We start from the raw sequence: 132,572 nt of genomic DNA, 5'->3' as shown, positions 1-132,572 counted from the left end.
AATTTAAAATTAGAATATTCTAACTGATGTCTTTTCAGTTAAAAAGAAACACAACAACGATTCTTTAAATCAGGCGCAGACAGAGATTATGTTCTACACCACTCAGATATATTGGGAATAATACGCGCGCGCTGGTATTCAGTGATATGTTTCGTTTTGAATTTGAGGTGGTAGAACGGATTAGTCGTGTGTTAACTTACCGAACTGTTACACCACACAGTCTACGTCGGACGGCTTTAATTCGAACCAAGTCCAAATAGTGGATGTTGCACCGATCTTTTACACCAGCTTTAACTTTCAGCCGTGTTTACTTAAGATGACGACGAATATGATGCGTTGCAGCCGGGTGTACCTCGCGGCCGCGGGTAGATTGCGTCATCATAGCTTGTGTAGCTTGAGCCAGCTCCCAACCCAACTTGGAGAATAGATTAACGGCGATATTTTTTTTATCACGCGATAAGAGTCTCGCAACGGCCCACCACTAATATATATATATATATATATATATTAATATTAGACTTTTTCATTCAAGTCAATCAATTTAAATGATAGTGAGTAAAAAAAAATAATACAAGCCAATAAAATAAAATAACCACACTTTTATTGAAAGTAATACTAATTGGACAGAAAATGTATTAATACAGTGAGGAAAATAAGTATTTGAACACCCTGCTATTTTGCAAGTTCTCCCACTTGGAAATCATGCAGGGGTCTGAAATTGTCATCGACAATTTTTTTTTTTGATTATGTCTCTCACAGTGGACATGCACCTATGTCCACTGTGAGACCTGTTAGTCTGCCTTTAAAATGTCCACCTCCACTCCATTTATTATCCTAAATTAGATGCACCTGTCCACCCCATACAATCAGTAAGAATCCAACTACTAACATGGCCAAGACCAAAGAGCTGTCCAAAGACACTAGAGACAAAATTGTACACCTCCACAAGGCTGGAAAGGGCTACGGGGAAATTGCCAAGCAGCTTGGTGAAAAAAGGTCCACTGTTGGAGCAATCATTAGAAAATGGAAGAAGCTAAACATGACTGTCAATCTCCCTCGGACTGGGGCTCCATGCAAGATCTCACCTCGTGGGGTCTCAATGATCCTAAGAAAGGTGAGAAATCAGCCCAGAACTACACGGGAGGAGCTGGTCAATGACCTGAAAAGAGCTGGGACCACCGTTTCCAAGGTTACTGTTGGTAATACACTAAGACGTCATGGTTTGAAATCATGCATGGCACGGAAGGTTCCCATGCTTAAACCAGCACATGTCAAGGCCCGTCTTAAGTTTGCCAATGACCATTTGGATGATCCAGAGGAGTCATGGGAGAAAGTCATGTGGTCAGATGAGCCCAAAATAGAACTTTTTGGTCATAATTCCACTAAACGTGTTCGAAGGAAGAAGAATGATGAGTACCATCCCAAGAACACCATCCCTACTGTGAATACTTATTTTCCTCACTGTATATTAACATAATATAAATTGATATTAAATATCAATATAATTATTCTTTATTCAGTTCTACACAACAGAACCAGATTTAACAGATTTATTTTGTTGACCAATTGTCCAAATAATGTATAGTCCAACAAAGCTATTATCATCAGAGCATTTGAGCAGATAGCAGAGAGTGGAGGATCAGTGAACAAGAGGGTAGCGTCATTTTACCAGCTGGCAAACAGTGGCGGCATATATTTTGTGGCCATTTTTCCTCTTTCGGACAAAACTAATTTTCGGCGGCCGAAATCTTGGTGTATCCCTATGGGTTAGTTTTTAAAAATAAAAAAAATAACACTGCACTGCTAAAGGGGATGAACATTGGCCAAATCAAAACCAAAAACACAAAAAAGTTCTCTGTAATATGCATCTCCGTAGCAATATTTGTGGGTTGGATTGGAGAGGGACCATGACATGCAGCTACTCCACTGACAAAAAAAAAAAAAAAAAAAAAAAAAAGGGAACGAGGAGACTATAATAAAGTAGTTTGACCGGGTCTATAAATTTCAAACAAGGTACAATAGCACAACCATTACAATGTCATTTTGGTAAATGTTTCACAGCAAACATGAATGAATTTTAAGCAGCATTTCAGACTCCATAATTACTAAAGGATTCAAGACTGATCCGGCATGTTCTGCTTTTGATTAATGCGTTTTCTACGCCTGCATTTTAAGTGCAAGGAGAGGACAAGAAAACTAATGAAAACTGCAAACAAATGTAGGTAATTCAAGAAGGTATAAAAGCAAAAGCAAGACAAACGTTTCACTAAAGCAGATTCTTCCCAGTGCATTCAAACAAAAACTACTAAATGACAGAACACCACAAGTAGAGCCAAATTTGTTTTCTGAAAAAATGCAAAACCGTAATTTAAGAATTTAACCTGTTCAATATTAAAATCTCTGCTCTGAATATAAGGTAATTATCAAAATGGTTATGTATGCAGATGGCCACATCTGAACTGTTTTTGCTGGCGGGAAATGCAATAGTTATGTAAATGAACCAGGCAGGACACACCAACATTTTTTTTTTTAAAACAGCACAACAACAAAAAGCCAGTTTAATTCACGAGGATGTATTGCCAGGTTCTGAATGCCAATAGGCAATACAGTACATAAATGTTCAAAGGTATAAGAGCAATTTGATTCAAGCCTTGGTAACATTCATGTGTCTGAGGTTAGACAGTCTCAACTCAAGTTCTGAAACCAGTCTAGAGCTTTTCTACTATAGGAACTAAGTGTGAGCAGACAATCTATGGTAATTTGACATTTACTATTTTACATTTGACTGAATCAAAAACTCTGAACATTTTGAACTCAGTCCTTACTGCACTGCCCTGAATTAGTCAGAAACGAGGTATCAAAATACCAAAAGACACACAAAGAAAGAAAGAACAGGCTATGCTTAATCTGTGGTCAAGCTAATAAAACCAAATGTACAAGTCGTTGTGATTCTTATTACACTGTAGTTTACAAAAGCTGAAGGAAGATGGCTAATTTGCATGTTAATGAGAAGAGTCAGTAAAGAAGCCAAAGAACTTCCTCTTCAATATTCATGTTCCTCTGTTGTGCACTGCTCTCTGGACCTTCACAAAGTAATTGTTATTTTGAGGGAATGTAAAACAGGGTTCATGCAGCTACGAGTTGGATGAAGGTGGAATAGAAATGCGGGTGTTCTGGTCAATAAATTAAGTTGGGTGAGCAATATACTACAATTAACAGTAAGGGATTACACAAGAGCTTTTTTTTAATTGTAATTACTTAAAGAGCATTTATTACATTTTAATATTACTACCACAACAGAACTAAAACACTTCATCACTGTTCTGAAAGAGTAGGGGCACCGTTTTAAAGTTCTGTACTATTTTGTCTAACTTTTGGCCCTCTAGGGGTTAAAAACAAAACTGCACATGCATTTTGCAGAAGAACATTGTTTTGGTTGTGCTTTGTCTTTGCATGAATGTGCAAATAAATATGATCCTTCACAATACATCAGTGGTTCTCAATGGCGATCCTTGGATTAATTATATAGGCTACACCTGCATACTAAACGGAAGTATGGCAATGTTTATTGTATTTATTTACAGAAGTATATTATATCATACCTCAAACTTCTCTAATAAACACTACTGGAGTCTGTGTGTGATGCAGGGCTCGCAAAATCGCCTGCCCGACATCCCGGGGCTATTGTGTTTTCCAGTCGGGCTACCAAAATGCATAACCGGCCTGCCCGACGGGTTATCTGAAGTAGTGCTTGCTTCAGTCTTGTTATAATCAGCGCGTTCTTCATCTTCAATCCGCAGCGGCGCGCACGTCAGAAACAGAGAGGACAGGGTGTGTGTGTGTTCATCTGAGTCTCATTGGTCTGTCACTCATTGGTCTGTGGTGCTCGGCTTTATGTTCACAAGAAGCTGCAGAGCGCGAATTTGAGCAGAGCGACTCGACGCTTCAGTTTACGGTCAAGTGCGAGATAAGATGTAGCCTAAGTAGCTAAACTAAACATTTCATATTTGACAGCTTTTTTAGGTCATAAATGTGAAACGAATGACAAAAAAAAAAAAAAAAAAAATCAGGCAAATTAATATACTTTTGTCGAATTTCGCCATTTTGAACTGAAAATAGGCCTATGTAATGTGACTAATAACTAGTTTACTGTCATTGTGAGGGGACATTAGCATTAACAAAGCCGTTTTCATCATAGGCACAAGATTAATAATGAATGTGTACATGTTGAGAATTAATATACAATTTGTAGCCTTCAGTAAATTAAAAAAGTTCAGCTTTAGGTGGGGAAGAGACAGGGCAAGATGAGGAGACTGAGAGAAAAAGAAAGAGTGATGGATAAGAAGTGAGAGCAGTTATCATCTACTGCCTGCTGACATGGTTTTAAAGCTATTTCTTATCCCCGAACCCACCTAACTAGCCTACCTCACATTCGGGACCTCAGTGATGAAAAAACCCTGCCATCTGCATGTTAATGAAACAAGTTAATAGTGAGTATTAGACCCTAAACTAAAGAGTTACCTTTTCTTTTCTTTTTTCTTTTTTTTTTTATCATACTCTCACTGGGGGCTGAGCCACAGACACAGACTGATTCATGTTCCATACTGGTCACACAAATTTCAGTTCAGTTAGAATCAGATATTTGTTGATATTTGTGTTTTGAAAAAGTTTTTGATTCATTGCTTTGACTCCTAACCAATATTCTACATTAAAAATTGTAGTCTTTTTAATATGGGCTAGTAAAATTCATTTCGGGCTACCAAAATCTGAAGAGTGCCTGCCCGAAGGGCTACCAGCGATTTTGAAATTTTGCGAGCCCTGTGATGACATTGCAGGCAGTGGCGTAGTGCAAATTCACTAATTAATGTTCCAAGTTAACAAGTAGCAGGGAGTAGTGAACACTGCGTAGGGACCCTGGCTGCGTCCAAAAGCTGAAAAATGCTGCCTTCAGAGGATGCATTCCAAGGTAGGAAGGCATAAAGCCATGTCCAAATCTAATGTTAGCTTCACTTCCTGTCTCCTGAGATACCTTCATCTGATCGATTTTTTTAGGGCAGCATAGATGTATATGATTTGATTTGATATCTATATGATGCCTTTGATATCCCACAATCATGTGCATTCCATTCAGTGACAGCTGAGCTAAAAAATAAAGATCGCAACTGAAAGTTGCTGTTGGTGGTCAGTTTCAGTGTAAATGTATGTTTTTGACCATTTCCACTTTTGATGTTATTTCTAGAGAGAAATTATAAGATATTGTAGTATAATTATAAGTAATTGTAGAAATTAAATATTTGCTTAGTTATTACCAAAGACTGTTGTATTTTGTTGTAAATCATTAAACCGTTATGCTGTCTCAGAAGCCTGTCTGAAATCAGTTTCGTCAGGTACCTTCGTGCGCAAATGTGGCCTGCAAAGTCATTGCCTGATAATGCCTGGTACACATTGCATGATTTTAGGCTGTCCCATATGAAAGATTTCCAATCATGCTCAAGATTACATTTAAAAGCTTCACATTAGTGTTTTATTTTATAGAAAAAAAGAAAAAAAAGAAGTAATCTAAATTTAAAAAAGGGGAAATTTCCATGTACAATTAAACACAATATACCGATACCGATGAAAAATATAAATATCAATAACATATAGACATGTAACCAATATGGCACCAAAAAAAATCTAAAAAAATATTTAATTTTCAAAAATATAAAAAGTGCACCCAAAATGTATATAGGACAAAAATATATCTAAATAAACCTGTACAGAAATACTTACTGCAATGTTTTACTGGCTGAACAAATCGACACTGGCACATTTGTCTAGCCCTCACAGCCTTGTTTTCATTTGAGTCACAACAAGTATGGCGTCTACTCTACTCTAAGGTCTACTTACTGACTGAATGTGGCTCTTTTGAGTGTGATATCCTCCTGGTGTTGGCCCTGAATGATGAGGCATGAAACTGGCAGGGCACGGAGAGCTATTCTACCTGTTCTAATGTACCCGTGATGAAGGCCATAGCAGCTTCATGAATCAACTGTCAGTGTGGAACATTACCTCCTGCAGGGTCCTGCGTAACCGCAGCAGAAGAGTCTTTACCGCGGTGCAGTCCTGCTGCATCAGCCTGAACGGCAACGCTTCCAACCCGGCCAAAGTTTCATCATCACGAGACAGACAGAGAGACATCGGCCGCTGCTCCCTGGAAGGATCATAAGAAAACAATTTCTGTGAGCAAGAATCAGTCTGAGTTTTGGGGTAATGGTACAAGAAAATCAACAGAAAAAATGGATTTCCAACATTTATTGGCAAATTAATGTGCATAAAATGCAATACATCAGCATTTAATGCAATAAAAATATCAATTATAAACGTGACAAACAAAGTATCAAATGTAAAAAACTTTGTTTTAGTCTATTGACTGCATCCAGATTTCTGGACAAATGACCCGATCAATCATTTATGTAGACAATGGGATCAAATTAAACTTGATTAGGAGTGCTTTTTGAAAAGACAGAGGCAAAGGTTCAGAGTGGAGAAAAGACCCTCGAGAGATAATGGAGCGGATAGTCATACCCTCTTCATCAAGTCCAAGTGGATACTAATCTATATATAAACTCAGACAATTAGACTGTTAAGAGGTTTCAAAATATTATTTTTTCCAACCTACTAAGATCTTTACTGAACTAGTGTTGTCACGATACCGGAATTTCCAAATTCGATATAACTTGAAAATATTGATATTTGATACAAATTTCGATACCACAGGGGAAACTGACATATATACCACCATACAGATTATTTGTCATCTCATTTTTTTTAATAATTTGGGTGATTTTGTTGTAATAGTTTGCACAGGGAGGCTTTATTTAAATCTTCCTTTTTTTTTCTTTTTTTTTTTAAAGGCAAGTAACCAACTGGCAATAAAAATAAGAACAAAAACAAAGATAGCACAAATAAATCAAATAGAATAAAAAACAAATGAAATAAACATGGCTAAGTTTTTCAGGTGGGTTTTTACAGTATATTCGGGTAAAAGAATAATACAGAAATGAAAGTAATGAAATGTAACATAACACTAGATCGTTTTCATTATAAAAATTAAGTACAGATAAATGCTTACAATTAAAATGATTCAGTCAAGAGCAGCAAGTGATTTTCTCTTTGTCTTTTGTTCTTTGATTAACATGACGGACAGCAGCAGGAATATTAGGCTGCTATCACTTTAAAGGCTTATGAGCGGATACAATATACTGTTACACAACATGCGTTTTCTCTAAACTATTTACGTTCCAAAACTGACTGTATTTATCTGAATACTTCGGCAGGACAGACATTGAAATAATTTTGTATGCATTTAACTGTTTAAGGACGATAAGCCATGTCTTTTCCAAGGATGATGTACACAAAATCAAAAGACTTCCCACCCATGGATTATGCAATATCTTTTTTCAAGACAAAATATCTTTCATTCTATTTTCATTTTTGAAAGAATAAAAGCCCACAATTTATCAATACCATATATATATATATATATATATATATTAGGGCTGACTTCTAATAGTCGAGGATTCGACGATTCGATTCGGAGAGGTCTGATTCGACTATGAACCTCATAGTCGAATACATGGGCGTCAGTTTGGTTTGAAATGTGCTGGGGACAGAGACGCATTCGCATTTTCAGAAGGGCTGGGTACCATTTTTATTTTATTTTTTCAGGTCATGTTTTGAAAGACGATGTCCTGTAGCTTACAAATGTAAATAAATAATTTATTCAAAAATCTGCTTCACATTTTCAGCAGGGCTGCGGAGCGGCTGTGAGTTGACTCCACACGGTTCTCATGTGCGTTAAAAAGCTTTACGTGGTTTAATGTACCTAAACAATGATCACCCAATTCCCCTCTCATGTTGCTCCACATAACCACTTAAAATGATAAAAAAAAAAATCGAACCCAGAGTCCAATTATTATGGAAGTTATCTGATATTAAGCGTTTCTGCTTCACATTTTCAGCAGGGCTGCGGAGCGGCTGTGAGTTGACTCCACACGGTTCTCATGTGCGTTAAAAAGCTTTACGTTGTTTAATGTACCTAAACAACGATTACCAAATTTCCCTCTCATATTGCTCCTCATAACCACTGAAAATGGTCAAAAAAAATCGAACCCAGAGTCCAATTATTATGGACGTTATCTGATATTAAGCGTTTCTGCTTCACATTTTCAGCAGGGCAGCGGAGCGGCTGTGAGTTGACTCCACGCGGTTCTCATGGGCGTGAAAAAGCTTTATGTGGTTTAATGTACCTAAACAACCATCACCAAATTTCTCTCTCATATTGCTCCTCATGTTTATGAAATGTTATGATATATGTGTGATATATATGTGTTTTTTAGCTCTTTTGTTTGAAATGGAAAAAATCTAGCTGCTATCTAAAAAAAAAAAAGAAAAAAAAAAAGGTTCGACTATCAGTCGACTACGGCAAAATCTAACGAATCAGATTCGACAATGAAAATCCTTAGTCGAAAACAGCACTAATATATATATATATATATATATATATATATATATATATATATATATATATATATATATATATATATATATATATATATATATATATATATATATATATATATATATATATATATAAGAAATCTTCAAAGGAAGCTCACAGTATTTGGACCAATACAATTCAGATCTCTTATTGAGAGTTCAACACAAAACACTCTTGGAGACCTCTTGTTAATTACGACACTTTGATTCAGCTCCAGACTTGTCTTTATACATTTCTGGGCTTAGGATCGAAATTATTTCAAGTGCGTCAGACATAATTAAGTATTTATGCTTTTTAAAAGTACAGCAATAACAGAAGATCAAAAGGAACCTCAGAGTTTTCAATTAGAATTAAGCATCGCTTCCCTGGAACCCCTCCAACAGGAGAGTCGCAGAGTCCGTAAACACAGTGAGTCTTCCAGACAAACAACTGACACTTTTGTTGTCGTTTTTCATAACCACGCTGTTTATTTCAGGGCCTTTGTGGTGAGTGTCCTTGGAGCTGCAAGTAGAAAGTGAAATTTCACTTTGCTACTCCATGGCAGGTTACAAGCTTTCCATCTCACGCTTGTCAATTAATATCACCTTTTAAAACATCCTCCCAGAAAAATGGGAATGTTTTCTTTTTCCTCAATCCATAGCATCGACTGGTAAAAACATACCATCCATGCTGAAGTACACATTCAATTGTTTCTGCTTAAGTGAATTTACGAAAGATTTCAAAAATGGCTTGTGTTGCTAAATGCCTCAGAAAGCAGACAGAATCCTGACTTATTCATGATCCTCACACGGAGACATGGCATAGGAGAGGATGTGCTCATTCAACACAATAAAATATTAGAGCATGTATAACTCAGTGTCTGCACAGAAAGCCAGCAGCAAAAGCAAGCTTCATTCTTTGTTTTTGCCTGTGAGAACTGACTACGCCACCTAACAGATTCCTCTAATTTTGTCTTTTAATTTTGACGAATTTGTCAAAGCATGGTATGGAAAATCGATCACTGCACACACGAATTACAAAAGCAGAAGTATGAAAACACACTTTATTTCTTTTAAAAAAAGGAAATCGGAGTGAGCACTGCAGGAGTGATTGTATATTGTGCCTTAACAACTCTAGATTTCCTTTAGCTTGGACGCCTGAGACATTCAACACCATTCTGAAATGTTTTCCAAAAAAATAAATAAAAAAGACTCAATTTTGCCACTTTCAAGCAATTTGCAGCCACTTTACAAACACAGACCTGGTGTTAAATGCTGCCTCTTATAAGCAGAACTGTCAATGTTATTGTTTTGTCTGCAAGGGGATGTTATTTACTTGACAGAAGCTATGTATCAGATAATTATATAGATTCAATCATTAATCATTAATGTCAGGGCCTCTATGATTCAGTTTAACAGCCATTGTGTTTGGCTACAATAACTAGAGTAATCTAAAGATGTGAGGTGAAGGTCACACTGTGACAACACTTAGCCGATGAACATGCTAACAGAAATTGAGCCTTGTGATTGATTTGAAGCAGTTATATGCAAGCAGTTTGTCATTCAAATAGACTCGAATTGATTTCAATAGTTTGGCGTTAACATGTAGCCAAAGTACAAACACAATAGTCAAGTACACATAAAATTACATAGCATACACACATGTAAGGTAAAACAGTCCAGTTTTAACTACATTGAAATGTTTGTTATGCATGTATAGATTTGATTACAAGTGCACTGCTGTTCAAAATTTGAGGGTCAGTAAGATTTTTTTTGGAAAGAAATTGATACTTTTATTCAGCAAGGATGCATTATATTGATCAAGAGTAAATATATTTATAATGTAAAAAAAAAAAAAAGCCGTTCCTTTGAACTTTCTATTCATAAAAGAATCCTGAAAAATGTATCATCTTTTTCACAGCTATTTCTAGTCATACAAGTTCAGCCCAATTTAGACATACCTGTATGTTTATTTTAGTTCAAATTATATTACAATACATATTCAAAATTAGGAATAAAATTAGAAATACAATTCTTTTGAGCTTTAGTCAGTAATTCCAATCCTACAGCCACCCTATTGAGTGTTGCCACATCTATGAAAATATAATTAGCTCACATATAATAAGGCAGGAGTACATCTACCATATTTAGTGTTATGATTACTTCCAATCATCTATTTACAAGTTTGTTAATTTATAATAATGAAAATTGCTGCCTACATAGGTAGCTCACTAAGTTTTGGAACAAAGCCTAAATATAACACTTTGTCCCAAGATGTACATAAAAGCTGCTGACCTCAGGGTGTTTTCATTATACTTTCATTATGCTGAACATTTACACTCAGAGTAACACCTACATATTCCACTCGAATCATTAAGTCACCTGCATCGCCTCACTACATAATATCCATTATCACCTCATTTCTGGCCATGATCTGATTATGCCACTGAATCACTGTCACCTAGTTTGTTCTTTTATGCATATGACCTCTGCTTAGCAGGATGACAACCTCCCTGCATGAGCTCTCATTTAGAGGCTGTATGTTATTTAAAGTTGTTGAGAGGCAGAGCACTGGAGTCCTTTACTGGCATCTGTCAGATGTAAAAGACTCCCTCAGGTGAGTCGATGTTCTGTATTACATCTATTAGCACCGTTTTCTCATTAGTCCATTAGCATCCTCATTAGCATTAGGCAAGACTGGCCCTTTGTTCTTTTAATCACATATTAACTTCGCACTAGAGGAGCAGAATCCCGCCCATGTTCAGAGTTGCATACACGTGTTGGAAATTTAACGAGTGATATTAATGCTTGGCTCTAGGAGCAGTGTTCCGATCAGAGAAATGCTCACTGCTCTTGTTAAAGAGTTAGTTATCAGACAGAGCCAAAAAATGTTGCCTTTTTTCTGTTGTGGAAACAAGATACAGAGAGTGACTGCTGTATAAATTGAGTCTACAAGATGCATTCATGTTTGATTGAGAGCATGAATGAGAGAGAAACACAGAGTGAAAAGTGGTATTAAATGAATTTGCATGATCCTTTCTGCATGCCAGCCAAAGATAAATTTTCACACTAGGGAATCACACACATACCGATTTTGGCGGTATGACCATAATCGTACATCACAGTACGAGTCATTTTATATCATGGTAACAGTATAGTTACAATATCATTTTGATCAACTTAAAGCAACTTAAAAGTACTCACTCACTGACCACAATGTGCAAACAACTTTTAAAAGATTATTCATAACAAATAAAGCAAACAAGCAAGCATCATTAGCCTAGAAATCTAGACGCACCCTAGCGGCAGCAAAATGTATTTTGCAGCCAGGGTAGTCTAGCAACTCTCCATTGACTTTCGTGCTGGAAAAACCTAAATTGGGTCAGGCCAATCACGTCCTGTATAGAGTAGGCGGGGCGGGCTTAACATAATGACGATAGAGTTGCAACGGTTACCTGCTAACTGTTACTTGAAAACAAAGAATGACGGCTGCTGCTTCTGGAGAACAGTCTTTTGAATCGGCTTTGGCCGCGACTCTGGAGGACTTGGAGTTAAGTTTTTCTTTGAGAAAAGAGCAAAGAACGGCACTTAAGTCATTCTTAAAAAAGGAAGATGTGTTCGTAGTTTTGCCGGCCAGATTCAAAAGTTGAATCTATCAACTAACATTAGCTCCGCTGTTGGGAAAACGCTCTGGTTGGTTAAAGCGCTGTCCTATTGCGTGCAGAGGGAATTTGAAAGACAGCCGTTTATCCCGCCCCTCGGATTGAGTCGTGTCTATGGTGAGTTGCCAGACCAAACATCTTGATGCCGCTGGCCATTTTGTTTATCTAAGCAAAATGATTTGACTAACACAACAGACTGCAACAAATTGCTCAAGTCCTATGAATGCAAGGATTTCTGGCAGCATTAGTAAAAGTCAACCGTTTTCACACTGCCATCAACCATCTCCCTTAAACTCATTTTTGCACTTTGACTCATTTTCATTACGACGACTAGCTTCGGGCCAGGATCAGCAACCTCAGCAATGACATGATCTTGGTTTGTTGATTCTGAACTTTTCAACCCCAAACAAGTCAAAAGCTTAAATGTGTTGATTCTGCTCATTACGTGACGTCCCTTGTGGCTTAATTGTGGTTTATTTATTTCTAGCAGGGAATTAAGCTATGATGTCAGAGAGGATGCGGTAGTGGTTGTGGGCGGTTTTTTCGACATTAAAGCAATGTTTCTGGTTGATCAAATATGTATGCGTTTGAAGGGGTAATGTGTCACAAGTGTTACACATACAGGGTTCATTTAAAAATTTAACTTTAAATCTTTGTTTCTCCTCTTAAAAATATATTAATAGCTCAAAGCTTTCTCCTTTAGGTAATGACTTTTAATTTCCTATTAGAGAGTAACTTGGTGTAGAGGACAATTATAGACAACACGTCAAAGACTTGTTTATTCACCATTTATGATAATTTATTCACCATTTATGTCTAAGAACCACTTGTGTTTCAACATTGCATGGCTTGTGGATGCACATCAGTCGAGGCGGCGGTCGGCCTCACAAAGACTGTGTCCAATCAGTGATGTCACAAGCTTCCTTGCTACATGTGACAATGGATTCTGCCGCTGTGACTCAGCCAGATCCCCTGGAGACTTTTCCCGAGCCAGATCTCACACACACATGCTGACTGCGGAGAAATGGACATGACACCACAACCAAGGAGAATAAATCATACCCCCAACTCCGAGCTTCAGAAAAAAAAAAATCCCCACGTCTGACTGGTTCACAGTAATTAGTAATGCTCAAACGAAAAGTCTCTCGCACCTTTTGTCACACCTGAGTTTTCTTGAACGTCCCCTCTCGCTCTTTATTCGAATCACCTTGACAGACTTGGGTAAGGAGACTAGGGAAAGTAGCACAAGGCCAGACATGCTGCCTTCTGTTGTGGAAGACCACAGCTTGCGGAGAGCTGAAGATTCTGCCCCCTGCTGAAGCAAACCTGCTCCTGAAGGACACAAGGAAGAGAGAGGGAGCGAGAGCCCAGCTGGTCCTGAGTTTTGAATCTCCGTGTTTGTGCGTTCTCTCTCTGGGCTAAAGGTGCACTCAGCACAATTACAATTTAAATTACAATTTAATCAAATTATTTAAATTGAACCATTTAAATAAATGCATTATGGTGACAAATCATTATAGAAAATTATATTATTAGCAGTAGTATGTTTATTTAGAGCTGTTCAATTTAGTCCTAAACCTGGTAAAGAATTTGCATGTTCTCTAATTCATGAGTTCTGAGTTAAGAAATATGGTTTAAATTCATGAGTAAAATAAAATCTGTGATTTAAAAATGACTTAAACTTAAATGAAGAGACGTTCACATTTAGATCCACAACATGAACTACACATTGTCACACCTCAAATGGATTTTTTTTGTGTGTGTGTGTGTGTGCTTGAAAAAAATTATAATAATTGCAAACAACTGCAATGATTGTTTAGTTCACTAAGCACTTATTAATCAAAAACTGCTATTCTAACCTATTATTACAAACTTATTCTGTTATATGCTGTTGAGGACAAATTAGCATTCTATTTGGCCTACAAATCAACATCATGGCAGTACAGCTCTATAGCAATCATGCCTGCTCATGGCGGCCACCAAGAAGGGTCACTTTGTAGGTTAGAAGAGATTTTCTAGGTCTGACTGAGTCTTCTAGAGTCTTCCAGTCATATTTTTCAAAAAAAGTTTTTAATTTCTTTACGTGTCAAACTTTTAATGAGGAAGAAATTACTGAGCGGACCTTTAAAAAAAAGACGACCAAAATATGATTTAGAGAAAGTGTAAAAGGAAGCTAAATAGGTCTCATGAACAATTAGATTTCTTCATTCCTCAGATGACCTTGCTGATAGTTTGACTAAATCAGATCGAACTGCAATAAAGACTTGGTCATTTTGTTCCACACAAAATGGAAGAAAAATAAATTGAGTTTGATTTGGGTTTCCTTTATTTTAAACTGTGACTCTCTCTGTATGAAAGCTATCTAAGAGAAAACTCATCATAAACCTTTGCACCAGTCTATGGCAGAACTAAGATGAACTGAGCTCTTCCTTCAGCTCTTTCTATAGCTTCATTTTTCTGCCTCTCTTCACAGAGCAAAACACTTCCTTCTGCCTCTCTTCAGAGCTGTAAAATGGGCTAGCGCCGCGTCGCTGAGCGAGAAAAACATAACACGAGCTGCCGTGCATCAGTCTAGCTGACGGTTGATGCGTTTTCCACACCAACAGCCCAGATTTCGCCTTGGGATAATATATCTTGTCACTTAGTCAGGGTGTAGGATTATAGCCCATCAAACAGTGCATCCTCACAGCAGAAAACAGGCCTCCCAGCCACTGTCCATTAAAGACATCTATACTAGCTGACACCTCCCCAGCATAATGACACTATACTGCAGTCCACTGCATCTTTCAAGAACCCTGAATGATGAATTTGACAAATATGAGAAAAAGCCATCTACTTTACTTCTTTTGAGTTTCATTATTTTCGAGGCTGGGTGAATTATTAGATGCTAAGATCAAGAGAGAGAAAACAAAAAAGGATTGTTCACCCAAAAATGAAAGTTTTGTGATTATTTACCTACACTCAAGTTGTTCCAAAGAAGTATGCTGCTTTTATGGAATACATTATTTTTCCATACAACAATAGTTCATGGTGATTATGGCTGGCAGAGCTCCACTAAATAAAAGAAAAAACCATGACTGGTGCTCTATACTCTTCAGAAGCCATATCATAGCTTTGTGCAAGGAACTGATTGAATTTTAACTCATTATTCACACATTCAGATGTGTGTCATAGCCAAATATGAAATCCAAATACACTACCATTTAAAAGTGTAGGATCTTTTTTGTTTTGTTTTTGAAAGCCTCTGCATTTATTTATTCTAATATGCTGATTTGGTGCTCAGGAAACATTTCTTATTATTATCTTATTATGAATGTTGAAAACAGCTGTGCCGCATAATATTTTTGTGGAAACCGTGTGGTGAATTTTTTTCAAGATTCTTTGATGAGAGAACATTAAAAGCAATGCATTTATTTGAAATAGAGACATTCATAAATTTTGAAAAAGAATAATCTCTTTTGATCAATAGAAAACATCCTTTCTTAAAATAGTGAGTACAAAGTTGTGGGGAAGTTTTCCAGTACATAACTTTGTGAGAGAAAAACTCAAATTTAGGTTATCATACAGCTTCAGAAAACTCAAAATAGCATGTAAAGTCATATGGACTACTTTTATCATTGTGGTTTTTTTTTTTTTGTCTTTTTCTGAACACTATGAACTGTTGTTTATGGGGGGGGGGGGGACTTTAACAACAGGGTTATACATTTAAAACGGCATGAGGGTAAGTAAATATATACTTTTTTTATTTTAATTTGCTGTTAATTATTATTATTATTAAATGCTGTCAATATACCATGTTAAGTCACAAATAAGAACTAATGAAATTAGTTAGCACAGCATACAAAAACAGCCTGGCTGACGATGAAAAAGAAAAACAAGGTCGGACAATCATAGCACAAATTGTGAGATCTTTAACAAGATGCAAACAGAACAGTCCTGAGGTGCCATAAATTCGGAAGAAAATACAGAACTTCCTCAGATGCAACATTAACCAAAATAAAACTGGTTTGCAGGGCTACTCAGTAAGAAATCTCATTCTAAACTGTGTCAAAGATATCAAGACAAGGTCATTCAATCACCACCTGCTGACAAGGCGAAAATATGTTTTCTAGAAGCAGCATGCCTTTTATGAGGCATACGGTCGCTCAAATACACTATAAAATGTCATATAAAAGTGTAGGTCTGGAAAAGTACTTTTCATAAGCTTTCAGCAATATAGGGTAATATTTGGCACTGCAGTGTTGCATTTAAAAACGAAATCTACTTAGAAAACAAATACAGAACTTATTACAAGTAGTTGACATGTAGTGGTTCGGGTATATTCTGTAATCATTTCAAAAACTCCACTATTTTGGGGCATGCTCTAAAAACTGTACAAATAATTATAAGGTCAGGAAATGTATTCAATTTTCTAGGCTAATTTCCATGCTAATATAATTTGCTCTGTGTCCACATGGGATTCATCCAGTTTTGAAATGACTCTGCTGTCATTACGCACAAGGATGAAACTGCCAGTCAGAGTAGACAGAGTCTGAGAGAACGTTCTCAAATCAAACAAACTGTCAGTGCAGTCAATGCCCTTGTCAATGGATCAGAGAAAGTTTGATAGTTTAGGGAAGAAGATGCAAAACAGTGGAGGAAGTAGGACTAACATCCGCTGAGAACCTGACTGTATAAATTAATTTAATCTCACATCGATATGATAATGATTTTATTTCTTGTGTTTGCCACAACACTTGTCATGCTAGTTAGCGATCGCTGTAGTTCACTTGGTACTCTGTGAATTAATTTAATCAAAATGCATCAAATCTGACTAAAGCTGTGTTTAACATAGTAGGACAATCACTCCAATCAGTAGTGATGCTCTAAAACCAAAATACTCAGAATTGCACAATATACTTACAGTAGCACACATACAGAAAGGGTGCAAATCACTAGCCTGACTTCGTCATACTCATATTCTAGGCAGAATGTGAGTCTGATACTGCTCCATAGAGCTTTCATTATGAGGCGTGTCTTAACCGAACCAGGAAAAAACAACAACCTCTGCACTCAATTGGATAGACCTACAACCAATCAGAGCAACGCAGTAAGTTCTCTTTCATTCATGATTTGTTATTAATAACTTTAAACAGAATCATCAGCTGAAATCTGCGTGGATTATCAAAAATACGACACATTTATAGGACATAAAAGGGTCTCTGCGGCAAAAGTGAAAGTAAAAGCACAGAAAAGCACCAGTTTCAATAAAAGGATATATCAAAGTTTATATAACAGGGTCGGGAACAGACCATACACTCGCACATCTGTATAAAAGTGAAGTCAACGCATCTTGACCTCGTGGGTTTTTGTGAGAGGAGTTTGTCAAAGGCTGGAGAAATTATCTTTAAAAAAATAATTAGGCTAAGTCCTTCCACAGCAGAGAAATTAATATTTTTTTATAAAAATCTATAAAAAAGTGAGAAAATGTGGCTTGATTTCTTTTATAAATATTCATTTTTCATGACCAAAATAACATTGTGCACAGTGAGGAGCCTACAGGTTACAAGCTTCACATATTAGAAAAATACAATAATAAAAAAACACATTTTTAATGGCTCGTCAAGGTTGTTTCAGATCAGCACCTGCAAGTGTCGCCCGTTGAGACGGGTGTCGGATTGTTTCGAAGCCTCGACACAATGGCACATTTGCTTCAACTGTTTCATTGTTTCACGAAGCCTCGATCTGCCTACCACCAGTTCTCTGTTCGTCTTTTAAAATTAATGCGCTGTCGTTTTCTTTTATAACAGACGCGATAGCGGAATCTAAACATCTTAATTCTCTAGCTGCAGTCATCTTTTGTTGAAAACCAATTCAACCCACTATTTGATGACGTGGGTGATTACGTAACCGCAGATCATCTGTCCATCATCGATTAAAGCCCGCCCTCAGTGCCCTGGCAATTTGATTGGCTCGGTCTTCTGGGAGCCGATAATTACTCCTCAAGGGATCGAGTCCAGACCGAACTTCGGGCTGGCACCCAGGCTAGCAAATCACAACTGTAAATGAAAACTTCTTTCCATCAATATATCATCTATTAGGATTTACATTATGGATAAAGATGTCAAAGATTCTGTAAATACTGTAAATGTTCAAGTTTCTGTTCACACTTTCAGGCAAGATTTCTGGCTTTCTCTTCGGTGAAATATCAGTTATTTATAAATATTATTGCATTTCAATAATAGTGTTTTAGTTTTAGTGTTTTAGTGTGAAAACACTAAAACATTTTCATCATGTTTCAACAGTTTCAACATTTCATCTTTTGTGTTTCACAGAAGAAACAGTCAGAGGTTTGGAACGACATGAGGGTGAGTAAAGAATGACATGTTCATTTTTGGTTTAACTGCATGTCCCTGTACCGGCTAAACGTAAAAAGTACTAAATGTTTTCTATAAAAGAGCTGACTTAGAAAATATGAATTTAATAATGTCTCTACACTGCAGTGCTGACTAATTGTTTTCTGTTATTTTATGACCACATCAAGTCTTCTATTAATTTGAAGGATTAACGATAGGAAAACGTCCCAACAGTTCAGGCCAAAGCTGAGAGATATTCGGATCTGTCACTTGCCCTTTTCAGCTTACTGCAATGCAGCTTACTACAACTTAATTAAATTGTTAAATACTAAATATTTGTTTAATATTAAATAGCTTATAAATGTAAAATAACACTAAATAAGAAAAAGCAACTTAGTTTGTTTACTGACACATACATAATATATTTAAAAGTTTTTTTTTTTTCCAGGAAGACATTAAATTTATCAAAAGAAATAAAAGCTGCTTTATGCTCTAAACCAGTGTTACGACCTGCGTTACTTGTATTTGTGTTGTTGAGCTGTGTTTTTTTCTCTCTCTCCCTTTTCTTTCTTGTTCTGTCTTTGACTTCTGATAGGTTGTCAGATGATGGGGTGCACAACCGCCATTGGCTGTTCAGTCGAGACGTGGTCTTTATAAGAATGCACCTGACACTCGATGGAGAGCTCATTTCTGGTTGTGAGCTCCTGGATCTTTCTCCTGTCCAGCAGCTTTCTTTGGGTGAACTTGTTTGTGCTTTGTTTTTTTTATAGGGAGTTAGCTAAGCCAACTGTATTTTATTTTGCTGTTTGACTAGGTCATTTAATTTATCCCTTTTTCTTTTTATATTCGTTTTGTTTGTCATTTCGGCCTTTAGTCACCCTGAAGCAGCCCTTCAGGGCCAGATTTGAGAAACCCTGTTCTACCATGGTTTCTATTTTTCATTACTGATAATAATAAGAAACATGTTACTTGTGGTGCAAATCAGCATATTAGAATGATTTTTAAAGGAACACTGAAGACTGGAGTAATGGCTGCTAAAAAAAAAAATTCAAATAAATGCAGCCTTGGAAAGATTAAGAGACTTTGACAGGTAAGTAACAATCTGAATTACAAATCTGACTGGGCCAGCAGAAAAATCATTATTGTTGAGCTCTGCAATTCTATACAGTTTATGAAGCAATTGAACGTTCATTGTGTGGTTTGCAACAAGGTAAACCCATTACCGAGTCATTAAAGTGGGCATGTTACATTATCCCCCCTATCGAAGCATTCATGTTCACAGTGTGTCTGTGAAATTTAAAGGTTCGCAGTGAAGCTCCAGTAAGGAAACGGTACCTGAGTGGGGGCTCCCTGGGCTCTCTTCTAGGGGTCCGGTCGGTGGAGGCCTCCAGGGGTGAGGGCAGCAGGTTGAGGCATGATGCAAGGGATTGACTGGAATCTTCCTGTGAGACTGTAATAGCAAATCAAGGAGAAAAAAGCCTCTGTATAATAACAAGCTTCAACTTTCTTTATTTCCTTGAAATAAAGGGTTTATTTTATTTATACAAACAAAATGTAGTACTTTTTCAGGTTGTCACTTGTCCAATGTGCAAATCTGGGTCCTGAAGCAAAACCAGATGAGAACCACTATTCATGCCAAAATGACTTTATGCACAAGCGCTGCGATATTTACTTCTCTTGCAAAAAAAAATGCCTTAGCAAATATCAGCAATGACATCCGCAGAGTTTATCTGTCTAGAGGCTTTGCCTGTGGTGCATGTTAACGTGTAGCGTCTTAAGTGCTGATGTAACTCCTCCAGAAAACTATCAGAACATTTTGGAAAATTAAAATGACTATATGACTAATCCACAAATGCATGCATGCATAACTTAACGGTGTAATATTTTACAAGATATTAAAATCTGAAGACTAGCCCAAGTCTTCTTCGGCTGAAATTGGGGGCACGGAGAGAGGTGGGGGAATAAGGTCTCATCTTTTTTTTTTTTAATCTACGGCAAAAATCATTTCTTCAAGCAAAGTAGCTATTATAAGAATGTGTAATTTCAATAACAAGACATTCAGAGATTTAACAGCATGAATATGAATGAGAATTAAATGTCATAATACATGTTGCAGAGTCTGAAGCAAAAGGAGAGAGCAACTAGAGTCTGGGGAAAACATACCATGGTGAGCTCGCTGATCATCAGAGAGGTCAAGATCCAGCATCAGGTCATCCTCATCCAACTCAGAGGAGCCAAGGTTATTCAAAACATCCTGGAAAAGGAGGAAAAAAAAAATGATGCAAGGGTCAAAATAAAACATTTAGCTTAAGAGGGCTCAATGAGGATGGTCCAGTATCCCATTTTACATTGTATGCTGTTACATTGTATGTAGTTACAAATATATTCATATATGTAATTAATTATATAGACTATTGTACATATATTTAGAATGGATTATTTTATTTTTAAAAATATTTTTATAAACAGATTAAAATACATTTATAAAATATTAAAATTATAAATATTTTATTTTATGTAATTTATCATTTTAATATTTTTAATATTTAATTTAATTTATTTAAATCTGTGTATAAAAATCTTTTTAATTTGCAATAAGAGCTGAAAATAATGTATGTATATTTTTATTTATTTATTTAGTGGAAAACCTATAAACATACTACATTTTGTACATACATTTTTCATGGTGCAGCCGTCATTAGATCAAAATGACATGCAGTCATTAGATCAAAAATCTAATGACCAAATTTTTTTACTGTTGAGACCTAGTGCCTATACAAGATAGGTATTTTACTAGTTATGACACATTTAATGTATCTAGTTTGCAGTAAGAAGTGACTAATGACTTTCTTAAATTCAGCCCAAACCTCCAGCTGTGTGTCATGGTCTGTTTGTTAAAGACTGATGACAAAAGAGGATTTGATCTGATTCAAAGACGCCTCCACAGAAACCCTTCCTCACATCTGACTAAACAGCGCAACTCCACTATTGCACACAAGAAGCAGAAAACCTGGATATCGCACAAACCAAAGTAGACCTTTGAGTGCTGCTTTTCAAAGTGTCAGACTGCCATCTTGTGCCCAATATGAAAAAAACATCTCAGATTAAAAATTATGTATATTAAAAAGAAAAAACAAGGTCCTTTATTCTAGCAAACAAGCCAGACTCAGCAAAGCTCTAATATGGAGTATTTGAGGCTTATCTTATTTAAAAGTGCACGTAAAAGACAAAAAGGCAAAAGAGCAGCTATTATGTTCTATTAAAGTGGAGAAGCGCAGCTCTTTGGCTAATTAAGCAGGACAGAGCAAAGGACTGGATAGTGCATCAGAACAGAAATGCCTTAACTTTGACTTTGCTAGAAATTAAAGGGTCGCTGGGCGCCTAATTAAGACTCTCAGGATATGAAATGGTGTGGCCTTTACCTCTTTGAAATATTACGATGCCAAATGACAAAATGAACATAATACATCACTACTGTAACAATCTCAGTAAGAGTGTAATACTGATGAAGTGAACCGCCTTAATCGGCGACCTGTTCAGACACCTTATCCTGTTTAACCTTATTTAGAAATATTAAAGAAGAACAGTGTCATGGTTCATAAAATGTCCTTGTGAACATAAATGGCCAAACAGGTCGTTTTTGAGCATAATTATGTAGTCTCAACCAACGAGATCACAACCAACAGACACAGATATGACAACAGGAGCACAAAGAACAAAAACTGCCAGTGCTCGATAAAAATGTTCACGTTGCGGGGGGGGGGGGGGGGGGGCGGGCGGGCGGGGGGGGGGATGATGATGAGATGGTCTTTCCTTCAAGCATTTATTTCTAAGGGATTGAGAAGGTAACAGAGAGCTGACATTTGGTGTGACTCACTCTCAATTTCCTGATGTTCAGATTGATTTTTCTGATCTTTTCATGTCAATGTCAGGAGAAAACATGCTTTACTCATTAATGAAATATCCTCTTGACAAAAAGGTCAAAACAGTTCAATGCCAATGTGAACAACTTTTCCTCACTTGGTGTTTCAGAAAACAACATGTTACACATTGGCAGGTTATGCAAGGATACGCTCTCTATGTATATGTATATGTATATGTATATGTATATGTATATGTATGCATGAGAGGCCGCGCATGAGAGGTTTATGCTTCTTGTGTGCAATAGTGGAGTTGCACCGTTTAGTGAGATGTGAGGAAGGGTTTCGTGGAGGCGTCTTTGAATCAGATCAAATCCTCTTTTGTCATCAGTACATATGCCAAGCATTATTTATACATATATAAATAATGCTTGGCATACTAATATGTTGTTGTTTAAAGGACACTTTAGAAGAAGTGAAGGTCACAGAAGTAGTCATTTGATTGTGTTTGTATATTTACATGTCAATGCTGATTATCGTTTATGGAAGGGTTTATGCTATATTTACTATGTGTATCCATTTAGTTAGTGGGTTTATTCCAATTCTGTATTATATTCTATTATTGTTAATTATATCTATTATATGCTCTGTTTCAGACCACACACACACACACACATATGCTCTGTTTCAGACCACACACACACACACACACACACACACACACACACCAATCTAATCGTTTTTACTCATGTGCTCAAACTATTGAAGCTAAGGTGGAAACTAATGGAAAAAATCAAAAGTTAGTTGTACAGCAGGTCTGTACATGCAATTTCAATGCGACAACCTTGAGACGACCTCAATTAAACAGATAATGCTCATTTCAAGTCTAGGCCACAATGTATTGAGCAAAATAAGACCTGATTCAATAAGGCAGCTTTCTCTTAAGTAAAACCCATACAGCGACATAACTCGCTGCTTAATCAGCATTGTACAATGCATCATTGGAGAACTCCGGCACGTCCGACACTACTAGAGCTACGTACTCTTCAAAAACAGCGCTTTAGTTCTCTTGAGAAACCAAAAGTTGTAGAATGGAATTTGTATATACAGTATGTGGAATGAAAGATACAGAATGTACTGCATTTTGCTTGTTTATTTTGCTCAAGAGCAGAATCTATGCAAGTCCACATCATACTAACAAGAAACTATGCTTCTAACCACAGGTTGAGAGCTGTGTTAACCAAGTTAACCAACCACACAAATTTGCGATGCTGTTTGTCAATGTTCGTTGGAACTATGGTTTTGGGAAAAAACAAATCTTTGAACTATGCTGGTAACAATGAAACTTGTGGCCATAGTTGGCTAACGATGCTTTGGGGAAACACACTCCAACACTGTTTCATTCATCAGTAAGACCAAGTTCTCCTGCTATACTCATGAAGGTTGATATAAAATAATAAGGATGTATCAAACAAGCACCATCTAGATGCAAATTAAGCTGCAGAAGGCAACGCAAAATTACAGAACAATGCTTATGTGATTTACAAGCACGCTGGCTAAAGATCACAGAAACTGGAAACTACTGTAGTTCCTCAAATGTTAATGTTTGAAGAACATTAGAAGAGTAGTGAATGGCATGCTTCCCTTGAGAGCAGTGAGCATGACCACAAATTCTCACTATGACAATGGAACACTTCCCTTTTCCTGCATGTCTTTGTGTTTACACAAAAAAAAGTTGTGTGTGTCTGCCTCATAAAAAAGTATGTTAATGACCATTTACATTCTTTGGCGATCAGAGTTAACTTAGAGAATCTACAAACAGGAAAAAAAAATGCAGTTTTTAATGGGGAACAATAAAAGTGCTTAAGTTCATTTTGAAAATGACTCACAGACCAGTAAGTGTGTCTCACTGATTTATTTAAATGTGAGTTAAGGATTCAAGACTGATTCGTTAGCCAACCGGACATCATGGATTACAATGTTCATTCTTTCATACAGCAAGCACAACGCAAAAAGCTGCCCTTTCTCTGAACTTTGACTGGAGCCATCGATTGCAGAACGATTGCACCGTAGGAGGGGATTTTCCTTCAACTAATCCATTTCATCCTTCAATTAAAATGTGGGCTTATATATCTCTTTATCTTTATCAGGCACAGCATCAAAAATACAAGAATCAGGATCCTCAAACTCAACCAAAAACATGAAGCATGTTCCCTAAGATTTCCCACATCTGTTGGCAAACCCTTGATCAGACATGCTGCTACAGGACGTAGCCTCAACTGGCAAACAGGAGAATGTAACTGAAAAGGTCAGGTCAGCCCACAGCCACAGTGAAGGTAAACTTCACTCACAAATTTTGCACAGCACATGATTTGATGACAAATTAGCAGTGGCACCTTAGCAAGCATTAAAGAACAATAACACAGGATATGGCGTTTTCCTCCACTGTGCTGGAAAACAAGAGCAATTAGTTTGGCCTCAAGCTGTGCAGGTGCAGACTACAGTATTCAGAAACAAAACAAAAGCTTTATGACTTTGTAGGAACTAGCCAAAAGTATGAGCAATTGTTTCTTGTTACTGGTTGAAACAATGTTTTCCTGTAAGGGTTGTCCATTCAACATAAAAGCTCTCTGAAGGTTAATTGTTTTGATTTATCTGCTAGCCCTATGACACCAATGACCGGCACCAACTAAAAATAGTCACTTCTAACTTAACTGCACACCCATTCACTTTGGGGTAGGCAAGTTTTTTTTTTTTTTGGAAAGAAATTAATACTTTTATTAATCAAGGATTCAACTAATCAAAAGGGACACAAAAGACATTTAAATGTTACAAAAGATTTCCATTTTATTAAGCAGTTTTCACCAAAAACAGGATATTAGAATAATTTCTGAAGAAATATGTGACACTAAAGACTGGAATAATGGATGCTGAAAGTTTTCAAAAACATTTCAAAAAAACATTCAAATAGAAAAAAAAATTATCGGGATGTCCCCATTTTAAAGTAGCAAGCTACTTTTTTCAAGTGAATAGGCATGGGCCAGTATGGTTGACTATCCTATTAGACATTTAATAACCAACTAGTTAAGTCAACTAGTGAATGTTTTCAGAATTGGTTTTTAAATATTTAAAAGACACAATTTATTGAAAAAGTGGTTTAGCATGCTCAAAGTGTGCTGTGCTTCAGCATGCTAACAGTTAGGAGTATTTGTTCTCAGTGAAAACCTCACCACTACAGGCTTTTCAACACAATCTCTGTTGGACTTTAAATGTCCTGTTGTGAGCAATGCGCATGTTATTATGCATAATCCACAGGTTTATTGTGAGGTCTTGTGGAAAGATTAAAGGATAGGAATTTTCTGGTGTCTGCTTTTAATAAACAGATGGTGGCTTTAATAAGATTGCAGCAGACAAAAGGTTCAAACTATTGGACAATGTGAACAATATGTTTTACAACCATAACATTTTGAATGAGGAATGAGAATCCATGAGACTAAGTCATTAGGTTACAATGAAGGATCACAAGACTTCTCGCAAGCTCGCTCAGTTTTTTGAGGACAGTATGTTCTAGGCAGATTCACAGCAGTGCCATACTTTCCCATTTCGTAATTATTGATTTAACTGTACTTCACAGCATATTCAACGATTTGGAAATGTTCTTATATCCATCTTCTGCTTTGGGCTTTTTAATTACTTCTCAGAGTTGATTCAATTGTTCTTTTTCTTCAGGTCCAAGTTCTGACACAATACTGCCTCAATACAGGAAGATGAGTGATGACCTATTTGAGGTATTTTGCAAAAGAAAACTAATATTGTGTTCATGCATAAATTGCATTTGTGTGTGTGTGTGTGTGTGTGTGTGTAAGAACAGGTATGCTAATAGTTAAATGACTGGCTGTCAGTGTAGCTTGCTAATAAACTATAATTATGTGTCATCATAAAAACGCAATTACAATGCTTAATAAACTGTTGAGTCACAGAATGCAGTCAATAAGCCAATAGCAATATTAGCGAATTGTTTTCGTGTAGAGACAGGAGAACTTAGTAGAGTTTCCAGAGCTTCATACACAGATGAAAAAGTCCCGTCCTCAGCTGCGCAGCGCGTCGTTATTGGCCGATGGCTGCAGCCCAGAAACATCCCGAGCACAGCAATTCAAGAAGAATATAACAAAATACAGGCACAGGGCAGTGTCTCTGTAGACAGAAACACCGCCACACACTTCTAGTGGATCATAGGTAATGATTGGGAGGGTTTATTTTTGCTTGAGCCTACAGGATATGACACGAACATGCAGATGGTTGAATACATTTAGGTGGCACTCTACATGGTCAGATGAAAGTTCAGGGAAAGTGGCCAGTGGATACTGGCCTTGCTGACCTGCTGGCTAAAATGGTGTGAGAGGATTTGTCTGTTTAATTAAGCACTGCGATTATATCGCTGGGTGGGAATTTAATCCCTCGGAAGACGCAGAGAGTCTACATCGTTGGTTTTCAGAGACACATATTTAGATCAAATAAACCAATTCAACTACAGCCAGTTCTTGAAAATGTGAGTTTGAGCAGTGAAATCGCATTCATACTTACCAGGCTGCCCAATTTAGAAGATGAGGAACTGGTTCTCTGCTTGTATAAAGTGTGGCCCTCCATGCAGTGAGGATCCCTGAGGTTGAGGTGAAGTCTGGGTTCTCCTGCGCCCTCAGAGGCCGACCGTAGACGTCTCTCCATGCGCATCACCTCATGGTATGGGCTCACGCTGCTGCACATGGACACTGCGAAGGATACAACACATAGATTAGAGACAGAAATAAATACAGAAATAAACACAAAAACAGAGGCAAAACAAAGAGATAAATGGCCAACAGTACCGAGTTATGAAGCAGTTCTGGAATGTGTACAATAACAAAGACAATTCATAATTTACTACAAATCTCATTAGTAGGCACCAGGGGAGTAACGATTCACTCGTTTTGTCGATGCATCAATTACGAAACCTGACAATGCAAATGCATCGATCTTGAAACATGGATTTTTGAATCGTGAATGGTATATTTCAGTCAATAATCGTTTTAAAATGCAAAGAATTGAATGAATCGCAATTCGATAACGATTCAAACATTAAACTACTACATGAATGTTACATAGTCTGACAAAGCTGCTCCATCACAGCTTCCTGTCAGACCTGCACAAGGAATTTGGAAACTTTAGTTCTGAACAAAATGCAGGGTTTAGAAAGAAAGTAAGCACCACAGTGACAGACACCCTCCTCCCTAGATGAGTCTCCATTCAGCACGAAGACTAGTGGTCTTGTACACAAAACGAAATAGTCAATGTTTACTTGATATGGAACACACAGAGCCTGAGTTGGCAACACAAAGTCAATTTATCACTTGAGCCGGGAGAAGAAGAGAACTCGTGGAGTGAACTTCCAGACGGCTTAAATACTCTCCGCGGGAACACCACCATCACTCCACCTCTGACGAACGTAACTCACTGCACCTGTGCGCTCTAACAGGCGAAGAGACAGATGGAAGAAGAAAACAAAACTAAAACACGTGCACAACACAGCACTAAGTGCAACATCACATATATAAATGAAAATGTTACGTAACAGTGAATTAATGGAGACGTCGTGCGGCTTTGTTCAAGCCCTCAAAGATATGTGTTGAACTCTTACAAAACAACAAAAGCAGAGAGTGCTACACAGGTGTCTTTACGTAGCCACTGGTGCTCATTGGATAAACTGGAGGTGGACATCAAATTATTAAGATGAAATAGTCCAAGGCACTTATGTGAACTAAAAAGCCTTTAAATAACTGGGCTAAATCGTTAAAAACAGTTAAAAGTGTAGATATACACATTTCACATACACAGCCTTCTTCAGGATAACAAATGTATTGCTCATTAGCTATTACTTCATGTTAGTTAATACATTAAAGGAACACTCCGACTTTTTGGGACTTTAGCTTATTCACAGTATCCCCCAGAGTTAGATAAGTCCATACATACCTTTTTCATTTCTGTGCGTTCTGTAAGTGTTATTTGACGCACCCACCGCTAGCCTAGCTTAGCACAAAGACTGGATGTAAATGGATAAGGTAGCATACTAATCCCAATAAGTGACAAAATAATGCAAACATTTTCCTATTTACATGTTGTGATCTGTATAGTCACAGCGTGTACAAATAACAAGGCTATATGAGACAGAGACCATATTTAATCGGATAAATACTGGGAACTATATTCTCACTAGGCGGAGTGGCTAATTTGTTTACGGAACCATCAACAGGGCGTCTCGTGTGCTGCGCTAATCACTCCACCCAAGTAGCTGTGCTCCTACGCCTAGTGAGAATATAGTTCCCAGTATTTATACGATTAAAAATGGTCCTTGTCTCATATAGCCTTGTTATTTGTACACGCTGTGACTATACAGATCACAACATGTAAATAGGAAAATGTTTGCATTATTTTGTCACTTATTGGGATTAGTATGCTACCATTATCCATTTACATCCAGTCTTTGTGCTAAGCTAGGCTAGCGGTGGGTGCGTCAAATAACACTTACAGAACGCACAGAAATGAAAAAGGTATGTATGGACTTATCTAACTCTGGGGGATACTGTGAATAAGCTAAAGTCCCAAAAAGTCAGAGTGTTCCTTTAACTAATGTTAACAAATGAGAGACCTTACTGTAAAGTGTTACCAATAAAATATTTAAAAATAGTATAATATAAAAACATAAGTATCTCCTATAAGCAAATATCAGTAAAAAAAAGAAGAGAAAAAAAAACACATTTTTATTTACCGGTATATAATATAATTAATAATTTTATGTACACATAAATATTTGTATATCCTATCATTCAAAAGTTTGTAATACTTTTGCGGAGCTTTTATTCAGCAAGAATGCATGAAATTGATCAAAACGTGACACTAAGGCATTTATAATGTTACAAAAGTTTCTTGAGCACCAAAATCAGCATATTAAAATGATTTCTGATGGATCATGTGACAGACAGACTGGAGTAATGGCTGCTGAAGACTCAGTAAAATATATTAAAACAGAAAACATGAGTTATACATTTTATATGCAAGTTATTATAAGTGTTACAGAAAATACTTATGAATGGCTTTAAATTGCACTTCTATGGAAAACAATATTCAAGTGGAAAAAAAATTAAAAATTAAAACAACTGTTGCCAAGTTTCCTCCAAATTATTAAAATGTCTTCAGTATCTTGTTGTGTACAGAGACAGACCTCAATTAGGTTGTGATCACAATCTGAAGAATACGTAATGCATCTAGCAAAAAAGTTAAGCCTGGGGCACAAACTATAATTCACCAACCTACTGCACCAGATTTGCATAAAATTATTTTCATCTCTTAAACCAGATATCAAAAGCTAAACAACACAGATAGGTGAAACAGTTCAGCAAAACATCAATACTTTTGTTTTTAGTACAGTCAAGTACAGTATCAAACAATTAAAAGCCTGGATCCTATTGACACAAATATACACTGCAAAGAAAATACAGTGATGTACAGAACAGACCCAATAATACTGATTACTGTAAATATATTCACAAGGAAACAACATGCAAAACACAACTAAAATTTCTAGCAAATTAAACCAAGAATCACAATAATCTGCTGTCAACATGGTAAACAGATTTAACTACATCCAGACATCTTTCCGCTTATATAAAAATACGAGAGTATGAATAAAACATCTTAATATCCTTAAAAATAGCTTAATCATTGGCATGAATATTAATGAATCACCCCAAGCCAATAATTGTAAATGAACACAGAGTGTAGAGTTTACTCTCTCCTGCAAGAGGATCCGTAGTAAAGCCAATATCAAGTCACCACTAGAAGAAATTCAATACTGTGGAGCTGGTTAGTTTCCCATAAACCTTCTAAGCCACGGGCACTCTGGAGTGAAAGCACTCACAAAGTAAAAGTATAATTTACGAAAAAGAGAAAACATGGGTCATAAGAAAAATGCAGCCAAACTGAAGCATAACACATTGTTATAGGAGGGGGTTCCCAGTTTTTGTGTGCGTTTATAAAAGCTTTCATAGTTCTAGAACTGATCAGTTACACATTCAGTTTAAGGCTACATGTTATGCAGTGCCTTTATAGCTCAATACATAAGGGCATAAATGTAATTTGTGTTCTGATGTTTAATATTTCTCAGCAGTAACAGACTTCTCAATCAGCATATTACACAGCTCTCTGGAATACTTTAGAGGAACTGGTTTGAAGATCAAAGATTAACTTGTTTTTGCTTTGTCACATGCAGGTGAATAATTTCCCTCAATATGTCTTAAAACAGAAAATAGCCTCTATAAAAACTCAAAACAGCAACTGAGTTCACTGACATTACCTGTGTGTGGCTTTCTTAGGTGGCTTGGCCTGGTCTCCAGTTTGCTCAGGCCCGATGACCTTCCTGCCTGCTGGATGAGAACAGCGTTCCTGGACCTCCTCTCACGAGTGTCAGGATTGGAGCTGCTTTCCTCACTCAATTCTGGAGCTTGTTCAATCTCACTGGCCTCTGACTGCTCAGGGTTAGCATTTGCATTAGGATAAGTGTCAGGGTTCACCTCTTTCACTGTCTGAAGTGTTACTGGTTCCGTACGGGCAGTTGTGCTCTCGCACTGTGTGTTGGCTGTGTGGCTGGTATCTGGCAGTAAGGGCTTTTCCGTGGTGGCCTGGGCTGGGGTGAGGGACACCTGCGAGGTAGAAACAGCTTGGCTAAAGTTTTCGGGTGGAGCAGCTGGACTGGGAGCCGGCAAAGCGTCCACTTCCGAGACAGAGTCTTCGGTGGCGTGAACGAAATCTGATGGCGTGATTGCTGTGGTGCGGTCTTCTGAGATCATGGGCGACTGTAGAGAACTCTCAGCCAATTCTCCAGGCCAGGAACCTGGGGTACCAGTTTTAGGAGGCTCTTCTGTACTATCCTGACCTTTACCCTGGTCCAGAACATTGGATGAGTTCTTGGAAAACCGTTGGTGAGCTGAGAAGGACTTAGGCAGCATCTTCTTATGCTTAGAAGACCTCTTGCTGCTCACGTCATCGAGGAACCCTGAATCATCTCCCTCGTTCGTCCGTGAGCTGATGCAGTTAATGAACACACTGCGGTTGGCCGATGTTTTCTCAAGGTTTTCCGTCTGAGATCGGGGGATCTTCTTCTTGTGTCCGCCGAATCCGAACGAATGTCGTGTCTTTGAGATGCAACTCTCTCGAAAGATGACTTCAGACCCCTGGCTGCTATTGTCCAGGCTGAGCTGGGTCGGGTCGCTGTTCCTCTTGCAGTGGAAGCTGAGAGACGGAGTGCGGAATAGGCTGCGGCGTTTGCCTGTGCTGCTGGAGCTAGAGTTCGTGCTGGAGGGAGAGGAAGTGTGGACGCCATTGCCGACACCACCGGAGGAGGGCGAGGACGGGAGCGAGTCCTGTCTCTTTCCCACACTACGTCTGAAGATGGGAAGCCTGGAGACCAGGGTGGAGCGCCGTGACCCTGATTCGCCCATGAAGATCGAACACCAAATCAGACCCTCTGCAGACAAGAAAAAAAGACAATCAGCATTAGCATGATGGCCTGAATAAACAGACACAATCAGGAATGGAAGTTACCACCAGCCAAATAATTGAGGTCATTTTGGATTCTTTACCAGGCAGGCAGCCACTAAGGCAGGCAACATGCCTCATTTGACAAGAACTTTGTTGTTTAGAAACAGAAACTAGATCTTGATGAACTAACCAATTTTTTTCCAGATTGATGACCAGGCTGAGGCAAAGTTGGCAAGAGGCATAATGTTTAGTACCGCTGGTTCCTCAGAGCAGAATTAATTCTTAACAGTAAAGTGTATATCAGTCACCCTGCACAGTAAGATATCAGCTCAGCCACTTAAAAAAAAAAAACACACAAAAAAGAAAAAAAATGTATATCGAACGACTATTATAAATGCAAACGCACCCCAGGTTCACTTGATTTTGACATTTGCACAATTCCAGATAATTTAAAATATTATTAAAATGTCTAATATTTCTAAAACAAATAAAGAAAAAAAGAAAAGTGATAAAACAATGTTTTGTTAATTATTGTTCTTGTATTATTCTTGTATTATTTGGGGAAAGGGAAAATACTGTATTAGCCTACAACTTTTTGGCTAACCTAAAATGGGTTCCAAAAACAACAGCGGACACGGAATCACCATGAAAAATAGGTCAGCAACATCCACGTATAAGGTCAGCCACAGTGTCACTTTTTGTTCCTCAAATGTAGAAATAAATCTGAACTAAAATGCTGTATCAGTTCATTGGTTAATTTAAAAAATAAATGGCTGGTAAAACTCACTGCATTCACTGTATCTGGTAGGCAAAAATTCCCACAGACACAAAGATTTAGATCCACAAGGGAAAAATGCAGTAGGGCTGCATTACTGTTTGCTGAGCACAATTAATTTCAGCACATTAAGCACACTGTAATGACCTACTGCCAGTATTGTCTTTACTGAAAATCACAGTAAAGTTAGAGTGAAGGTGTTCCCTCTGACAAATTTACAAAACATGTAGGCCTACACACCCCATAATACAGTAGTGACGGTTGGAGATACACCCTTGACAGCATTACTTAGCTTGATTGACCTGATGTGTTTTAATGGGTAATGACAAAGACTAGAGCACACTTAATCATTTTTAGATAACTTAATAATCATGATAATGCCAGTGTAATAAACAACAGACCAATTCAGTGAACTTTTATGTAATAATAAAAAAAAAGATAATAACACAAAACCTATAATAATCAAGTTTTTTTGGAGACAGGTGCATAACATTTAGAGGCGTTATACGCTAGGAAAAAAAATCAAATAAGTAATTAAGCTGAAATAAAATCTGAGAAACGATGCAAAGAAAGCAAGAATATCCATAAAGTGCGATGATCAGTGAATCAAAGCAAAAAGGGCCCATAACCTACAACAAGCTGATGCGAGCTGACTCTCTAAACAGCATTTCTCACCGCGTTTATCATATTTGGGAATCTTAGCACTTCTACGGTGTCCAAAAATGCTTCCTATTTAGGTAACTCGCTATGTTTTAGACTCAGCAATTGCGGACTACAGACCTATAATTATTATAAATAGCCATCATATCATCCTCACTGATGGACACGGCGTCAGGAAACACTGAATAACCAATAAAACAGCGACATTCAGCAGCCGCCTGCTGCAAGAGCTCTGACCGCAGTACAGCTCCGCACACAAACATTACCTTGAGACGAATCCTCCGTTTACAAGCCGCAGATATTCCGTTCGCTGTCAGTTTGAGCGTAAAGCCTAAATGCTCGTGGCATCACATCCGGCGAGTTTCACGTCAAAGCAAGCGCTAAATTATCCTGTCAGAATCCTGGCTCGCTCGCGCTAAATCCACCTCAAGTGACGTGGAATGTTGCTTCCGCGTTTCCGCATCTGCGCGTGACGCAAGATACCTGCGTGAGCGTCATTTAAAGACGGCACACAGGTGCAGTGGCCCTGCTGGGATATTAAATGCAATAAAACACAACAAAAGAATTGTGTTATAAAATGATACAACGGTGCTATCCTACAAAATGTTTTTACAAAGGTTTATTTCTGACGACTTTGATGTAAATTGCTCCTTCTGTGGTAGCCTACCCTTGAAGATTTGTCACAGCTGTTTTGGGATTGTGAGTTTACTAAGAATCTATGGAGAAACATTTCCATTGTTTGTGGTAGCCTATAATTCCTGATATCTCGTTGAAATGTGAAAATGTTATTCTTGGTTATGCACATTGATAGACGACGATTCTGATGTTTTTATTTATTCAATCTCATTTTGATCTCGGCTAAATATTTTCTAAGTGTAAATTAAATTGAGTAAGATTCTTCAGCCTTTTTCTTGACGATGTAAAGCTCTGAGCTATATGTATCTGATTTCAGATTTTTGTAATAAGAAAGCTGTGAATCTTTTAAAAAGGTAGCCTACACGAATTACAGAATTATCATCAGTAGGCTATCATTATGTAATTTTCATATATTTACATATAAAAAAATCTATTTATAAATAGCTTTACACAATATTGTTGAATTTTGTGAAGGCTAAATGTTATTGATTGATAGGCAAATTATGCCTCTGGCACGTTTTTATTGTAAGCCTATGCTATTTTATTGTTTGCATAAATTATGTAGCGTGAATTTTATTCTGTAATGAATCGGTAAAACTATAGGAGTATTAGGCTACATATATATTTTTAATAAAATCAGAATGGTCCGCTAAATGGCCTAGCCTACTATAAGTCTACGAGCAAGATATAACATTCGTTAACAGATCGAGTCCGGAAATACAAAAGTGCATGAGTTAAATCACGCCTATATTTTTTCAACGTAGGTTAGCCTACTACAACAACAAATGATGTTTATCCTTTCAAACCCAATATCACGAGCTAAAATTCCCTCATAGCCGTAATTCTTTTAAATTCCACGCGGTGTCCCTGTTGCCACAACATTTAGCTTCTTAGAAGAAGGCATAATGGAAAGTAAACAAGTTATGTTTTAGCTAATGCTAGTCATTTGAGACTTCACTGGCTTTTCATTTGTCATAACAGCCTTAAAGGAATACTTCAGCCAAAAAATGAAAGGTCACTCATCATTTGTTAAGCAGAATGACGGGCTTAGTCACATATGGGATTTTTTTTTTATTATTCTTATGAAGGAACTAATTATTGTTCAGTAAGCTGCGTAATCCTTTGCACAATGTGTAAGTGTCTGTGTGTAATGAGTGCAAAGGTTTGTGCATAGCCAGGGAAGGCTATGTATTTAAATATAGCCTAAGATCCAAAATTACACTATGGTATATAAACATCTTGAAATGCTATGAAAAAATCTCTAAATAATGAATATATTTGTTGAATTTATGATGGTTTCATCATCTGTCTGCGTCACTGCCTGTCACTTGCTAGCACTAATGAACCCCATCTGAATCAAGACAACTTCTGTGTGTCTGAGGGCTGATTCATTAAATCACACACTGATATGTGCATAATTGCAAGCTCTTCCCTCTCTGTATCCATTCATCATCACATAAAAGAAATCCAATAATGTTCTTGTTTTGTATTTAATGAATTTCTGATGATGTAAGATTCAAATGTACCCAAATAAGTGTAGGCTATTTACAGAGCATCTTGTTGGGGTGTAGGCTATTGTTTGAGGAAATGGAAGTGGGTTGCGGATAGCTCTCAGAAACAATAAAAAACTGTGCAATTTGTCAGTTATTTTTAAAAGACAAAACAGCTGAGTCGCTACATGATCGATGTATAATGATGTCAAGTAGTTTGTCTTACATTATCAGATAGAATTTTATAACGTTTCACTTTTTTTTTACTTGAAAATAATTGCACCTTAGAACGTTCGTCAACCAATCAGAATCAAGCAGTCAACTGCCCCGTATATAATGTTCTCTATTGTCCTGAAAGTGGTTCTCAGAATCAGCTTCATTCATCTCCTCTTCCTAATGGACCTCATCCTCATAATCATCATCTTCTGTGGAAGCCTTTTCTTTTCTTTTCTTTTCTTTTCTTTTCTTTTCTTTTCTTTTCTTTTCTTTTCTTTTCTTTTCTTTTCTTTTCTTTTCTTTTTTCTTTTCTTTTCTGCCTTTCATTTCTTGTTTTTGGTCTTCTCTGAGATGCTACAAATTTCCATTACCATCCATTATGCTTTCGATATCTGACCTTATTAAAGGGCTCTCGCTGGCTTTTCTCCTAAACATTTTAATGCTTGGCTAATAATTACCTCTCTAAGATCTGCCTTTGATTTTATTTCTGTAGTTTCTTTGTCTAATGCTTGCTCTTCCTTTCCTTGAATATGTTTTTATCAGTGTATCAGCTTTATCATGGTGATGTGGACAGCACAAAGAGGCAGTTGCTATGAGACAGGTGATGGTGCTACTGCAGCAGAGCTTTATAAGTGTGCCTGAATAATGCTGAGTTTAAAGTGACCACTGAAGTTAGCCCCTGATGGAGTTGGACAAAGGAACAAAGTAAGGGTATTCTTTCCCTCATGCACTCTTTGATGGACTTGAATAAACCGTTAATAAAAGCCCAGTTAAAGTGGCAGCCACTGTAGTCATAAATCTTTAAGGCTGCACCTCCTCAGATATACAAGGGCTAGAATTTGTGATCACTTTGAAGTTTCCATCAGAAATTTAGTGCAATATTTATTGTGCCATTTTGTCAGGCTCCAAAAGAAACAATGAAACAGAAAATGTAAAGAAAAATCAATAGATTTGTGATGTTGAGCAAATCATCATTCTTTTGACACCTTGACACTTGCTCTCAAGTATTACTGATTTTGTTTAAAGGGGACCGATTATGCCCCTTTTTACAAGATGTAATATAAATCTCAGTTGACCCCAGAATGTGTCTGTGAAGTTTCGGCTCAAAATACCCCACAGATCATTTATTCGTGAGATGTTATAAATGCCTATTTATGAGTGTAAGGAAAAACATGCTGTTTTCATGCATCTTTAATTGCAAATAAGCGCTGCTTCCCAGTCGCTTTCCAGAAGAGGGGTAGCCTTTACAGCTCGTGCCCTCTATAGTGAGAAATGTTGTGTAGCTTTTAAGTTGCTGAACAATTTTACTGATAAACTCGTCAGAGCAGCGCTGACAACTGCAAGTGTGTGTCTTTACTATGTGTGTGCCTTTGTAATAATTTGTCGTTTTTATCCTATTGTTTACTATATTTATTGGCTTGGTCTGTGTCGTTGTGGGTTTTTGGTATAAGGACCTTTGAAATAACTGAAATCATTTGACCAAGTGATATGGACATGTAATGCGGTCAAGACTCCTTTGAACGTTCGACTACCAGGCAGAATTAAGCATTCAACAGCCCCTTAGTAGAAAAGTCATTTAATCAGCCAACTGTGAATTATAAAATTAGTGCAAACCCTGATATGTGGTTTAAAGTGCTCGATGGTGTTTTAAGCCCCCAATGGCTCCTTAGAGGCAGCTAACCCTACCCTCAACCTTAACCTACCCATCCCTTTGCTGCCTGGAAGGCGCCGTTGGGGGCTTAAAACACCAAACACCGTTTAAAGTGGTCATATTTAAAATAATTTCCCCTGTTAGATCCGCTTTTAATGTTCATAAAGAATTTATGTGCCAAAAACAATCATAATTTAGCTTATGACCATTTTCACCCTTTGTCTTATTATTTTAACCATGTTTTATAATTTGCACTGCACAAACTGCTAAAATCAGACTGAAATAATCAGCGATCTTATTAAAAATTTACCTCATTGTGAGATCACATTCAGATCTGTTTGACATCAGTGAAATGTGAGAGGAAAATGTATTCCCTCTGATAGCCTAACCCTTTATACATAGGCTGCAGGCAGTCATAAGATAAACCACTGATACTGATGCACACACTGCAGCCCCCTAAACATTTTTATTCTGTGCTGTAAGACCTTTTGATTTCCTGTCCATTTTCATGTTTCCATCATCCAGTCCCTCCAGACCGAGCTCTGTGCTGCACTAACATGGTGCCTTAATGGATTGTGAACATTTAGGTAAAAGCAGAAAGCTGTTGTCACAATTCTTTTTACCTTTTTAAAATGTCATAGGTCAGATTACATGCCACTTACAGCAAGTAAACAAGAATTAAATATCAATTAAAAACATTAAAAGACAAAATAATAATAATTTAAAGTCGGCATAACAGGAGTTGCAATGGTCTTTTTTCCCCTGTTGTATATCCGAGTGAAATGGCTTCTCGAACAAGAAAAATGTAGGGCGGGACTTGATTTTGGGTGCATCTCAATCAGCTCCCTAGTTCAGTATAGAGCTGGTAAGTCCCGCCCATCCGTAAAACCCCAAGTGGACCTCTAGGTTGAAAAATCGTCAATGCAAGTGAATGGGAGAAAATAATTATTTTCTGGTCCCGTTTGAATTGTGCCATGAATTGAACATATGTTGTCTGTGAATTTTTTATATAACTTTTCATGTTACGAGTTTGACAGTATATGGTATGATTCTTCGGCTAGCAGTTTTGGAAAAGACATAACGAGAAAGACTACATGTCGCCTATGTGACGTCACCCCATAAAGTTGACTTACCCGTGGTTTTCGCCAACCTCAACGATTTTGTCCTCTCCCTGAAAGAAGGCGGTGAAGTTCACCAAAGACACAGCCATGTTTAGCGGGATCCGTGAGCTAGTGTCCGTGTGCTAGTGGTGTTGACGTTTCTAACGCGTCGAAAGCAGCGAAGAGTTGTAGTCCACAAAGTGCTCTGACACAAAGTCTAACAGTATCAAACTTCTACCCGCTAAATTCTAGCATTCTTTACACGAAAAGTTATATAAAAAATTCACAGACAACATATGTTCACATTCATGGCAAAATTCAAACGGGACCAGAAAATAATTATTTTCTCCCATTCACTTGCATTGCCGATTTTTCAACCTAGAGGTCCAGGGGGATTAGCGGAAGGGGCGGGACTTACCAGCTCTATTCAGGGCAGGAAGTCGGACATTTTAAGGTCTGTCTCAAGTGCAGAATCCTTCCAGCACTAGAACGTTCACTCCCTAAAAAATCCCACAAAGCAGTGCACCACAAAAACCAGGGAGTGCCGATGCCCTGAAGCACGAAACATAAAACGCACGAGCCAACTCAATAAATATAAAGACGCGTATGGCTATATGTTAGCAAACACATGTTAGCCATTTCACTGGAACAAGATGGATACAGTCCCCTTCCTAATGAATGTCACTAATGAAGTGACAACAGCAGACCTTTTGTATGAGATGTGATGTTAAATCCCTCACGTCGAATGTTGTGTATCCACTTTCTACGTGTTCCTTCATCCACAGGAAAAGTGTGGAAATATAGAGTTGGACTTTGAGAAGGTCTCACATAACGGGACACAACAATGTTTGGCCGAACTACTGTCTTCCCTCCGTTTACTTTCTGGAAGTCAACTATAATGCTTAACTACATAATAAAGGAAGATAACTGGAAGAATGTTACCAAGCAGATCTCAGGCCCCATTGACTACCATAGTATTTTTTTTCCCTACTATATGGTAGTCAATGGGGTCCAATATCTGCTTGGTTAATTTAAACATTCTTCAAAATATATTCCTTTGTGTAGGCTACAGCAGAATGAAGAAATTTAGATATGTTTAGAAGAACTTGAGGGTGAGTAAATGATGACAGAATTTAAATTTTTGGGTGAACTGGCCCTTTAAATAACGAATCATTGTAAATTGAATAGTATAACATTGTTTTCCCATAGTATTTCGCTGACTGCGGCCGACAGGCAGAAGCTGGCAGTGACCAAACGCGCCCTCGAGCGGCGGATGATCTGCGTCAAGAGGACCGACCACATCAGCAATGAGCTACTGAGGAAGACGAGCAAGGTCAAGGATGCCGTCAACCAGGCCGAACAGGCCAAGAAGCGCTGGGCCAGACACGTGGCCAGGAGGTCGGACGGGCGATGGACGTGGGCCGTGACCGAATGGCTGCCTTGACATGAAAAGACCGCTCGGCTGCCCCGCATCCCGATAGCGGGACTCGCTTAGACAAGACGTCTGGCCAGGGACCGAAAAGCCCGGCAAAGTTGTTGTGACCTGCGTCGAAAGACCGAAGTACAGGCCGATTGAAGATTGAGCTGGTAAGTCCCGCCCCTTCCGCTAATCCCCCTGGACCTCTAGGTTGAAAAATCGTCAATGCAAGTGAATGGGAGAAAATAATTATTTTCTGGTCCCGTTTGAATTTTGCCATGAATGTGAACATATGTTGTCTGTGAATTTTTTATATAACTTTTCGTGTAAAGAATGCTAGAATTTAGCGGGTAGAAGTTTGATACGGTTAGACTTTGTGTCAGAGCACTTTGTGGACTACAACTCTTCGCTGCTTTCGACGCGTTTGAAACGTCAACACCACTAGCACACGGACACTAGCTCACGGATCCCGCTAAACATGGCTGTGTCTTTGGTGCACTTCACCGCCTTCTTTCAGGGAGAGGAAAAAATCGTTGAGGTTGGCAAAAACCACGGGTAAGTCAACTTTATGGGGTGACGTCACATAGGCGACATGTAGTCTTTCTCGTTATGTCTTTTCCACAACTGCTAGCCGAAGAATCATACCATATACTGTCAAACTCGTAACATGAAAAGTTATATAAAAAATTCACAGACAACATATTTTCACATTCATGGCAAAATTCAAACGGGACCAGAAAATAATTATTTTCTCCCATTCACTTGCATTGACGATTTTTCAACCTAGAGGTCCACTTGGGGTTTTACGGATGGGCGGGACTTACCAGCTCTATAGAACAAGCTATGCAGAAGTAAAGTCGCTGGCTGAGATTCACTGGAAATATGGAAATAACTGCATAGTATGACGTCACTTTTTAGGCCAGCCGGCAGTTCAACTTCACACATCTAAATTTTTTTTTTAGTTAAAAATAGTTTTTAAGACCACGATTCTAAGCATAACGAGGCTGTAAAAGCAGACTGAGCTAACATACCAACAGTCTTATTTAGCAACCACCTTTTTCAAGACATGTAGCAGCTAAAAAAAAATCATGAATGGGGTAATACTGATTTATTTTATGTTGTAGAATAAAACGTGAAAGTATCTTGAGCTTGTGTTAACCACACACCTTATTTCAACCACATTTAAAAAACAATTGACTTCGGGATGATGGAACCGGAAGTGCTACAATGCTAACTTATTTCCGTGTTTTGGCCTTTTTTACAGTCTATGGTTTTGGCCTACAAATTAACGCTGCTGTGGTGCTGTGTTCTGATGTGAGTGACAGGTTATCCCACCCTCATGCCAGAAGAGAAGATATGTTGTTGCAAGAGGAAGGGAAATTAGTTTGATTAAAGATTATGAGCACACATAGCCTATATTTAAAAAAAAAAAATGATGTGGACTGATAAATAATTTATAATGAATACTACAGTTTTCCATAAAATATAAAAATGCAACTTTAATAGCCTATTTTGTACATGAGATCTGCGAAGTCTAGGAAAAATATTTCAACAAAATATTTGATTCACAAATTTGAATATGTACATTTATTAATATGATAATATACAGTATGTACTAGTCAGTAAAAATGTAGGCTAGACCTATTATTTATGTAAACTGATCTGTCATCCCAGAGACATATTCATCTTGATGTTTGGTTTCTATAAAGAAAACATTTTGTCTTTCTTTTTGTTTACTTAGAATTTTCTTCATAAGGAATTCAACCCTTCTCTCCTCCTGCTGCTGGAAAAAAGAAGCTGCTACTTTCCTCCGAAGGCGTCGAACGTAAACCTCCAGCGGCAGCAGGGTGTAGCTGAACAGATAGAGGAAAACCAGCGCCATCACTACACTTGGGTTCAGCTTACTGGATTGGGCCTCACACATGTTTGGATCAGAGTGAATGAGGGCTGTGTAAGGTCTGTTGAAGTTGACGTATTCTACCATACATTTTGAGTTAAAGAGCTGACAAAGGTCCACATTTGTTTCAACCTGAGATGATTAGAAATAAAGGGGAAGAGAAGAGAGAAGGGTTATTGTTTTTCCACAAAAGTGAACAGTAACTATTTACTTTCTTTATTGGAGAATTTTCATTTTGGGAAACGTGTAGGCCTACTTCACTTAAAGGAACACTCCGACTTTTTGAGACTTTAGCTTATTCACAGTATCCCCCAGAGTTAGATAAGTCCATAACAAAGTAGCCACTCCGCCCAAGTAGGTGTGCTCCTACGCCTAGTGAGAATATAGTTCCCAGTATTTATACGATTAAAAATGGCCTCTGTCTCATATAGCCTTGTTATTTGTACACACTGTGACTATACAGATCACAACATGTAAATAGGAAAATGTTTGCATTATTTTGTCACTTATTGGAATTAGTATGCTACCTTATCCATTTACATCCAGTCTTTGTGCTAAGCTAGGCTAACGGTGGGTGCGTCAAATAACACTTACAGAACGCACAGAAATGAAAAAGGTATGTATGGACTTATCTAACTCTGGGGGATACTATGAATAAGCTAAAGTGTTCCTTTAACTACATTAAATGAATTTTGTGGGAATTCATACAATGTGATTCTTACTGAAAAAAAAAAAGATTCTTTCTATGAAAAATATGAAGGTCTTAAACTTAAACTAACCATCAGTGAGGCATAAGTATCATACAATGGCGTAGCCAGTGAATGAGGTTTTTCATTAGCCATACATTCGACAAAACGTAAAATAGCTAGGCTTGTGTTGGGCCTATAACGAATTTTGAGATGGTTTATTGTAAATGGAATTCGTATTAAGCTTATAAATTACATGCAAGATGTTTATGCGCAAAAGTAGTTAATGACTCATAATAATTAATAAACATGACTGACTAAGCTCAAATCTTCTAAAGCTCTATACAGTATATGTGAGAGATCTTAAAATATGTATTTTGAGCAGGAGCCTGGATATCAAAATGCAATAAGTTAAGTAATGATGTACAAAATTGTCATTATACACCAGTACTTAATTACTTTTTGTACATTTACATTGGTAGAAATTAAAAAGAGGTTTTTTTTTTAGTTATATTTCATCAGTATATCTGTATTTTAAGGAGAAACTGGTGGAGTGGATTACCTTGAAGTTGACGATGATGCTGATGTTGGTGGATGGCATGTTTGAAATCCAAGGGCCTCCTGATTTCACCAAGTAAAACAAGAAATGGTCCAGCACTATCAAAAAGATTGTCATTAACAGATACAGAGTGATCCCCAGGGCAGGAACCAGACATTTGAAAAGTTCCCTTTTAGTTATTCTGAAACTGGTGGAGTTTACTCCATTTTTCACATCCTTTGCTTCAACTGCGATCCCTTTTTCGACTGCTTTCCTCCTGAGCCCACCTGTGATATACGTGTTGTCAAATCTTACAGACGTCAAATAAGAGCGAAGGTACATGACAGACTCTGTCAACAAACACAGAACAAAAACAGCTGCAAAGATTCTGCTGAATAGCAGCTTCAGATCCTGTACTTGACTTTTAACTTCAGAAAAATCCTCCTGCACTCGCTGACTCAAGAAATGCAACCGTCCCTTCACTTCTGAGACATTAATGTTTGTGGTGTGATCAAAATTACGTAGTGTTAAACTGCTTTTCTCTTCCTCTGCGCTTCTGACTAAATCGCCCTTGATGGTGTTGATGAGCTCTGAGCTGCTTAAAATACTTTGAGAGAGTTTTTCTGATGCACATTTCACAACATGTGTTAGAGTTGCAATGTTGGCAGCCATGTTGGGTAGAACGTAGAGCACTACAATCATCACAGATGCGGACAAGAGCAGTTTACGACCCTGTCGGGTAAACAGTGTCGGGAAGATTAGTGTGAAGGCACATCGGAACGGATGGATGAGAGATGACAGGATAAACACAGCTGTGGCATAGATACCAACTGCAACAAATGCCGTCTGGATGTCGTATTTCAAAAGGTCTGTGAGCCAGTGGAAAAGTAGTGAGGCAGTCACGGCAGCCATTAAGAGACAGAGAACCAGTAGAGCGAGCAGATGACCTGAACTCTGAGGAGTTGGAGAAGAGTAGCACAACCAGAGCATCTCCATAATGCTCCTCACTGAGGCTCTAACACACACAAACACATAAATAGGAAAAGAGTTGAGAAATTAGACGAAGGGAAAATATTTGTCTCTCGATGAGAAAGAGTCAGTATAGCCTGAAGGTGCTGTAAACGATTTTTATGGAATGGTATGCAGAAATAATACTCATTTTGTGGGGAAATGTCTGATTAAAGCTGTACATCTAAATAATAATTCAAAAATAAAGACAAACAAGTATAGCAACTTTGATAACTCATTTCACAGCGTTACACGGTATTGTAATGAATTGCTATAGCAAAATCAAAACCTACATGTATGTAACTAAATGTAGTGCAATAATACTATATACACACTGTAATATAAAGTGTGACAGAACATATTGACATACCTGAGGGAAAACAACGAGAGACGGTAGTTTCTTAAGGGCATCATTATTGTCGATTAAAAGGAGGCTTGAAGAAGATCATGGATTTATCTCAACATTAAAAGGTTGGTCATCATCAAAGCAAAACTTGTCAGCTCTTACTGAGCTTGGCACCAAATACACCCATATATACTGTACGCCCAATCCTATGACTCTGAGCTGGATGCTGAACACACATGTACACTGACTCATACAGTTGCTCAGATTCACATGAGACCCAACACAGATTACACCGCTAAGTCGCTATCATCACATGACATGAAGAAAAAACGAAACTGCTCTTTTAATGAACCTTAAAAGGAAGAAGTACAAAAACAACATTTTAAAAGGGAAGTCTGTAAGTGCTGTGCTTGTTGGTTTCAAATGGTTTTCATGTAACGTGTATTAAAACTGTTCTCATACAGATTTCTAAAAAAGGCTTTGTGGTTGGTCCCACTATCCCACTATATTTTCTTATGTACTGGCAATTGTCATATTTTCTTTCTATGGATTTGAGTTTTAAGTCGGTAAAAATTGTTGTGTTTGTCAACAACTACATCATTTTGTTGGATCCAAGCTTTAATTAGGATTTATGAATGATGAACACAAGATTATAAACATTTAACATAGAAATGATACATAATTATTAATTACTTGCATACTTTACATAAATACAAAAAAATGACATACATTTGACATTAATACAACAAACTTACAATCTACATATACAGAAGATTATTTATTAAAATGTTTGAGATTTTCATTGAGAACATGTTAAATTTCAAACATGCTTCCTATCAGTTTAAAACTACATAAATAAAACATATTTAAATGTCATGCCCCTAATTGGTGAAGTGGCATCAAAGCACAAGAGAGCAGTGTTGAACAGGAAGTGAGGTTGTGATAGTGTTGATCCATCCACTGTGGGAATCCCTCAGTTAAGCAATTTTTCCACTTCTTTTTAGTCTTATATCTATACACAGAATCTGGACTGAATGTGTATGTATGCATGGATGCCCTTACAAAAAATGTTTCAAGTGTACTATTGGTATACTTCTTTTAAACTAAAAATAAGATTTATGTGCTTTATGTTAAGCCTTTTTATGTACTTCTCAGAACTTAAAACTCCACTTAAGTATACTTGACTTATACTCACAGAAATGTCTAAGTATATTTGGCCTATACTCAATCTTTTGATCGAGATATACTTAAAATTTGAATTAAGTATTCTAAGTATACCTTGTAGTTGTTTACTCTTTTGATTGAGGAGTAAATACTATTTTTCACAGTTTTACATACTGTCTTATAAACTTACATTGTTTGAAAATATTGATTTATAAAGAAAACAGATGTGTTCCTAATTCTGAGTATATGTGAATCTTTGTGCAGTCCACTGGTAGTGTACGTACGTTCCTGTTTAGGTTAAAATTACCTAAAGAGGAACATAGTACTATATTTAAAGTGCAAAAATAATATATAAATAGTAAACTATAAGTTTGATGTTAAGTTCACTTAACGAAAACTTACAGGAATACTTGCAGTGTAAAACTACTGAACTAGTTGTTTACTGAGAGTATACTTCAAAGTGTACTTTAATAAACTAAAAAATGTGCAACAAGTATTATCAGCATACCTATAGTTGCAGACAGTACAAACAAAAAACGTTGTGAACTAGTTGTGTACTCAAAGTGTACTACTGATACAAATCAAAGTGTACTTTTATATACTAAAAAAGGGGCCAATTTAGTCCCAAGTAGTATTGAAATAGTACACAAGTATACTACTAGTACATGGATATTACTTACTACATAAAGTAAAGTATACCTAAAATTAACTTGAAGTATAATTATTTTTGTAAGGGTGTCCATCTCTGTAGTTGTTCTCTAGCCCGTCATATTCATTGCTGATACAGTATGTGTAGCCACAGTTGCTAAGGAAGCATTCAAAGGTCTTGCCCAATCAGGGTACACATGTAGATTGAACATTTTAAGACCCCATGTGTTCATGGCAAGAGACACGCACAGAATTCCTAGGATGTTCATCACAAACCCTGTCTTCACCTGCAAATATCACACATCTTATTTTGCAACTGAAAACAAAATCGGTGATCAATGTGATATAATGATTTTGTAGTTGTCTTCTTACCATATCCTTGACCATAAGATGTCCGGAGGCAAATGCAATTGAGTTAGGAGGTGTGGACACCGGAAGCATGAAAGCGTAAGAGCAACCAGTCGTTGCTGGAATCATGAAGTACAGTGGGTTGACTTTCACACGGATGGCCTGAAAATAAAGTATTTGGTTGATGTAATGTCACAATGTAATACTACAGTATCTACAATACTACAGTGCAGTATCAAATTTATCACAATTGGGCAGCATATATGCTTGGGTCAGTGAGATCCATTTTTTTAATTACATTTATTAATTATTATATTTAACAAGGATGCATTAAATTGACCAAAAGTGAAAGTAAAGACATTTAGAAACTCTGTTCACTAAAAAAAAAAAACAGTTTTGAACTGAAATCAGTATATTATAATGAATTTGAAGGATCATGTCACACTGAAGACTGAAATAATGATGCTGAAAATTTACCATCACATGAATAATTCACATTGTAAAATGTATTAAAATAGAAAATACATTTAATAATGTATGACAATATTTCTATTTTTACTGTTTTTTTAATCATATATATATATATATATATATATATATATATATATATATATATACATACTTAATGTTTATGTAAGTCACATAGCAAGCTGAACTAGTTGTTTACACACATAGTAAACAACTAGTTCAGTATACTGCAGTACTTGTAAGTTTTCTTTACGTGAACTTAACTATTGGTATTTATATATTATTTTTGCACTTTAAGTACAGTACTCTGTTCCCATTTTGGTATTAATTTTTATACTTGAAGTAAATTCTTGTAATCAAATATTATATATACATACACAGTGTAAATCACACATAGCAACAAACTGGTAACACAAAGTTGTGCTTTAAGTTTGTCTGTACCAGTTCAGCGATGACAGGGAGAAAGATGATGATGGTGGCCGTGTTACTGGCAAATTCAGTGAAGCAGGCGATGAAGGCTGTTATGAGCATGACTGCGACTGCGGGAGGGACCTGGGCGAGAGGCTGCAAGTGGTTTCCTATCCAAACTGCTAACCCTGACTCCTATTGGCAAAAAAAAAGTCTTCATGGTTTAGGTCAAGGTAAGGTTGTTTTGTTCAGATATTTACATTTGTTCTAATTTTAACATTGCCTTCCAGTGAATTGTCAACAATACAACTGCATTAGAAGAACCTTTTTATGCGTTAATTACAATTTGAACTTTTAGCCATGTAATGTCAAGTTCCAGCTTGTAATTCAGCAAAAAGCAGATAATGAGGTACCTCACAGCCTTTGGCCATTGCAAATCCACCACCCAACAGCAAAATAATATTCCATGGCACACACTCTTGAGCTCTTCTCCATGACAACAGGGGCACATATGGAGTATTTGAGGCTGGAGACAGAGATAGAAATTATAATGACCTCAAGCCAACTGACGATCTCTGCCACTGATCAAATTAAATGTTTACTGTATATATATGTTTAAAACTACATTGATTTTAAGATGGTTAATTCTACAACTTGCTCAACGTTCAAAACCTCTGAGTTTGATTTCTGAATTTGATTACATCTTTTGAACTGCACAAGGAAAGAAAATGTATTGCATAAATGTATTTAAAGACATTATCCTCATCCTCAACATGGTAATGTGGACTCCAGAATGTCTGATGGTGGCCACTTTTCACAGCCTTTAATATAAAATGCAGCCTATGACCAACAGAGGGATTTATACAAGTATGTTTTAAACAGCATATATACTTCTTACTATACAGAGAATAATACTACCACAATATTCATGTTTTACATGTGGTGTAAACTTAACTTGAAGTACAAAGTAGTACTATGCTGAATCAATCTCTAAAGTTCAGCACAAAAAACTATTATAGGTAAACAACAGGGAACATGTTGAATGTGCTCAGCCAAAAAATATGACGTTACAAAACACTTTACAAATTCACACTTCAGACAGAAAGCCATTGAAGACATCTCAGCAAAGCTGGTGACGATAATAATGCTACAGGTTTTTTATCTGTTGCTCAACTGGCCAAGCAATAACAAGGTCATGGGTTCAGTTCAGTTTGCAAGAAAACTAGCACAAAGATAAAATGTAAACAGTGAATGTAACTTGCTCTGGATAACAGCCTCTGGCAAATGTATAAATGTACAATTTACAATGCTGTTCCACCTCCAGAAACAGTTTAAAGTGGCAGAAATATATGTATTTTCATTTGAGCACACACAATTTATCACTAATACTCAAATGTATTATTTTACAGAACTTTAAATAAGCCAACTAGATTTTAGAAGCAACCAGCCACTAAAAATATGCAACTAGAAAGGGATTTGTTTTGCAAAGTGGATTATTAAAAACGAGGAAACTGATTTTCCAAATATAGACTATAGAAATGTACACAGTGTAAAAGAAAGGTAATAACTTGGGAGATTTGTGTGAGATTAATATAATCTCTCTGCACACAGTTCTCTGCTGGATCTCTCTAGACGCACTAATCTAAATCATTAACATTCCTCGTCTTATTCAACATTAACCACACTCACACGTTTTCTAGAAACCTTTTTGACTGGCAGAATAAACTGTGCAACTGGAAAGTTACTGAGTTAACTGAATGTAGCGACGATGTTTGTGCCTGCTAAAAATTCACAACAGAAAACAGTGTCTCAATTTATGAGATTCAAGCCTAATATAAGCCTATTATGTCTTAGGGGCATGACTTATTATATAAATATTAATAATATTGATTGATTGCTGAGTTTTCTCAATTTAAAGTTTATAATTTCATAGTCCAAACTCAATCTCTCAGCTGACAAAACAGAAAATCAATAAACTACCCACTGACCTCTTGAATCAAACCACCAGCGAAGAGATGGACGCTGGGATGGAAAGAAAAAGAGGATGGAGATAATGATGACTCCAGTAACAGCGTCAGATACATAGCTGAAGGGAAATAAACACAGAGACATTCAGGGAGAAGCAGTTATCATTTAGTGTTGCGTATTTCAAGCTCCAATTAGCAACACTGGGGTGAAGTGAAATTATTCAGTGTGACCTTCTGATAAAAAAGCTTTCCTGTTTTGAAATGTTCTACCGAGAAGTCATGGACTACTAATGCTTTTAGGGTGAATACTTACTGACTGCACCTTTAAGCTTCATATGCATCCAACTGGGATGAACATCAAATGTTCATTGTGGATTATAAAAAGACATTATTATAAGAATTATTCCTTTAACAAATGTATAATCAACCTCCAAATGTCTTACTTATAGTTGTAAGTATTTTAAAATAGAAAAAAAACCTCACTTCCCCTTTAAATAATTTACAGCTGGAAATATGATATGCTGTCAAATGTCAAAACAATTTTACAGACAAGACATTAATGCCAGCAGCAATCCTGATTTCACATCTCAGCACATTAATATGAATCACTGAATTAATGTAATTGCCATAACCCAGCTAACCAATTCATCATCTCATGTTTAGAAACAGCGTGCTTTCAGTCATGTTCCTCTCATATAGGTGTTGAATAACGCATGCACACATTATAATGTTCTCTCTGTTTCTATTTCTCCTTAAGTTGTGGGTTTATCTTGGGTCTTAACTGTAGGGATGACTCAAGATGAACTGACATCATGCAGATAGAGAAAGGTTAGCTCAGTGGGAGCGAGCAGATCAACTGGTCCATATTTTTGAACCTCTCTGTCAAAGTGCATTAGTGTGATGGACCACGCAAGAAAACAAAACAACAGTGTCTATAAACAAATGTAAACCTGCTTAAACAGTACAGAAAATGTATGTGTGTGTATATATTATATATTATATGCAATTAGGAGTTACTGCTTTAATTTATCTTTTTATTTAAAAAAAAATACAAATCCTAAAATATATATAACAATTGACTAATTGACTAATTTCAATGATTGACTATCATTGAAACATAAAATGATACCCCCCCCCCCCCCCCCCAAAAAAAAAAACCCCATAAAAACAATTAAAGCAGTAACTCCTAATTGCGTTCCTTTTTCATCATGAACAATAGACCAAATCTTAAAGGAGAACTCCGGTCAATTTTAACATTGAGCTAATTTTTTTGTACATTTGGAGTGCTGTCAATACAGAGAACAACGACAAAAATCGGTGCTGCCTACACCGAGTTATTCTATTTTTAAAATTTGCAACCTGTTGACTTCAATGGGGCAAGTATTAAACCTGCTTTTAGCCTCTTAACATCCTTGATGTGTCATTACAAGTGCACAGAAAATGTGAGTGACTTCACTTCTGAGTGAACACGAGTGAATCTGACTGCAGTAGATGTGAAAGATATGTATAAAAATGATGTTATTTAAGCCAGCGCAAATACCTGTGTTTACATCCTGTTTTCGGTTGAAGTCCAAAGTAATCGATTGCCGAGTTCACGCGCGTGATCATAGGTAACTAAACCTATGCGCGTGAACTCGGCAATCGACTACTGTGGACTTCAACCCGAAAACAGGATGTAAACACAGGTATTTGCGCTGGCTTAAATAACATCATTGTCCATCATGGCCTCCTAATCATCCGCATATACTGATTGGCTTCATCACTGTCTCCTCTCCACCAGTAAGCTGGTGTGTGGTGGGCGTTCTGGCGCAATATGGCTGCCGTCGCATCATCCAGATGGATGCTGCACATTGGTGGTGGTTGAGGAGATTCCCCCCTTCCATACAGTATGTGAAGCGCTTTGAGGACCCTGAAAAGCGCTATATAAATGTAACAAATTATTTATTATTATTATTATTATTATTAAACTCCTGATGTACTTACAAACTTTCCAATGCCTCGTTTTATGAGGACAGAACCTATTTGTACTACTGTAGAAGTTTGGTACCATTCCGGGCATTATTAGTGGGGTAATTTACGAGATAAAACCTTGGATCCATTAGCGCCTGCACTAAGGCATTCGGCTGATATCTCAAAATAAGCTCTAACTTTAATAATGTTTGACCAAGGGAAAAAAGCTTCTGGGAGGGTTTTTGGCTCAAGGTCATGATGCAAAGGACCCTAGATTTATTTTACTCCGAACTATCCCTTTAAGAGAGTGTGCAGTTATTTATTTTTTTGCATTAAGGTTTCCCTTTTAATTTGCACTTCTTAAGGTGTGCGTTTGCTTTGCTTTTCTTTTGACTCATAAGAAGTCCATCATTTTTCAGTATCTGCCTGTCACTGAGATGGGTCTTACCCTTTGGTGAAGAAAACCGACCATCCTGTTACAAACTTCGGATCTCGCGTGAACAGAAGGATGGCAAAAATGACGAAGAAGAAAGCAATAGATCCTTCTGCAAAGCTAGGAGAGGGGAAGAATATATTTTAATTTAATTAACGTCAGAAAGCACAACAGAGAAAAGTACAAGTGTTTAGGATGTTAAAATGCTCCACAACCTACTTTATTGGGCCCAGTTTCTTATAGTCCTCATCAATAACAGCTTGTGCTTTTGCTTCTGCGGCTGCCCGTTCATCATGTTTGCTAATACAAAGTCTGTGTAGAAAAAAACAGGCAGTAGTACATGTACATTGGCATGGCATGTGGGTTTTCAAACTGGGGACCCAAGAGAGTACTACAGGGTCTGTAACAAGTTCAGACAAAAACATGTTAAAATATATATTAAACTGAGTAATTTAACCAAAATAAAATAAATAAATACATCTAACAGTACAGTAATATAATTAATAGCGGAAAAAAACATAATAATGTAATGTAATAGAAATAATAATATAGTATTTTACACAATAATAATATTTTACACATTCATAATATTAATTTTCGTGTATAAATTGGGTCTTTATACATACAAATATATAGCTGCCTTATAATTTTAGGATGGGGTCCCTTGCATGAGGATGATCATATTTTTGGGCATGTGGCTTATGAAAGATTGAAAAGCCCTAATATACAGTAGTATACGTGTGTCATTTTCTACATTTAGACTGCGTATTTACCGTGTGTTGATCCCGCCATAAAGGAAAGCGATCCAGATCCAGCCCAGAAAGAGGAAGAGAAGCATGAGCGGGAAGGCGAAGACAAACCATGAGCCGAAGTTTATGAGGTCACATTCAGGGAAGTAGCTACAGACACAAACATGGCAAGACACTGCAATTAGTTTGACTGTTTTTTGCTCAGCTCATGAAAATAGTTTTAACAATTTTTCACAGACCCCCTAGTACTCCCTTGGGGCCCTCTGGGGGTCCCCGGACGCCACAGCAGAAACTCTAGTACCCGAGAAAAATGCAGGTGTTTCGTTCCTGAAATAATCACTTTTGTTTTCGAATGACTCGTTTAAGTAAACGATTCAATGACTCTCTCATAAAGGTGGTCATGCCACCTACTGGCATTAATCAAAGTAACCTGCAGAAAGAGTCGCTGAAAACTTGCGCTATACGTTTATAAATAGGCCTTTATACACTTTATGTATAAATTATATAAATCTGTTTTGCTCACTTTTTGTCCTTATCACAACTTTAAAGGGGGGGTGAAATGCTATTTCATGCATACTGAGTTTTTTTACTCTGTTAAAGGGTTGGATTCCCATGCTAAACATGGACAAAGTTTCAAAAATTAAATTGTACGTTTGAAGGAGTATTTCTGTTCCAAAAATGCTCCTTCCAGTTTGTCACAAGTTTCGGAAAGTTTTTTTCGAGTATGGGCATGTGTGACGTCAGATGTAGCGGAATTTCCTTATACGGGTCCTAAGGGCACTTCTCCGGAAGGACGCGGGCGCGCGCGCAACCGTAGACCAGAGCAAGAGAGCGAAAGCAGTACGCCAATCAAAGCGCTATGCTCGGCTTTAGGGAAGTCAATGTCACCAAAGAAGTGGGTTTTTGGTTGCCAGGGCAAGACAACCCTGCACAGATTCCCAAAGAACCCGGCGTTAAGGGACCAGTGGATGGAGTTTGTTTTTTCAGAGCATCAACGTAGGTTGTGTAAGACTGTTTGTTCCCTGCATTTCGACGATGATTGTTTTATAAACAAAGCCCAGATCGACGGATTTGCAGATCGTCTAATGCTTAAGGATCGAGCAGTCACAATGATAAAGGTTCGCGGTCGTGCGTTGGAACCGGGCGGTGAGTAAAACTGCTTCAAATGTCTCTGTGTGTTGTTAGCTCGGCGCGTTAGCACAGCAAGTAAACAGTGAACAGCGCTTGTGATTCTTTAGCTCCGCCCACACGGCCCGCCTTCAGCCGCTCGTTTTTTTCCGGAAAGACTCGGTACAGCCTATCTTTCTTTTATAAATATAATAAAACTAAAGACTTTTTGGAGATATGAAGGATGCAATACTACTCTATAGGTACTCAAGATTAACAGGAGATGAAATGAGCATTTCACCCCCCCCCCCCCCCCCCCCCCCTTTAAGATAAGGCTGTCTAGAGCAGCCTTTCTCAAAGTGGGTGCCGCGGCACACTGGGGTGCCTCCTGACTGTGTCAGGGGTGCCGCCAAAAAATTACGTAGGCTAAAAAAAAAAAAATCTGACATTTCATATATAAATATATTTGAATTTACATAAATACATTCTTCTTCTTTTAACCCTTTCGCACGTACGATCAGTCTAGGCTGGTCCCTGGAGCACCGGTGTGATTAGAACGGTCAGTGCATGACGTGATCAACTGCTAAATTCAAATGTGCTTTCGCGCGTTGGCTGGAGCTGAGCCAGAGACAGGCGCGCTCAGCTGTCATATATCACAACTTTTCAGTGTTTTCATCCACACAGGGGCGTAGCAGCCATTATAAAAGTGGGGGGGACAAAAGCTGTATGTGACCATAGGACGTGACCCAAAGGTGATGTTCATTTTCCTGGCTCAAAACGAGGCGGAGGTGGTAAAATCCTAATAATGTTTAATAATAAGATAATTAAATGTGTAATTTTTTTGTAGATCATCATACCCTAATGTGTTTCCCACATTATTTTTGTTGGTGGAGCTTGTAACCTCTAGGGGGGTCCGGGGGGCATGCCCCCCCGGAAGAAAATTTTGTACATTTTAAAGATAAATTCATTAATCTGGTGCACTTTGAGTCACCTGAATCCACTGTTAAAAATAAATAATCCACCCACAAACCGCCCGATGATATTCTCTGATTTAGATATCTGCATCTGATCATCACATTACAATTATTCAAATTCTGGTATCAAATTATTCAAATTATGGTAACATATCACACTGAAGTAGGCTGATTTAAAATGAACATTTATTTAAAATAAAAGTTCTTCTTTTGGCAAAATTATTTCCTTATAGCCTTAACAGAGGCTTTACTCCCTTCAAACTTAAATTGTCAATGTTTCATTACATCACTGTTTGAAAACACAATTTTTTTTGTACCTTTTATAAAGGCATTTCCCCCCTAATTTTATGCTCCATCTTTCATTTTAAATTCTTAAATTTGATCAATATATTCAATTAAAATAATAAGACACTAGGCTGTTACCAATCAAATTAAATAATTTACATTGAAAAATTATAACTGTATTAAATTAGATTATTTTAAATATTTTTGAATATACAAATAAGGAATGTTGAAAAGAATGATACTTTATGAAACTAAACCGCCAGTAGGAGGCGGCAGGCAACCGTCTTAATGAGCGAGTCATTGAGTCATTCATTCAAACGATTCGTTCAAACGGCTGATTTATTCAGAATGAGGCAGTTTATGAATGGGTAATTGAATCTTTGACTCAACCGATTTGTTCAAAACGCTGAATCATTCAGTAATGCAACGAGTGTTGCTGTGAGATGCGCGTTCTGCTGTGATCTTTGTTTGGGACTATTTTCGCTGATGAAACAGAGCAAAAACAGTCATTGCGACTAAAATGTAAGTGAGTACATTTTTGAGTACATCAAGTAAAATTAATGTAAGTTAATTTTAACTGTTTGTTTATTGAACTGTTATGAAACCAGTCACGGTTTCAATCTTGATGGCATTCAGGAAAACAGCTGGTCGTGTGTAGCCTTAGGCTATATATTGTTTCTTAACTAGGCTATATTGTTTCTAAAATGTTATAACTTCACGAGCCTCGACAGCGCACATTAGGCCTATATTATTATCAACTATAGGCTATCAATCGCCACTTACATCAAATGAAATAAAACAGAATCATCCATTCCTCACGTTTTCGGTGATTGCCTGGTTATTTTTTATTTTTATATTAAAAATTGTTTTAATCAGGGCATTTGTCCGAAAAAAAAAAAAAATGCGGGGGACAGAATCACCGGTTTCTAAAAGTGAGGGGGACGTGTCCCCCCGGTTGCTACGCCCCTGCATCCACATAATGTTTGTTTTAGGTTTCAGACATAATTACTAAAAAAAAAACAATACATTTAGAGTTTGTAAAATACACACTGATGTCAAAGGAAGAGGCATTAATAATAATTTATATTATAATTAGTTTTATTCATATCAGATACACATTGTGTAAGTAACTTTAAAATTTACTCTATTCTTCTCCCAGTTCACCTGCCACTTACTTTTATGTATTTCGGGAGAAGTGGATGAATTCACTTGTTGTAAATCCAACAGATCCGATTCTCTGAACTGCGTCTGCGGCACAAACTAACATGGCGGCGCCCATCGCGCATACAGCTCAACTAACGCGATCGTTATAAAGGTGTTTAAACAACAAAACACTTCCACTTGCATATATTTGACAATCGGAATATCAGATATTTCATGCCATATCTAACAAATTTGTGAATATTTTGAATAAAAAATTAAAAATGACATAAAAGCAGATCATAATTCATTCATCTCTGTTGTTGCTGCGGTGTGTCACGTGACAAGCAATGACGCGTCACCATGGAAACCATAAAGTGACACATTCTAAATAACGGTCCCCTTGAAAAACTCACGCTGGGGGGGGGTCAGCCAGAATATATTAAATTTACGTGTGAAAGGGTTAAACATATTATGAACGGATTAATAAAATTGTCAATTCATTTTAGATAAATATATATATATATATATATATATATATATATATATATATATATATATATATAAAATTTGCATTTGCATTTGGGTTATGCAGTGTTTTTAAATTATATTTATATATATATATATATACATATATATATATATATATACACATATATATATATATATATATATACACATATATATATATATATATATATAAAATTTGCATTTGCATTTGGGTTATGCAGTGTTTTTAAATTATATTTTACACTGGGGTGCCTTGAGATTTTATGCACTTTTGAAAGGTGCCCTGACTGAAAAAAGTTTGAGAAAGGCTGGTCTAGAGAACATGACAACAGGAGTTTTAATTAGCTAGATATTCAGTGTCATTTTTAAACTAAGGAGGAATAATTGAGTGTCAGCTGTTTTGTATCTATGTATTAAGTGCTGTCTTGATCAATCTTTTCTTAAAGAGCCAGATTCATTATTATTTTTTAATTCTAATTCATTCTAATACATTTTTCATTTAAAGGGATACTCCACTTTAAAATGGAAATTCTGTCATCATATACTCACCCTCATGTTGTTTCAAACCTGTATGAATTTCTTTCTTCTGCTGAACAGAAAGGAATATATTTAGAAGAATATCAGTAACCAGACAGATTCTGGTCTGATTGACTTCCATAGTATATCTTTTTCCTACTATGGAAGTCAATTAGACCAGAAACTGTAAATATCTTCCTTTCTGTTCAGCAGAAGAAAGAAATTCATACAGGTTTGAAACAACATGACGGTGAGTATACTGTATGATGACAGAATTTTCATTTTAAAGTGGAGTATCCCTTTAAAGGCCGGCCAAAGCAGAAGTAAAAATGGTGATCATATCAGCTGTAAAGCGTCTTCTTTTGTCTCTCCTTTTTGTCTAGTCATTATGAGACATGTTCTTAGCCGATTAAACATCAGTGATGAAATATGGTAAATGATTGGAGGCCGTAGCCAAATTAGTTACTGCATTACATTCACAAAACTTAATCTAATCACATCTGAAGTATGCAAGAAACTAAAACAAATATACACTGCATTAATCTCTCAGTAAGTAAGTTTCCATTTGAGATATACTGTATACAGCTCACCTTAAGGCTTTTTAACAAAGACTCTATCACTTAACATGATAAAGGTTGAACCACAACACTGCATTGGTTTTATTTTAACAAAACAGTACCTTTGATCTCTCACTTCATGACAGAATTATATGTAAGCCAAAGGACAGTTCATTTTGAGGTCTTCATGCTTATCCAGTGCAATAATAAGTTAAAGCAAGAAAAGTTAAATGTCTATTTGGTATAATCTGATTCTAGACTCACAATTTTGGTTTACAATGCATCATTTACATGCAAGTCATGAACAAACTAGCTCAACAGCTGCAATAAACTACATCCACTAAACTATAGCTCTCAGTCTTTCCCCACAGCAGGTGCTACACTTTCAGATCATTATGTCCTGATGGCAGCACATTTAGACTCTTTAGCTACGTTTTATGTACCAAAAAATCTGGATTTTTTTTCCCTTTTAAACCTATTTGAATAAATAGAATGATTTTGAAAAAAAGTTATGACAATGACGAAGAACTTTCTTAGGTTACTTGGGTAAATCTGTGACATTGATCATGTGAATGCCTTTGTAGAAAAGGTCAAACCAAAGCACACAAGATGTTCTTTGACCATTCTCAAATCATGATGACAAATAGTGCTGGCATTTTGCATCAAATTAGAACATTTCTAAATATAAGCACCTTCACTTGTGGTCTCTAAATTCTTGAACCCACTGTACATCTATTTTTAAATGTTCTTTTATGAACATTGCAGATTTGATCCTAGAATCATTTTTAATTTAATTTAATTTAATTTAATGAAAATACCACAAATATGTTCATTAAAATGTTCTCAATTTGATGTAAAAAGCTAATATCTCATGTCACATCTCATGCAATGTCTTTGCTTGCTACAAAAGTACAATTACTCTGGTCTTGCCTGGGAAAACTGAAGCTGGGATTTCGGCCATCTCAAACTCTGTGGTAATCGTGAATGGAAACCAAATTATGTTCCATTCTGGCTTGTTGTTGGTGACCTAATTACTTGGATAAACAGCTTTGTCAAAGGTACGTGGCACCCAAAATTAGTACATTACTTGAAACAGTGCAGTACATAAATGGCACAATCACTGCGACTGTTCAACAGGGTTTTTATTTTATTTACTTAAGTGCAAGATTATGTGTCACATAGTAATCATTATGAAGGCAGACTGCATGAATAACTATAAGAGCCAAGAAAATAAACCGACAAATGAAGTCCATTTAGTGGCACTGAGAAATGTTTTCATATTAGCGTTAATTAAAGCTAATGCACTCATTTGGATAGCGCTTATTTAATTCTGTAAACTGGAGCCTGGCCTGAATAAAGATTCTCTTTGACATTGTTTCATTAGAGTTAATGGAGATGACTGCAGATAATAACTGAGGGGGGACACTATAGTGTCTTCCAGCACTGAAACTGAAAAAATCATATAGCCATTGCACTGTCAAAAGACTAATTTTCTGCCAATTAAGTATTTTAGAGCTGGACATATTCATTATAGACATTTCCATAACTATACAAAATAACCACAACTCTTCCACGAGCACTTATAGTAGTTTTTCTTGTTATTCTTTTACTGTGCCTCTGTGTCTAGCCTGCATGTGCTCTTCAAAGCAATTTGGAACTTTGTATTGCAGCACTTTTTTTCATGAGCACTTTTCACTTTTAAGTTGAATTGCTCATGTTGTATTCCTCTTATGCAAGTCAACTTGAATATAAGCATCTGGTAAATGAATATATAGATGAATAAAAGAATGAATGCAAAATGGCATCCATGGAAAAATGGTATACCTCTTGAGCTGGCCCACCAGGATCAGGTTGGGGGCTGTACCAGTGAGGGTTGCAGTTCCTCCGATGCTTGCAGCATACGGTATACAAATCAGAAATCCTTTCCACACTTTCATCTGGTATTCCGACTCTCTTCTGACCACTTCCAGATTCGTTTGCTCTGATCTGTCTGTCCAGTCAGGTCTGTGAGGTTACAGAGGGGACAGAATCTCTTAGTAATGTCTCAGACTTTAATATTTAAGGTTATGAAAGGATGATCTAACAAGTTTTCATATTCAAGTAGGAACATTTATAAGCTTAAAACACTCCAGACTATCATTACACTAATTTTGTTGCTGCAATAACTCACATTATACTGATGATGATGTTGAACTTTTAATGGTACATTTATTTCAATCATTACAACTCTTGTAGTTTTAGCATGTTATTGAATACGGCAATGTTAATGTATTTGGCCATGGCAGACTAAATCGAAGCTTGCATAATATACTAATCTATATAAATGATATAAATATCAGTGGCATCAAACTGTCATGTGATTTCAGTAGTTTGCTGTGATCTCTTTGAACCCATAAACTAGTGTCTATATGATTTTTACCTGATCTCAGATCAGTTTTATACATTTGTAGACATTTATTGACATGATAAGTTACCTAAAAATTAAGAGTTGTAGTTAAGTCTCTTGCTGGTCTGATTAACCAAGCTCTACATAAAACAAACAAAACAAGCCCTACAATTTAATAATTATAGAGACACATCATTTTTAGTGGTATTAGATGATTTGTTAGTAGATTACACCTACAATAAAACATTTCCAGTTGGTTTGTAAAAGGTGCTTTTATGGATATTTGGGCTGGGTTTTCATTGCATTTACACTGTTCTGACCAGCGTGTGTGGCGTTTTGAGCATGAATCATTTTGCGAACCAATTGGTTAAAATAATTAAAAGTTTTGAAACACTTCGTTTCTCCTATCATTACTGCTAATACAGACATGCAAAATATGCTGCTACTGTATAAATAGAAACACATAATTCCTGTAACAGATCTAGGCAGGTGGAGCTGGGGGAGGTGGAAGGTTTCAGAGGAACTCTGGTAGCAAGTTGAAGGACTAGCCTACAGCAAACACTGAACCAAACTATTTAAATGTTTAAAAAATGTAAATGATCAGCAGAGGCCAATCAGCTTGTGCCATGAAGTAATGATGTAATTGCTCGCAGCTTGCATGTAAAGGACCTATCAGACTGAGTTCGCCCTCTAGAGTTTCATGACTGAACTAGATATATCAAATCTTCAAGTTCTTGTTCAAAGAAAGTCACAAATGAATTCTTCTCACTTACCTGTCATCTGTGGTTAGTATCTGTTTTTCAAAAGGAAGCACATGCATCTTCACCTGAGAATCACCTGCAATGGAATGTTTTATTTTTATAACTTAGAATTAATATATATATATATATATATATATATATATATATATATATATATATATATATATATATTTTTTTTTTTTTTTTTTTAATAAAAGTAGGCTTCTCAGTATCTTTACACATTAAAGAAATCTTGACTGACAAAAAAAAAAAAAAAAAAAAAAAAAAAAAAAGAAGAAGCTTTGTTCAGTTCAAAGTTATCCATTCAGGTTGTAGGGCCTATATCATGTTGTCATGTGTGCAGGTTGATTACACACACAAATAACAGGGCTCCAGACTGCGACCAATTGGTCGCATTTTGCGACCATTTTTCCTGCCGGTGCGACCAAATATTTATTTAGGTCGCGCTGGCGCGACCACAACGTTGCCGAGCAGCGAATCCAAACAAAATAAAAGCGGAACGAAAATGCGCTACTCCTTCATGCTTCACGGACCGTTTATTAGTTCGGACCAATAATAGACAGCGCAGCGCCCCGAACTTGCCAGTCGCGGGCCGATCTCGATCACGCGACACTGTTACAAGGAGATCCAGTGAAGAAATCCATTGAATTCGCCTCAGAATTAATAACATAATCGCTGCGAGATCCAGTGAGAAACGTTCCGATTCGGCGCAGAGTTCTCTGTTATAAACCATAGATATCAGATCAAACAGCGCTGACGTGCAAACCAGGAGAAACACTTATAGAAGGCTTTCAGTCCACAAATCAGCGACATTCACCATGGATTTAATGTAGTAACTGTAACCATAATGTGACAGAAATAGTCAAACGCTTACAAGTGCTAACTGTTACTCATCTTTTTCCAGCACTTCAAAACTATCATATATAAATGTTATTTTTAATGTGATTTTGGTCATCCTTCAAAAATTGTCTTATTTAAACTCTTATTTAAACACTTATTTAAAAATAATAAAATAAATAAATTACCATTGTAAACAGTACGATGCTTATTGGCTATTTTCACTCCCTAATATATATTTTTTTCACTCGGTTTGCTTTTTAATTAAAATTAAGACATTATGAATGATAATAATTAAAGTTAATTTCATCTACACCCTAAATTAAGCTTAGTGCTTTATTGCCAGCCCCAGTGCTATCAGATATTTTCTGTAGAACTCAGTGGCTCCGGTGCCGCTGCCCTCAGATGTTAGTCTGATGCCTGTGAACTTAAAATAAAACTGCACATTGTAATATCTGTACGTTAAGTCTATTTATTATTAAATAATTTGTCAGTATTACAGTTATTTTGGGGGAAATTTGAATAATTGCATTGCAAGCTGATTTAAGGTGTGCCCCTAAATTTTCTGCTTGCGCTCCTAAAATTTTCAGTCAGGGGCTACAGCGCTCCTAGTAAAAAAAGTTAGTCTGGAGCCCTGAATAATAAAATAAATATTCTCAGACCAAATCAATCTAAATTGTATCTTGATGTCATGATTACATTCAATAAAAACTTTCATTTCCTAATTAGCTTGCAACACATAGAATATGAATTTCTCCCCACTCTACCAACCCTCTGGGTCCCGCTTGCCCTTGCAGTTCTCTTTTAGAGTCTCCAGATTTCCAAACAGACTTTCCAGTATGGCGTTAGCAATGGGCAGCATCATGGCTGTTGTGGCTGTATTACTCAACCACATTGACAGGAAAGAGGAAGTGATCATCATGCCTAAAATCAGCCTGGATAGGAAAGAAAGACAAGTAGAGTCATACCTTATACTGTAAATTATTACGCAACCATTCCTACAATAATTAGTGCAATAAAATGTGACCACACAGTACACACTGTGTACATAGTAAAACTGTGTCAAATGGTGAAGCTTAAAAGTCTGCACACACTGTCCAATAAATAAAGATAAACAACTATAAAGTATAAAAAGTATGTTATGTATGAAAACATTGTGAAAAGAATATCACGCTGTGAAATAATACAATTTATTTGCAGAAACACATTCAGTATTAAATTACGTTTTACTTTTTTCTATCAGTTTTGTGTCTGAGAAACATACAGTATGTGGGATGAGAAAAGCTATATAGATAAGCAGAAATACTTTTGTTGCATTGTTTCCGCTTTATCAAATGTTGCACCGACTAATAGAATTGATTTCTGACACAGATATTTGAGTAAATGACCAGATGTTATATTTGTGTAAAAGATCAAATTTCCGTGATAACCAGCTACATTTGCTAAAACTTAAAGACAACATATTATACGCTTTTTTGTTTTTAGGGTCAACTAGAATAGGTTTTCATGCTTGAATGTTGAAAAAACACATTATTGTTCACATATTACATTGTTTTAGCACCTCTTTCCCCAGTCTGTCTGTAACACCAGGAGCTGCGTTTCTCAAAAGCATCATAAGCCTAAGCAGATCGCAGAATCATTGGCACCAATGGTCTCCACGATCAACTTAGCTCACGATGCTTTAAAAAAAACGCATCCCTGTTTAGTTCCTTTCTCTATGAAGCCCCTCATTTTGAAAAGCGCACTGTGCTATCATTGGTCGGCTGGATTAGTGTGTTGCAATTGGTCAACCACTTTGAATTTCAACACAATACTAATGCAACTCAACCGGGCCTCGCCCCCTTTTTTTCCATATGCCTTGGGCAGGAATTATTTAAATGAGGAATATTGTGACGTGTACGTTCCTGGAAGAAAACTCAAGACTACAATCGAGGTGGTTCAGGGAGTTCAGAATCAATGTTTACTTATATAAAAAATAACTTTGTGCTTTGTAACTTAGTAGACATTTTTCATGCTCAAACAGCAAGATTAGACTCTAAAGAAAGTTGAAAATGTAAAAAAAAAAAACATAATAGGTGCTATTTAAGACAGAATCTTTCTCACCAGGCAGGTTTCACTCCTACAATCTTCAGCACCTTGAGAGCTATACGGCGATGGAGACCCCACTCCTCTATAGCAGATGCCATCACTAAACCACTCAGGAACAAGAAGTTAGTCTCCAGGAAGTACTGCGGACAGACCTTCCAAGAAGGCAGGATTCCCATGGTGGGGAAGAGGCACACCGGAAGCATGGCAGTCACCGCCAGCGGGAGCGCTTCGGTACACCAGTACACTGCCATCAGAAGCACCACAAACAAACATTTGCCCTCCTGGACAAAGAAACAGATGGATGTGTAGATGCAGGGATGAGTTAATAAGGATTACTGTGACTGAATGGAAATTATTTTTCTGTAGGCAAGCAGATGTATGTGCAAATATGCGTCAGCAAAATTTTCACTAGGACATTCTAAGAGCAGAGAGCAGCACTTTCATTAGTGTAAACCTGTCTGAGAGTTAAAGTCCTTGTAGGCATATATTCAATATTTTAAATAAAGTCCTGCATTGTATTACAGATACATCATATTCTGACACCTTTAGAAGGCACTATGAAATATGGCATTGACATGATGCTAGACCTTTTCTCACTAATTTCCCTTTTCTAAGCCATTTTGCAATCACTTTATAACCAACTCATTCTTGGTTCATTATTAATCAGATCATTATGGGAGGATGAAATGTACAGTGGCTTGTTAATAATCTCATAAATTATGAACAGAGAGCTTTTGCCTTAATTTTGGACAATATATCGCTTCATCATTCAAAACATAACAAACTTCTTTTTGTTCAATTTTCTGCTTTTCTGCTTCAATAGTGCCTTTGTGTTGTCTTTCTAACAAATTATTTTCACCTTTGGTCAAAGGTCAAAGACGTTAAGGCATTTTTGTATGCCTAGGTGTTCAAATCATTTTGGGGCAACCAAAAAAAAAATACATACATTCTATAATTCAAACATGTATGACTTTCTTCTCTTTTTTGCAATGGAAGCTTGTCACTAGAGCAGTACCTTTAAAGGGTTAGTTCACCCAAAAATTTAAATTCTGTCATTTATTACTCACCCTCATGTTGTTCCAAACCTGTAAGACCTTCGTTCAGCTTTGGAACACAAATTAAGGTATTTTTTAAGAAATCCGAGAGCATTCTGAACCCCCATAGACTGCAACATAATTGCCACTTTCAAGGCCCAGAAAGGTAGTAGCCTACAGAAATCGTTAAAATAGACCATGTGACAGTGGTTCAAACTTAATATTATGAAGCGACGAAAAGACTTTTTGTGCGTAGAAAAAAAATAAAAGAAAAAATTAAAGACTTTATTCAACAATGTCTTCTCTTCCGTGTCAGTCTCTGACGCTGTCCATGTGAGCACTACAATGCATGCGTGTGATGCTGACGCAGGAGCCGGCCAATACTGAGCTGGCGATCTGACGTAGAACCATAGTAGAACCCAGAAAAGACTGGCATGGAAGAGAAGAAATTGTTGAAGTTTCCGCACAAAAAGTATTCTCGTTGCTTCATAAAATCAAGGCTGAACCACTGTAGTCACATGGACTATTTTAATCATGTCATACCTTTCTGGGCCTTGAAAGTGGTGATGACATTGCAGTCTATACCTTAAGGTACATATTGCTACTCTAAGAAACTATTTTTTTTTAAGAAAAAAAAAGTATAAAGATGTCATTTTAAGGGTAGGCTACTGCCCCAGTGACAATCTATTGTACCCCTAAAGATAATTTTTTTGAAAGTTTGTAACAACATAGCTTGAGATTTTACATTTTTGGGTGAACTATCCCTTTAAGAAACAGGTAAGAAACTCTTTTTCGTCTACTGATAGAAAATCATATTTTCTGAAATAGGTCAATATCTGCGAATATTTACACAATTTTAATCAGCTGTGTGACAATTCGTCTGCTGTAACGCATAATTAACAATCCTCTGTGTTCAAAAGGCCATCGCATAAGGTGACTGATTTTAACAGCTCGTTACCTTTGGTGGCACAACGAAGAGCAGCGGGAGCAGCAGTAGCGGGGCTAGTATAAGAATGAGCTGTTTGCGCGCGCACCAGAGCTTCCTGGAAAACTTTGCAGAGTCCATTGCGGCATAAAACCTTTTTTCCTTTCCTTGTCTTTGCACTGGGACAGGCTGAGGCTCTGGCGCCTGGTCTCCAACTTTATTACTTTTGCTTTATTATTTTTTAGCACAGCGGGAGAAGATTAACTATTGGCTTACTCGTTAACTCCCTTAAAGACCCCTCGACTTTAGCCTTCAACGTGAGTCGGTCTACAGCGCCAAGAAAGATGAAGAGCAAAGTGTTCTGCTTCACACAGACTACAAAGAGAGAGTAAGCATTAAATGTATACTCTGTGTGAACTGAAGAAGTGTTTGTAAAGCTTTAGCAGTGTGACAGGTCAAGGGTTAAGGTTATAACGTTAGGTCCCGCGTGCTGATGATTATTTTGACCTCACGTTTCTTGAGATGTTTGCTGTAGGCTAATGCTGAGTCATTATTCTTTTGAATACCAGTATTATTAAGATATAGGTGTCCACTTAGTTATAATAGTAGGCTGCATATACATCAGATAGCCTAAATTATTTCTTTTAGTCAGCTTATATAGTAGGCTATTAGTTTTGGTAATACTCAAAACAATCCCTAATTGGCCTCTTATATTTATGCTTTGCTTTGCTATTGCTAGACTGTAATGTATGGTACACTCACTGTGCCTGTGTGCCATGAATTTATGTGTGCAGATGTTATGCAATGGCATTTTAGTGCCTGTGTACTTCATTCAACTGATAAACATACTACTTAACTAAACCAAATATGTTTTAGACCTTAAAATATACTGATAGCTATCATAAGGTGCTTTAGGGCCATGTGATGAATCAAAGTTCATTATAAGTGACCTATTCATAAATTGTATGTGACTAATATTTGTATATAGACTGTAAATAGTGTACTATTTACAAAAATAAATCATGGTACTGTATAGCCTACGCATGACAATAAATGATTGCAGTAAACATTAACTAAAAGCATAAAATGCAACTTAAAACACCCTAATGTACATAATAAATAAATATAAATATAAATATATATATGAAGAGTTAAGATGCAAAAGCCTCTAAATGCCATCTGAAATTTTCTTCTACAATGATCATTTTTATCAAGCTCGTATACTTAAGTTCAATAATTTCACTTAAATGGCCATGAAGATACCTATTAATTGTCATTTAAGTGAAATTACTGAACTTAAATATAAAAATATAAAATATAAAAATATAAAAATTATCATTCTATAAGAAAATTTCAGATGGCACTAAGAGGCTTTTGCATCTGAACTCTTCTCATATATATATATATAAGAAGAGTTCAGATGCAAAAGCCTCTAAGTGCCATCTAAGTGCTATATATATATATATTATAGCAGTGTTTATTGTTAATGATTTATCTGTGTATCATTATTTTATATTTTTACGTGCCCTAATAATCTTTCTTAAAAATAACTACCCCCCCCCCCCTCTTTAAACAACATCTCTTCTCTTCTCTTCTCTTCTCTGTTGACGTTTTTACTGGGACGAGGGTGGGACAACCTGTCATGAGATCACAACAATAGCAAACCACACTGATCCAACAATCCCATCAATTCCCGATGGACAAAAATCAAGCCCCGCCCTAAAATTTTTCTTGTTCAAGAAGCCGCTTTTACTTGGACATACGTCACAATATGGCAAAGAAAAGACTAGGCCTATATACTTCTAGTATAGTACTATATTAGACTTCTGTTTCATGTCAACCTTAAAGCAATAACAATTTAATATGAATAAAATGTGATAAAATACACAGGGACTTTTGGGAAATATTTTGCCATTTTATTTTTTTTATTGTGGAGCACATTAAGGGCAGGTGGTGTTTAGTTTAGTCATTTATTTTCCTTCCACAACCTCACATTTTGTTTTTATTTCATTAAGCTAAAAGATTTTTTGATTGCTTGAAGTTTTTATGTTTGTGAGTTTTATTTTCATTAATGATAAAAGCCTTGATGCTCTCCGTTTTGTTGACAAATAATTTTTATCAGTGAATGAAACTTTTATTTTTTAATTTAATACTCCTTCCCTGGAAACGCACTGAGCCACACTATTCTGCTATACCGGGGATCTCACGTCATTCTTATAATACACACTGTTTTTAATGCTGCGTTCACTTATGGTATTTTCATGGTAAATGGTAGGCAACCATGGCATCCTACCACCAGCAACACATGTACAAATGCACTGTCTGACCCTGCAGTTTAGATTATTACTCATTGCAGCTGACTCAGATCCTGTTAGCAGCAGCAGTATTGCAAAAAGAAGATTCAGATTTTTTTTTTGTGCCATTGTTCTGTACAATTCAGCTATTGTCTAGGTTACTTAATGGGGCTGTAGCATGTGTTTCCAAACAAATAATTGATTATTGACTTTCTCTGTAGCTATACATTGATTATTGACTATAGAAGTATTTATTAGCTAAAAAGTTTGATCCCCTGGGAATATATCATTAACTGCTCTGCTCTCCGGTGCATATTTTCTTGCACCTTTTGAAAAAACTTTTGAGGTTCTGTGTGGAACTAAATCAAGCAGGCAGGGCTCAATGATGTGCAGCCTCAGCAGGATCAGGACTTAGTCAGAGCAACCGATTAAACCCTTATACTGTATTCAAATATAGATATATCTTAATATATAATATATACATCTATATATACTATATATATACGTCTATATATAATATATACGTCTCTGCACTCTTCTGACCGCGCTTTCTTCGTTTTCTTCGTCGACTCTGCCATGATTCACGTCTGAAATGCGTCTGAAGTATTGTATGACTAGTGTCCTCCATTGAGGCTGCTTCATATGTTGTTAATGTATGTGACGTCGTGTCGTAAAGCAAGTCATGATTCTTGCAAGATTTGGCGGGGCGCCACCTCTCAAACCTGCATTGATGGTTTTGCCAGCGGTTTCCCCTGCTATCGGGATGATTCGGCCTACTGCGAGTTCGTTTACCATCGAAATTATTTCGAAGCTGCATAGTAAGGTACAAATCTTGGATAGTGTGCCTTTAAGGTTACACAAACTTTCCCCTCCCATATTGTTAAACCAAAATCTCTCAAACTGGCCAATGAATGCAGAGTGAGTTCTCAAGCTCTGGGATGTCTGCTCAACCTCAAGGCTCTGTCTTTTTGTATTTTCTCTTGGTAAAACATTACTAAATGAATGATAAATGTTGTTGTGGAATTACAAGAAATGTTTACTTACCAGATAACAAAATGTTGTTGCTTTAATCTAATTTTGCATCTCTCAACCTTATTTTTGCCTATAATACAGTTAAACAATAAACAGTGCAAAATATTACAAAACAGCACATAGATGTATGAGTACATTCATTAGTTATGCAACTTGTGAGTGTGAAAAACCTACATGTGCTGACTTTAGACCTGAATGGACTGAATCAGATAGTAAATTGGGTCTGAGTGAGAAATGGAAAAGAAAACTCACTTCTTTGAACATAAACGTAGGAGCAAAGGTGTTCCAAGAAAGACCTCGATGAAGAGGATGTGACAAATTTGTGATGATGGACCCCAATCTTACCATCATTATCTTCTCTTATTATGCTACAAAGACCCTTTTAGCCAGTATCATTTGTTTGATTAGGAATAAAAATCCTTATACTCACTGAATCGGCTGGGGGGAAAAATGTATAAAAGCCCATTGCGAAGAAAAATAGACCAGAAGAGGAGGCGAAGCATGACTCAATATCATGTTCAGCTTGCTTTCCTTGAAAAACAATGACATTTTCTTTAAATGTCACTGACATGGCTGTCTTCATATATTTACCAACATCTATTTTGCTCTAAAGGGCACACATGAGAATGAATCTCCTACTCATGAGATTGGAAAATTGGTCATATTTAAGATCAGGTTATGCATCCTCGAGCGTTAACATGATGGTATCTGGAACATTGATGTGGTGTTTTATTAACTATTTTTTTTCTTTTTTTTCTAGTTTTATTGTCTATAGTTTTTTTTTATTATTATAATGTTTCAGTTATTAGGTCTTCAACTTCAACTAAATTTAAATTTAAAATGTATTATTATAATTTTTTTTTCAGTTAATCCCAAATTCTCATTTTGCCCCATGTACTGCTCTTACACCCTCTAGTGGACAAATTATCAACTCTGTCTCCCAAAAGTTATATGTGCTTATTAAAATAAAACTGGCTAAATGGTAGGTTGTGTAAGTATGAGAGCAAACATGAAAATGATTGTAGATTTTATTGTTGAATAGTTTATAACCATACTCATCTGAAAATACTGAAAAGGGCAAATCAGTTGCATCTTTAAAGGCTCTGTGAAATAAAGCACATGCACTGCTGCTTAAACTACTTAAAGTATTTTAAAGAAAAGGCGATTTGTGCGAGAGAAATGTTTCAAGCGGCTTTAATTCAGAAAGAACATTTACTCTTTAGTCTGGATCTGTATTTTTGTAGGTTTGTGTGTGGATACTGGGCAAGGGTCATGGAACTAACAAATAATGTGAAGAGACTTAAATACACCCACATAAATTTGAGACTTTATGCAAAAACCTTTTTTAAAGTCAGTCTTTCTGGGTTTGATAACTGTGTTTTAGCAAACACACTTTAACACTAACATAATTGTATTCATTCACATGCAGGCTCAAAATAGCCAAAATATAGTAAATGTGATTAAATTGCTGAATGATGCAGAAATTGCAGGTGAACAATGCATCAAATTTCTTATTTCTTATTATATTATGTGACAGCTGTCAGAGGGTTTTAATATTGTGAAATTCAGTAATATGGGTAATGTTAGAAGGGCCTTAGTTAAACCATCTTTATGAAATAGTGCCTCTAGGGCGCCATACAATCTGCACAGTGATTCGCAATAGCTTGCAAAAATATGAAATCAAGAAACAATTGCTCTCACATGACAAAGCCATTCCACTTCAAGAACAAAAACACTCAAGGATAGAACAAAAATGAGCCACACTCTTTAAAAAAGTTATTTTGCAAGAGACCTTAACCCTAAACCTAGCTGTAATTCCAAAGTAGCAGTTACAGAAACATCCATCTCTGTAGAAACTGAATATACTGTTATACAGTATTACACTATGGACATATCAGTAAAACCTCAAAGATGTCCTGTTCATGAAATATTACATGTCCCCAGGAGACGAAAGCTTTACTTTGTGCTCCATGAGTCAGAGAGAGGTGCAAGTCAGGGGGGATTTGATTAAGACACGAGTGGACTCCTGAGCAAAGGTTATATTCCTCCCCCCATTCCTTGTTGCTACACGTTCTGACAGGTGTGCAATGACGAACAGGAATTTACACGGCTAAGAATTAGAGTAAACCACAGTGTATTATGAGGATTGTAAGAAATAAAGAATGTCCAGGCAGTCGTGATGTGAAGATGGTTAAGTCTTTATTGCAAAGTGTGTAATGGGTCTGTTTTAATTGATTCCTGTCACCAGTGTCCCACAGTATAAAAATACTGTTTTACAATGATTTAATAAAAAAATGTGATTAACCCTTAAATGCATGAATGTTTCACCAATCATAATTACATTCTGGTCTTTAGCGACCCAAATCTATATCTAACACAGGTAGGTGTCTCTACCTGTCGCGATAATAAAAAAGCATATTTTCTTACCTTTTGGAGCTTGGACGGGTTCAGTTTGAGCAGATGTTTTATACCATCATCACTGTCCTCATCAGAGCTCATTTCCCCGTACATTCAGCATCTGGCTCATATTTGCGATCTCAAACATATTCTCAAAACTATCATTTTCAACATCTTCAAATCAATATTTTGATCACTGACAGCTTCTTCACCAGATCCAAGTGACAGTGATACTAATATTTGATTGTGTTCAGTACTTGCTCTGCAGTAAATAGCTGAGCCATTTCAAGTTTTGCTGATATTCTTCCTATTCTTTTGTTTTCTGCCTGCGGTAACTATGAGTGAAACGTCACTTCATCATTGTGCATCAGACATTGCCACCTTGTGGAATAAAGGTGAATTAATTTGCACTTATTCAGTCATCAAAGATTCAATTATTGTTGTGCAGAAAAAAATATACTAGCACTACAAAAATTGAAAGGGAAAATTTTTTTTTATATAAATTGTATTATTTTTCTTCTTGTTATATTGTTTATAATGAATTGATTGAGGAATTCTAAGAGGGTTGATGTCTATCTTTAAATAATTAATGAGGAGGAGGGTGAATGACGTCCCAAGTCACTAAAGACCCAAGGTATGCGTTTAAAGGCAGTGTAACAAAGGCTTATTCTTGTTACAGTAATAAGAATAAAACTGCATTTTGGGGGTAAAATAAAAACGGGATAAAATGAGCTTAAAGGCACAGTATGTAAATTTTGCTGCTAGAGGTCGCTTATTCAAAACACTAACAAAGGTGTAGCTTGATGATGCCGTAAATGAGCATGGAATCGTGGAAGGTGTCGTCTTCACCTCCACAGCCGATGGAAAGCAATTGCTCATGGATGAGCTAATGTATTCAAGTTTTATTGACGTTACTGTGGGCTGAGAGCCTGGGGACATTTTACATCGCTGTTTTAAATGCCACAGTTGGCCGCTGCATGCTACTCTTTCGCTTTGTTGTTTATGCATATTTTACGATTAGAGTTACGTTTAACGCTCGCCTCCTTCCATGAATTTGAAGTTTGTTGCAGTTGCGTTTGATCACTTAAATCCACATTATTTTATTTCATTCTAATGAAACAGCTGCAATGTTGAATACAGGTCACTTTATTAGACTAATTAAAATTGTGGGGTAACGCAGCACTGTTTTACTTGGTCAAAACAATCAAACTAAATATATATTTGAGCATTGTGAAAGTTATGTTATAAAGTTACTTGTTGCACATTGTATTAAGCTAGATCTGTATAAGAATATCATATTAATAAGCTGGATGACTTGTTTTGCTAAATGGCATGCAATTCTTTTTTTAAAACGTATGGTTGAGTAAATGATGTATTACTTTTAATACAAATAAAGCTCTTTCTGTCATGACAACTCTTAGAGTGGTTGGCATGGTAATGCGTATAACAATGTTGTATGTTTGGTCTTTGTGGAATAGATCTGCTATGCTGTTGCTGCTTTTATTGCTGCTGCTGCTGCTGCTGCTGCTGCTGTTTCAGAGCAAGTACAGGACTTGCTACAGCCAATGCACACACGACACGCTGATGTGAGCAAGTAAGACATGCTGCTGCTGTACAATATAGCGTACATGAATTACCAGATCAATTCAGGTATTGTGGCCTTAATTATCCTGTACAATTTCAAAATGTACTAACAATCCTAATAATAGACATTATTTTTCTTTATGAAAAATATGATTTAGGCTATTTTTATATTTGAGGTAAAATGTGACCTGGACACCTCCTTGTGCTTTGCCCAACCACCCACCTGTTGAGCTGGTTTCAAGGGGGCTAAAACTGTAGTTTGAATCTGGATTTGTATTCCACAGGCAATGTATTGAACGCTCAGACTGAGTTTAAGCATCATTAGTATTCTAACCCTGACCTTGCTGTACTCATGGACCTGTAGTTGGTTAAATATTCAGATTAAATATTCAAATGTTGCTGAGGCTGGTTTGTCCTTGATGGATTTATCCAGTGGAGAGTATAGGTTTGAGAGATACAATAAGCTAGAAGAGATCCCAAATTATCCTAGAGAATGCAGAAATGTTAAGAAATTAATATAGCCTAGGCTATATGTTGAATTTGTTGACATTACCAGTCTGTTAAACTCGTTTGACAAGTATAAGAAATAGGCCTAAACACAAAAAGGATTGTGCATTTTTCCCTTACCTACTATTTTTTGTTATTATAATACTACTTTTAATTTGTATTGAATCGGAACCGGAATCGTTCATTTCTTACGATTCCGCTTTCGGCTCCGGACAAATGCAGAATATTTGTAAAACGATAGCCTGTGAAAATAAAGCTGTTTCATATATATTGACAAGTTGACAACTGTTATCTCTGGGTCAACGACAGCGCAAACAGATTTGAATGTTCCGGTGTTAAGTTTTTGTCATTTAGGAATAAGATAGCGTGGGTGTTTGAATCGAGATCGATTATTCGTGCAGCTCTACTCTCACACTCTCTCTCTCTCTCTCTCTCTCTCTCTCTCTCTCTCTCTCTCTCTCTCTCTCTCTCTCTCTCTCTCTCTCTCTCGCTCTCTCTCTCTCTCTCTCTCTCTCTCTCTCTCTCTCTCTCTCTCGCTCTCTCTCGCTCTCTCTCTCTCTCTCTCTCTCTCTCGCTCTCTCTCTCTCTCTCTCTCTGCGTTGGTATCTGACCAAAACGTAGGCGAGAGCTTTTCAGTGCATTCATTACTATTTTAATATGAGATGAGACGTCGCTCCCAGCACTTCGCCCACACATCACACCAGAACCGTTTTCGTAAATTAGGAATTTCGCACGGTTCCGGTATTTTTCAAAAACAATAACGGTTCTGGATAAGAACCGATTCTTGGTTCCCAACCGAGGTAGGCTACTAAAATATAATAAAAATGTCTAAAAAAAAAAGTACTTCACTTCTCAAACCAAATTTAACATGCTACATCTCTCCTGTCAACAATTTGGTAGGCTACTCTTAGATTAACTGATAAATTTAGCTTATGTTTTCTTCCTGTTTTTTTCTGACAAGGCACCAATCAGAGTCAGTATCGATAAATGATTGTCTGCTGGAGTGTGAACTGTGCACCATGTGAAACAGTCTGGTCTATAACTTGTCATGAAGTCATTGAAGCAGGTGATGAGGTGTGAAACAAATCAATCAATATCCTGTGGGAATATGACTCTTCACATGGACCCACACTACTACCCACTACTCTTACAAACACACACTATTTGCTCAAACTTTATTCACTTTATTCATTTATTCACTTCAAATAGGCTCCTGTAGTTTTTTATGTAGCGTAATGTGTCTCTCCTCAAGGTTTCACAAGTAAAAGCTTTTGTCAGTAAAATAAATACCATACAGTTACCTGGATACTGCTGCATGGTAGCCTATGAGAGAACAGATTTCTCTTTTAAATGGAGAATGTGACTGCACAGTTCTGCAAGAACATATTTCTAATACAGCTGTGCACAAACAAGTCAGCAAAATCAAGATATTACAAAATCACTTCCATGCAAGAGCTCAAACAAAATAATTATTAACCCTATGTTAAATAATAATTAACCCTCTGATATATAAAAGATCAAATAAAAATAAAATAAAAAATCAAAAATAATGTTTAAAAAACCTTGAATCTCTCCCAACCTTTTTTGTGTGTGTTTCCAGTGCACTGCTTTGTAATTGTTTTTCTGTGTTAAAATGCACCAGACGGATGAATTTGACTGTTTTTGCGCATGAGCAGTGTTTTAGTGTTAAAGTCAGCATGAAACGGATGTTGTGTGATAGTCTTTTCTTCCTATGACGTATATCCGAGTGAAATGGCTTTTTGTTTGCTTGTAATGTTTGCTAAGTGATCTCATGTGAGTGGCAGGTTGTCTTGTCCTACACCGAAAAACACATCTGGTCTCATTCATGAAACATTCGTAAATATGTGAGTGATTTGTGCGTAAAGAGACCTTCCCGAAAACTCTTCTCCTGATTCACAAATACTTCATAAACGTCAGATGTGATAGTGAAATGTGTGTGTGTGTTAATGAATTTTCAAGCGGACATAGTGGCGTATCAGGTCCTAAAAAAAAAGGAAGCTTGGCAGCATATTACAGATGCAGTTAATGGAGTTTCATCTGTTAATCGAACAGTCCAAGAAGTGAAAAGAAAACGGTTCGACATGTAACCCCGTCAAATAAACCCGATTAAGGTGAATTAAAATGCAGCCTTATTAATGTGCAAAATGTTCGGATGTTAAACGCACTATTTACGCGTGGCTGGGAGCAGGTGTAGATTTCTTTCGTACCAACTAACATTTGGAAAATACGAACATTTTAATGAATCTGAAAATTTACGCCAGAACCACTTTACACACGATTTACACAAAAATTCGTTCTGCTCATGTTTCATGAATGAGACCCATTATCAGAGAAGAGAAGAGACTTGAAGTTACAAGAACTGCAACCTTTAGAAACTCTTCTTGTTACTTTGTTCCTTTATATTTACAGTTTCTTTCCTTTACAGTTAAAAGTAGTGTGTTATTTTACAATGGACTGATTCCTAGTGATGGGGACGAGACCGCCTATGCCGAGTCCGAGTCAAGACCGAGTCCGTTGGTTTTCAAATTCAGTCGAGTCCGAGTCAAGACCGAGTCTTTAGGAGTCGAGACCAAGACCATAAAAACATGTCAGTTTTCATATTCATGATTTAATATCACCCCAGTTAATAATCAACAGTTAGGCCTACAGACTAAGCTAGATTGGGAATTGTTTACAGGAGCAGTCTTAACGTCTTAATATGGACTATGCTTTTACTATCATTAAAAAAATCCCTACCACATGCATCATCTTCTGCCTATTTTTCTAAACTGCTGCAACAGTGCTGCTCTGTCTGCAACATGTTAAGCCCACCCTGACTTTTTTAATCATAGTTAGGACATGCAGAGCAAATTAAAATTTTCTAGTGGTATGTATTCTAGTGGACTAGTGATGGGGACGAGACCGCCTATGCCGAGTCCGAGTCAAGACCGAGTCTTTGAAGGGTCGAGTCCGAGTCAAGACCGAGTCTTTGAAGGAAGAAGTCAGAGTCGAGTCCAAGAAAGCAGAAAACCGGACTCGAGTACTACATCACTACTGATTCCTAAACACGCTTCAGGACTCTCTAGGTATTTGGTGCTTTACAGCTTTCATAGCCATTTTCAATGTATATTGTCATTAATAACACACACAATGAATGTATAAGAGGGTTAATATAACATATAAAAATTAATACGTGACAGTTCTTGTGTATTTGTCCTGAAAAATATCTTTGGAAAATAAATGAATGATTTGATAATTTGGATCAAAGAAAGCACATACCTGCCTGTTGCCATGCACTATAAATGTGTGTGTCTGTACCCACATCTTTCATTTAAAGTCTTAAGCAATCACACAAAGAGCAGGCGGAGGCTGCATCTGCTGACGTACAGTCAGTGGCTGTGAGAGAGTCGGTTTACTCCGAGCCACTGAATCACAGAGCATCTCTACAGGAGCATCTCCAACAAACAAGCAGCAGAGGATTTTCGAAGAAACTGCAACATCTGATTCTTCAGCTACATCTGCAGCTCTCAGCTTCCTTTATTGTTATTTATATATCATCTGAACCAGTTTTGTTCTTTATTAGCCTATTCTTTTTCCTCTCTAATTTCCATCTGTCATCTGTTGTCTGTTCTTCCCAGTCTCTTTATCTTCACAAATCCTGATGAACGACTCAAACCTGCAGTCTCTTAAAGGGCAGAAACCTGCAAACAGCACATCTTTGCCTCCTAATGGCAGTACTGTGGATCCTCCAGCAGGGGCGCTGTGCGAGCAGGTCCAGATCCAGGCGGTGGTTTTTCTCACCTTGGGTATTGTGAGTCTCCTGGAGAACATCCTCGTCATCTCGGCTGTGGTCAAAAACAAAAACCTTCACTCTCCAATGTACTTTTTCCTGTGCAGCCTGGCTGCTGCGGACATGTTGGTAAGTGTATCGAACTCTCTGGAGACCATTTTCATCGCAGTACTAAACAGTCGCCTTTTGGTGGCCAGTGACTATTTTGTGCGTTTGATGGACAATGTGTTTGACTCGATGATCTGCATTTCTCTTGTGGCATCCATCTGCAACCTTCTGGCCATTGCCGTCGACCGCTACGTCACGATTTTCTACGCCTTACGCTACCACAGCATAGTGACCGTACGCAGAGCGCTGGTCGCCATCGCCGCGATCTGGCTGGTGTGTGTGGTTTGTGGGATCGTCTTTATAGTGTATTCGGAGAGCAAGACCGTGATCGTGTGTCTAATCACAATGTTCTTTGCCATGCTGGTTCTCATGGCAACTCTCTACGTACACATGTTTCTTCTCGCCAGACTTCATGTCCAGAGAATCGCAGCATTACCCCCAGCAGCAGCTGCCGCTGGCAACCCGGCCCCACGTCGACACAGCTGCATGAAGGGAGCCGTGACCATCTCCATCCTCCTCGGAGTGTTTGTGTGTTGCTGGGCGCCCTTTTTCCTCCACCTCATTCTGCTGGTGTCCTGTCCGCACCATCCGCTCTGTCTCTGCTACATGTCTCACTTCACCACGTACCTGGTCCTCATTATGTGCAACTCTGTGATTGACCCCCTCATCTACGCCTGCCGCAGCCTGGAAATGAGGAAGACCTTTAAGGAGATACTCTGCTGTTTTGGCTGCCAGTCTCCAGTTTAGACGTCAGTAAAGAATGTCTGATTTAAAACAAAGACTGGATGTGTCAAGAAATCGTTTACCTTGATGTAAGATGCCAAAAGCTTGGTGGTCAGAATAATTGTGCACATCCTGAGATGAGGGTATGAAAGGAAAGCTTTAAACATGGAAGGTTCAGGTGCTGTAAGAAAATCAGAGAGCTTGAGGGTTGATTGAATGTCTTGCTAAAAAGAGGGTCAATTATTTGTTACACTCTTAGAAGAAAAGATTCTATGGAATCTTAAAGGGTTCTGTTAGGTGCTTCATATAAAAGGGTTCCCATCATGGGATAATTTTATGGAATCCATTTTAATTTGTTATAATTAGTTTTATAATGAAATTGTATCAATTAAATGGCTATACATAATTATAAATGAATACTTGAAAACTTCATTATTTCTAGGTGACAAATCAAATAAGTAAATTAATCACATTGATCATGTGACTCTACATTTCTTTCATTGAAGTCAAGGCACTCTCATATCAGTACATACATATTTTGCGTTTTGCCAAATTTCTGTGGCGAATTTGTATGATCTTGAACGTTTTTGTACATATCAAATTTGCCAAAAAAATTAAATAGTGTTCTCATAAGAACAGGTTGTTGAATCATCTCAATTTATGTTGGATCACATGATCTTTGAGTTTTACACAAACTTGTGGCATTCATGCAGCTTGAGTGCAAAAGAAGGACAAACCAAATAAAAAGAATTATAATAAAGATTTAGAATAACCTTTTCACTAGTGGTATTACACTTTTAGACCCCACAGTAGAGTGTTTAAAATGTGTAAATAGTATATTTAGGTATCTGTGACAATGGTGTGTAAATGCTTGTGTTCAAAGTTGCTGAAGTGAAATCCTACTAACAGTCATGTGGTGAAACTTGCTTTTGGGACATTAAATAAATCAGGGCACATCCTAAACCTGGATCTGTTCATCTTTAATGGTGTCAAACTTTGTTGCTTATACTGTAGCTGTCAGAACCAGACTTTGACCTTCTCCCATCAGCATCAATATGCAGTTAAACTCAGCCCAACTGCTGCAGTCAGCTTGTGTGGATCAGTTAGTCTCAAATTTCTCTGTTTTTGCCTTTCAGTGGTGGAATGTGACTGGGGACAGAGCCAACTGAACATGTCAGTTCCAACACCAAATATCCCTCATTTTTGGTGTTTTTGCCTTTTATTCTGAAGGGGGGGAGAGAGAGAGAGAGAAAAAACAGGATCAGAAAAGCAGGATTTAAACTCAGGTTGCCAAAAGCATAACTGCACTGTGTGACAGAATGCTGCACAAGACTCTGACCAAATACCCCTCTTATTCCACTAAACCGCAATATAGTTTAGCTTTTTATGGTTACAAAGTGGTTTAAGTTTAATATTCTGCTTATTTAGCCGACCTTTTTGTATTGAGTCTCTCTGCAATGTTATTTGGACTGTGCTTGCCACTCTATTAACACTTTAAGCGCATGAGCTTCAGCACTTGACTTGTAACTGTGGCCACAAGCTTCAGCAAATATCTGCAAAAAAAGTCAAATAAAAAGAATAAGCATATCATAGCATGTGTTCTCTGTTGCTTTTTGTGGAAAACATGAAGCTGTGTGGTTCTGGAACTCCCATAGGATATAAAAAAAACTGAATTTTTTGATGTAGTGGGGAGATTTTTGGTCCTCGTGAGGAAAAACGGCTTTTAAATCATTTAAGGGATATTTTTTGAAAATGTAAAAATGCAGAAAGTTTTCTGTAACGGGTAGATTTGGGGTTAGTGTAATTGGATCATGTACGCATGTAACCGTGGGGACTTAAATGGTCCCCATGAGGAAACGAGCTTATAAATCATACAAAATGCGTTTTTTGAAAATGCAGAAAGTTTTGTTGGGTAGGTTTAAGAATATACAGATTGTACAGTATAAAAAGATAGCAGACCAGACGTGTGTGAATGTTATTTTATATTTTATTATTATTAGTATTTTTTTCAGTTCGAAAATCCTCTTCCTTCTCATTTTTCACCACAAATCTGGAATATATATATATATATATATATATATATATATATATATATATATATATATATATATATATATATATATATATCAGGGCACATCCTAAACATATGACTGGATCTGTTCATATATGCAATCATACAAGCTTGATAAGAATGATCATTCTAGATGAAAATTCCAGATGGCACTTTGCATTGAACTCTTCACACACATATATATATATATATATAATATATATATATATATATATATATATATATATATATATATATATATATATATATATATATATATATATATATATATATATATATATTCCAGATTTGTGGTGAAAAATGAGAAGGAAGAGGATGTATAAGACGTATGTGATATATCTCACATTAAAAATATATTTATATATAGCACACCCGGACCTAAATCATGTTTATCAGGCATTTTGGGAGACACAACTAGTGAATATGGAAATAAGTTATACATCAATATTCCTATGAAATATTAGATATTATTATTAAAATGTTGCTAATTATTACTCCAATTATTACACTTCTTTTTTCATTAAATGTTACTCCGAGAACACATTAATGTGCACATTAGATACAGTGTATAGATACGGTCCACTACAGAGGACATAGCATAGGCCTAACGAATAAAATATCATTTTTCAAAAATGTTTTTTATCATTTGTTTCTTATGCTCTAAACAATGTGAAAAACTAAATAATAATAAAAACAAATATATACATTATTTCAGAATACAGTTATTTCTATCATATAAAGAACTTTTTTAGTCATTTGTTTTTTAGTATTCCCTCCCACCCTTTAGTACAGCAAGTCAGTTGAACTCTGTGCACTATATTGTACTGAATAAACATCTCTGTGTACTGAAAGATGAACTATTAAGTGAGAAAATGATCAAAGTCCTTCCAATGATCAGTTAATGGTTACCTGTATGAATACAGCAAAGAATTCATAAAACACTGGATCAAATGAAAAACTGAGCAGTGCAATGAGCAGTGTAAATACAGTTTGCTATAGGTTGGACTAAAATGCTTTGGCCTTCCCCTAGCGATGTAGTTTTAGAAAGAACTACACTGTAAAAATAAAAGGTGCCTGGAGGAACCTTTTGGGGTTCTTCACTTTGCCACACCGGCGGAACCGTCTGTAGATCCTCTAGGCACCCTTTAAAAAGGGCCGGTTCTCTGAGGAACCACACAGGTTTCCTGAGGAACTCTTATATTAGGCACTGTGTGGAACCACTGTGGGTGCCTCCAGGAACCAAATTTCATTTTTTTTTTAAATATTTAATTTCATGTTATTACTATGGTTACCTTTGACTTCTATTATAATAAACAAATTGAACCAAATACAAAATAAGAATTGTTTATTACATATTTGATATTCATTTTTATACATACACTTCCATGCACATGGGGAAAAAAGCTAACTACAGATTAATATCAATGACTACACAAAAAAAATAGTATAATACATAAGCAACATGAATAATCAACCATGTATATACAATAGATAAACAAGAAAAGACATCTCAACAAAATGCATGGAAACACATATGTTCCACTAAATAAATCAATGTAAAAAAATTACATTTGAACTAATTAAAAATGTCCATCATACTTAACTTTAAAACATTTGTGTTTCAGTCCGATGGTGAGTCTGACATCACTGTTTCCAAGTCCAAAAGCTCTATCAGATGCCAAAAACAAACAACAGTGCTAATATACACTCATTGTGCTGTAACCTTTATCTCTATACTGAAATCTCTGATGGTTAGTTATTCAGCTATTTTGAATCATAAAATGTTTAAGTCTGGGATGCCGTTAGACTGGAGACTGTAATGTACACTATGGCTTTTGAAAAGCTTAAATGTGTGACTTGAATCAACAGTGTTCATAAATGGTTGTTGAGTATTCTCATGAAAGATAGAGGAAGTAGAGGCTTCGACCCGAAACAGAGTTAAGGTGCAGTAAAATGATCTGTTGTTCTGTGAATGTTCACTGGTGAATTCAGTCATTTCAATATGAATTCACACGATCAGCAATTTCGTTTGTGGTCAAAAATGTCACTATGGGACCAAGTTGGTGTGAGGTACTTAACGAGTTAGAAAAGTGAAAAGGTACAGCATCGTTTTCCGTTTGTTTTTCCTCTTTTCTGGTGGATGGTCCAGGCACTTCAGTAATTTTCAGGTCTACAGGAGGATTTTTATTCTTGATCAAACTTGTATTTCAGCTTTCCGAGATCCCTGCAAAGTACAAAATTTACTGTTAGTAATGTTATTAAAGTGATAGTTGTGAAATTTAAATAATTTCCTCAGCCTTGTGACGTTCCAAACCTGTTTGACTTTCTGTCTGTGGAACCCAAAAGCAGATCTCAGGCATAATGCAACCCCTCGCTGACACTGCATGAAACACAAGCAGAAAACAATTGTGTAAATCATTCATGAAACCATTCTTATGCACACTTGTCTAGTTCAATTCAATGCAACAATTTATGTAAAAATGGTTAAGCTCCAAAAATGTCCCAGAAAAGATCCTAAAAATAATCAATGAGTTCACAACTCATGTGTTATGGGTTGTGTTGCAAGTCTTCTGAAGCCTAATTGAGAGTGAGGAGTCACGTGCCGACTTGGGTTGATTTGGGCGGGGTCTGAGCCTGTCGGCCATGATGGAAGGAGACGCTATCGGTTGCCAGGGGCAACGCCTTCAGAACTACACAGAAGCGCGACTAAACATTCCAGAGCTCTTTCATTTTTGCGCATTTATTAGGCTATTATTATTAGGCTATTTATTATTTCAGCGGGACACAGACTGATCTACGAATACGAAAAAGAAAAGGAAGAAAGTAAAGCAATGCAAAAAGATAAGGCGAAAGAAAAGGGACCTTACAGGAACAAGCTCACACCAAGCGCAAAACAGCGGTATTTAGAGAAGATAACATGAGATATAATTTGTCTTGTGTTGACCTAACGGGCGATCTTTGGTCTTGAATCTTGTTCCCTGGCCAAACTGAGGGCTAAGTGAAATTTCATAACTTTATATTTAGGCTATTTAACTTTACCGTTGTTGTAATGTTAGACTAGAGCGCTGACTTTGTATGTTTGACTGAATCGTTTGCTTTATTTCTTATTGTATAGCTTCTTGTACTTTTTACTTATAGACTACTTTTATAATGACTATTATTGATAAAACTGAAATTCAACAAAAAGAGACAGGGTTTAGTTTTGTATTTTTATTTTATTTTATTACAGTCATGATCAGAGTACAAATGCACATAATATATTGCCTGAACCATATTAATAAGTTTAATATTTTTAAAATTTAAACGAAAAGAACAATTTAAATATAACAATTTTTAAAAAAAGTTTTGTTATAAATATGCTAACGTTACGTGTAGTGAATATAATAAATATGCGTTGCCTGAACCACATTTGTGTAATGTTTAAGATTTCTTTAAATGAAAACGAAAAGAGGCAGTGTAGTGTTTTATAACATATTTCGTATTGTTGCCTAAAATGTACATACAGAGATAACCGGAGTAGCAGAGCGAGCTGAGTGACGCGCGTCCTCGGGAGTCATTCTCCTGAGCTGGACTTGGCATTTAAGTCCAAACTTTGCGTACTTGCTATTGAGAAATGCCTAATGTCGGCGCTTGGCTTCTTGTGACAAACACTGGAGCAGTTTTTACTTCCAGGCATGGTAAAACAGTGCGGAATTGCGAAAACCTCCTCTACTACCGAGTTAACAACACACGTAAACAATGATGTTTTGCCGCTGGAATCCTGCCAACATGGCGGATCGGGGGAGGGGCTCTATACCGTGACGACAACTCCTCACTCTCAATAGCTTTTTCCTATTTATTAATTTTTTTGTTTGTTGAAAAAGACTAAACTTGAAGTTATAATTCAGAGTTAAAATGTCTATAGCATTTTTTGTGAATCAAACCTGTGATATTATTTTTCTGAGTAACATGAATGAGATTTGAGATCATGAGAAAAGATTTTCAGAGAGTAACTGATTAAAAAACACAAGTACACAGTCAAACAATACAATTTCACACAGAGAAAGTTCATAGTAATAAAGTACTTGCATGTGGTGCAGGTAACTTACTGTAATTCAATGTTGCCACTGAAATGTTCAGATTATTTTAGAAATGTAATGGTTGTTCTGGGGAAACAAAAGAACAAAGCTGATTATTCACAACATAATATTTATTGACCAGTAAATGGCTTTAAAATGGTATTTGAGAGAATGAGGGCACCTGTAGTAAAGTTAGGCTAAACAAAAACAGAGCAAACTATAACCTGTTTTTGTTATTCATAACAAACGCCAAGAATCAGAGAATTTTCTAAATTAGTTAGGCTATATCAGCAATTTGAAGACACAGTTGTACAAAATATGTTGAATTGAATGACTAAATCAATGTAAGACAATAAGTCAATCATTTCCATTTGTTCATTAGATCAACGTAGTTAGCATCGCGGCTAAAACCTTCATACCAGATACTGTGCAATAAACGAGTGGTAAACACTGTAAAAACGTAGTAATGTATAATAAATTTAGTTTAGATATATGTGTGTGTTTGAATAGTGAGTAGACTCTGTATTTATATTTATTTGGCGAGTTTACAAACCTTGTAATGGACAGCCGAACAAACGGCGGAAGCTTTGATGAGAGGAGCCGTTAGGCCGGTGACACACTGGATGCGTGGCGTGAGCGTGGCGTTTCTGTTGCGTGTCAGCTGCGTGGCGGCTGCATCGCGTTTTCCATGTCTTTGCACACTAGAAGCGTGTCTGACGCGGCGCTGCTGCTGCTAGGTGACATATTGGTGACATGGGGAGAGAGTTGTGGAAGGCCTATACTTCATGTTAAACATAAATATATAGCAGCAAAGACAACGTCGGCAGTGTTGACGGCAATATAGACTATAGAATATTTCGTTCTGTATTGACAGGTGCAGTATTTGAAAATCGATAATATTTTTTTAAATTGCATTTATATTTGCATTTATGTCAAACCCTAGACACTTTCAAACATCAAAATGACATTTATTAATATGTATTCGTGTCAAAATGTCATAAACATCTTTTCCTATTCAATTTTGCCTGGAAACGCTTCCAAGACGCTTGCGTGTCGCGTGAAAAATAGGCGTCGGTTCTATTTCTAGCAAGCACGCGTTTTCCGCGCGGCTCGAGCCGCGCCTGAGACGCGCGTGTCACGCACGCAGTGTGCAAGCTCTAACCTGTTAACATGGGAGCCGAAATAAAAACGGACACGCCACGCAGGTGAGACGCTCACGCCACGCATCCAGTGTGTCACCGGCCTTACTTTCTGATGACGATCAGCTGAGCTTTGTTGCGCGCGAGCAGCGCGAGGATCACTGAAGCGACGACAGCAGAGGAATAGCAGCAGTTTCGTGACAGAATAATACTTTTCTCCTCCTGCTTCTTATTCTTCATATAATATTATTATTATTTAGTGTTGTTGTTTAAGGTTTAAATTACTTAATAAAATAGGCCTATACTAAATATATGTAAGCTACCCAAGTGAAAAAGACTATAGTTACTGTTAAATGTATTAAAAATGCATTAAAGTATATTTGTATTGTAGGTCTACTAAAAACACACTCAAGTACATTTTTAATACATTTAATAGTACATCTTTTTCACCTGGGTATGTATACTGAATCAAACTTGCCTATAATAATAATAATAAAAAAAATGCATTAAAGTAGGCTATATTTGTATTGTAGGTCTACTAAAAACACACTCAAGTACATTTTTAATACATTTAATAGTACGTCTTTTTCACCTGGGTATGTATTCTGAATCAAACTTAAGTAGCCTATAATAATAATAATAATAGGATAATAATAATAATAATAGAATAATAATCTAATTCGGGCCTCACTGAACCATTGGGTTCCTCCAGATGCTGGCTTTAACATAAGAGATCTTCCAGGAACCACTTGAATGTTAAAAGATCTTCCAATAACCCTTTTATCGCATTCAGGTTCCTCTATTTTCCCCCAAAGCACTTCGAGGTCTCATGGTAATGAAAAGGTGACTCCAGAACCTCTGAAGTAAATACAAAGTGCTTAAAGGATCCCATAAGTTCCAGCAAGAACCTCAAAGATTGTCAATGGTCCTCCAGTAACCCTACTATAGGAAAAAGAGCTCTGAGGCACCAAAATTACATTTTGAAGTTCCTTGAGTATCCGACAGGATACTTGAGGCTCCTTTAGTTTTTACAGTGTACACTGCCAAATCTTGAGAAATTTCTTAACGACACATTCCACAATTTGTTGGATACATTAAAGCATATGCATATCCTATATGCATATATCTGAAGTCTTCACACGAACAAAATGCTGAGTTTTGCGTTCATTTAATTCTACCCCAGCACCTTCAAATAACATTAAAACTGAGCATGTATTTCTAGCAGGTAAAATGCTGTAAATACATGACATCCGATCAAATTACCTTATCTTTTGTCAAAACTGACTGCATTCACTCAACAATGCTGCCTTGGCTAATCGCGCCATAGCCTACTGCCGTTCTCGACCATGTAGGCAACCTTTGTAAAATTGGGGATTTAGCATGAAGAACAAATTGTGCATAGAGATCGATTTAAGATTTAAACTCTCTTCGATACAAAAACATACCCTGTGTGAGTTCCTGTAGGCTACGTGTTTAATGTTGATCACATTAATCGAATATCCACACGATTGCAAATGTGACATTGATTTTATACAACAGTTCAGCAAACGAAAGACATTAATATTAAGTGATGTTAATTTTAAACACAGAATTGTCAGTATTTTTTTTTTTCAACAAAATTAGCTCCACGAAAGCCATTGCAGAACATCAGCACACAGCAGTGTTTGTTTGTGAATGAATCTGCGACTTTGAACAAATCGTGAGTCAATGCTTCAATGATTCATTCATAATGACAGCACTTGCTTCCTTACTGAATGAATGAAAGACTAAATGACTCACTCATAAAGACGGTGACTTGCCGCCACCTAATGGCGGTTTTAATCTAATATTTAAAAGCATCACTTCGTTTTTTATCATCATTTCATATTTCTCTATTGAATATTTTCTTTATTTAAAGCATTATTTATATTATAATGGAATTTGTAAAGGTAAAAAATGCACTGGAAAAATCGATTTAAGGGGGCAAATATTGCCCCTTACTGAAAAAGGTGTGACTACACAGAAGGATGTTAAAAGCCTTACGGGGTACGATACTCTAAAAAGTTTGTGAACTTAATTGTACAAATGGTAGCTCATGTTTAGAAAAATGTTTTATTTTTCGTTTTAGTTGTATTGTGTTTTCATTTGATGCATTAGAACAAAGTGTGAAGAAAACAAAAAATATCGTTTTGAAGACAAAAACGAAAACACAAATTATCTGACCTGGGCTGCGTTCAGCCTCGACAGTTTAAAACCTATTTTAAACGGAAACGGTGGTGCGTTGAACCAGAGCCCGTCTACGGAGAGCCTTGGCACTCCCTATTCAGCCCCATTGTATTGATTTTGGTTGCAGTTCCATTATAATTCCACTGGGGGTGATCGCGAGCGAGTGCAGACTGAATGGGAGTCAATGGGGCTAGACGGCTAAATGTGTCTCTTTCACCCAAATGCCGTTGAGAAATCTCAGATTTTATTGTAGGTTTTGCAAGTTCAACATGGGTTATAGGTCGAAAGTTGAATGAACGAGTACTTATTTCTTTTCTATTTCTTACAGGTTGAGTTGTTGTTGCCCATAACACGCTAGCATTCTGCTAATGACGTCAGCATTCTGACGTCATTGACATTTTAAAAGACTTTTTAAACCAAATAAGTGACTCTAAAAAAATCGAACACCCAGCAATGTGTAATTTCTTTGCATCTCCTTTCGAATACAACATTCAAATTACTAGACAAAAAATTATATCCTGAGAAAAGTGGGTTTTGAGGGGTATTTCGCCATAGACCTCCATTCATTCTGCACTCGCTCGCGAGCGCCCCCGCATGGACAGAGACGTGTTACTGCAACCAATCCAGAACCCGGAAGTAAGCAGAGAGTGCCAATTCTCTTCCTATTAGACATTCTCTGGTTGAACACCCTGTTCTGATGACGCAAGAGTTGCAACTACGGCAGCTGAGAAGGCCATTCTTTGTGTTTTTTCGGAATTTTCGAGTAAATCGGTGTTTAATAGGCCTACTGCAAAACACGCTCGATGTTACAGTCATTGCCCTTGCCGTCCAGAATAAAAGAGAACATCCCAATCGGGTTAAGGTATTTGTGGAAAGTAACTGATAAAAACAAACTAATAAATAAATTAACAAGTAGGCGTTTCTCTGACTGATGTTCTTCCTCCATTTTTGGCCTGTACTGGTGCTAGTATAGAGACAGAGCGTATTTAGGCCACTCCCACACCCGGGGGGAAAACAATCAAAACGTCTCCATTGACTTTGCATAGCGAGAGGCTGCCTCCTTGTCATTTCTTGCTTCTAACAAAAGACAGAAAAATGCCTAAAAGCTGCTGCGTGACAAGGTGTACAGCAAACAAGCTAAAAAAAAACAGAAATACGTTTTTATTAGCTCTCGACCCCAAAAAACGAGTGTTTAGGAGTAGGACATAAAAGTGGATACAGGCAGTTGAGACAGAGCGTCACGTGTCTCATTACTCTGAGAACTAACGTAGCCTACGCCCGCTGGAGGAGACCATTATCGGCAACACACGATAAGTTTATCTTACAGAAATATAATATATAAAACTGACATTTGGATATTTGATTCACCAGTGACCAAATGTTTAACTTATTGCACAGGTGGTGTATTTTTAGTGCATACTGAGTGTCAGGATCCCACAATTTACCCATTCGTTCCAGCCTGTATCCACTTTTATGTCCTCAAACGCTCGTTTTTTGGGGTCGACAGCTTATGAAAACTTATTTCTGGGTTTCTTAGCTTGTTTGCTGTACACCTTGTCACATAGCAGCTTTTAGGCATTATTCTGTCTTTTGTTAGAAGCAAGAAATGACAAGGAGGCAGCCTCTCGCAATGCAAAGTCAATGGAGACCGTTGGATTGTCCCCCCCCCCCGGTGGGCGTGGTCTTCAGATTATGACGCGTTGCGCTCTGTCTCTATGGGAAATCCAGTTCTCATTAATATTCATAAACTCATTACCATAGCTATTCTTATCTGTAAAAAATACATTTCTAGATATCTGTAATACTATTTTCACTAGTTAAAATGCTTTAAATTTCAACCAGTTTTAACTAGTGAAAACTATAATTCTTGATATCTGTAATTGTATTTTCACTATATGGCCTATATATGTGTGTGTGTGTGTGTGTGTGTGTGTGTGTGTGTGTGTGTGTGTGTTTGTATATGTATATATACATATATTGAACTAGCTGTGAACATTCATTTGGCAGATATTTTTATTAGTAAATTCAATGACAGTGAATCAAACCCATGACCTATTGTTTGCGCTTAGATCTAACAGATGAGCTACAAAGATGATGCACTTGAAGGTTGAACACCCCTTAAGGCTAATACTGTATATAGCCTGCTAATAGAGACTCAAGAGACAATACATCAGTAATAATACTGGAGGGGGAAATAAGAACATAATACACAGGAATGTTTATTACTTATCAATGAGGGCCAATAGCTAATGATGTTAATGATCCTGCTTTCACACTTTCTGGACATTAATTATCGGTGCTGGAAGAAGAGCCAGCTGCACACACTGATTCAGATGGTGTCTTGGAGTTTAGCATGTGTAATTTGCATCATTTATGCTCTGATGTAACCCAAAAGCAAATTATAACTTACAACCACAGGGGTCAATAATGGCCAAAATCCAGAATTTATAGTTCTGCATATTCTGTGCCTTGAACACACAACACCACCTCCATGGCAGGGGGAAGGTCATTGGGTTTCTACACACATCAGCAATGTTACTTGAGACTACATAAGAGTTGGCACTTGGCAGAAATCCTATGACACTAGCCGCGTTTCCATTACCCTTCAAATTGCGCAAATTGAAATTGCGAATTGAAAATACGCTTAATGGAAACACGTAATTTTCGCAAAAACTCCCATTTATCGCAAAAAAGTTTTTACGCTCACATGAGATGGTTTTTCAGGCAATTCGAAAAAGAAATATTTCGCAGAACTGCAATGGAAACAGTTTTTGCGCATTTACAGGTCACCTGACGTAGATGACGCAGTGTGTTTGGACAGAATACGAGACAGAGTTCTTTATTAAATTCATGAAAGACAAAATAATTACAGGAATACTGGATTCTAAACCTCAAATAAATGCCACAATCAAAGACCTCAATGCAGAAATGAGTGAGAAACACCCAGAAACACCTCATATGTGCCGCTCTCAAGTATAAGGGTCTTTCCTTATCATTAATGATTGGATAACACACATACGTCTCCTTTGATTAATAATAATGGCCAGTGCAGTGGCTGGGATTGTGGGATAAACCTATACCAACGTCCGTTGACATGATTTATGGAAACGCCATCATTTCGCAATAGTTTTTTGTCGACATTTAGAAAAAAATCGCAAAAGTTTTGCGCAAATCTGTAATGGAAACGCGCCTACTGATCTGAGAGATTATAAGACCCTGCTCCTGAGCAGCAATGTTGTTAAAGGGTTATTTCACCCCAATATTATCCCATAATTTACTCACCCTCAAGCGATCTTATATGACTTCCTTCTTTCAGCCAAACACAATCAGTTATATTAAAAAAAATATCCTGACTCTTCTAAGCTTTATAGTGGGAGTAACTGAGATTTTGAAGCCCAAAAAAGCACATCCATCCATCATAAAAGTAATCCACACTGCTCCAGTGGGTTAATAAATGCCTTCTGAAGCGAAGCGCTGTGTTTTTGTAAGAAAAATATCCATAATTATAACTTTATAAACTGTAATCACTAGCTCCTGGATAGCGGCTGTCTCATGAGTTCACACTGCATGATTTTTAAAGTAGTCGGGTCACTGTTCTTTTCACACTGCACGACTTTCTGAGGTAGCAAGTTGCTGGTGTGTTCACACTGCACGATGGATCGGCGACAGGGGTTTTCACACTGCATGACTTTACAAAAGAAAGAATCGCCGACAACTTCTGTCTGGTCCGCAAACTACGTTTCGCAAAAAAACACACTTGCGCAACACTGAAATAGGCTCTATGCACGATCACTTCTGCGTTTTGTCTCAGCCCGCCCAGTTACATCCGGTGCTGCGTCGGAAGCTGTTTTTGGTACTACTAATACTAAAGTATTCGGTGGAGATAATGTTAAATTACACTCGCTGTTTACAAGAACTTCAAGCGGTTAACGTGAATGATGTTAACAATATTGTGAGGCGGTTAGCTGTCACACCTAAGAAGAAAGAGAAGGGCTTTAAATTATATATTTCGAGCTACATCGGCAACTTTGAGGGTGAGTATTCTCTCATATCACGTGGAATCCGACTAGTGAATCGGTTTCTAAAATCATTGTCTCCGTTTCTGAGAAAATTAATTTTATGAAAGTTTTGCCGCTGGTACACTTCGCTATAGAACGCGCTATGCGGAAGTAAAAACGCTGGCTGAGATTCTACCGGAAATACGTCAGCAGCGTTCATGCATAGAGCATATTGTTATTAAAAATGATGGCCTGCAAGAAGATTGCGATCCAAATTGTCTGTGCGCTGATTTGCAGCGAAAAAGAGAAGAAGAAAAAAAGATTATGCAGGAGGAAATGGTTGGGGAGATGTGGGGAGCAAGGATTGTGTGTACTGCAAAGAGAGTTGGGGGTAAATCATTTTTCAATGTGCTACTGTTGTAGCTGGTCAAGTAAATGTTTGTGCTTTGTTTCTATTTGATATAATTGTAAATATATCTATTAAAGTACTGATATTCTGGTCTATAACTCCTCCCCGAACATCCCACTGTCCTGTTTCATGCTCTCTCATTGGTCATCGCCGATGTAGTTTTCAGTCAGAACACATTCACACAGCAGAATTGTGAATCGCCGACAGGTCCAGATATTTAGCATGCCAAATATCTCACGGGCATCGGCGATTCTCTCAGATCGCGTCTTTGATCATTCACACTGCGTGATTGTCACTCACGTGAACGAGCACCAATTTGCCTATGATTTCGGGCATTTGTCGACGATCTCACAAAACCTGTCGGCGTTCGAAAATCGGGCCTAAAATCGTTCAGTGTGAACTCGGCATTAGGTGAGAGCAGATGCCTCTCACGGTTCAAACAAATAGGGCTGGGCAATAAACTCAAGCTCCTCTTACATTCCTCTTTAAAAATTATCATTTTAGACTTCTAATTCGTCACCGGTGTTTTGTTTTGCTCATAGACAGTAAAAGAGATGGACACAGCGATCCCATTGGATTCAACGGAGAAAAGTGAAGTCAATTAGAAGCACTCACTTCCTGATGGCTGAGCGTACTGCGCAGACTCAAACTGAGCTTGACGACGTAGATGTGACGTGAGCAACCTGTCTGTCTTCTAGTAGCTGTGCCAAGAGAAATCTGAATCATTCCCTTCCGAATCTTGCAGAGACGGAGAGTCTGAGTAGGAGGTGTCCATGAGATAAGAGCAGGAGCAACTTTTGCTAAGTATTCTGATTAATTATTTTGTCATTTTGCCTCCACGTGCCCTCGATTGCCTGCGAGCTTCTCCTCCTGTCTATATGGTAATTTCTCTACTGTGCGTCAGAGAGTCGCGTGGTTATGACGCAATCGTTAGCCTATTTTTACAAAAACTGCTTCGGGGCCATAACGTAAGATACAAGGTAATGGAGCCTTTTATACATTTTCGTGTTTCCTTAGAAATAAATAATGGACAAATGGAGTCTTTAAACTCCTCAGATGTAAAATTATTCGCTGTCAAAGTGGCGCCAAAATGAATGGGAGTCAAATGGAATGCTAACAGCAGGTGATGGTCTGCTAATCAATGGCGGCCCCCGGGGAAGCTGCAGTTTCCAGCTGATAGATTGCCCCCCTGGATTTGCTCTACTCTCTGTGCTTCCGCGTTCATCAATGCGTCATGCGTCAGGTCAGAGGTCACTCTTCAGCCGAACTAGACTTGTGTACAGGTGTTACCGGAAGTCCGTTTATATAGTTTATAAAGTTATGCATATGGATATTTTTCTTACAAAAACGCATCACTTCACTTCAGAAGGCCTTGATTAACGCCGTAGAGCCGTATGGAAAACTTTTATGATGGATGGATGCACTTTTTTGGGCTTCAAAATCTAAAGTACCATTCACTCCCATTATAAAGCTTGGAAGAGCCTGGATTTTTTTTTAATATAACTATGATTGTGTTTGGCTGAAATAAGAAAGTCATATACACCTAGGATGGCTTGAGGTTGAGTAAATTATGGGATAATTTTAATTTTTTGGTGACCTAACCCTTTAACCCCGCATTGCGGTGCCAAACATTAGCTGTGTCCCAATAGAGTGCATGTAGTGGGTAACTTGTAACTTGATTGTGAAAAAGAAAAGAAAAAATACCTGAATGAGGCCAAACCGAATGTGGGTTTGCTAAAAAGGATAACTGAATAGATTCATGGCTATTGGTTAAATTATCTAATAATAGGCACCAAGATGATTGATGTTAAAGGAAAAGTAAGCTGTTTCAGAGTGACTGTGTAAAGATTACAAAGACATTTTTTCCCCTTTGGAGTAACATCCACCGTTGAATCGTTCACAATAAAGACAGCAATGCACATTAAGAAAATCCATTTTAATTTGTCCACAATCAGTCAACACAAGAGGGAGCTATAAAGTCATTTCACATTCACGTCATTAATCGAATGAATTTAAGGCATTGAATTAGCTGCCATCTATACTGGCCAACAACTTCTCTTGCTGCTGAAAATATTGTCGTTGATAGTTTAGATTTAGTTGAGTATGACATTTACAAGAACTGGTGCAAAACACAGAAGCCTAATCACAAATAATAGCAAATGCTGTCAGTAGAGCTTGTACTGAACCTGGAATATTCCTTTAAATAGATAGAGTAATCTGCAGATGGTATTGGTCTCTGAGAGATATGGCAGCTAAATCCTTGTTTCTGATATAGATATGACCTGGGGGAAGAAATTGAGCAGGTGGATTTAGGTGGATTGGTCCTGGGTTTTAATGCCATCATAAGTGGCCTGAAACAAGAAAGTTTTCATGTGTGATTTATTTTATTTTTCTGGAACAGAAGGCTATAGATTTGTGAGGGAAGGGAGCTGGCAACGGCTTATCTTCTCAGCACATCACATATGCAGTGATATCAAGCTGGAACAGACAAACTGATTCAATTATAGCCAAGAGGTGTACCAGAGGTGCTTTTGGCACGCCAAAAAAAAATAAAAAATTCTTCAGTAAAACACGCACAACAACACTCCGCTTAATCTAGGTCATTAACCCTATTACTCATCCATTTAATGCAGTAATACAGATACAAATGTATTAATATAATTTGTTTAAATACTGTAAGAAGCTGTATTGTAATTTTTAACTAAAATGACCAATTTTTGTAAATTAAAATAGAACTAAAATAGACTAAACTAAAACTGAAATAAAAATAAATCTAAATAAAAAATAGATACTTTCTCTCTCTCTCTCTCTCTCTCTCTATATATATATATAATATATATATATATATATTATATTTGTCAAAATATATAAAAAAATGATATAAATTACTAAAGCATAACAAAATGTGAAAATTAAATTAAATGAAATTTAAATGAAATTTTAAATAAAAAATAAGAGCTAATTCAAAATATTAATAAATACTATAATAGTGTATACATAATATAGTAACACTGGTTTACTATGAATCCAGAATGAAGAGTTTTTGATTGAGAATTTATTTAGAGAATTTATTTATTTACAGTGTTCTTACAGTTTTTCTCGATTGCTTAAACACTATAACCAGGCTTTTGAACTAAAATTTCAAAACCATAATGCCATTTATCAAAAAGCACACCCATTTCACTAAACTATAAACACTATTCCCTGTTTTGACACGAGTCAGATTTGTTGAACTGTCACTGCAAAACTCTACACACAAATCCCTTCATTTCTCATTGCCTAGACCATGTTGTCATTTAGAAAGCACTAGCACTCAATATTGTTCACTCAAGTCAGCACAGCTTCAGCTCAGTTAGCACACAATTACCCAGGTGGAAACACTAAGAGTCAAAATTGAACACACATCAATCAGATCCTTCAATAGATAGATAAAAGGGCCCAAATCAGTTTATTGAGTTTTGGAACAATGGACCCAGAAAGACATGAAGGAAGAGATCAAGGAGGGATAAGGAGGAGGACGAAGGGCAAGAAGACAAGCAGTGTCAGATGAAATTCAAGCCACTCTAGTTGCCCATGTCTTTATCAATGGTATGACTATGAGGGAGGCTGGGCTACGAGTAAGGCCAAATTTGAGTAGCTTTACCGTCGCCTTGAGAACCTTCAGGGAGGTGCGGTGGCAAACAAAATTCTATCACTGAATAAGAGACAAACATTTCCAATAGTCTTTGATGAGGTGTATTTTCTTGCAAGAAAAGGCCAGCAGTCGTACAGTCACACAGAGTGGCTACAGAGAGGGCATCCTTTCTCCTTTATAGTCTTGACTCCCAGAATGTTATCTTTCTAGGCAAATGATGGTATTTCAACCATATGTGGAACATTCTTAGACGTGTTCATCATATTGTCTCCTTGAGTGGAGGCCCTCCTGTCACGACCAACACTCTTTACCATTCCAATACAATTCCATATTAGAATAAGGTTTGCGTGTGCTCTTTTACCGTCATATGATAGTCACACACATCTTACTGTAAGTAAATATAAAAAGAGAGAGAAAAAAAAAAAGTAAAGCAGGGAAAAAATATTTGTTTTGTTTTGTTGTGTGTATGTTGTACTGTGTAGTACATGAATGAATAAAAATGTGCCAATGTATCCACTGGTTGTATCTTTTGTGTTCATCATGTGAAAAGGTTTGTGAGGGGCGAAACCACAAGCAACATAACTTACCAGTTTTGGAAATGTTGTTTTGAATTTATTGCACCAGTGTGTTAGACTATGTTGTAGTGTGTGTGATTTTGAGGGCTTGTGTGTCCTGTCTGAGGGCAAAGTTTGGTTTTTCAGCAAGAGTGAATGGTTTTGAGTGTAGAGCTTCATTTTGACCTGAAAATAGGATGTTTGGGAAATTGGGTGAGACGTTATGGATTTGTGTTTACAGTTTTGAGAATACGAGGCATAGTTTCAAGAAATGTGTTTAAGCAATCAAGAAAAACTGTAAATGTGGATAAAATGAAATTGATGTGAAAATCCTTTTCACTCTGAATATAGTTCACACAGAAATTATTTTAAAATGTACAAGTTCTTCCATTATTTACTCACCCTTCCTTTTCATTTCAAATAAATTATTATTATTTGTATTAATTATGTGATTAAAGAGTGAATAATGACTTGAATATCAGTCTGGCCATCCCATAAAGCTGTCGTTTGAGGATTCAGAAGTCTTGGAATATACAGTAATATTGACCACTATGATGCTTTTGATTTTTGGAGTGTGATAGAACTCTTGTTCTTTTATACGGGTTTGGAACAATATATGGTTGAGTAAATAATTTTCATTTATGGAAATAAATATAATGGATACAAAGCACAGATCAGTTGTGCTTTGAACAGAACCGCAACAATACGGTTTCATCAGGACTCTCTCATTAAATGTATTATTTACAGGCAAATTCACATTATTAAAATAATAAATGAATAAAACATCAAATGATCTATCCACAGGTTAGCAGAATGTAAGGAAAGTCTATATGGACGATATGAAAACAAATGATTGGTGATGATAAACAATGGTTGACCTTAGGTCTGTCTTCTTCTTCTAAGTTGTCTGAACTCAACAAGAACCTGAAAATAGAAACATCTAATTACCTTTATAGCTTAAACTTAATTTGTCACATTAACAGCAAAGGATCAGGCTTCCAAAGTCAATTTTTGCTATAATTTAGGATATTGATTCAGCACAATACTGTTATAACCTTAGTGATCTGTGTGTTTGGATACATCTGCTGCAGTGCTGAATTACTTCATTACTTCTAATAATTAAAATAAAGCCAAAAGAGATGAGGTAAATACGCTATTTAGAAATACTTACCCATATGCACATAGCACTGAGGACAAGTTTACTCACAGCTAGTCCTACACAACCCCAGAAGACAAAGAGCTCTGAATCATCCACATGAGTCACTGGCATGCTAATGTTTTCCCATGACCCATTAATAAACTTAGTGGTGGAGAAATCAACGATAATGGGTGAAGGTGTTGACACACATTCTGGGGAGACAAATAGATCCATTTTATCTCAGCATAAATTATTCTTTTCAACAAATGAAATAATGCACAAAAAATGACTGAAAGAACAACAAAGTAAAAAAATATTGTGAAAAAAGCCATATGAAAAGCCATAATTATTAAGATACTGGAAACTTGCCAAAACTGTATGTTTTATGTATTTTTGTGTATACACACCATTTCACAACCAAAATACTATGCAGAAAAAAAAGTGAATCTGTTTATTAAAAGTGAAATACCTGAGATATTCAGTCTAAACGACGTTTGACAGTTCTTTCCTCCAGCCTTGGCTCTAATTAAACACTTGTAGATCCCAGAATCTGAAGGAGCAACTTTCCTTAAGACCAAAGATGTGTTTTTATCCAGTGACACAGAATCATTGTGCTTATCAGTTTGAATGACATTTTCTGACTTTTTGAGGATTGTCATTGTAGATTTATCACTGCTGTTATTGTAGAACTTTTAGAAAGAGAGAAAAAGAACATAGTGAGTTCATATAATAGCTCTGCTCTTTATTAGAAAAGATTTGTGATGAATACTAGTTCATATGTAAATACATACAATACATGTTATTGTCTGAAGAAATTGAAAACACTGTAAAAAAGTAGGTTTTTAAGTAGGCTACAATCAACTTGGATTTTTAAGTAATTTCAACTTAAATTAGCCTACATAAAACTGACAAAACAATAGTTGAATGAATCCTGTATAACTAAAAAAGAAAGTTTAAATTGTTTAACTTATTTTGATAAGTTAAAGCAATGTAAAAACATATGTTGTCAACTTATTGATATAGGCCTATTTTTTATGGTGCACACTAATTATTTTATTCTCTTATAGGCCAATTTCTTTTCCCCATATCTTTCACTATCGCATGCACAGATCAAATTACAAGTAAAATGAAGAGAATTGGGTGTAAAGGAAATGCATTTCAGCATGTTTCCTGCTTAAAGCCACAGACATTAAAGGGCGTTCGAATAAATGCAAGACAAGACGTTTCTCGTGTTTTGCAGACACATGAAGATTTGTTGAAGAACATTTCGTTCGAAAAGCTTAATTTAATTTTTTTTTCATCCCATTGTTCCGCGGCTCATATGTGTGAGTAAAATTAGACAATAGCCTTCACAAGTTTAACTATAAAACCAATTAGGCCAGCGTTTTGTTTCAAGCCATGCGGTCAGACACGTAAACATGCGAGGTGTTCATCAAATTAAATAAGAAAGTTTGAGAAAGTAGGCAGTGGCAAATGTGACATGATATGTAGACATGACTCACCTTGTACCACGTAACAGAGGTGTAGTTCTTACAGTTTTGAAGGGCAGTACAGGGCAAAATTATAGCAACTCCGCAATCTGCGGTGACGAAGTGGAGTTCATCATTGCCAACTACTATACCAAGGCTCAACGCTAGAACAGATAAAAAAAATCAAAAAATCTGGGGATAAAATCAAGAGCACAAAGAGCCTGACGTAGGTAAACTTTGCTTGCTTGGTTTTTGTCAAAGCCTATAGATAGGATACAGATAGGCTATTGTAGCCAAATACACACGTGTTACATTCTGGAGTTATTGTGTAAAATGATTGTTGCCATTTACTGCTTTTAGCTTGGAACAAATAAAACCATTTTAAGGGCCTTTAAAAATGAACTAAAAGCTGTGAGTAAAATAACGAGTAGAAGAAAGCGATATCTTACTCACCCAACACTGTCAAGCGAATCATCGTCTTATGGTGAAATGCGTGATGCTCGTGGTTCCTCTGAAGTTGCCTCCTGCTTCCCACAGTTCTTAAGAATCACTTTTTCTGTGAAAACTCCAGAAAAAAATTGTGTGGGTTTCGCAAGGGTGTCTTCCGTTTTTGTCAAGATCAGGATCATCTTAACCGCTTTGTTTTATTGCAAAGTATATAACTCAAACCATTAAAAAAGATTTAAAAAAAAAAGGTAGGAAGCTGAACATTTCCCCCCTTGAATAGGCTAGGCTTCTGTACAGTAACAGTAAATGCAGGTGAACAATTTTTTTGTAGTTGTGTATACACTGATTTTCTAGGAATTCAGATTTACAGAATTATCAAATCAAATGGTTTACTCGTCTTCCTTCAGCAACACCTGTCGGTAAAGAAAGAGTAGCATATTTTGCCTCCTTTGAGCCTATTGAGACCACGCTGAGGGAGATAATAGCGAAAATGCAATGATTGACTCGTTTCCCTGTCATTGCAATTATGCCCGCCTAACGAAGTTAGTGAATTTAGCAAATTAAAATGAATTTGAAATGATGTATTGAGAGTAAGTATTCGGCTCAGTTAAATTAGAGCAGCATCTCCATCATCATTACACTTGCTGTGTTTATGATCACAGAAGGGGACTATTAATAATAATTGCTTCAATCAGTTATAGTAACAACTAAAAACAAGAAAAAAATGCTACTTGATTGTTGTACATTGATTTAATAATATCAATTTAATAACATATGGTACATTTGCAATATTTAGTTTATTGTTGATAGTGTAAGATGCTATTCCATTAAAACAGTAACTATTTGAACAAATGCAAAATGAATTTACAAAAAAACAGTTAGTCTACTTTCATCAGTTTGCTCAAGTTTTTTCATAATATTATTTTTCTTAATCATTTTGAGGTTCAGAAACATGATAACAGCACACGCCATCAGACTCAGCACACATCCGACTATGATGAACTGATGATTGGAAGACTGTGTGTCCTTCTTGCTGCTTACCACTTGCACTTGAGGCTTTATGCAGTCTAAGCACAAAAACAAACACACACACACAAAAGTTTCACATCACTTCTACTATCATTTAAGGGAACTGTGGAAATGAAACAAATATATCATGGTAGGCCTACTTCTCCTATAATACTTCTCCTAAAATACAAGAAGATATTTTGAAGAATGCTGGTAACCAGACTGTTGACGGTAGCCATAGACTACCATTCTTGAGGGGGGGTGGGAAGCGAAATAAACCTAAAATTCTCGCGACAGCAGCATCTGTCAAAAGTTTAATCTTAACCGTTCTATTTCATCAGAAACGATCTGTAAACAGGGCTTTATGTGTAAAATACCGAACTTGTCCTTTAATATAATTTAACTTGAAATGACTTAAATGTCCAAGTTGATTGTTATTAAAAATTTAAGGCAGCAACTTTTTTTCACAGTGCATCACTGTTTTTTATATAAAAATCTTTCTTTTTGTCTTTCCCTTGTAATCTTTCATCAAAATAACTTCCACTTCCCTTCTCACCTGCTGAATAATACTCTGTATTTCCTTCCTGAATGTAATGACCCAGTGGAGGCCACAAGGTGCATCTGTAAACACCACAGTCGTCTTCAGCAGTACCAGGGACCAGGAGAGAGTTGTCCTCCCCTACCTCATAGGAATGATGTGCAAACTTAAAGAGTGTTGTAATGTTTTTTAACAGATCCTTCGAAACAAGTCCAGCCAGAACATCAGAGCCCTCTTCAACCTGTAAAATAAACGTGCTTTAATAACACACTGCTCCAGGAAACATTCCTCCTTATATGTATCCAAAGTATTGACGGAGCGAATATTATTATTGACAGGTTGCAACTACTGTTAACAGCTTTTTGAAATGCTAACTATTTGAAATAAAATAAAATAAAATAAAAAGACAGTCAGACACAAACCTTGTACCAGGTGATCCTCCTGTACTTTACACCTTGTTCAATGTTAGCGTGACATGGTATTTTAATCCAGCGTTGCTCCTCAATCGACATTGAGAAGTAAACCAGATGGACTGAAGGACAGAAATTATAACATCATTTAATGTATTTATTAGAGGCTGCACTTGTATGAAAACACACTCAATCGAGATCATTCTGCAGCTTTTATTTTGTTTTGGAGACGCGAACGCGGAAACTTTGTTCATGTAAACATAGGTTACTTTCACTTTAGTATTTACTTGTTCTTTTAACTTACGTGTTTCTCTTTCTTGCAATCATGCAATACGTGACGGTGTGCAGTGCATGTAAGAATAAATGCATTTTCTACTTACACATTAACAAGTAGATGTGCAGCATGATTATGTTTCTATAAGATTTGTCCTTTCTGCAGCAGAACTGAAATGGTGATTTCATAAACCCGGAAATGACAAGTGCGATCTTATTGGTCGATTCGAATAACAACAACAGCAACAAACACAAACGTTCATTTTAGCATTTACTCATTTTATTGTTTGCGCAATTTAATACAGTTATATTTGTAAAGTGTTATCCAATACATATTGTGAATGAACACCTCCCTTGGTAGTATTACGGTATGCATAATTGTATCAGTAAACACACACACACACAAATGGGTCTACAAACAGGATGTAAAGAAAAAAGGTGTAAATATGTAACACATTTTTTTTTTAACTAACCAAAACCCGGACTCCTGATATTTAGGCTAGTTGTGTTTCTTTCTTTCATTTTCATTTCTCTCTCTGTCTCACTTCTACTTCTACTGAAACCTCAAATCTGGTTACATAACCTTGACAAAGAATTCCAGTGAAAGTATCAGAATTAGATTAGAACTGAACTTAAAAGTTTTCTCAGCAATTTAGCTACTGATGATCCTCATAATACCGAGAAATAAATTGAACTGAATTCAAACTATTTTAAGCCAACATGTTAAATATGAATCTGTCCATAACATGCATGGCTTGGCTATATGAATCTATACAAAACTTGTTTAGCCTATTGCCAAATTATTTATCCATATATTATTTATATTTTTTTCGTGATCCATCAAGAACATAATTCTGTTACTGACAGTAAAATATTCACAGAGGATGTACAATTTAAAAATGTAGGGAAAAAATGCAAAAACAAACAAAATGCTACAGTGTGCATTTTGGCCGTCCCTCCTCCCCTAGGAATAATCCATCTATAAAAAATAATTAAGAATAGCAAAACCACACAGAAATTAAACAAACACTATCAACCCAATCTAATTGTACCAACAACCTTGTAATTGTTGACAGCTTGGACTGTTTTAACCGATGCGTAAAACTAAATAGACCCCATCAGCTTTTTTGTGAATCTCAGTCTTTTCAGCTTGACCTTGTTCCAGTGTTGCTTCCCATTACTTCCTGTGTTCTTATTGCTGTGCTAAATATGACTCGATCACACACCTGTGAAAGGAAATTTTACATCAGACAGGCTTCAGAAAACACTCTCCCACATAACACTTAGAAAACAGTCATGTGGTTTATGTCATTTCAATAATCTCTGAAATCAAAAGGTTTGTCATTGTTTGCTAAACCAATCAGGTGCATACACAGTCTACAATGTTTTTGCTATAACACCATCACAGGATTCTGCAGAAAGAAAGAAAAAACATTATTTCCTGTGATGGGGTGGGTGTATCTAAGCGAGGGGGATACGTTTGAAGCGAGGGGAGCTGACTTATAGGCCTCACCATCTCTGTTTCCTGTTGTGCAACAGTTAAATGCAAAAAAGTGCAAAAATGTGCACTTTATATCTGAAAATGTGACTTCCTTGTAGGCTATACAAAACAGAAATATTGTGAAATATTACAATAAAAAAGTTTTCTATTTTAAAAGATTTTCTATTTTAAAAACAAAGCTTTTCAGCATCATTACTCCAGTCTTCAGTGTCACACGATCCTTCAAAAAAATGCTGCTTAAAGGGATAGTTCACTTTGAAATAAAAATGTGGTATGTTTTAGCTTACCTCAAGGGCATCCAAGATATAGGTGTCTTTTTTTCCGCAGTAGTTTCAAATTTGATATTTTTAGGTCAAACCGTTCTTGTCTGTCAGTCATTTCATGCAGGTATATGGTCACTGTCTCAAAGAGCATGCACAGAGTCCAAATTAAAACAATTCCCCATCGTCCAAATTAAACAATTCCCCATCGTAAGTATACATTGATGGCCTAACGGCGCTGATCCACTTGTCCGACACGACTGTCGCGTGGTGTCGCGACGCCTCCCCACATTGGTACGTTGAGGGCGTTTACCGCTATGGGCATGGTTCTGACCGAGCGGGACATGTAGCGTATTAGAACAGGACCAGCGAGAGACTTCCCTCCGTCTCCATATGCTGTTCTTCTATTGGATAGACGCGCCGCGTTTAACAGAATTCATTTGCATAAAGATGGGCATCGGCCAGCTTTTTGACGCGCAGCACTTTTTCAAACAAAGCGCCGCCTTCCCGGAATGCTTTGCGGGTGTGACAAAGTCGCTTGACGTCACCCATAGGAATATAGAGGAGCGCGGCGCGACAGAAGTGTCGCACGGACAAGTGGATCAGCGCCGTCAGACACGAAACGAGCGGTTTGTGTGAGAAAACGAACAGTATTTATATCGTTGTTATCTCTTGAACACAGCACACGTCCAAATGATCTGACGGTATAGATATATAGCCTACACTAGATGTCGCCTTGGCTACTGCAGTTCATTGGAACGAAGCCGTAGCCAAGGCGACATCTATGTATATATCTATACCCGCCCGCGCCGTCAGATCATTTGGATGTGTGCTGTGTTCAAGAGATAACAACGATAAAAATACTGTTCGTTTTCTCACACAAACCGCTCGTTTCGTGTCTTAGGCCATCAATGTGTACTTACGATGGGGAATTGTTTAATTTGGACGATGGGGAATTGTTTTAATTTGGACTCTGTGCTTGTGTTTTGATACAGTGACCATCGACCTGCATTATATGACTGACAGACAAGAACGGTTTGACCTAAAAATATAAAAATTGAAACTACTGCGGAAAAAAAGACACCTACATCTTGGATGCCCTTGAGGTAAGCTAAAACATATCAAAAATTTATTTAAAGTGAACTATCCCTTTAATGTTTTGCTAGAAACTCTTCAATTTCTTCAACAACAACAACAACAACAAAAAAAACTTAACGATCACATGAACTTATCACATGGGCAAGCATTGATTTAATTCCAGAGTTGTTTGCATGTGTTGCGCAGTGCTGTTTGTACGTTTCCTGGAAATCATTGCGGGGAATGTGAAATAAAGGTAATTTGTTTCACCGATTGGAGCTGCTATTATACTTACCCCCACAGTTACAATACAAAGGATGATTTTGGCCATGCAGAAGAGTGAAAGGCCGAGCACGGCCCAGTTAACAGTTATATCATCTATAGCAGGACAAGGATCATCAGGGATCACGGTGGATGGATAAACTGTGCTCACATGCAAACATTCTGAAAATGAAGAGAAACATTTATTAATACTTAGCTTTCTGAGATCTCGCATGCAATTACAAATTTAATAAGAAGTGGTTTGGGTTTGGTGACACCAACATAAAGAATATCAATAGTAGAGTCAAATAGATTAGAAAACTAACTAGATTGAATGGGGCTCTAAATTACCTGAGATATTCAGTCTAATAAAAGATTCATCATTTCGACCCCCAACCTCTGCAGCCAGGTAGCATTTATATTCTCCAGAGTCTGAAGGCTGCAAGTTATGTATCTCCAAGGTCTCTTTCTCTCCCAGAGAAATAGATGTTAAGTTAGTAAAGATTGTGTCCTCTCCATTTTTTCTCTTGATGATAGGATTAGGCGTACTCTATAAAGAAAGACACAGTTAGGGGATTTTGTTGTGGTGTGGTGTTTTCTCGTTGGTTGGTTGGTTGGACAGACCAACCAGGTCAAAATGTTTCACTTGCCAGATGATATGTGCAGAGTTCCTTCTCATCAAAGGAAATGTTCTGTTTGCTGGCTAACCAGTCTTTTTAACTACAAACTGACAAAAAACAAACTGACAAACTACACAAGCATTTTAATAATGCCAAGCAAATTAAGCCATCAAGGTAACTCACCTCGATTTTGTACCATATGACATAACGGTACGTTGTTGTTCGGTCAGTAGCTTTACAAGGTAGTCTGATGACATCGTTACAGTTTCCCTCAATGAAATCCATGCTTTCTGATATCCCACAGTGCAATGCTGCCATTGCAAACAACAGCAATGCTGCAAAGAGGGACCAATACATAACGTCAAACTAGATCCATTTTGGTAGTACTGGGGTCCTTGTTTGAACTTATAAATTATCTTACTATTACGCTATACATTCAAAGCTTAGATATTTCCTAATAGCCATCTTTAGAATTTTGTGTTAGAACTTCTGTTTTTGCGGTAGCTCTGCATATTTCTATGGTATTGCTGTCGAAGTGTAATTGGTGAAGTGGACTTACTTATTGTAGAGTTGATGAAAGATATCATGAGCATTGTAATGTATGAAGCGGATGTCATAACTAAAGTCAGTATACCGGGAAGATTTTAAACCAAGAGGTTCATTCATAAATCCGTAAGACTAAGATCTTATCTTCATGCTTTGGAAATACAAACCGAAAGACAGACCACAACGAGTGCAGCGCTGAAAAGGGGTGGGGTTACATAAGATCTACAGATTGGCCTCAAAAAGACAAAGCTCCATTTTTTGACAATGGTGAAATTAAATTTGTTTAACACGGTTAAATGTTAAAAAACTTCAGACTTCATGCTTGTTCCACAAAATAGACCTGGCTTTATAGTTTTTGTATGTAACAAAGAAATGATACCTTATTTTAATAATTAATTTCTTACAAATGTGGCTTTATATCTTAAAATGTGACTTCCAGATATATACTACCATTCAAAAGATTGGGGATGGTAAGATTTCTAATTGTTTTTGAAAGAAGTGTCTTCTGAGCATAAGACACTTCTTTCAAAAATAAAGGCCTTCTGAAGTGTTTTGTGTAAAAAATATCCCATTCCGTCAGAAGGCCATACGCATCGATTTACTGCGAAAAAGTAATCCTTAATCTGACGCATGACGCATTGACGAACGCGGAAGCGCAGAGGATAGAGCAAAACAATAAAACGGTCACGAATAAGAAGTCTAAAATAAGAATTTTTCAAGAGAAATGTCGGAGGAGCTTGAGTTTGTTTCCCAGCCCTGTTTGTTTGAACCACGAGAGGCGTCCAAGCTTCCGCTACTCCTACATCCTACGTCATACATCGCGTCAAGTGTTCATTTTTGCCATAAGTCGACTTGCGTAGGCTTACTTGCGTAAGTTATAAATATGGATATTTTTCTTACACAAACGCATCGCTTCACTTCGCTTCAGAAGGCCTTTACTAACCCCATGGAGCCATTACTTTTATCATGTACTGTCATTATAAAGCTCAGAAGATCCAGGACATTTTTTTATATATATAACTCCTATTGTATTTGTCTGAAAGAAAAAAATCTCATATACACCTAGGAAGGCTTGAGGGTGTTAAATCAAGGAGTAATTTTCATTTTTGGGTGAACTATCCCTTTAACTGAGAGAGAGAGAACGAGCAAAGAGACAAAGGTTTTATTTGCACTGTGAAGTAACATGAACAAACAATGAACAGCTGTATTTTTATTAACTAACATTAACAAAAGATTAATAAATACAATAACAAATGTATTGCTCATGGTTAGTTCATGTTAGTAGGCAAATGATTGACATGTAAATGTTCATGTGAAAAAAGCACAAAGCAAGTTGTTGTTAGCTGCTTTTATTTTTCAATTATAGGCTATTGGTAGAAAATTAGACTATTAGTTAAAATAATTTTTTTAAGGCTACTTTTTTAATTCTACTATTTAATAATGAGATGATTATATACCAAAATTGATCAGGTCTAGCAAAAAACGATTTTTCCTTACAAAGCTATGCAATCCAGGCCAAGAAAGGATGACAGCCTTTCGGCCAACTCCGAAGACCCTTTTTGACCCAGAAAAAACCCTGAATTATATTATTTTGTAAAACTAGGCACTTTAATACCAGGAACAAATGTTGTTGTTGTTGTTGTTGTTTTACTTTACTCATAATCATCAACCCCATTTCTTTAACAGAAAAGAGAACAAGACTATAAAGTGAAAATCTCTTCCCTTCTGTGTGGCTCTAAATCAGGCATCTTGTTTACAGCGTAAATAAGCATCCACTAAGCACTTAAAATCACCACACAAATACATTTCAGTGGAATATTATTCCTAAATAATATGGTATATTGTATTATTAGTTATTTAAAAAAAGTTATGTTTCAAAATGGGGAGTAAAAAAGCTTCATGAGCTAAAGCAAAATATTCTGAAATAATGTCTGATTTTGACTTACCTAAAATATTTTGATTTCCCATTAGTTCTTTACCGTGGGTAAAATGTAGCCATCAGTGATGATGTGGAAACAGCTGTTTCTTATTACTCAATCTACAAACAGAAATAATATGTCATAAGTCTGAAACGACTCGGGAGATTCTGCTTTAACAGTAAAAAAAAAAAAAAAAAAACTATCTTGTCGTGTCATACAGTCTATGTCTCAATTCTGCCCTCTAGTGCTACTGTGACACGATGACAAAAAAAAGATATAAAAGTAACACAATATAAAATATAGAACAATATAGAACAATATAGAACACAATATAAAAGTAAAAGATAATTGACTTGAACCAAACATTTCTATCAGTTTAAAACTCAATCATTGACTTTCATGCTATGCAAATTTGACAATTTCATCACTGACTTAAGCATCTACCCATATCTTTCTGTTAAGTTCATAATGCCTCATTTTCTGTACTAAAACACTTTTATACTTTTATTTACTTGTAATAAAGATGTATAGAAAAACAGTATACCTTCTATGTCATGCTTGAACCCATTATATATTTTTAGCATTATCACGGTCAGCCCCTGAAAGTTGTTGTTCAAACCAACAAAAATTGGTCAAAAATAATAATACAAAAAGGCTATTAAACGCAAGGAAATTTTATTCATAAAATTCATAAATATGTTTTCACTAGTGAGAACTGAATTGATCACATCATGGCAGATTTGACATGTTTGTCGAGTCTAATTCTGTTAAATATAATGTGATGGTATAATGGAAATGCTGACAGTTTAGAAACTACTGCGCACATAAAGAGCTGGAAAAAATGAGCATATTTTCACAGTGTCATGTGACTGGAAAAAAAAACTTTAACTTGGGTTTAGTCAGTGGTGCACTTTGCAGAGTCTGCACTTGTATTGCAATGGAACGTTACAGTCATCATTATGTTGAACTAATTATTTAATAAACACATTCTTAATGTAGCTAATTTAATTTTTGCTCATGCAGACTGATATTAGAGAGCCACCTGCTCCTGTGGTGGAAGTTACAGATATTTCACCAAAGTTTTTCACCACTATCTTCTCCTGTTTCTCTCTCTCACTCACTCTGTCCTGCTCTTTTGAAGTCTTTGTTTTCCTCTGAGTCCCATTTGCAGCCACAAATGGCTGAATCACAGAGCTGTAAAGCTGCTCTTCCCCTGCAGTAAATAAGTTGTCTGTGAAAGTGTGACGGTGGACTTGCTTTTCTTCAGTCCGGAACTCAGCCCTCTCCCCTCTCTGGACGCAGAGACCCTTCTGCCCGTAACTGACCGCACGAAATGCTTTCTCTTCCATCCTGTTGTTCTTCATGTTGGGGATCCCCTATACTTTTCTCCTTTTCCTCTCTCCTTCTCTCCCTCTCGCCATCTCCTTTTCTTGCTGACAGGATAGTGAGGGATCAGGATATTAATAGGAGGCTGTATGAAAGGGAAGAGGAAGACAGCGAGAGAGGGTTGTGATTACGCCATCTGGATTAAACAATGCCTGAGCTACCTCAAGACGGACACAATGAATGAGAGGACAGCAGGGGGAAGTGAAAAAGGAGGAGAGTCTTGGCTTCATTTTACCATCTATACAAAGATTTCTGCACATTATATATGAAGTGTGTCTTCTCTAACCCAAAGTTCTGGTCATCTGTTTGGTTATATAGCATCTGCTTGTACAATGTTGTGTGAATTTACAGTTTATTCTTGGCTAATAGTTACCATTCTTTCACAGATTTTACAGTAGTTCTAAAATTACAACTGCAGTGCATATGCTGCATCCAAAACTACTGTACCAGGGTTTTCGATCTTTTAGATGCCACAGACCCCCAAATATGTGACCCTTGATCACAAAACCAGTCACAAGTAGCACGGGTGTATTTGTGGCTATAGCCAACAATACATTGTGTGGGTCAAAATTATCGATTTTTCTTTTATGCCAAATATCATTAGGATATTAAGTAAAGATCATGTTCCACAAAGATATTTATTAAATTTCCTACCGTAAATATATAAAACATTTATTTTTGTGAGCGAATGCAGCACAATAAACATATGTAGAAATTTAAAGGCGATTTTCTCAATGTTTTGATTTTTTTGCACATTTGATTTTCAAATAGTTGTATCCCGACCAAATATTGTCCTATAATAAACCATACATCAATGGAAAGCTTATTTAGTTAGCATTCAGGTGATGTATACATCTCAATTTTAAAAAATTGACCCATGTGACTGGTTTTGTGGTCCAGGGTCACATATAATCAATCTCATTTGACTCTAAACTTTTTTTTTTTTTTTACGAATAGCCTACTATGAATTTGGACATGCTCTTTTCAGACTCTTTTCACATACAGTTTTTCAAGTAGGAACATTCGGAAGCACGGCGTATCTTTGAATAGGGCCAGGAAGTGACTGTAATACATTTAATCGAGCTACAGAGGGTTTTTGCATTGTTGATCGACAGACTTCATCTCTTTGTCAAAGTATGCAACTCTCTGGACAATTCATCTGTTTTACATTTGGCGAATTAGCAGCTATCATTGGCCAAAGACCGCCCAGAGGCCGTCTGACTGACGTGTAAAGCAACCAATCACAGTTTGTTTTGTTCCATGTCATGTTTAGGGGTGTTAACATGTAAGGCCAATGTCCATGCAATAACTGACCGGTGTGTAAAACTCTTGGACGTACTTAAAGAGTCTATGCCGTGAACTTTACATATTTCACACACTCACTTTTGAAAATACAGTGTTTAGATGATCCCATTGTCACAGTTGTAAACATGATGGCGTTTTTCTTTCATGAGAGTTTCCAGGCGGATCGTTAAAGGAGAACTCCGGTCAATTTTAACATTGAGCTCATTTTTTTGTAAATTTGGAGTGCTGTCAGTACAGAGAACAACGACAAAAATCGGTGTTGCCTACACCGTGTTATCCTCTTTTTAAAATGTGCACCCTGTTGACTTCAATGGGGCAAGTTTTAAACAAGCTTTTAGCCTCTTAACATCCTTGATGTGTCATTACAAATGCACAGCTAATGTGAGTGATTCCTTCAGAGTGATCACGGGTGAATCTGACTGCAGTAGATGTGAAAGATATTAATAAAAATTATGTTATTTCAGCCAGCGCACATACCTGTATTTACATCCTGTTTTCGGTCGAAGTCCATAGTAATCGATTGTCGAGTTCATGCGCGTGATCATAGATAACTAAACCTATGCGTGTGAACTCGAAAATCGATTACTATGGACTTCGACCGAAAACAGGAAGAAAATACAGGTATGTGCGCTGGCTGAAATAACATAATTTTTATTAATATCTTTCACATCTACTGCAGTCAGATTCACCGTGTTCACTCTGAAGGAATCACTCACATTAGCTGTGCACTTGTAATGACACATCAAGGATGTTAAGAGGCTAAAAGCAGGTTTAAAACTTGCCCCATTGAAGTCAACAGGGTGCACATTTTAAAAAGAGGATAACACGGTGTAGGCAACACTGATTTTTGTCATTGTTCTCTGTATTGACAGCACTCCAAATTTACAAAAAAAAAATTAGCTCAATGTTAAACCAATCAGATGACGACTTCAAAAATCCTGAAGTGTTTCCAGTTAAGTGTGCCATATGCATCAGACGTTCAGCCAGCGGTCCGTGGTCGTGACGTCTGAGGCTGAAACTACCCCTAACCCTATACCTATATACCGCACACCCCGACAGCTTTCGCAACCAATGATAAAGGCCTTGTTTTGTGTATCTAAAACGATGACAGCAGCAGCTCATTCTAAAAATTCACCATGATAACAACCACGTCTCACCACAACAGCACTGAAAACACCCTGTTTTTTTTTTAGATTTTCAAAAATGATGTACAATATGCCTTATAGGCCTAATTACAAATTATGGTCAGCTTTAGAAGTCCATCATGCTCAGGTAAATATTTCCACATAATATAGTGCAAGTGACTGTATAGTTCAGCTCCACTGGCACTTTTTACTTGCGTAATTTGCTGGGACAGACAATTATCTTGTTTGCACTGATTTCACTGTAAAAATGTGAAACCAGAAAATAAATTACTGTTAAATTTGGTACAGGAGATGTTCAACTATTGAACATGTAAAGCGCTTTGAGTGCAGAGAAAAGCCCTATAACAATGTAACAAATTATTATTCAACATGAGTGTATTAGTGTGTATCATATCGTACACGAATGGCAAGAAAGGAGACTGACGTATAATTAAATAAGAATTAATAAAAAATAAACTTCAAAAAGCTGAAAATGAGTTATATCTGTTTGCAGGTATAGTAATGTGTTTGTAGTCATATAAATATTGGTTTATTATTTAGTTCGACTATTCGTGTATCTGTGTGGGTGTGTGTGTGTTTTGTGCGGTCGGCAGCAGCTCCCTGAGGTTGTTATCAGCCACAGCTGTGTGTGTGTGTCTGTAAAGGTCTATGTTTCTGTCAGTGAGCTTGTTCAGAGCACTTTTTCTGGCGTCTGATTGAGGATTTCCTCTAGATGATCGTTACCTCTGAACACACAGAAACACACACATACACACACACATAGAGGAACGCCCCAAATGTTCCATCAATACACAGCAGACTCTCAAAGCCTCCACAGCTGGGAGATTTTCCCATGTGAAAACACAGTACAAAAATGCACTTGTACACACATAGACACACATCGGTGACGTAATTAACAATTATAATGACAATACTGTGTATATTTCAGTTAAGTATAACAACTGCAAACTCCTATATCAGATATTAAAGGTTTTGTAATAAAATCTTGTAACTGCATCACTACAAACAAAAAGAGATGCAACAGAGATTTTTCTTTTGACTTATTTTTGAAATGCATGACTACGGTTTTGCATAAATAGTTTTTTTTTTAGTCTTATTATTTTGGCATGGATACGTCACCCTGGACCCTGTGTGTGTGTGTGTGTGTGTGTGTGTGTGTGTGTGTGTGTGTGTGTGTGTGTGTGTGTGTGTGTGTGTGCGCAAGAGCTGCCTCCACTGAGATGTTGGGCGAGAGCTGCCTCCACTGACCCAGTTTTGCTATGGTCCTTATTAAATAATACTTTGATGATGCTTGATTGTGATGATGATAATGATGATGATGATGATGATGGCCTGTCTCCCTCTGCACCCCTCCTGCTGTGTGGGTGTCTTATTGTTTGATTGTTTTCTTTCGGAAGCATCACTAGCACGATACCGAAACTGACCCCTGCACGGTTAATGTCTGGGAGGGTCACATCTTCTGCTTGACGGCATTCCGCGCTGATAGCTGTGGAGCGTTTACATTGTCCAGCAATTCCCAACACAGGGAATTCCGCTTCCAGACTCCTGAACACTAAAAAAAAAAAAAAAAAAACAATGTGTGAGAGAGAGACTGAGAATGTGAGTCAGTAAGTGTGTGTATTAATGATGCTTCCTCCTCCTTCCTTCTCAAAGCTTGAGAGGTAAAATGTTGTAAATGTTTATCATTTGAACTTAGAAGCAATAGAAGCACACAGAGAGAGAGAGAGAGAGAGAGAGAGAGAGAGAGAGAGAGAGAGAGAGAGAGAGAGAGAGATTTAAGTCCAAGTTTATTGAAATGCCAAAATATATATTTGGTCAATTATGTGATGCTATTTTTTTTCAGTAGCTACTGCAATCACTAACCTTTGCTGATAATGCCTCTATTTACATCTGGCCAGAGAATTTCATCACAGAATATCATATCATGCATTATGGGGGCAAAATAAAAACATTGTGAATGTTAAATTTGGTTCTGCCTCATCTCCACAAGCCTCTTCCATTGTGGTTGGTGGTCCAGTTTAACAATGACATGCTCTTATTCCATTAAAAACAAATGTATAGTCATCTTGGTTCAAACTTGGTTTGGTATTTTAAGTATTTTATGTAAATTTCAATGGACTACTAGTATACTTGTAAGTGTACTATTTCAATATCACTTGTAAGTGTACTATTTCAATATTACTTGGGACTAAATTGGCCCACTTTTTACTACATTAACTTATACTACACTTTAGACTTTTTAGACTATTACACTTAAGTACACTTTAAATGTAATAGTAGTAAACTTTGAATACACAGCTACTACATTTTTTTTTGTGCTGCAACTACAAGTGAACATATATACTGATAGTTTACTAGATAAATACTTTTTATTTTTTAGTTTATGAAAGTTTTTTAGTTTATGAAAGTACATTTTTTAGTTTATGAAAGTACATTTTGACGTATTCTCTCAGTAAACTAGTTTAGTAGTTTTATACTGCAAGTATACTTTTATGTTTTATTTAAGTGAACTTGGTTTCACAGACAATGCTTAGATTAAGTCAGAATTAGACCTTGTGATAAGATATTTAAGTAGTTTTTATATATAATATTCTTTAGAAGAAGAAAAAAACATTTCTGGTGTGCATCTTGAGACAAAACAATGGTACTGACATATTTTAATATTTGTCAATGTAAGTTGCTTTCAGTTAAAACAGCTCAAACATGCATTTTAGCCTGGGACTATAACTAATATTTAGTTAAATATACTAATAGCACACTTAAATATAAACTTTGTTTTTTGTAAGGGCTTCATTTCTGTTCATGTCTTCTTACAATCTTTCCACTACACAAATTCCCTCCACTTTACCCATCTCTTCTCCCTCTCCTTGCATTCTACTCTTGCTCTCTCCTTTTCTTAAACTCTCTCCTCCTCTCCAATTACAAGATACGTCTTCAGATCACTGTGTTAATTGTTTTGAGAGCAGTGATCTGAGTTTGGAGAAATGTTAAAGAATATTTTAAAATACAATAAAAATACAGCGATTGCCTTAAATTTTTTGAGTTCTGCTAACTTATTCGGGTTTACAGAATTGCTTAAGCTCAAAAATTATTCTTAAAAAAGGAATAGTTTCATTAAAATGCTTAAATTCATGAATAAAAACAAACATTTGCCTTTATAGTTTGGTAAAATATTTTATTATTATTTATCAAAAAAGATAAGCAGTGAAACAGTTGTGTTTTAAAATATTATTAATATTTGAAAAAATGTGTCTTCCAAATCAATGTCAGTGTGGTGTAACCAACACGCAGTAATAAAAAAAATTGTGTCATGTTACAAAAAAAAACCTTAAAGGCTAAAAATATATTTGTATATATATTAAAAAATATTTTAGATTTATATTATCGCAATATTATTGATTCAAACTTGTTTTTATTTTATCTTTTTTTTTTTTTTTTTACTCTGATTTTGTCATATGTGTGTGGTTCTTTATTTCCCCTGTGAACTCAAATCCATTTGTCGATTTTTCTAAAGCAACTGTATTTTACTTAACCTTGTTGCAGTCAGAAGGGTCCCACAGCAGAATTGGTTAGAAACACATCATGTTTTTATTTCAGTATTGATATAATTACCATGGAGGTCAGAGTTCTCTTTGTTGGCCGGATACAGTCCTGTCAGTGAATTATGGTGTCTGGGAATCATCCATCTGCTGGGCTGGTGTGTGTGTGTGTGTGTGTGTGTGTGTGTGTGTGTGTGTGTGTGTGTGTGTGTGTGTGTGTGTGTGTGTGTGTGTGTGTGTGTGTGTGTGTGTGTGTGTGTGTGTGTGTGTGTGTGTGTGTGTGAGAGAGAGAGAGAGAGAGAGAGAGAGAGAGAGAGAGAGAGAGAGAGAGAGAGAGAGGCACGGTGAGACAGTCACGGTAGGGTTGGACATGCATGTTTTGCTTTCCTGTGTGCCCGTGACAACTTCCTGCAAAACAGAAACCTTGGGGAGCCATCTCACATCGGACATATGAGCCAAAAATGCACACACCGGAAAAAGACAATTCTTTTTTATTCATGAATGGTAATGGAGTTTACATGAACCCACAAGTACTGGGGAGTCTTCCTCAACCATTTACTGACCTGTCTGTCAAACCTGTGTGTGTGTGTGTGTGTGTGTGTGTGTGTGTGTGTGTGTGTGTGTGTGTGTGTGTGTGTGTGAGTGTGTGTGTGTGTGTGTGTGTGTGTGTGTGTGTGTGTGTGTGTGTGTGTGTGTGTGTGTGTATCCACGTACTGGATGTAGACTCTGTGTTCTTGCCAAAATACAGAAGAGAGAGTTTCCTTCTGGGACAAGTGTCACTAGGCAACCACTCAGTCATTAGTAAACGAGTGTCAGGGTTTGGGGTCTGACAGGAAAGAGGTTTTTGGGTTTTGTTATGAAATGATTCTAATAAGCCAAACGAAAGACCCAAAGAAATCAAATCAAACTCGATTTATGAAACTTCAGATAATGCTAAGACAAAGTTAATGCTATAGAATCTGCTGTGAAATGATGAAATCTCAGCAGAGAGAGTAAGATTAGACTGCAGTACATACGGCTGGGAGACATCAGTCACACGTTTGACACTGCGGATCTGCATCTTATGAGGGGAATTCAGACTGAACCAGCTGCCAAAACACTAACGTACCATCATTGCACACTGCTGAACCGATTCATTATCATTAAACATATACAGTGGGGTTCAAAAGTCTGAGTGCACTTGTGAAAATGTGTCTCTAATTTAATATAAATCTTTTCATTACAAATTAATTTAGAATTTCAGAATTTATTAGTAGTAGGGGGAAAGTTGTCACATTTTTAACTAATATTTCTCTACATAGTAATATCTGTATGAAGCTTATTGTCTTGCCTACAAAAAAGTGATAAAACTTGGATCCGCTATAGTATTGCCCACATTTAAGTTTTTGAAAACGATATTTCTCCAGATTTCTGTTGCTGCTGTGTTCAGTCTTGGTGTTGAATGTGACCACTGTATTGATTTAAGTGGTTGTTGAGGGTTACTCCAACTCTTATGCTTGTTGTATTTTAAGTGTGGGTTAACATTTATATTTTGTTTCTTTTTGTTTTTAATGCTTAAAATGTAATGCATGTGCCCAGTTTTACAGACAAGGCTTAAGTCCCAGACTAAAAGGCATTTTTGAGCTGTTTTAAAATCAATTTGCACTGACAATAAGATGCACTCCAGTGCCTAATACGCACCTTTATAAAATGTCCTAATTGAACTAAGGCTAAACCTATAGCCTTAACTGTTGTTTTGTTTATTTCTCTAATAGAAGCTGTAGGGAGGTGGGTGCCATTTTTGTAGTATCCTGTTTTTCCCAGTTAGTAGCCTATATTTCTGTGGTTAATTTATTTTTCTTTAAGCAGTTTAGTTAAAGGTTCTAACACTTCCTATTTAAGTTATTTTAAATAACTTGTTTCTGTGTTACGTGCAGAAAAATAAAAATATTAAATGTGATCTGTGGTGCAGTGGCAGAGCTCAGGATAGCGCTCTTTATATCCATTATATTGTTGCGTCTGCTTAAAACCCTAGACTCGTATAGGACGTAATACTGTGAAACACTGTCTCCAGTGACCTTCACTATTGCTCTGGATAAAAATATTTAAAACCTGGAAAACTTTGAATGTGTAATGTCACTGCTGTTTACATATTTATTATTGTTTGTTCATGCAATGATTTATTTTTTAATTTTTTTCTGAGCAGATCCCAAATTCAATCTGGACCGGCACGAAAAAAAAAAAAAAAAACACACAATCTGGGGCTGCTTCATATGAAACATGCATGTGTATGTGTAGCTCTGGTGGAATGAATGTCTCTATCTTCGGTCTGATCGCTGCATGTGGGATGGAACAACAGCTTTAAAACTGGAGCAGTAGAGGAGAGATCAGACACAACATATTTGCTGTCTCTTGGGTTATTTAAGGTTTTCCTTTCTCAGCCAGTTCAGCCAATGTTAGACTTTTTTTTATTAACGGTATAAAGTTCACCGAATCAGGTTATTAACAATTGTACAGATCTATTTTTGACCCACTCGACTTGTATGTACAGTAACCCATGACTTTCATCCAAGAGCTTGGATGCTTAATCCTCACCCAGACCTTCGACCCTGCTTTCTCTTTATCAATCCCCCCCTCTTACACTTTCCCTTGCTCTATATTACCCCCACCCCACCTTCCAAGTTGACCCTCATGGTGATTTATGCAGCTCACAGATGCACAGCTGCAGCAGGTCCCCATGCTGACCGAAGGGTAGTATTTACCGTGACTAATACATCCCAGATCTCCAAAACACATGGAGACAGAATGAGAGATATGTATAAAAGAATTAAAAAAGCATTTCGTTTCTGTCCTTCACAAAAGTTACATAGTAAACAATGACAAAAGGACCACATAGAGAGCGAGAGGAGTTAATAGTTATGTAATGAGATGATTAATGAGTTTTATCTGAATTTTATGAACATTTTAATTAATGTTTTAGTTTCTGATTGATTTGAAGCCCTGCCTAAATCCCTGAGCCCATGACTGTTCTTCCATCTATTGGTTGTATTTGTTCTGGACACGTTTGGATTTTTAACCCTGAAGCCAACAAAAGTCACTATAAATGCTCTATAACAGATATAGAAGCCGACATATCCATACTATTACATAGCAATAATGTCATTATGTTAAAGTCCCACTGAGCTGATTTTTGTGTTATAAATTTATGAAAACTTAATTGAGCTTAACTCTAAGGACCATATTCTATTGGTCAGAAATGAAATTTTAAAGACAAACCCTTTCAACCCAAAACATTTACAAAAGTGCTTATTTTTTTCTTGTGCCATCCACGCATAACTGACAGAGGACATTTGAAATTTGAAAAAAAATATATTTTATTTCACCATGGTGTTCTCACAATTTGTGTATAAAATGTATAAATTCTCTTTTTAAAAAAGAAAACGAAAAAGGAAAAAAAAATATTTTATGCACTGCATTTTAAATGTTCGTATCTCTGTACAAAACACACACAGAAAAGTACAAATACAAAAACCAACGCTTGTTTGAATGGCGAGTCTTCCGAAAATCTCCGTCGCGAGGAATCTCGCTCACCTCTCGCGCTCCCTGAGTGGCGGTTTCATCTCACGCGCTGCTGCCGCTGCTACCGGCGTGTCACGCGCAATGAAGTGATTCCCCGCATGCGGACGCAGTCAGTCCCGTCCTTTATCTGCAAAAGCACACACAGACAAAACAAAAGGTTATATTAATGTCAGGTCAAACAAATATATCATCTAGGCCATCCTTCTGATATTTTGGCCAATTCTGTTCTATCATTTTCTTTTTATTGGGCCAACTCAATAACCAACTCACTTGTGGTTTACATTTAAAGTGAGTAGCCTTATTGCAGGGAAATTAATTTTTGATAGGGAACTTAAATGATTTTACACTTTACACTTTGTATTATCTTCTGGCACAAAATATGTGACCAAATGTACTATCAAGGGGGCATGCACAAGTAGGCTAAAAGCTTAATTTAGACTATTTTATATTCATTCTTAAAATTTCTCTTTTTAATTTCATTGTATTACATTTCAAGGGTCCTTCACACTTCCTGAGGTGCGTATATCCCCACATCATACCCATAAATGTTTACTATTATTAAAGATAAATGTTTATTAATATTGCTCTTTTCAGACAGTATCAGCAACTAAATGCATTATCTCCCATGATCATAATTTTGAATGGTCTCTTACCCCTTTTCTCTGGCTGCTGAGGCAGAAAGTACATATGGTGCGCGGCTGCTTTCCTCCGCTGTCGCCCTGCGCGCTGTACACCGCGCTCACGCACGGCTGCGCGTCCTCTCCTCCATCCCCTATCAGGAGCACATTGGCCAGATGTGAGATGTAACTGGAGGCTAAGCGCAGAGTCTCAATCTTTGACAGCTTTCTGTCCACCGGTTCGGTGGGAATAAGAGTCCGTAACGCCGTGAAAGCCGTGTTGACGCTCTGCGTCCTATCGCGTTCCCGCGCGTTCGCTGCGTTCCGTTGCTTTACTATAACCACACCGCCCACCGTGGACTTGAGTGTCACCCGCCGCCGCTTCTCCGCACTGGGACAGCAACCGTAGCTCTGCTCCGAGCTGCCGTCGCTCTCGCTGCGGTTTTCCTCATCCTCGGACATCATGGCAACATCCGAGTACGCTAGATGAGACGCTATGGGCCGCAGCATGGCAAATGCCATTACTAAAAAAATTTTGGACAAGAGCTCGATGAAACCGAGAGGGAAGTATCCAAAGTATCCAAAAGGAAATTATGGCTTGTTGTCAAGCACTAGCCACGCAAACACTGCATCGCCAAACCCTGATGTGTGTTTCTCTGATGTTACTTTCAGCAGTTGATCGACCTCATAACATGTTAAAAGATCCTCTTGATGTGCGTCCTTACAGTCATTCCATGCGCGAGCAGTTAAAGCAGGAGAAGTGCGCGCGGTCTTTTATAGGGAGGAGCGGTCAATCATATGCAAATAAACAAAGCTACGGTCTCTCACACACTTGCTAAATCATATTCGAGGACAAAATACCTCATTTTAATAGTTAATCGTTTTACAAACAAATTAGTACATTCAAAGGACAGACATATGTTTAAATGATAAAGAAAAACCATAAAGTAGGCTAATGCATTCACATAAAAGTAGGCTTACTAAACGGCATGTTTTTGGACAGGTAGGCTACCAGGGCAGTACCATGGTATTCTACCTTGGAGCACCATGTAAACACCATGAAATAAATTTCGGTAACACTTTACATTGTTGTTGTTGTTGTTGTTGTTGTTGTTTTTACACGTTACATAGTTACTGTGTAAATAAATATAAATGATGCATTATTAAATGCAACTAACCCAAATCCTACCCTACCCCTATAGTAAGTACATGTAGTTATTAATTATTATTACACAGTTTTTAAATGCATAATTACACTGGAACGCAGACACCTTAAAATCAAGTGTGTGGTGAATTTCAGTATAGCCTGGTGCCATGGTATTTTCTAATGTACCATCACTAGATCATGGTATTTTACCACAGTAAGGGTTTTGTGCTTCGATTTATTTGTAAATATAATTATAATCTCCAATTTATATTTATATTAAATGTAATTAAATTCGTTTATTCATCGTCTCATATTGTTGTTGATGAAATATTACAGTTCTGTTTCATGTCGTTTGTCATTGTTTCTTGTTGCTAGATTGTTTTTAACATCACTTATAATCTTACAAACTTATTTTATTTGTATGTTGTGTCTTCTAGATGTAGGCCTATTGTAAAATAAAATAAAATAAAATAAACCCAATAAAATTGAAAACTTCTGTTTAATTGCTGCCCTAAATGTTTAAACAATTAGATGGCATTTATTTAACACGTTTTAGACTTTGCATTTAATTATTAATTATCATTATTATTATGGAAAAAGATCAAGAAAATAGACTTTTAAGAGCTCGCGGAGTAATATGAAACTTCACTGGAAAAAAACAGAAGCTGCACCTGCAAGTAGGCTAACTCATGGCCGGTGATTATCCTCTGAATTTACTACTTTTATTGCGCGGCCATTTGACAGCGAGGCGTTTAAAACAACAGTGGGCCTGTAATGAACGTGCAACAAACAACCTGACAAACGCACTGCTAATGCTGCAAAAACAAACATGTTTATTTACACAAACACTTGTCGTTGCAATGAACTTAATAAGAATTTGAAAAACAGTCATGTATTCATCCGCGAATCGAGTTTTTTAAGTCAACCCGAACAGGAGAGTAGCCTACATTTGTTTTTAAATACTTTTTTTTTAGTTTGCACTCAAAATCACATTAGGCTATTACTGTTTTCGTTAAGTGAGAGTTTTAGACCCGCTGCGGTTTGTTTTCATTCAGTGGCTCAAAGAGCACGAGGCCATGATAAAGAACAGCAGGGGTCTCTCTCTCTCTCTCTCTCTCTCTCTCTCAGCCCTTTTCTTTTTCTCACTCTATTTTTCTTCATCATTTTTGGCTTCTTTTTCTTCTATTATATACACACACACTTCATATTTACATATATTTAAAATTTGCTCACTTTCTCAGTTTTCTACTGCTATATATAGGCTATATGTAGCCTACACAAACATATCAAATAAACACAAACTTTTATGTTAGATGCAATTAATTGCGATTAATCGATTTGACAGCTCTAGTTCACACATTACATTTATAGTTTAAGTTTAACTCATTTAAGTTTTCACTTTCCTTCCTGTCATAATTCAGCCTTGTCATGTAAAAAGAAAACGTCTCACTGCTTCACAATCATGCTCTGACTGCATTACTGTTTCAGTGCAAAGGAATGCAAGACCTTAAATCATCCATATGGGCTTATGTACTCACTAACCTGTGACCTCTAATCTTTGACCTGAGGTTATGTGCTCGAGCAATGTGACCATTCTCATTTGGTCCAATAATCGCTCTGTTGCAATATACAGTGCTTTATTGGAACAAAGACATTTTTATGTAAATTAATATTCCTTATCTGGGCCTTTTGACTGGGATTTTGAACTGGATCTTGGTCAGAAACTCTGTGTTTTGGCAGCGTAACAACAGCTAAAAGCGCAGTTTTACTCCAGCTCTAACTCACAGGTTATGTCCTCAGCAAGATAACAAGTAAAATTAAATTCACATAATTATGTTTGTTGGTCTCTCAACTGTTTGGTTTGTGGCCGAGGGGCAGAAGTTCTGCTGGAGGCTATGAGCTTCTGCAGGGGCTGAGCTCATGCAGAGATGGTTTGTTTATAGCCAGAAGCGGGTGTTGGGTAAATAAACACGAGGCAGATGTTAAGAATGATCTAAGAAAGAGAGAGTGAGACAGTGGCAAATGGCTTCCAGACCCTTTTTCTCTGTCTCATTTATTTTCTCTGTGCTTCCATGGCCCGTAATATGTCACTTGGAGCAGCTTTCACAAACATGCCAGTGTCACTTAAACCCGGGACTTTCTGTCCCCTCAGCTGCACCAACAACCCCCTCCCACCATCTACGACACTTACGACATTTTCAAAACACCTGCACGCTGTTTTTACAAGCCCAGGGGGCAATAATCAATAAAGCTCTGCCGATCATCACTGAAAAAAAGAAATGGTGTAGAAGCAATATCCTCTCAGAAATTGCAAGTAAATTTCACAATTACAAAGAAACAGCAAGTAACACGTTTAATTAAATGAGAAATTTTGAAGAATAAAAACTGAAAGTGTGCTTTCTAAAACATACTACAGTAATCTTTGCTTTATTTACAACTTGTTTTTTTTTAAATCCCTAATATAAATGTTCAAAAAAACCACAGAACAATTTAATAGTATTTTTAATATTAGCTTTTTTTAGAAATAAATTGTATTGAACGTAAATACTATTAAAAAAATAGTATTTTTTTAAAGAATTTTTAGGTTGTATAATTTCATTAACCTATATGTTAAATATAAAACGTCCCCAATTCTTTGCTATGTTATGTATTTATCATGCTATGGCAGATGGGATGAATAAGTGAGGTAAGACTGCAGCTGAACACACAGATTTACAGGACCAACAACATTATGGCATGAGAAACCAATAGTCTTGTTTAGGAAAGGAGAGAGACTGGTTAGGCTGTATAGGGTTTTGCATTTGAGTGAGAAGAGCAGGTGTGTGTGTGTGTGTGTGTGTGTGTGTGTGTGTGTGTGTGTGTGTGTGTGTGTTGAGAAGTGGGGGTAGACTATGCTATAACTCTAAGAACTCCTCCTCCATAATGCAACCCATAATCTATGGCATTATATTAAAGGAATATTCCAGGTTTAATAACAACAGCATTTGGATTATGTGTATTACCACAAAAAAATAATATAGATTAATATAATTAATCTGTTCAAACTTAGACATTATTTGAGCTATAAAGCTGTTCTTTTCATTTTACAGTGGTTTTGAATATTGAATATTGAAGAACTGAATATAACTTTACTCAGAAAATAGGCTAAATGATTTTTCAAGCTATTAAAATTATTTTAATGCAAATATTGTTTAGGTCTTAATGAAACAGTGAGTATTTTAACAGATTATCCCCATTCTCTTCAATCGTTTAAGTGTCTCACTGTAACCCAGATGTTTGTATTAAAAATATGCCACAAATGCTGTTGATTGAGCTCAACTTGTTTTAACCTCTGTAGTAATATTCCTTTGATAAGCTGCTGTCATAGAGAAATAGACATTTGAATTTATAACAAATGTGAATTTCCAACCTGATCTCATGGGAAAACGTACAAATTCTACGAGGTGGCTAATTCGAACGAATTCATACGACCTCACGGCCCAATTCGTATGAATTCATACGAATGACCTACCCCTGACCCCGCCCCTAAACCTACCCATCACGTGGGTTTAGACAAATCGTACAAATTCGTACGAGTGAGGTCGTACGCATTCGTACGAATTAGCCACCTTTTTATCATTCGTACGAATTCGTACGAATTGGTCGTGAGATAGTGTTGGAATTTCAGCTGTATGACTATACGATCAGTGTCTGATGACTCATATTGTGGCCACATGTAATGGAGGTGTGTGTGTGTGTGTGAGAGAGAGAGAGAGAGAGAGAGAGAGAGAGAGAGAGAGAGAGAGAGAGAGAGAGAGAGAGAGAGAGAGAGAGAGAGAGAGAGAGAGAGAGAGAGAGAGAGAGAGAGAGAGAGAGAGAGAGAGGAGGAAAAAAACGTGCTTTCAGGACAGCTAATTCTTCCCAGCATTTGCAAGTCTAATGTAAGTCCATCCAGAGGGGATGAGAAGTCCATTATTCATTTGCATGTAACTCTACAAATATGCTGAAATGGTTTGGTAATTTTCCCTGTGTGAGAGTGCAAGTATATGTCATCACATAACCCTCCTGGACTGCAGCGTCAGCAGGGGATTCGTACAGCACACAGATCCACAGTGTGAAATCAGACGCTATTCAGGGAAATGTTGACTGACCCCTGCAGGTAAGGGTCAATGGTAGGATCCTGCCAAAAGCTGTACAGGAAAAGGAAGTCTATTCATGTCCTATTGCTCCATAACTCTTGGACTCTGACATACAAAACAAGACCATACAGCAGGAGCACCAACACACACTTAATGGACACTTTAAATTATTTTTTTAAGTTATTTTAAGACAAAGTGACATGTGAAGGCCAAGTATGGTAACCTATACTCAGAATTTGTCCTCTGCATTTAATCCTGCAACCTTCGTGTTACCAGTCTGACTCTCTAACCATTAGCCTATGAGAGAATTGAAGCAAGTCTATGTCATTGTACTGTTTTACTATTATATTTTATCATACATAATTTGTTTGTAAATTATTCCTATGTAAATTGTTGCATTCAATTCAACAAGAAATTTACGTAAGATGACGTTTATGAACGAATCTTTCTGCACGTCTTTTATGAATAAAATTCTGTATGTGAAAAATTAACAGGACAAAAAAATAAAACAATTTTACACCTAGCTTATCATTTAAATCTATTTTCTATATTTTCTTATTGTGAACGATTCAACCATGCATGCGTTTCATAAAAAAAAAAAAAAAAAAAAAAAAAAAGGCCATGTCGTTTTTAGTCGCGACAGCCCCTCCTTGGCCCATTCCTCTGAGGAAGGACCTGCTTTCTCTGAGACGGGGCACTCTATGGCACCTGCGTCCAGACCTCTGGAAACTCCATGTCTGGTCCTTGGATGGGATGTGGAGGTTCTAGGTGACCTACCTCAGGCGGTGGTAGACACCATCACTTCTGCTAGAGCTCCCTAAACGAGGCGCCTCCATGCACTGAAGTGGAACCTGTTCGTTGAATGGTGTTCTTCCCACTGGGAAGACCCCTGAGGATGTCCGATCAGAGTCATGCTTTCTTTCCTGCAAGATGGGTTGGAGCGAAGGCTGTCTCTCTCCACCGTCAAAGTGTATGTTGCCTCTATCGGCGCACATCACAATGCAGTTGAAGGTAAGTCGTTGGGAAAGCATGACCTGATCGTCAGGTTCCTGAGGGGAGCAGGGAGACTGAATCATGCCTTGCCCGTCTGCTCCTTGCGGTTATACGTGGACAGAACGCAGAGCTTCAGGACCTCAGATCAGCTCTTCGTCGGTTACGGAGGCCAGCAAAAGGGAAAGGCTGTCTCCAAGCAGAGGTTATCCCACTGGATAGTGGTATCAGACCCAAGACATGCCTTGTTCAGGTTGCGAGCAGATTCAACTAGAAGTGTTGCTTCCTCCTGGGCACTGGCTCAAGGCGACCGCTGACAGATATATGTGGAGCTGCGGGCTGGGCGACACCTTCGCTAAATTCTATAACCTCCATATAGAGCCGGTATCTTCCCGTATACTCACCCCCAGTGGCCAGTAGCGCAAAGGACCTGTTCTTAGTGTCGGCTTGCAATGCTACTCCCGCCCCGCTGGGCCGGATACGTGCGTCTATTTGCTCCAGTGGTGTTCCCCAGAAATGGCTAACCCTGTGAGTTCCTCTGTCACCCCTGCAGCAGTCAGACGTTGCGGAGCATCTGACGCCAGGCCTACACTCGTATGCATTGTGTAACCTGTGCTAGGCTGGGTGTCCATATATAGCGGTCCCTGCAGCAACCCCATATGTGTATTCCTCCACGATCAGCTCCTCTGTGGACGAGCCCGTGTCTTTCCCTCGACAGAGCCCGCTCTGTCGGTGTTCTTCCCCTGTATAACTACGCAAGAACCACCCCAGAGACTGCCATATGTTGTACTACCCTGCTTGGCTAGTCCATATGTGTAATCGTCACAGTGCCTCCCTCAGGGGTAGGATGTGGCTCCCGCAGCGTTCCCTTCCCCAAGGGCATGCTTTCCCAGCGCTATCCAATAAGTCACACTGAGTGGGTCTTGCGGAACAGCAGTGACTGACCTTCTCTACTTAGAGCTCCTACTTCTGCCCAAACACTGCGGTCAGGCCACGAGGCTCAAGCAGAGCGCTGGAAGGCCCAGTAGCGGTGGCGTTTTGGTAGATATCCCCATTTGTCAGAATCATTTCTGACCTACGTCATAGTGAGCTGACGAAGGGGAACGTCTCGGTTACGTATGGTTACGAACGGAGACGTACGTCCCCTCGCCACAGTTGCTGAGCTTCTGCTGTAACAAATCCGGCTCCTCAGCAGAAAACCAAGGATGCGATGCACCTGCCGCTCATTATATGCTCGCACCACGATGCACAGCAGCTGGTGAAATTATCACATGCCTTTGTGCATTGGCTCATTTAGTTACACTCGAAGTAGATACAGTAGGTTCATGAGCGAGATCCCCATTCGTCAGAATCACTTCTGACCAGTGGCGGCTTTCAAAGAGGGGAAGCTAATTTTCGGCCTACATCATAAAAATTTCCATTTATTTATACGTAAATTCTGCCCTATGTTCCTTTTCAAGAAAATGCTCTGTGACCCTGTCATACCAACTAGGCGTCTTTTCTGAATTTTTATTGTATGAAATCGCTGTCAATCAAAAGGAGATCTAGCCTTTCGAAAGACCCCTCCAATCATCACGCAGAAGCCCGGAGTTCAGGCCAGCCCACTCCTCCATTAACCCCCAGAGACGCTGAGCGTCCGTGGGCGGGACATAATCGCAGCATTTATCCAATGACCGTCTAGTTTCGAAGCACTGAGAAAAACTGCTCAAAGCAGCTCCATTGAAGTCAATGGACGCTGGGCTTCAACAGGGAAATGCACTGTGACGCTACGGGAATGTATGAGAAGGAAATCGAGTCAGCCGACCTGCTATATGTAACTGATTCTGAACGAACTCGTCTTTGAGATGAACATGTTCTAACGCATTTTTAGTCAATAAAATGTTAACACAATAGTACATATTTGACCATTAATTTTTTGACATTTTAGGGGAAGCCGAGCTTGCCTTGCAGTCTTAAAGAAATCCCCACTGCTTCTGACGTACGTCTCCGTTCCCTCCCCGGGGCACGAGGGTTACCATACGTAACTGAGATGTTCTCCTCTATTACAAGTCAGTAAGGAGAATTAGATTATCAGCAAAATATATAAATGGTAATGTGCATAAATATAACAAGTTCTAAAAAATATAATTCAGAATCTCACACTCATGATCTTACGCTCTAGAACAAGAGGAGGGAAGATCGGCTTCCAGGTCAAAGCCTGTGTCTTGTGCCCTTCTGATCCTCAGACAGAATGGATTTGTCTGAGAGAGATGATTTCTCACGCCTGTCAAAAACAGAGCAGTGGAATTACATCGGTACAATGACAGGTGACTGAGGTTGAAATATTCATGAGACTTTCAAACATAAGTATACTCACAATGATGTTACAAATTATGTAAGTGAAACCTTACCTTAAGTACCTGGAACCATTTCTTCTCCCACCATCTGTCATTGTTCATCTTTCTCCTCCTAGTTAGGATGAAAAATCTTTGGGAAGTAAAAGACATTCTTACAGCTTCCTTTATTTCCCCAAAAAGCAGCAGGTGTAGCCCACGCTTCCCAAATTGGGTGTGTGTCGTCTCTCTTTCTTTGTGTCTCCTCAATCAGGGGTTATGCGTGTCCACTTCTAAGGATACATTTTTTCCAGACCGCGAGGAAGCCACAGGAAGTCTTCTCACACGCGACCATTCTTTTGCCAGAAATTTACAGTCAGTCAGGTTTGTTCCGCCGAGGCCCGGGGCCCCCTCTTCACTTCCTGAGGGGCCCCAAAGGGAGGCCAAGATCAGGGCCGGGACCCCAGGGACTCGTATATCGCCAATGGATAAACTCTGTTATCTACCAGCAGAGATCTACAGGGTAGTAATCGCCAATCACAGGCCTGTACCTTCCTCAACGATCAAAGGATGCGACTGTAAATACATGATTCCTGCAATCAGCAGCTGTTGATCTTCCGCTGAACACTGTTGCTATAAAGATCCCAAGGTAACACAATATCTCTTAAAGGGATAGTTCACCCAAAAATTAAATGCCATTCTGAACCTATATGACATTTTTTTTTTTTACTTCAGAACACAAAATAAGATATTTTGAAGATATTTTGTCTATAGAGTGCTGCAGGGATGATGTATTTTTGTAAGCCAAAACCAAGAAATGAGTTAGCATTCTTGCGATTCTGGTTCCATTATCCTGAAGTCATAGGTTTTTGGTTTAATGCCAGAAATAAGGTCTGTGGTAAACACAAGGTCAAGATATTTTCACAGTTTAGTCATGAAATACATCATTAAAACCCTCTTGTGTTTTTTTAAAAGCTTTTACTATGGTAGTCTTGGAAAAGGTGGTTGCTAACAAGCGGCTAAATGGGACTACAGAGGCTGACATTAAACATCATCAGCTAAACAGGAAAACTCATCTACTAACTATTCCGCTTTTACAGCCTCGTTTTATTTGTAATCGTGCTCTTGCAAGCTATTATACCTCAAACTTACATGATAAGTGTTTTTTAAATAAAGACTGAAAGAGTTGTTGGAAGCGTAGTGATGTGACGTAGAAGTCTACGTTTAGCTTTTTACCAATGCCGATTGTATTTAAGCTTCAATATTAACAAAAGTTGTGTTCATTTGGGAAGATTATCATGAATCCAAAAGTGGATTTTGCTGAGGGAACCAGGGTGATGCTAACTTCCAAGTTAGCCTACAGAAATACGTCATCACTGCAGCACTCTATGCCAATGTTGTTTTGGACCCCATTGACTATCACTGTATGGACCAAATGTTTTTTCCAATATGGGTAAGGCAATTTTGGAGCGGCTAGCAATAGCAAGCTAGCTTTGAAACATTAGATCCCACCCTCCCTTCAGAGCGCTCTCAAAGCCACGCCTCCTCCAAAACACATACGCATACAGCGGGAGCAGATTCAGCAAAGTGTCATGAGAGACAGCATTAAATGACCTCATGTCTCAAAGCACATAACATTACAATACAGTAATGAACATAAACAACCGAGCTCTTACATGTACCACGTGACCTGACTGTTGAAGATTCATTTTGGTGTTGATAGTGTTGACACAGAAACACATTAATCCGAATCTGAGGATGTGAGTAGCTCCGGTTAGAACTCATGAGGACATGGCATGAAAGCAGCATAAGCTTGTTGTTTTGGTTCAAGAGGAACTGTATAAGGCAGCTGCTGTTTGTCTGCGGTGCTCAGTCACTGTTTCTACAACTCTGCATAGCCTTACGGGACGTGTGCGCAGAAATACACGTTGACAGGCAGGTAGGGCATCATATTAGATTTTTGGTCCTGAGACTTCCACAGACGATATATGTGTACATTTTTTAATATTTAGAGCAGTTCAATCATTGATTTCTGTTAGGATGTGAAGAGAGTTTCAACCAGAATAACAAAAAGTGTTTATGAAAAAAATTGCCTACCCCTTTAAGGAGATTTACATATGCAAAACTTTGAAGCTGCTGACATTTGCAAAGCTTTTTTATTATGAAGCCATTCCATACAAACTGTTGCAACATTCAGAAATACACAAAATTGGTCATTTTTATTATATTATTGACTGAGCCACCTGCAATTTTTGCGGTCAGAGATTCTAGGGTTCAAAAGCTTCAGTCATTGTTGTTGTAGAGTCTGAGAGGCCTTTCGCTATGGATATTAGGCCAAGGTCAAGGGTCAAAAGGAAATGAAATGCCATTACAAGGAAAAAATCTGAGGTGCCCATCCTCTGATCTCGTCCAGACAACAGCTGAAAGTAGAAATATTGAAACCAGTTTTATGTCAGATTACCGGTTTCACTATATGTCCTCTACACCAGTCTAACTGTGAGCTTCAATCCATCTATATATAGCAGTGTAATACAACTGAGCATTCATTATTTTCCTTCATTCCAGCCTGCAGAGGAGAAGAATGCTGGCCAGTTCTCATGACACATGACCCCCAACATGTCCTGCCATAATAGATGAGCTTCAGAGAGCGTCCTAAAATTCTCATGCCTCTCCACTGGCATATAAAAAAATCAATAGTAATTTTTAAAAATGCTGTGAAGAAATTTAGTGCATCTAAAAATACACTAAGTACATAGTTTGCTGTGGTTTTATTATAATGTGCTGATTAAGATGGGCAGAATCAGCTTGTAATATTGAAAGCAGAACAGTAAAAAAGTAAATAGTGAAATTCTTATGACTCTGACTGTGCCAGACAATCATCTGACATCAGAGTCCACCCATGAGACTCAATCTCAAAGCTTTTGGTCAAGAGCACAGACATAACCAAGTCCAATGGTCACCAGACAGGCACATGCCTGTGGTCATCTTGCGGATGCTCATGGTGTGGTTTGGCAAGGATGTAACAAAATGAATACAATCATCAAAGGTCAGATAAGCTTGAGCATCGAATGGAAGCATACAATACAAATCTGCATTTTATTTTAACCAATTAAATGCATTAATGCAAATAGAACAAAATAAAGTATTTCGCTTTATTTTTCTAATAAGATCTGTAGCTATTTTTTAATTAAGTTAAATAGCCTTTAGGTTGTTCTACAAACTGATTTTGTGACTGAATAGCTCTATAGGGGACATAACATCGGACAAAATCTCATACTCTGCTCAAAGTTTTTCCCAAGAGAACTGGAGGGGGGCCGAAAAGTAAAAAAAATATATATATATAGTTTTGAAATAAATTTTAAAAATCTAAATGAACACTAACTAAAAAAGATGAAATATTTTATTTGTTTACCTTTATATAATATTAACCAATAACAGAACCAAACACGAATGTGGTGTTAAATAACTGGTCAAAAAAAGTTTGGGAAGCCTAGCTCTAAAACATCAGTGTTATAATGCTGCCATCTGATGGTCAGGCTAGGAACTGACAGATGAATGGAGACTTGTTTAGTCATCATGACTTGAATCACACAGTGACCAAGCAAAATGATGTTGGGCAAAAGGAATATAAATATGCATATGACATTTGTTTTGGATGATTCAAAACTCATAGCTCATTCATAAGAATGAAACACCTTTAGAGATATAACTGACACATCTTGAAACTTAAGCTGCAGGAACATCAGTGCCATTTTCATCAGAATCCACATTTCAGAGTTATAGAAAACACAATCATCCAGGGTAAATGTGCCTGAACATCATCCAGATGGCTGTCAGTGAAGGTTTGCAACCTCAGTGCTCGTCTCTTATGCGTGTCGTATGTCCACTGATCTATATGTGGCCGTGTCACTCACAGTAGATTCGGCGTGGATGCTCCCAGGTAGGTGCGCAGGTCTGAGATGTTAGATTTTATGATCTTGGCTGGTATGGATTTCATCTTTAATCTCTGATAGGCAGCAAATCGATGACATCCTCCAAAAGAATAGTAATAATTGCCCCCCTCTTCTCCAGTGATCCAAAGCACGTCTATGGGAGGCACATCGGAGATATCTGAGCCCTCCTGGAAAACCATCGCATCACATCATCACAACATTTTCTACGGCGACCTTGTATAATGTAACAAACTGATTAAGCACATTTAAACGTTAAATGTAGTCAATACTAATTATTCTAACCTTTATGCTGGTCATGAGGCTTTGGACCTTCTGCTCGTCTAAAACAGGCGGAATGGGTCGTATGATTACGTCCATTGGGATGTTATGGACGTCTTGGATGTTGTCTGAATGGATAGAGCGGTTTTCGCTGCGTAAACTGCCCATGTTTCGACTGAAAATCTTGAATGGATTCACGCTTGAGGAGGTACCGACGTGCTTCCGGAAAACACCGCTCAGACTTTGAAACATCACCACAAAAAGTTTTACCAGACGTCAGGGAAGTACTGTGTCTGCGCATGCGCGAGTAATATTTCCTTCTGGTCCTAATCTTTTCCCCTTCCTGTCTGTTTTATCAGCAGAACAAAATAATAGTCAGTGCATTATAATTAAAAGGTTTTCTTTAAATCTTGTATCTATATCTATTAGTCATTAAAAATTATATAAATAATATTAATTATGGATATTGATAATATGTATAAAAAATATAAATAGTAGGCTATATATTAAATTAATTATTATTAATAAAATAATAATAAAAGTTGTATTTTATTCACACTGAGTAAGTGTGATGTACCAAGAGTGCTATTCAATTGTGTGATTCCACCGTAGACTGTAAAACAAATGTCCGTGACGTCACCCGTAGGTTTCT

The 132,572-nt window shown here is 37.2% G+C and overlaps 8 protein-coding genes across 22 annotated transcripts in view; 1 reads left to right on the top strand and 7 right to left on the bottom strand.

Annotated features, from left to right (window-relative positions):
• The window catches only part of ccser1 (coiled-coil serine-rich protein 1), a 78,887-nt gene extending 45,031 nt beyond the window's left edge, over positions 1-33,856 (bottom strand). For all 6 annotated transcript variants that reach the window (XR_014028974.1, XM_081349512.1, XM_081349515.1 and 3 more), the window contains exons 1-6: positions 33,649-33,856; positions 30,764-31,933; positions 26,962-27,146; positions 20,681-20,771; positions 19,853-19,967; positions 6,052-6,193 (exon numbers count right to left, since the gene is read on the bottom strand). Coding sequence is in view for 5 of the 6 variants with exons in the window: in XM_081349512.1 (XP_081205638.1) it covers positions 6,052-6,193; positions 19,853-19,967; positions 20,681-20,771; positions 26,962-27,146; positions 30,764-31,907 (1,677 nt within the window). In the remaining variant the exon portion in view is untranslated. The remainder of the gene's footprint in view (positions 1-6,051; positions 6,194-19,852; positions 19,968-20,680; positions 20,772-26,961; positions 27,147-30,763; positions 31,934-33,648) is intronic.
• A 7,130-nt stretch (positions 33,857-40,986) lies between these two features.
• Positions 40,987-44,617, bottom strand: ocstamp (osteoclast stimulatory transmembrane protein). The gene is made up of 3 exons (XM_081348627.1): positions 44,392-44,617; positions 43,038-44,028; positions 40,987-41,921 (listed from the first exon to the last, which is right to left on the bottom strand). Exons 1-3 carry the CDS (start codon positions 44,433-44,435, stop codon positions 41,541-41,543), a joined length of 1,416 nt encoding a protein of 471 aa, XP_081204753.1. The 5' UTR covers positions 44,436-44,617; the 3' UTR covers positions 40,987-41,540.
• A 353-nt stretch (positions 44,618-44,970) lies between these two features.
• On the bottom strand, positions 44,971-65,849 carry slc13a3 (solute carrier family 13 member 3). Its single transcript, XM_081349293.1, has 13 exons — positions 65,656-65,849; positions 63,679-63,944; positions 62,347-62,510; positions 60,751-60,814; positions 59,416-59,595; positions 52,527-52,652; positions 51,973-52,065; positions 51,769-51,873; positions 49,392-49,489; positions 47,817-47,929; positions 47,437-47,598; positions 46,552-46,689; positions 44,971-46,466 (listed from the first exon to the last, which is right to left on the bottom strand). The coding sequence occupies exons 1-13, from the start codon at positions 65,761-65,763 to the stop codon at positions 46,290-46,292; spliced, it is 1,794 nt and encodes a 597-aa protein (XP_081205419.1). The 5' UTR covers positions 65,764-65,849; the 3' UTR covers positions 44,971-46,289.
• mc3r (melanocortin 3 receptor) lies at positions 65,669-78,105 on the top strand. The gene is made up of 3 exons (XM_081349294.1): positions 65,669-66,010; positions 76,337-76,522; positions 77,075-78,105. The coding sequence occupies exon 3, from the start codon at positions 77,098-77,100 to the stop codon at positions 78,079-78,081; it is 984 nt and encodes a 327-aa protein (XP_081205420.1). The 5' UTR covers positions 65,669-66,010; positions 76,337-76,522; positions 77,075-77,097; the 3' UTR covers positions 78,082-78,105.
• Positions 78,106-93,854: 15,749 nt separating this feature from the next.
• LOC308680846 (uncharacterized protein) lies at positions 93,855-101,618 on the bottom strand. Of its 7 annotated transcripts, XR_014028956.1 has the most exons (9): positions 101,516-101,616; positions 101,148-101,257; positions 100,744-100,966; positions 99,186-99,297; positions 98,766-98,896; positions 97,733-97,952; positions 97,004-97,475; positions 96,159-96,311; positions 94,973-95,959 (listed from the first exon to the last, which is right to left on the bottom strand). XR_014028956.1 is itself a non-coding variant. In XM_081349260.1 (8 exons), exons 4-8 carry the CDS (start codon positions 99,205-99,207, stop codon positions 97,005-97,007), a joined length of 597 nt encoding a protein of 198 aa, XP_081205386.1. In that variant the 5' UTR covers positions 99,208-99,297; positions 100,744-100,966; positions 101,148-101,257; positions 101,516-101,616; the 3' UTR covers positions 94,983-97,004. The 7 variants fall into 7 exon arrangements, 4 of the variants coding, with proteins under 4 accessions (XP_081205389.1, XP_081205386.1, XP_081205388.1 ...); XM_081349260.1 differs by having other exon boundaries at positions 94,983-97,049; positions 97,297-97,475; XR_014028957.1 differs by lacking the exons at positions 100,744-100,966; positions 101,148-101,257; positions 101,516-101,616 and having other exon boundaries at positions 97,004-97,049; positions 97,297-97,475; positions 99,186-99,323.
• Positions 101,619-101,673: 55 nt separating this feature from the next.
• LOC308680844 (uncharacterized protein) lies at positions 101,674-109,063 on the bottom strand. 3 transcript variants are annotated; one of them, XM_081349256.1, is made up of 6 exons: positions 108,714-109,063; positions 107,620-107,711; positions 105,311-105,462; positions 104,859-105,057; positions 104,542-104,690; positions 101,674-102,634 (listed from the first exon to the last, which is right to left on the bottom strand). In XM_081349256.1, the coding sequence occupies exons 2-6, from the start codon at positions 107,639-107,641 to the stop codon at positions 102,554-102,556; spliced, it is 603 nt and encodes a 200-aa protein (XP_081205382.1). In that variant the 5' UTR covers positions 107,642-107,711; positions 108,714-109,063; the 3' UTR covers positions 101,674-102,553. The 3 variants fall into 3 exon arrangements, with proteins under 3 accessions (XP_081205382.1, XP_081205383.1, XP_081205381.1); XM_081349257.1 differs by having other exon boundaries at positions 108,850-109,063; XM_081349255.1 differs by lacking the exons at positions 107,620-107,711; positions 108,714-109,063 and adding an exon at positions 105,687-106,453.
• A 3,791-nt stretch (positions 109,064-112,854) lies between these two features.
• Positions 112,855-119,857, bottom strand: tcf15 (transcription factor 15). 2 transcript variants are annotated; one of them, XM_081349259.1, is made up of 3 exons: positions 119,179-119,809; positions 118,538-118,652; positions 112,855-112,980 (listed from the first exon to the last, which is right to left on the bottom strand). In XM_081349259.1, the coding sequence occupies exons 1-2, from the start codon at positions 119,662-119,664 to the stop codon at positions 118,587-118,589; spliced, it is 552 nt and encodes a 183-aa protein (XP_081205385.1). In that variant the 5' UTR covers positions 119,665-119,809; the 3' UTR covers positions 112,855-112,980; positions 118,538-118,586. The 2 variants fall into 2 exon arrangements, with proteins under 2 accessions (XP_081205385.1, XP_081205384.1); XM_081349258.1 differs by lacking the exon at positions 112,855-112,980 and having other exon boundaries at positions 118,301-118,652; positions 119,179-119,857.
• A 9,989-nt stretch (positions 119,858-129,846) lies between these two features.
• Positions 129,847-132,248, bottom strand: srxn1 (sulfiredoxin 1 homolog). Its single transcript, XM_081350137.1, has 3 exons — positions 131,945-132,248; positions 131,624-131,829; positions 129,847-130,129 (listed from the first exon to the last, which is right to left on the bottom strand). Exons 1-3 carry the CDS (start codon positions 132,170-132,172, stop codon positions 130,078-130,080), a joined length of 486 nt encoding a protein of 161 aa, XP_081206263.1. The 5' UTR covers positions 132,173-132,248; the 3' UTR covers positions 129,847-130,077.
• Between the last annotated feature and the right edge of the window lie 324 nt (positions 132,249-132,572).

The sequence above is a fragment of the Scardinius erythrophthalmus genome (assembly GCF_964197995.2).
Source record: "Scardinius erythrophthalmus genome assembly, chromosome: 20".
NCBI lineage: Eukaryota > Metazoa > Chordata > Actinopteri > Cypriniformes > Leuciscidae > Scardinius > Scardinius erythrophthalmus.
The sequence above is the reverse complement of the archived record's forward strand: the minus strand, read 5'-3'. Positions and strand labels throughout refer to the sequence as shown.

Coding starts and splice junctions, on each gene's coding strand:
- ocstamp (XM_081348627.1), bottom strand. CDS start 44,435: ATGATGCCCTTAAGAAACTACCGTCTCTCGTTGTTTTCCCTCAG. Junction 44,029..44,391: donor CTCTCGTTGTTTTCCCTCAG/GTATGTCAATAT, acceptor TGTGTGTGTTAG/AGCCTCAGTGAGGAGCATTA. Junction 41,922..43,037: donor GCATCATCGTCAACTTCAAG/GTAATCCACTCC, acceptor TAATCATCTCAG/GTTGAAACAAATGTGGACCT.
- slc13a3 (XM_081349293.1), bottom strand. CDS start 65,763: ATGGACTCTGCAAAGTTTTCCAGGAAGCTCTGGTGCGCGCGCAAACAG. Junction 47,599..47,816: donor CAATGGCCAAAGGCTGTGAG/GTACCTCATTAT, acceptor TTTTGCCAATAG/GAGTCAGGGTTAGCAGTTTG. Junction 46,467..46,551: donor ATCTTATGGTCAAGGATATG/GTAAGAAGACAA, acceptor TGATATTTGCAG/GTGAAGACAGGGTTTGTGAT.
- mc3r (XM_081349294.1), top strand. CDS start 77,098: ATGAACGACTCAAACCTGCAGTCTCTTAAAGGGCAGAAACCTGCAAAC.
- LOC308680846 (XM_081349260.1), bottom strand. CDS start 99,207: ATGATTCGCTTGACAGTGTTGG. Junction 97,953..98,765: donor CCTCTGTTACGTGGTACAAG/GTGAGTCATGTC, acceptor TCTTTCTAAAAG/TTCTACAATAACAGCAGTGA. Junction 97,050..97,296: donor TCAGTGCTATGTGCATATGG/GTAAGTATTTCT, acceptor TTCTATTTTCAG/GTTCTTGTTGAGTTCAGACA.
- LOC308680844 (XM_081349255.1), bottom strand. CDS start 105,744: ATGACATCCGCTTCATACATTACAATGCTCATGATATCTTTCATCAAC. Junction 105,463..105,686: donor TTTCATCAACTCTACAATAA/GTAAGTCCACTT, acceptor CCCTCTTTGCAG/CATTGCTGTTGTTTGCAATG. Junction 104,691..104,858: donor TATTAGACTGAATATCTCAG/GTAATTTAGAGC, acceptor CTTCATTTTCAG/AATGTTTGCATGTGAGCACA.
- tcf15 (XM_081349258.1), bottom strand. CDS start 119,664: ATGGCATTTGCCATGCTGCGGCCCATAGCGTCTCATCTAGCGTACTCG. Junction 118,653..119,178: donor TCAGCAGCCAGAGAAAAGGG/GTAAGAGACCAT, acceptor GTGCTTTTGCAG/ATAAAGGACGGGACTGACTG.
- srxn1 (XM_081350137.1), bottom strand. CDS start 132,172: ATGTTTCAAAGTCTGAGCGGTGTTTTCCGGAAGCACGTCGGTACCTCC. Junction 131,830..131,944: donor GCCTCATGACCAGCATAAAG/GTTAGAATAATT, acceptor ATGGTTTTCCAG/GAGGGCTCAGATATCTCCGA. Junction 130,130..131,623: donor GCATCCACGCCGAATCTACT/GTGAGTGACACG, acceptor TTCTACTTTCAG/CTGTTGTCTGGACGAGATCA.